At 41.4% G+C, this 144,179-nt stretch overlaps 1 long non-coding RNA gene across 1 annotated transcript; it reads right to left on the bottom strand.

Moving 5' to 3' along the window:
- Positions 1–60,032: 60,032 nt before the first annotated feature.
- LOC140199779 (uncharacterized) lies at positions 60,033–107,259 on the bottom strand. The gene is made up of 5 exons (XR_011886488.1): positions 107,226–107,259; positions 77,138–77,340; positions 68,949–69,094; positions 63,688–63,754; positions 60,033–63,067 (listed from the first exon to the last, which is right to left on the bottom strand). It is a non-coding gene; the product is annotated as an uncharacterized lncRNA (long non-coding RNA).
- Between the last annotated feature and the right edge of the window lie 36,920 nt (positions 107,260–144,179).

The raw sequence follows: 144,179 nt of genomic DNA, 5'->3' as shown, positions 1-144,179 counted from the left end.
GTTCGGACCCAGGTCGGCGGTCAGCACTGAGGTGAATGTGGAGGGGTCAGCGGTGACTCAGCTCGGTGGTGTTCGGACCCAGGTCGGCGGTCAGCACTGAGGTGAATGTGGAGGGGTCAGCGGTGACTCAGGTCGGTGGTGTTCGGACCCAGGTCGGCGGTCAGCACTGAGGTGAATGTGGAGGGGTCAGCGGTGACTCAGGTCGGTGGTGTTCGGACCCAGGTCGGCGGTCAGCACTGAGGTGAATGTGGAGAGGTCAGCGGTGACTCAGATCGGTGGTGTTCGGACCCAGGTCGGCGGTCAGCACTGAGGTGAATGTGGAGGGGTCAGCGTGACTCAGGTCGGTGGTGTTCGGACCCAGGTCGGCGGTCAGCACTGAGGTGAATGTGGAGGGGTCAGCGTGACTCAGATCGGTGGTGTTCGGACCCAGGCCGGCGGTCAGCACTGAGGTGAATGTGGAGGGGTCAGCGGTGACTCAGATCGGTGGTGTTCGGACCCAGGTCGGCGGTCAGCACTGAGGTGAATGTGGAGGGGTCAGCGGTGACTCAGATCGGTGGTGTTCGGACCCAGGTCGGCGGTCAGCACTGAGGTGAATGTGGAGGGGTCAGCGGTGACTCAGATCGGTGGTGTTCGGACCCAGGTCGGCGGTCAGCACTGAGGTGAATGTGGAGGGATCAGCGGTGACTCAGGTCGGTGGTGTTCGGACCCAGGCCGGCGGTCAGCACTGAGGTGAATGTGGAGGGGTCAGCGGTGACTCAGGTCGGTGGTGTTCGGACCCAGGCCGGCGGTCAGCACTGAGGTGAATGTGGAGGGGTCAGCGGTGACTCAGGTCGGTGGTGTTCGGACCCAGGCCGGCGGTCAGCACTGAGGTGAATGTGGAGGGGTCAGCGGTGACTCAGGTCGGTGGTGTTCGGACCCAGGTCGGCGGTCAGCACTGAGGTGAATGTGGAGGGGTCAGCGGTGACTCAGGTCGGTGGTGTTCGGACCCAGGTCGGCGGTCAGCACTGAGGTGAATGTGGAGGGGTCAGCGGTGACTCAGATCGGTGGTGTTCGGACCCAGGCCGGCGGTCAGCACTGAGGTGAATGTGGAGGGGTCAGCGTGACTCAGGTCGGTGGTGTTCGGACCCAGGTCGGCGGTCAGCACTGAGGTGAATGTGGAGGGGTCAGCGGTGACTCAGGTCGGTGGTGTTCGGACCCAGGTCGGCGGTCAGCACTGAGGTGAATGTGGAGAGGTCAGCGGTGACTCAGGTCGGTGGTGTTCGGACCCAGGTCGGCGGTCAGCACTGAGGTGAATGTGGAGAGGTCAGCGTGACTCAGATCGGTGGTGTTCGGACCCAGGTCGGCGGTCAGCACTGAGGTGAATGTGGAGGGGTCAGCGTGACTCAGATCGGTGGTGTTCGGACCCAGGTCGGCGGTCAGCACTGAGGTGAATGTGGAGAGGTCAGCGGTGACTCAGATCGGTGGTGTTCGGACCCAGGTCGGCGGTCAGCACTGAGGTGAATGTGGAGGGGTCAGCGGTGACTCAGATCGGTGGTGTTCGGACCCAGGTCGGCGGTCAGCACTGAGGTGAATGTGGAGGGGTCAGCGGTGACTCAGATCGGTGGTGTTCGGACCCAGGTCGGCGGTCAGCACTGAGGTGAATGTGGAGGGGTCAGCGGTGACTCAGATCGGTGGTGTTCGGACCCAGGTCGGCGGTCAGCACTGAGGTGAATGTGGAGGGGTCAGCGGTGACTCAGGTCGGTGGTGTTCGGACCCAGGTCGGCGGTCAGCACTGAGGTGAATGTGGAGAGGTCAGCGGTGACTCAGATCGGTGGTGTTCGGACCCAGGTCGGCGGTCAGCACTGAGGTGAATGTGGAGGGGTCAGCGGTGACTCAGATCGGTGGTGTTCGGACCCAGGTCGGCGGTCAGCACTGAGGTGAATGTGGAGGGGTCAGCGGTGACTCAGATCGGTGGTGTTCGGACCCAGGTCGGCGGTCAGCACTGAGGTGAATGTGGAGGGGTCAGCGATGACTCAGATCGGTGGTGTTCGGACCCAGGTCGGCGGTCAGCACTGAGGTGAATGTGGAGGGGTCAGCGATGACTCAGATCGGTGGTGTTCGGACCCAGGTCGGCGGTCAGCACTGAGGTGAATGTGGAGAGGTCAGCGGTGACTCAGATCGGTGGTGTTCGGACCCAGGTCGGCGGTCAGCACTGAGGTGAATGTGGAGGGGTCAGCGGTGACTCAGATCGGTGGTGTTCGGACCCAGGTCGGCGGTCAGCACTGAGGTGAATGTGGAGAGGTCAGCGGTGACTCAGATCGGTGGTGTTCGGACCCAGGTCGGCGGTCAGCACTGAGGTGAATGTGGAGGGGTCAGCGGTGACTCAGGTCGGTGGTGTTCGGACCCAGGTCGGCGGTCAGCACTGAGGTGAATGTGGAGAGGTCAGCAGTGACTCAGATCGGTGGTGTTCGGACCCAGGTCGGCGGTCAGCACTGAGGTGAATGTGGAGAGGTCAGCGGTGACTCAGATCGGTGGTGTTCGGACCCAGGCCGGCGGTCAGCACTGAGGTGAATGTGGAGGGGTCAGCGATGACTCAGATCGGTGGTGTTCGGACCCAGGTCGGCGGTCAGCACTGAGGTGAATGTGGAGGGGGTCAGCGATGGTTCGGCTCACAATGGAGGTGCTCAGCAGCCGGATTGGTGCATTCAGCCCTGAGTCGGTGACATTCAGAGTGGGACCCAGGTCGGTGGTCTCCCTTTACAGCAGGTCTGAGGTCGTATGGCCGCTTTCCTTGTATACAGACAAAAAAGTGTTTCTGATGTTCTGAGATTTATGTGATCTTTATACTGGTTTCCTTCAGTTTTTCAGCAGTTTCTTCCTTGTGGGGGTTGGTGGCTTTGGTGCTGCTGTTGCTGTTCATTTCTGCAAATGAGGGGGTTGGGATTGTTATTGTCGCTGTTTTCTTCTGTGGGTGTGTGGTCAGGGATTGTCATTGTTGCTGTTTTTTCTGCGTGTGGGGGTTGTTACTGTCGCTTTTTTCTGCACAGGAGGGGGGTATTTTGATGCTACTGTCTCTGTATTTTTCAGTGGGGGATGGATTTTGGGGTCTGAGTTTTGTTTCTTTTTCATTCTGGTGATGGGGGGGAAGTTGGAGTTGGTGTCTTTTCTTTCATCAGCTCCATGGTCTTTTTCTATTTCATGGCTATCTGGAGAAGACAGATATCAGAATTGTATTGTACAGGCATACTTTGACAATAAAACGAACCTTTGATACAGTAGACTGCCAAACTCTCTGGTGTATCTTATCAAGGAATGGCTGCTCAGACAAGTACTTATGAATACTGAGGCTTCTGCATGATGGTATGTCAGCCACTGTGCTCAGCAAAGTATCACTGAATCAGAACTCTTCACTGTGAAGACAGGAGTCAAACAGGACTGTAGCATTGTGCCCATCTTGTATGCCAACTTTATTGCTGCCATTCTTCACCCCATTGGCCAAGACCTGCCACAGGGAATCCCAATCATTTATAGAACAGACAACAGGCTTTTCAACCTCAACCAGTTCAAGGCTAAGAACAAGTTCAGCACCATTACTATCATGGCGCTTCAGTAGATTTCATCACATTCGTAGCACAATTCGTAGCTTTGTCAAGGCATATAGAGCCCTGGGTTTTATTTTGAATATTAAAAAGACACGGGTCCTATGTCAGCCACTGCCCAACCAGCCGTCTAGCCAGACCTCCATAAAATTTGATGTTATTTCCCCTGAAAATGTCAACCACTTTTCCTAACTTGGCAGCATTCTCTCTTCAAAAGCAGACATAGACTTAGAGATCAACCATTGGCTGAGTAGTGCTAGTAGAACCCTTCAAGATTAAGGAAAAGATTCTTTGAAGACAGCGACCTACCTGCTCCAAACAAAGCTTCTGGTTTATAGAGCAGTTGTCCTTCCAATATTATTGTATGGAGCTGAATCGAGGACCACCTGCAATTCAGATACCTGAAAGCAATAACACTGAAGAATCTTACAAAAGATTTTGAGGATCAGCTGGAAGGACAGACGCACTAACACCAGCGTACTGGAGGAAGCCAACATGAATAGCATCTCCACCATGATAAAGCAACACCAACTCAGAAGGATAGGTCATGTCATTCAGATTCCTAGCTTGCGTCTTCCCAACCAGATCTTTTTCTCCCAGTTGAAGGGAAGTTCAGCAAGCCCCTGGCGGGCAAAGGAAACACTTCAAAGGTAACATCAAACTCAGCCTGAAGAAGTTCAACATTGCATCTAAGATGGGGAAGACATTGCGCTCAGTAGATGGACCTGGAGGAAATCTGTTCAAGGGGGAGTAGCGCTACGTGAGAACGTCTTTCACAGGCCACAGAGAACAAGTGGCAGCTGTGAAAGGAGAGAATAACAACCAGAAGAGACAACTACTAACTACAACTACTACCACTTACTTGTGTCCACACTGTACCAGAATATGTGGACCAGAGGAGAGGTCCCAGATCAGCCTTTAAAGTCACTTGAGGACCCACCAATAGACAGCTTCTTAGAAGAATATCTTACCCGACTCATGTGATTGCACTACCTATTACTAATGCAACAGGCTGTTGTATTGTTAAGCAGCCTCATGTACAGCACCTTGTCAAAGGTCTTCTGAAAATCCAAGTAAACAACATCCATTGACTCTCCTTTGTCTATCCTGCCTATTATTTCCTCAAAGAATAACAACAGATTTGTCAGGCAAGATTTACCCTGAAGGAAACCGTGCTGACTTTGGCCTACTTTATCTTGTGTCTCCAAGTACCCCGAAACCTCATCCTTAATAGTGGACTCCAACAAGTCCTTCTGGCCCAGGATCTACCTTCAGACCTTGCAGTTTCTCAAGCACCTTCTCCTTAGTAATAGCATCTCCACTCACTTCTGCTCCCTGACACTCGCAAATTTTTGGTGTCTTTCACAGTGAAGACTGATGCAATTACTTGTACTTAATAATTTTGTCTGCTATTTATTTGTCCCCCATATTACAACCTCTCCAGCATCGTTTTCCAGTAGTCCAATATCCACTCTCCTTTACTCTATATATCCGAAAACATCTTGTTATCCTCTTTTATATTATTGGCTTCCTATTTTACCTTCCTATTTCATCTTTTTCTTCCTTATGGCCTTTTTAGTTGCCTTCTGTTGCTTTTTAACAGCTTCCCAATCCTCTAGCTTCTCACTAATTTCTGCTATATTATGTACCCTCTCTTTTGCTTTTATGCTGTCTTTGACTTCCCTTCTCAGCTACAGTTGCCTAATCTTCCGTTTAGACTACTGCTTCATCATTGGGATGCATCTATCCTGCACTTCTTGAGTTGCGCCAGAAACTCCAGCCACTGCTGTTCTGCGTTATCCCTGATAAGATCCCCTTCTAATCAGCTTTGGCCAGCTCCTCTCTCATACCTCTAAGCCTCTTTACTCCACTTTAATACATACATTTGACTTCATCTTCTCTCTCAAACTGTAAGATTGCTTTTACCTTAAGCTCCCTCATTAAATCTAGTTCATTGCACAACACCTAATCCAGAATTGCCTTTCCCCAGTGGGTTCAACCATAAACTGCTCTAAAAAGTCATCTCGTAGGCATTAAAAAAATGTATGCAAAATGATAAATATGTAAATAAGCTCTCTCTCTTCTCAATCATTGTTTTTACTCTTGCATTTCCATAATGACCTATTCATTAAACAAAAATGTCAACTGAGAATCCTTTATATTGTCATTCTCTCAAATTGATAGTAATCCATAGAGACATAGCTTGCTGCAGTAATAAAAGCACAGATATCCTGTGTTTCTTCCTCCTTGCCTTTTAAATTAGCAGAAAAGACACAAACCTCAGAGGACCCGAATTTATCAGTTATGCCATTGATGTACCTGTTAATGCTTTCCAGCATTTGTAGAGTGGGAGGAAACCAAATTTGCCTGTGACTAATAGGAGTGTCTCGATGCCTAACTGACCAGCAGGATCAGGAAATATGGCAACTTTAAGTGAATGCTTTCCTATTCTTACTTTAGCTTCCACATTGTGGATGAGACTAGAGCATATTTGCATGTTTCCTCCCAAGTTGAGTCATTACAATGTTTAGCTTCAATGAATATGACAAAATGAAATTATCTTGTCATTTTATTTATTACAATTTGTGAAATGACACTGGAGAAAAATTGGCCGCAGGTCTTCCCACAATGTTCCAGCAATTCCTCTTTTAAAGCTCTTCACAAACCTGAGGTTGCAAAATGCTAATTATTTCTTGCTAGATTTCTACAAGAAAAACAATTTTATTAGGTGTATGACAAATAGTCTTTAGATTGAAGGCATACGTGAAAATGTGATGCATCTTCTGCAGAGAGTATAATTTAGACCTCATGAGGTGGGTAATATCAATTTTCGGTACAAATCTTTGGGAAGAAAATATTTGCATATGGAATAATCAGGTGAATACAGCAGATGTTTACGGACAAGGCTTAAACCATGAATGGTTGTGTAAACATCAACTGTATTCACTACAGTATATTCAAATGAGGATTTAAAACAAGAGAAAGTCTGCAGATGCTGGAAATCTGAGCAGCGCACCCACAAAATGCTGGAGGAACTCAGCAGGCCAGGCAGCATCTATGGAAAAGAGTACAATTGATGTTTCGGATCGAAACCCTTCAGGAGGACTGGAGAAAAAAAAAGCTGAGGAGCAGATTTTAAAAGGTGGGGGAGGGAAGAGAGAAACACAAGGTGATAGGTGAAATCTGTAGAGGGAAGGATGAGGTAAAGAACTGGGACGTTGATTGGTGAAAGAGACAGAAGGCCATGGAAGAAAGAAAAGGGGGGAGGAGCACCAGAGGAAGGTGATGGGCAGGCAAGGAGGTAAGGTGAGAGAGGGAAAGGAGGTGGGGGGTGGGGGCATTACCAGAAGTTTGAGAAATCAATGTTCATGCCATCGGTTTGGAGGCTACCCAAATGGAATAATTGGGGTTGTTCCTCCAACCTATCTAATTGAATTGTTTAATCTAATTGAATTGTTTAAGATGAGAAAGGGGTGTTGCAAAGAAACCATTTCCCTGGTGGGAGAACGAGGTATAATATTAAAGTACTTAAGAGAAATTTTAAAATGTTTATTATTGTTCGGAAATGAGGAACTCTTTTCCCCAAATAGCTGTAAATAATTCAAATGTTCAAGACTATAATTTAGTAAGATCCTGTGATGAGCAGTAAATACTAATAACACATATTAAAAAGGCATGTAATCAATACAGACCATATCTCAATAATATCACAAACTGTCTTTGACCCATTGAAATAACTTTGAAGTCTAGTCATTTTTCTACTTGATGAACTATTACTATTAGCTAACCATTGGGGTTGTCTCCATGAAACTAAGTAGCAATCATGTTTTTTTAGATTATGAGGACACTCAGTCCTCCTTTATTGTCATTTAGAAATGCATGCATGCATTAAGAAAGAATACAATGTTCCTCCAGAGTGGTATCACAAAAGAAAACAAGACAAACCAAACACTAACACTGACAAGACCACATAATTATAACATATAGTTACAGCAGTGCAAAGCAATACCACAATTTGATGAAGAGCAGACCATGGCAACGGTAAAAGAAAGTCTCAAATTTCCGATCGCCTCCCAATGGTCCCCGATAGCAGGCGGCAGAAGTGGGAAATACTCTCTGCCATAAACCTCCTCGCACCGACAACTGTCGATGCATTGGAAGCAGCCGACCACAGCTGACTCTGAGTCCGTCAGAAAACTTTGAGCCTCCGACCAGCCCTTCGCCACCGAGCACCATCTCTGCCGAGCGCTTCGACCCTGTCCCAGCCACCGAACAACAAGCAAAGCCAAGGATTCGGCGCCTTCCCCTCTGGAGATTCTGGATCACACAGTAACAGCGGCAGCGAAAAAGGCATTTCAGAAGTTTCTCCAGATGTTCCTCCATTCTCTCATGTCTGTTTCCACCAAATCATGATTGTGCACGGCACCCTACTTGACAGATTACAGATATCATTCACCGGAGTGAACGTGCAAGCCATCTTCTCCTCCTCCTCCGAGTTAACAATCATGTTGTTGTAAATTCTCAATATGTGATGAGAATCTGACACCAAGAATCTTCAAAGCAATTATAGTGAGGTATTTGAATGCATTTTTTCAATTTATTCCCATTTCAAAATGATAATTTCAAGACAGCTTGTGTTATGATGTGTTGCTCTTTCGATCTTGTAGTACAGCTCTGCCCTTTGATTTACTCTAGCTGAATAATGAAGGTGTATAATAAATTGAGGCATCTATGACAAATATTATTTGGAAATTAAGATGCATAATGCTGCATTTTTATTGTTATGTGATTGAAAATATTTTCCACAGGTAATTTACATTACTACTCCTCTAATTTAACCACAAGTTTCTACTTTTGTTGTCCAAGGGAACGATAGCATTTCCCAGACAGTGCTCTTATTGGAGCATTCTGGGTAAATTGCAAAGTGTTTTTCTAGGAACAGCTGTCATTCAGCATTCTCAGAAGTCATAGGATTAATTGTGCAGCACAGAAACGGACCATTTTGATTCGCTTTGTCCATGCTGAGCACGATGTGTATCCATGCTAACCTGATGTGTCTGCATTAGGTCTGTATCTCTGTATGTCTTTCCTGTATAAGCCTCTATCAAAATGCCCTTTAAACTTACTAATTGTGTTTACCACTAACACCACCTCTGGCAATGCCCATGCAGGAAAATTGATGTCCCTCACCTTTGTTTTTTCGTGCCCTTCCTTTCCTCCCACCTCTACCCTCACTCACCCCAATGATCTCATCACTACTTCTGACTCTCCGAATGCAGCAAGACCCATGGCCCAAAGCTGTGTGCCTCCAATTCTCCTGTTGCTCTGACCAACACCTCTCCACCCACACTGATCCAAGGTCCAAAGCTGTGTGCCTACAATTCTCCTGTTGCTTTGACCAACACCTCTCCACCCACACTGATCCAAGGTCCAAAGCTGTGTGCCTCCAATTCTCCTGTTGCTCTGACCAACAACAAATTCAAATGCTGACTGGCAACTCCTGCAATACCACTAGTACCAAATTGTATAGCTCTCTGCTGTTCCTTTGGATTCTTCAGCTGCGTGAAGAGGGGAAGCCTGCTACATGGGCAACAACTTGCTCTCCATATCCTACTGCCCTGGCTTGCACAACACATAGACAGCTAGAACGCAGCATCCATGGTCAACCTCAACCAACGGAGGGCCTCAAGAATTTCTTTTGGGTGAAAATCTGACAGTTATCAGGGACTCTGATGCTCAAAGTTGTTCTGTGTTTGGATCCAGGACCTGACCTATGGTAGTTGATACTCACATTTTGGTTTCTGATGTGATTTTATGATGACTTTGGCACAGGATCCAGAAAGAATGATTTCACTGGAAAAGGTTTCACTGCTAACGTAATGGCCTTTCTGTAGAAGCAGTGTTTGGGTGATGGTTAGAGATAACGGGTGCTTTGGAATGTGAGTCATTCAATTGGGGAGCAGGTTTTTTTTTTTGTTGTGTGCCTGACACCAGTGTGGGTCTTTGTTCGGTGGGAGATGAAGAGAGAGGATGCTGGAGAGAAACGGTCGTAAGATTTGATCTGGTGAGGGGACCGTGATTCAATGGAGCAAGGTGCAGAGGTCTCCTGAGGATTGGTGAATTTGACTTTTGGTAGAGTTGAGCTCCAACTTGTGTACATTTGACTGTTTAATTATAATGGGCCTTTTAATTCCTTTAATCGTTTGCTGTCTGTTATTTGTTGGCACTGAGTTGTAACAGGGTAGCAAATCACACAGCATCCACACAAGCCGGGGTTTAGGGTGGGAGAGCCGTCCCAATCTCACGGATTTGGTGAGACCAGCATGTTTATTGCCTAGACTTATGCAGCCCAAGGAAACTGGGGGTTTCAAGTGTAATACAAAGGCATGTCCTGTTGCAGAGACACGAGTGATGTGTCAGATTGTGGTCAAAGAGAATTTTTGCCAGATGAAAGCAGCACTCATTTTTCTGAAATGTTTTGCTGTTGATTGTTTAAAGTTAGCATTCCTCTTGAATGAATAGGAATGAATCACGTAGAAATTGGGGGAAAGGTCAGTAATAGAGTGAAACATATAATCTGGCTTTTTGATTATTTCCATCTTCATACAGCTATGTAAAGTACTGAAAATTATGGGGGAAATATAGCTGTTCAAGTAGTTCAAAAAAAGCCATTATGTCAATAGATTAGTTCATTATCTGAACCATGTATAATACACCTGTACAGGCATATCCTCAGAACTACTGGATTTACAGGTGAAATGGTTGGTGAAAGCTTGCAGTCAAACCTAAAGTGTACTGGAATTGATCTATAATGACAGCTAAGAACTTTGGGTTCCTGAACTTGAGAAATTTAGAATAGAAAGATTTTTACAATTTCCTAGCCAGATTGATTGATGCCTTTTTCAGAGCTCGTATAATTTTATCACTGGCCACTGAAACTAGAATGACAAAGTCTCAGTAGATTTAAATATGCCCCAAGATGATGCTTGGGATAGAAGGAGACTGCATTTTATCTTTAAAAAGTCTCAGGAGGCTGAGAAATGGTTCCATAACAAATCAACTCTTAAGAGGGTCTTTACTTTTTCTACTTTTATTGTGAGATTTTAGTACTAGCTTCACTGGTTAATCCTCGTTGATATTTTGTGTACATTTTTGCATGTTTTTTATTATAATATTTTTTCTTACATTTTGTTTTAATTTTAGAGATACAGCATAATAACAGGCCCTTCTGGCCCAACAAGTCTGTGCTGCCTCTTTACACCCATGTTACCAATTAACCTACTGACCCATAATCTTTGGAATGTGGGAGGAAACCGGAGCACCCGGAGGAAACCCATGTGGTCATGGGGAGAACGTACAAACTACTTACAGCAGCAGAAATTGAACCTTGGTCACTGTAAAGCATTGTGCTAACTACTTCACTACTGTGCAGCATAATGTTACTGCAGAACTTAATTTCGTTATTAGTTCATCAGAAAGCTGAATTTATTTAAATAGCTTCTAAGACTAGCTACAAATTAATACATTCCATTTACAATTTAAGGGTAACTGCTGTGGTCTTTACTGCTCCTAGCAAGCATGTTAATGCTACTTGCCTGCTGTAGTGGGTGGTAAACTGCATCCTGTAAATTAATAATAAAAGGGTCAATTACCAATTCTCCTTCTGCCTTCTTTCCTCCTTTTCTTTCTATTTCTGCCCTAACCTCCAAATTATTTTCCTATGCTGGAGTTTTTTCTAAATGCACAGGACCATAGAATGTGGAAGGTGCAGGATCAGTTCATTCCAAAGGGGAAGAAAGATTCTAAGGGGAGTAAGGTGGGGGGGGGGCCGTGGCTGACAAGGAAAGTAATGGACAGTTTAAAAATAAAAGAGAAGAAGTATAACATAGCAAAGACGAGTGGGAAGCCGGAGGATTGGGAAACTTTTAAAGAGCAACAGAAGGTAACTAAAAAGGCAATACGTGGAGAAAAAATGAGGTAGAAAGGTAAACTAGCCAAGAATATAAAGGAGGGTAGTAAAAGCTGCTTTAGGTATGTGAAATGGAAAAAAATTAGTTAAGACCAAAATTGGGCCCTTGAAGACAGAAGCGGGTGAATTTATTATGGGGAACAAGGAAATGGCAGATGAGTTGAACAGATACTTTGGATCTGTCTTCACTAGGGAAGACACAAAACAATCTCCCATATGTAATAGTGGCCAAAGGACCTAGGGTAATGGATGAAGTGAGGGAAATTTATGTTAGGCAGGAAATGGTGTTGGATAGGCTGTTGGGTCTGAAGGCTGATAAGTCCCCGGGACCTGATGGTCTGCATCCCAGAGTACTTAAGGAGGTGGCTTTAGAAATCGTGGAGGCATTGGTAATCATTTTCCAATGTTCTATAGATTCAGGATCAGTTCCTGTGGATTGGAGGGTGGCTAATGTTGTCCCTCTTTTCAAGAAGGGAGGAAGAGAGAAAACAGGGAATTATAGACTGGTTAGCCTGACATCGGTGGTGGGAAAGATGCTGGAGTCAATTATAAAAGATGAAATTACGACACATCTGGATAGCAGTAACAGGATTGGTCCGAGTCGGAATGGATTTACGAAGAGGAAATCGTGCTTGACTAATCTTCTGGAATTTTTTGAGGACGTAACTATGAAAACGGACAAGAGAGAGCCAGTGGATGTAGTGTACCTGGACTTTCAGAAAACCTTTGATAAAGTCCCACATAGGAGATTAGTGAGCAAATTTAGGGCACATGGCATTGGGGGCAGAGTACTGACATGGATTGAAAATTGGGTGGCTGACAGAAAACACAGGGTAGCGATTAATGGCTCCCTTTCGGAATGGCAGGTGGTGACCAGTGGGGTACCGCAGGTGCTGGGACCGCAGCTGTTTACATTATATATTAATGATTTAGATGAGGGAATTAAAAGTAACATTAGCAAATTTGCCGATGACACAAAGCTGGGTGGCAGTATGAAATGTGAGGAGGATGTTATGTGAGTGCAGGGTGACTTGGACAGGCTGGGTGAGTGGGCAGATGCAGTTTAATGTGGATAAATGTGAGGTTATCCACTTTGGTGGTAAGAACGGGAAGGCAGATTATTATCTAAATAGAGTCAAGTTAGGAAAAGGGGAAGCACAACAAGATCTAGGTGTTCTTGTACATCAGTCACTGAAAGCAAGTGTGCAAGTACAGCAGGCAGTGAAGAAAGCTAATGGCATGCTGGCCTTCATAACAGGGGGAATTGAGTATAAGAGCAAAGGGGTCCTTCTGCAGCTGTACAGGGCCCTGGTGAGACCACACCTGGAGTACTGTGTGGAGTTTTGGTCTCCAAATTTGAGGAAGGACATTCTTGCTATTGAGGGAGTGCAGCATAGGTTCACAAGGTTAATTCCTGGGATGGCGGGACTGTCATATGTCGAAAGATTGGAGCGACTGGGCTTGTATACTCTGGAATTTAGGCTGAGAGGGGATCTTATTGAAACATATAAGATTATTAAGGGATTGGACACGCTGGAGGCAGGAAGCATGTTCCCGCTGATCCAGAACCAGAGGCCACAGTTTGAGAATAAGGGGTAGGCCATTTAGAACGGAGTTGAGGAAAAACTTTTTCACCCAGAGAGTGGTGGATATATGGAATGCTCTGCCCCAGAAGGCTGTGGAGGCCAAGTCTCTGGATGCTTTCAAGAAAGAGATGGATAGAGCTCTTAACGATAGCAGAATCAAAGGTTGTGGGGATAAGGCAGGAAGTGGATACTGATTGTGGATGATCAGCCATGATCACAGTGAATGGTGGTGCTGGCTCGAAGGGCCGAATGGCCTACTCCTGCACCTATTGTCTATTGTCATATGACATGAATCTTCCTACCAATTGGAGGCAGGAAATTCCAAGCTTAGTACAATCTGGTGATTGACCTGAGACAGAAAGGAGACAATTCTGAAATCTTCAATAGTTAATTCTGAAGCCATAGGGGTGAAGAGAGACCACTCTCACTCATCATTTATACAGGTGCCACTATTTTCTGAAGCTTATTACCCCCTGAGAAAGGACATACAATATTGTGCAAAAGTCTTAAGCACATATATAGCTAGGGTACCCAAGACTTTTGCATAGTACTGTATGTCAGGAGCTCCATCAGACCCTTGGGTTGGGACTATTTCATTTATGTATACTGAGGAAGAAAAGATGGGCAGTGAGGGCGATACACAGTGGTTAGTCCATCATCTTTATTCAAGATTTCCTGCTGCAATCTGAATTAATTTAGTGGTATCAATGAGAATTTCTCCATCTGCCTTCAATAGTTCCTCGTGACTACATGAAGTCCAAATCATTCAAAACTCAAATCTGGAGGGGCACAGACTGAGGATGAGGGGAAAGATTTAAAAGGGACTGGCTGGGGGGGGGTGCAACTTTGTCATGCTGATGGTGGTGGTTTTGTGGAACGAGCTGCCAGAGGAAGTGGTTGAGGCTGATATAGCGTCATTTTGGAAGCAATTGGATTGGTTCGTGGAGGGGCAGGGCTTGGAAAGATATGGGCTGCACACAGGAAATTGGGACGAGCTGGGGTTGAGGCACCATGAGTTGGATTGAAAAGCCTGGTGTCTGTGCTGCACTTCTCTATGATTCTATTGTTTGCTAATAATTTTGCTTCTCTATTTCCTTTGTCCCACCAGTTTCTAATTACCCCCAGCTCTTAATGAATTGAAATTTAAATTCCACCTTTTGCCTACAAATCTCTTCAACTTCTTTGTTGTTCTTAGTTCTGTGACAGTACAGGCCCTGGGCTCAGCACGCAATGGTCATCACAGAGAAAGATCTGCAGCACCTCTACTTTCTCAGAAGTTTGCAAAAATTCAGCATGTCATCTAAAACTTTGACAAACTTCTATAGATTTGTGATGGAGAGTATATTAACTGGTTGTGTAACGGCCTAGTATGGAAACATCAATGCCCTTGAGTGAAAAAGCCTATGAAAAGTAGCGCATATGACCCAGTCCATCATGGGTAAAGCCCTTCTCACCATTGAGGACATCTACACGGAAGAAAATGAATCTTAGATGTGTCTATAGTGTCATATATGTACTTTTACTTTTAAGTAAACCAATGTCCTAAGTTTTTCCTAACTCATCTTCTTTGTATCCCTCTAACTTCAGCTCCTACTTTGCGAACGAAGTATTCTGCAACCTCTGCCTCTTTCAAAGTTCAAGGTAAATCTATTAACCAAGTAGCTATAGATCATCATGTACTACCTTGAGATTCACTTTTTGTGCAGACATCTACAACATTCAAAAGAGGACAAATTGTGCAAAAAAGGTAAATAATTAATGCTGAGAACATGAGTTGTAGAGTTTTTGAAAGTGAATCTGCAGGTTTCCAAACTGCTTGATTTTGAAGACCCTTTCCACCTCTCCAAAAGCTTGCTGTTTTATAGTTTCCAACCCCAGTTCTTCCCTTGGTACTTTTGAAAACCTGTGATTGTGCCTTTATAGGTGCAATGGAAGGAACTGTTTAAATATTAGCTGGTATAATATTCTATAACATCCTTCACTCTATTCAAAACTTCTCATAACTCCTTGATTAATTTTGAGTTTTAAAGTTCAAGAATACAAGTTTTACTGCATTGAGCGGAGACTGGAACATGGTTTTAAATATTGAACATTAACTGCTCATCCATCATTTAGCTGGGTAGATGCAAAGAAACAAGTTAACACTTCAGGTGATTGTGATTTATGGAAAGTAAAACCAAGCAGTGAGCAGATTTCAAGTGTGTGAACTGTGTTGGCTGTGAGCAGTGGCTCATTTACTGAAAACTTTTTTTATCTGAATCTAACCGGTTTAAACCCAAGACATGCCGTACGATGAGCATACCAAAAAGATTGGGGCAAAGAGCTTGTCACGACAGTGCCCCGATGACTCCACCAGGAGTTAAGGGTAAGCGTGCGTGTACACGCACACGCACACACTCACACACACACACACACACACACACACACACGCACTCACTCACTCAACCACTCAGATCTACTTTTCAAAAAGTTATAATCACATAAGAATATATAAATAAAATCTTTTTTAAGCAGGGTTATGGCCTTTAGGTGAAGTCCAAAGTTGTTGTATTCTGAACAAATCTGTGGAGTAGTAGATTGTGTATGAATTTACTAGTTTGTTCTAGGTTTTGACTGACAAAATAGACATAGAAACCCCAAAAGATAGATGTACAAGTGGTGAGTGAAAGAAACGTTGGGATTAATCATAAACTCCAGTATTAAGTGTGGAAGGACAGACTATCAGCAGGGCTGGGATACCATGATGTTCACACCACAGATGGCTTCCTCCTTCCTGTTGTTTATATCTTGCTGGAAACAAGCAAGGGTTTGATAACTCAGTAAAATTTAGGGTCTCATATCCACAAGTTGAAAAAAACATCTTGGTGATTTTAGGTAGATCTTTGCTGCTTGGAAAAAGATCCATTTATTCATGGTCTAATCCTTAATGACTCCTTCAAACATTAATGGTTCTTTTAAACAGTTTTTACATTAATCATTATGGACTAAATATTAGTCTATGGTATTCATAAAAGTAAACTAACAGTCAGTATTACTTCCTAGAAAGTTAAAATCTGCTGTCCATTCCAGTGGCTTTTTTATTCTATTTAAGTAGACCAAGCAAAATAAAGGAAGTCTCACTTCCTGGAACATTAAAATCTGATGATGTGACTCTGACTCACTATTCCTTTAATGAAATTTATTTTTTTCCATAAAAAGGACATAACAAAAACAGTAACGTTTTGACTGTGTTTTACTTTTCTTCGTAATCTCAATGAAGTGCTAGAAAATTATATAGCCATTCAGTTAACAATTAAATAATGTCTCCCCTGTTTCCCCCCCCCCCCACCGCCCACCCCTAATTAAGCCCTACAGCTGAAGAAGGTTCTGGATTTGATTCTCAGCTCTCGGCTAGGGTACTCTTTAAAATCCTACATTGCTCAAGACCTCTGATTCTGGAAGAGGCAAAACTGGGCAGAGTTCCTGTCAAACCTATCCTGCCCATTTATGAGACAGTTTATATAAAAAATAATGCTTTTTTTTCCCCCAGGTTCACAGGATGTCCACCTATATAGTTTCTGAAATGTAATCACTATTATAATGATGAAAATATGGCAGTCAATTTGCTGAGTTGAAATTCCACAAGTAATAATTAGTTAATCATTATTCTGGTGTGGAAGCGGGGGAGGTATGAGAGTGGTTTAGATTTTGATTAAGGACTAATGTCGGGTAGATTACCTCCCAAGCTGTTCTCCAAGTAATCTCTTGCATTAACATGGAACACGACTGCACAATACAGGCCCTTTGGTCCACAATGTGATACCAAACTTTTAACCTACTCTAGGATTAATCTAACCCTTCTCTCTCACATAGCCCACCATTTTTTCTATCATCCATGTGCCTCTCAAAGGATTTTTTTTAAGTCACTAATATATCTGCCTCGATCACCACCCAAGGTGTTCCACGCACCCAGCACTCTGTGTAATAAAATAAAAGAACCTGCCTCTGAAATCTTCCCTATACTTTCCTCCATTGTATGCACCCTCATATTAGCAATTTCTGCCCTGGGGAAAAGTCTCTGGATATCTCCTTGATCTATGCCTTTCATTATCTTGTACACCTCTGTCAAGTCGCTTCTCATCCTCCTTCGCCCAACAGAGAAAAGCCCCAGCTTGTTCCGCCTGTCCCCATGAGACATGCTCTCTAAACCAGGCAGCATCCTGGTGAATCTCCTCTGCTCCCGCACTGGAGCTTCCACATCCTTCCTATAAAGAGGCGACCAGAACTGAACACAGTACTTCCCTGTCTCACCTTATCTCCTTACCTGTCCATCACCGCCCTCCTTTCCTTTCTCCCACAGTCTTTTACCCTCTTCTATCAGAATCCCCCTTCTCCAGCCCTTTATCTCTTTCACCTATCAACTTCCCAGCTCTTTACTTCACCCCTCCCCCCTCCCAGTTTCACCTATCACCTACCACCTTGTACTTCTTCCTCCCCTCCCCCGCACCTTCTTACTCTGAATTCACAACCATAGAAACCATAGAAAAACTACAGCACAGAAACAGGCCTTTTGGCCCTTCTTGGGTGCCAAACCATTTTCTGCCTAGTCCCACTGACCTGCACATGGACCATATCCCTCCATACACCTCCCATCCATGTATCTGTCCAATTTATTCTTAAATGTTAAAAAAGAAGCCGCATTTACCACCTCGTCTGGCAGCTCATTCCATACTCCCACCACTCTCTGTGTGAAGAAGCCCCCCCCCTTTAAAGTACTTTAAGTTCCCTTTAAACTTCCCCCCATCACCCTTAACCCATGTCCTCTGGTTTTTTTCTCCCCTTCCCTCAGTGGAAAAAGCCTGCTTGCATTCAATCTATCTATACCCATCATAATTTTATATACCTCTATCAAATCTCCCCTCATTCTTCTACGCTCCAGGGAATAAAGTCCTAACCTATTCAACCTTTCTCTCTAACTGAGTTTCTCAAGTCCCGGCAACATCCTTGTAAACCTTCTCTGCACTCTTTCAATCTTATTTATATCATTCCTGTAACTTGGTGACCAAAACTGAACACAATACTCCAGATTTGGCCTCACCAATGCCTTATACAACCTCATCATAACATTCCAGCTCTTATACTCAATACTTTGATTAATAAAGGCCAATGTACCAAAAGCTCCCTTTACGACCCTATCTACCTGTGACGCCACTTTTAGGGAATTTTGTATCTGTATTCCCAGATCCCTCTGTTCTACTGCACTCCTCAGTGCCTTACCATTAACCCTGTATGTTCTACCTTGGTTTGTCCTTCCAACGTGCAATACCTCACACTTGTCTGTATTAAACTCCATCTGCCATTTTTCAGCCCATTTTTCCAGCTGGTCCAAGTCCCTCTGCAGGCTCTGAAAACCTTCCTCACTGTCTACTACATCTCCAGTCTTTGTATCATCAGCAAATTTGCTGATCCAATTTACCACATTATCATCCAGATCATTGATATAGATGACAAATAACAATGGACCCAGCACTGATCCCTGTGGCACACCACTAGTCACTAGCTTCCACTCAGACAAACAATTCTCTACTACCACTCTTTGGCTTCTTCCATTGAGCAAATGTCTAATCCAATTTACCACCTCTCCATGTATACCTAGCGACTGAATTTTCCTAACTAACCTCCCATGCGGGACCTTGTCAAAGGCCTTACTGAAGTCCATGTAGACAATATCCACTGCCTTCCCTTCATCCACTTTCCTGGTAACCTCCTCGAAAAACTCCACCAGATTGGTCAAACGTGACCTACCACGCACAAAGCCATGTTGACTCTTGCTAATAAGTCCCTGTCTATCCAAATGCTTGTAGATTCTGTCTCTTAGTACTCCCTCCAATAACTTACCTACTACTGACGTTAAACTTACCGGCCTATAATTTCCCGGATTACTTTTCGATCCTTTTTTAAACAACGGAACAACATGAGCCACTCTCCAATCCTCCGGCACCTCACCCGTAGACAGCGACATTTTAAATATTTCTGCCAGGGCCCCTGCAATCTCAACACTAGTCTCCTTCAAGGTCCGAGGGAACACTCTGTCAGGTCCCGGGGATTTATCCACTTTAATTTTCCTCAAGACAGCAAGCACCTCCTCCTTTTCAATCTGTACAGTTTCCATGATATCACTCCTTGTTTCCCTTAATTCCATAGACTTCATGCCAGTTTCCTTAGTAAATACAGACCTTTTTCTCCAGTCCTACTGAAGGGTCTCAGCCCGAAGCACCAACTGTTTACTCTTTTCCATCGATGCTGCCTGGCCTGCAGAGTTCCTCCAGCACTTAGTGTGTTGCTTATGTAGCCCCCCCCCCGGCCACCCTCAGGGTCGCTCGGCTCACTGTTGTCTAGGGAAACACTTGGATTTCCAGCATCGGCAGATTTTTGCATATTTGTGACAGTACTTGAAGTGTCATCTAACCAAGGCTTTGGAGGAATACTTCTCTCTGAAAGGGGAGTTGGGGGTAAGTGTAACACGTCATCTGAAAGACACCACCTCTGAGAGAAAACATTCTCTCAGCAGTTCAGTGGACTGAGAGCTTGGATTTCATGTAACATTCTGTCTTGGGCAGAGTGATAACTCTGAGACACAGCTGACATTGATAATGCATTTTTTCTTCACATTCGAGGGACTGAATGAATAAGACCCATCAGTAGAACAATGAACACCCCCAGCATAAAATAGTTGGGTATGGTGCAGGGGAAGGAAGTGAATTGGGGTGATACAAACATGAATTTGAAGTACAAGAAACTAAATGAAATTTCTTTTGACTTGGTGGCAATTTTTTTCTTTTAGCCTAATGCACAAATTGTTCCAAATAATAACTTCACACCAGTCATTACCCTTTAAAGCTGAAGATAGTCTTGGTGCCTCACAGCACAGAAACAGATTCTTCAACCTCCCATGTTGGTTGTCTTTCTATCCATCTACACTAATTTGAATTAGCTCTGTTGTTTCTCTGCTTCACTCTGCCACATCTGTACCCACATCACATAGCCAATCATGCCACTCCCCCTGCCACAGCTGATTATGTTTGTAAAATTCTTCCAATGTTTTACTCTTTATCTGAAAGAACTGCTCTCTAAGTTTTGACCAAGGTAGATTGAAAGAAGTTGCTTCCAATGATTGAGTGATCTGAAACACAACATCAAAGGTCCAATTTAATGTCAGAGAAATGTGTACAATATGCATCCTGAAATGGTTTTTCTTCGCAAATATCCACGAAAACAGAGAAGTGCCCCAAAGAATGAACGACAGTTAAATGTGAGAACCCCAAAGTCCCCCCCCAGGTCCCCCCTCCCACCTGTAAGTGGCAGCAATGATCACCCCCCCTCCACCCCCGGCAAAAACAAGCACACCTGCTTCTGAACTCAAGTGTGAGCTAGGCAATAGCAAAGACACAGACCTTGCAGTTACCCCAAAGACTATGGCATTTCATCCAGCATTTGACAATCCACAGGTTCTCTCTCTCCCTATAACCCATTTTCACAGCGAGTGGGAGACATAACAACAACCTGCTGGTTTACGATGTTTAAAAGTCCATTTCATTGCTTTTTACGAGCTCTGTGCCTGAAGATCGCAAAGGTCTTGGGTCTTCGGGCTCATAGTGAAAGATTTTCGATTTAATGTAAGACTTTATTTGGGGGCAAGAAGAGGAAAGCCTTTTCATACAGAAGATTGTGGAATGAAATTTGAAGGGTAATAATTCAAGCGGAGGTTGTTGTCCTACTTTAACTCTGACGGTTAATGGCCATCTGGTCATTAACCGTCAGAGATAGTCTAAGAGATTTTAACATGAGTCAAGGGAGAGGGAAAGCTTTAGCCATGGAAGCTTTAAGAGTTGCTTATGAGGATTGGAGAAGTTATCCTGTTTTCTTTACAACACAAAGTAAGTAAACAGGAAGAGTTTACCTTTGCAGGCACCACTGGTGACAGCAGTTCCATGAGCTTATGACCACTACTCACTTGCAAACATATTGATTTCTTGTTCTGGGTATGGGCATGGGCAATTTGTTCCAATATCAGTTAATCATTCTATCTTCAAGCGTCACGTTTGAGTTCGAACACTTGACCACTTGCTTTCTGTTTCTATACTTGTATCTTTTTCATGCTGATGCACTATGATATATAGTGTGCATTCCTTCAAGGGTTTATTTAACACATTTAAGGAGGTTGGAGTGGTGAAGAAAATGGCAAAAAATGGATGCAACTAGTGATAAATAGAAAGATATTTTAGATGAAATATAAAATAACAAAGATTTATTAACCCTAGCAGGAGTATATTGTAAGACATGAGACAAAGGAGCAGAATTAGGCTATTTGACCCATCAAGTCTGCACCACCATCGAAGATGGCTGATTTATTATCCTTCTCAATCAATTTTTCCTAACTTCTCCCTGTTCCCTTTGACACTCCTGACTAATCAGGAACCTATCAACCTCTACTTTAAATTTACACAATGACTTGGCCTCCACAACCATCAGTGGCGATGAATTCCACAGGTTCACCACCCACTGGCTAAAGAAATCCTTCCTCATCTGTGTTCTAAATGGACGTCCCTCTATTCTGAGGCTGTGCCCTCTGGTCCTAGACTCACCCACTATGGGGAAACTTCCCTCTGCATCCACTCTACCTAGGCCTTGCTGGTTTTTATCTACACAATGTGAAGCCAGTCCTGTATACTGTGTAAAAACTTGATCATCTTATTATAGAAATAGTTATTATAGAAAACCAAATTATGGAGGAGAGTCGTTGGAAGGAATGTGCAGGAAATCAATGGGCAAGTAGAAGCTATAGGATGGTCAAAGGAGACTTATCTTTAATTAAACCAGCAGGAAGAAGCAGGAAAGATGATCAGGTTTTTACAGAGTAGACACACTGTGCAGGTAAAAACCAACAAGAGCAAAGCATTGGGAATGGGATTAGGTCATCTGCACCACCGATCAGCAGAGCAGAGTGGAAAACTAAGCACTGTGAGGAGAGGTCCCAACATTGTAAGGTTCATGATTGAGATGGGAAGTCAAGCAAGTGGGAAGGAATATAAAGTAATGATTTGGGAAAAGAATGTGCAAAGAAGGAAAACTGGGTGACAACTCGAAAAGCAAGAGACAGAAAACTTTGAATTATTTATTAATTTTAGAGAGCTATATTTCACTAGAACTAGAAAGAGGACAGCCAATAATGGAATAACATGGATGAACCAAGTAAAAATAAAATGTAAGAAAAAGGACATAAAGGAAATAGATTTTCCTGCACATTCCTTCCAACGATTCTCCTCCATAATTTGGGTTGAGTACCCCTTATCCAAGATGCTTGGGGCTGAAAGTGTCAGATTTCAGATTTTGGGATTTTGGAATAGCTTGAGATTGACATCATTCCCGACTCTGAATTTATGTGTAGCAGTAAGCAGTTTTTTTCTTACACTTGTTCATCACACATCTGTACTTAACAGTAAAAGTTATCATGCATCATTAATATAATGAAAGTAGAATGTGTGCGGGGTAACAAAAGCAGCAGAGCAGCATCGGGAGAAAACCTGGATCAGCTGTGAACAACAACAAACAACAGCAGGCTTTCAGTCTCCTACGATGCCATGCTTTAATTAAAAGGTTACAGTACACTATTTCTACTTTACTTCTTAGGTTTATGTAATGTATAAAAACAATCAGCATTTCAGATTTGTTCTGGTGGTAGATTTTCATCAGTGACAATCTTGGCAAACTCATGAATGAATTTCTTTGTTGCTTCGTGATCAGCAAATGCTTTAAAATTAAATGCCGTGACTTTTCTTAAATTTCTGCAACCAGCCTACTGATTATTTATAATTACCTTCAATTTTCAGTTCGTGTTAGATCTTTGCTCATTTCATGATCAGCATACCATTAAGAGGCATATGTTCACTCTGATGCTGATGAATCTTCTCTTTCAATATATGATCGAGATCTTCATTTTACTTTATGCAGTGTTTCTCTATTTTTCAACAACTTCTGTTCACTATGTATGGGAGATGACTTCTCAGAACTGTGTGATGCACAGAGACCTGTGCATCGTCTGGGAACCTTTCCAGCGCCTTGTGGAATTTTCCATTTGTGATTTCAGGTGTTTTTGGATTTTGGATTTTCAGGCAAGTGGTACTCAACCTGTACTAAGATGATAAAGGAGAGGGGACCAAAAGAAATTAAGAAGAAAATTTCAGTAAAATCCTAGGGAAGATGAATAGAAAGTTATCAACTAATCCAAAAAGGAATGATATGTTTTGAAGCAAAGTGAGTATAAGAATAGCATTTCTAAAGATTGAGCACAATGCACTCATCTAATGACAGTAATTACACAAGTAATGAACAGGTGTTGTCTTGCTTTTTATATAATATTTTTATAACAAAATAGATTAATAAAATAGGCTGGATTTAAAAAGGCTGAGCTGTGTTATGTAACTTCATAGTATTGTTTTTAAATTATGGAGAAAGGTATACAAGGGTAAAGCCAGTAGTTGCTGGATGGATGTTGAATTAATAAAACATTGAGTGGATGAGGGAGAAAAGAATTTCACTGAGATTGGAAGTGAATGAACTAGCATTTCTGAAGGATCAATACTGTTGTCCGTGGCTTCCATTGACGAATTGGACCCAAGAACAAGTAACACCATCAAAGGTTGGTGATGAAGTCGAAATAGGTGCAATGACTAATACTGAAGAGGAATACTGCTTAATCCACTGCTACAAGATGGCAGCGTAAGACCTGCTATCTAAGGAGATGGAGACAAATTAATTTATCTTTAGCTCATGTGAAGTGTTACATTTTGGTAGGAAAAAATCGAAACACCAACAAAGCATTGAAAAATGACAAAATACATTTTGTAGGGATGTAAAAAGATCCAGCAATAAGGAAGGCAAGTTATTAGAAGCATTATAATAGGCCAACAACTGAATTAAATTGGAAACAAATCATTGTGACTTATTACCCATGTATAGAGTTCAAAGCTAGTGTGAAAGTTAGGTAGGGCCCAGGTCAGACTGCAATTAAGAATGCCCCTTCCTGTTCTGTTCTCTGTACAAAACAGAGGACTTAAAAGCAGTTGAGAGAGAGTAAAATTGATTTACAAGAATGTTCCAGAACTGACAGGCAACAGCTAATGGTGGCAATTGAAAAGGTTGAATCTTATATTTATTGGCCTAACCTTTAATGGAGGTCTTTAAAATTCTGATTGTATTGGAGAGGGTGCATCTGGAGAGAATTCTTATAATCCAGGACTGGGCTACTAATTTCAGATCCTCTCCAAAAAAACTATATGGAAGTAGACATTGTATTTATACATTTTAATATGTAAATGTCTACATTAAACAGTTCTTTCAACAATACAAAGAATAAATGAAGGAGTCACTAGTTTGGTTCACTACATCAGAGCTGAGATAGGTAAATTAATTTAGAAAAATAAATTTAGAATATGAAAGCAAAAATCAGTTTCGGGCACCAAAAAATGATTGCATGATGTAATACCCATCAGACTCACTACAGTCCATTAGAGAAGAAAGCCTGCTCTCCTCTTCCTGGCTGCCTCCAGACCCACAGCAACGTGGCTGATGATGCCCATGTCAGATGTGTGCGGATTATAACATTACCCTTACATAGCTCCTTTAAACTAGTCAGCTGCTGCTTGTTATGAGAAGGAGCCACTTCTGGAACAACCATGCTGTTTGGAAGACCGTTTGATCTACAGTGGGACCATCATGAACAATAACCAGCCCAGCACTGAAGATCTAATCCAGCTAAACTCTCTAGGTCCTGGTAACATTTTTGTGAATCTTATAGTTCAGGATATTGGTACTGCGATCTTTGAAACCTGTGAATATTAGATTCAGTTATATCAAGGATCTCCACAGGGTAATTGGAGTGATGAGTTGCCACATCTTATTGCAATCATCAAAATACTGCCTGTTGGGCTTTAGTCTTATGATTACTAGGGCAAGTGGTTTACTGAATGCAGGATCTCGAGTAACAATATATCAGGTGTTGTGCACTCAGTTTTTAGAAGTATTTTATGCTCCCATAGCCTACACATCCTTGCAAAATTTCCTGAATAATGTTGTGTCTGCTCCCTCACTATAACTGTGGTATGTGTACTTTTACGGACTGAATACATCTTGCCATGTGGCTGTTAATATACTGTGGCACCAGACACTGCCAGTAGTTGAGAGTTTGCTACATCAATATGCATGTTCTATTATTTGCTTTGGTAAGCAGGGATACCAGAGAGCCATCAGATACTGGCAACAAGGAAACGGTTTGGTCTTTGAGACAAAGGTAGACGGGTGGTTAGTGTGAAATACAAAGAAGACAGTTCTCATGGTAGACCATTTAGAAGTGGAAATGGAAGATGTCAGTGCACTTGGCTTTTTGTCCTCGCAATGGAGCAAGTGGAATTGTTCTTTGGAAAAAACTATATTGAGAAGCTGACTGAAAAGTGCAACATTGCTATGTGTAATCAGAATCAAGTTTATTCTCACTGATGTAAGCCATGAAATTTGTTGTCTTGTGGCAGTAGTGCAGTGTAACACAGACAATTGCTGTCAATATAATGTGTTGTGCAAAGAGAAGTAAAATAGTGAGGTAGTGTTCATGAGTCAGGGACCTGAAAGACCTTTACGAAGAGAAGGGGGGTGTGAATGCCAGCTGCAGACTGGAGACGTATGAGGAATTAATGCAACCCAGCTATGGAGTGCTTTTCAAGGACATTCTATTCTGGCACAATCTGAGATTTCAAGAGCTATGCGCTTGGCATGTGCATCAAGGATCAGTGGAAGTGGTTGCTGAGACTGAAGATGGCGAAATAGGTGCAATTTCTAGATCTTAAAACATAGAACATAGAAAACCTACAGCACAATACAGGCCCTTCGGCCCACAAAGTTGTGCCGGACATGTCCCTACCTTAGAAATTACTAGGCTTACCTATAGCCCTCTATTTTTTTTTTAATTTTTTATTTTTTATTTCTTTTCAGATGAAGGATATCATGGGTGTTTTGTGTGTGGATTGACAAATGAAACAATTGTGGCAGAATCTTTTGATGCACTGGACTTGGGAAAACTAGCTGCTTTGTATGGAGAAACTTGTCTAAAACCACAAGGCAGATTCTCCTGGGGCACAGTTTTAAGGTGTAACCAGGGAACAGGACGAGAGAATGTTAGCGACACTATGGTTGTCTAGTGACTGAGTCATGTGGCATGCTACAAGTGAAACCCAGTAGGTTACTTCAGAACAAAAGATAGTCTGGTATGGGAGCCACCTGGCCTTGGAATTTCTGTTCAAGATGGCACCATGCTCAGGATTTGGTATATTGCTTGGACTACAAGTCCCCGAAGAAAGTAACTGACTGTAAAAATTGTCGTCTCTATTTTCTCAGGATGTAAAGAGGCATAGAGTCACCCTGCTGGATACCATATGTAATGGTATCCCATTATGTATCCCAATATGTAAAGAGGATGCCATCATCTACCTGCTGAACCGTGTCTACGCCCACCTGGACAAGCCAGCGAGCACTGTGAGAGTCATGTTTTTTTACTTCTCCAGTGCGTTCAACACCTTCCGCCCTGCTCTGCTGGGGGAGAAGCTGGCAGCGATGCAGGTGGATGCTTTCCTGGTATCATGGATTCTTGACTACCTGATGGGCAGACCACAGTACGTGTGCTTGCAACACCGTGTGTCCGACAGAGTGATCAGCAGCACTGGGGCTCCACAGGGGACTGTCTGGTCTCCCTTTCTCTTCACCATTTACACCTCGGACTTCAACTACTGCACAGAGTCTTGTCATCTTCAGAAGTTTTCGGATGACTCTGCCATAGTTGGATGCATCAGCAAGGGAGATGAGGCTGAGTACAGGGCTACGGTAGGAAACTTTGTCACATGGTGTGAGAAGAATTATCTGCAGCTTAACGTGAAAAAGACTAAGGAGCTGGTGGTAGACCTGAGGAGAGCTAAGGTACTGGTGACCCCTGTTTCCATCCAGGGGGTCAGTGTGGACATGGTGGAGGATTACAAATACCTGGGGATACGAATTGACAATAAACTGGACTGGTCAAAGAACACTGAGGCTGTCTACAAGAAGGGTCAGAGCCGTCTCTATTTCCTGAGGAGACTGAGGTCCTTTAACATCTGCCGGACGATGCTGAGGATGTTCTATGAGTTTGTGGTGGCCAGTGCTATCATGTTTGCTGTTGTGTGCTGGGGCAGCAGGCTGAGAGTAGCAGACACCAACAGAATCAACAAACTCATCCGTAGGGCCAGTAATGTTGTGGGGATGGAACTGGACTCTCTCACGGTGATGTCTGAAAAGAGGATGCTGTCCAAGTTGCATGCCACCTTGGTCAATGTTTCCCATCCACTACATAGTGTACTGGGTGGGCACAGGAGTACATTCAGCCAGAGACTCATTCCACTGAGATGCAGCACAGAGCATCATAGGAAGTCATTCCTGCCTGTGGCCATCAAACTTTACAACTCCTCCCTTGGAGAGTCAGACACCCTGAGCCAATAGGCTGGTCCTGGACTTATTTCATAATTTACTGGCATAATTTACATACTACTATTTAACTATTTATGGTTCTATTACTATTTATTATTTATGGTGCAACTGTAATGAAAACCAATTTCCCCTGGGATCAATAAAGTATGACTATGACTAATGATGGGATCAGGTAGAGAAGCTGGGATTGCTGAGTGGTTTCGACTGCACACCCAGTACTGCATTTGTATTGTAGCAAGTTGTTCTGTTGTAGATCAGTTTGGACATTTAAGGTTGATCACTTTTCCACTTTGTCTAGCTTTCATTCATTTAGAGTAAAACAAAGCTTGAGCATGTAGATATTAAGGAAGAGAGTGTGCTGGAGCTTTTGGAAAGCATCAAGTTGGATAAGTCACCGGGACCAGATGGGATGTACCCCAGGCTACTATGGAAAGTGAGGGAGGAGATTGCTGAGCCTCTGGCGATGATCTTTGCATCATAAAAGAGGACAGGAGAGGTTCTGGAGGAGTGGAGGGTTGTACATGTTTTTCCCTTATTCAAGAAAGGGAATAGGGATAGCCCAGGAAATTATAGACGACTGAGTCTTACTTCAATGCTTGGTAAGTTGATGGAGAAGATCCTGAGAGGCAGGATTTATGAACATTTGGAGAGGCATAATATGATTAGGAATAGTCAGCATGGCTTTGTCAAAGGCAGGTCGTACCTTACGAGACTGATTTGAATTTTTTGAGGATGTGACTAAACACATTGATGAGGGTAGAGCTGGAGATGTAGTGTATATGGATTTCAGCAAGGCATTTGATAAGGTACCCCATGCAAGGCTTATTGAGAAAGTAAGGAGGCATGGGATCCAAGGGGACATTGCTTTGTGGATCCAGAACTGGCTTGCCCACAGAAGGCAAAGAGTGGTTGTAGATGGGTCATATTCTGCAAGGAGGCCAGTGACCAGTGATGTGCCTCAGGGATCTGTTCTGGGACCCCTAGTCTTTGTGATTTTTATAAATGATCTGGATGAGGAAGTGGAGGGATGGTTAGTAAATTTGCTGATGACACAAAGGTTGGAGGTGTTGTGGATAGTGTGGAGGGCTGTCAGAGGTTACAGCAGGACATTGATAGGATGCAAAACTGGGCTGAGAAGTGGCAGATGGAGTTCAACCCAGATAACTGTGACGTGGTTCATTTTGGTAGGTCAAATATGATGGCAGAATATAGCATTAATGGTAAGACTCTTGGCAGTGTGGAGGATCAGAGGGATCTTGGGGTCCAAGTCCATAGGACACTCAAAGCTGCTGCACAGGTTGACTCTGTGGTTAAGAAGGCATACGGTGCATTGGTCTTCATCAATCGTGGAATTGAGTTTAAGAGCTGAGAGGTAATGTTGCAGCTATATGGGACCCTGGCCAGACCCCACTTGGAGTACTGTGCTCAGTTCTGGTCGCCTCACTACAAGAAGGATGTTGAAACCATAGAAAGGGTGCAGAGGAGATTTACAAGGCTGTTGCCTGGATTGGGGAGCATGCCTTATGAGAATAGGTTGAGTGAACTCGGCCTTTTCTCCTTGGAGCGACGGAGGATGAGAGGTGACCTGATAGAGGTGTATGAGATGATGAGAGGCATTGATTGTGTGGATAGTCAGAGGCGTTTTCCCAGGGCTGAAATGGCTAGCATGAGAGGGCACAGTTTTAAGGTGTTTTGAAGTAGGTACAGGGGAGATGTGAGGGGTAAGTTTTTTTTATGCAGAGAGTGGTGAATACATGGAATGGGCTGCCGGCGGTGGTAGTAGAGGCAGAAATGATAGCGTCTTTTAAGAGGCTCTTGGATGGCTACATGGAGCTTAGAAAAATAGAGGGCTGTGGGTAAGCCTAGGTAGTTCTAAGGTAAGGACATGTTTGGCACAGCTTTGTGGGCTGAAGGCCCTGTATTGTGCTGTAGGTTTTCTATGTTTCTATATTTCTACATTAAGGAAGAACAGGAGATCTTGTGGAAGTGAAACTCCGGGCAGCCAATGGAGACGTGTATCTATTTGTTTTTCATAGGTATGGGTCACGGATGTGCATGAGCCATTGTGGACATGAACTCGATTTAGTTCCTTTGACTAATGAAGTGCAAATCATAGCAGCAGACACTGAAAAACCTGGGGGCCAATCATGCAATGATGTACACTGGCCTGACTGAAACTGACCAGTGAATGGGTGTGATCGGTAACTACCAAGAGGACTCCACTCATAAATACTAACAAACCAGGTGTAGTGAGTGAAATGCTAATTCAACAACTGTTAGACCTCTAGAGGGGGCAGTGAGGGAAAGTATAACGCAAGGTGCAATTAACAGAGGCAGCTGAGTGGAATTCAGAAAAACTGCAGGTGCAGGAAATCTAAAATAATAAAAAAAAGCAAGAACTGCTGAAAGCTCTAGTTTCTCTTTCTCATTTCTGATGAAGGGTCTTGGATCTGAAACATTAACTGTTTTATCTCTCTGCAGATGCTGTTTGACCAGCTAAGTTTTTATCAGCCCTTTCAGTTTCTTGTTTGATGTTGGCAGCTCCTTTGGTGGCGAGGATAAAAGCAGCAATTGTACCAGCACCTTTGGAAACAGAGTTTATTGATAGTTCATCAGAGAGTGAAATCTGAGCTAAAAAGGAGAGATAATTGGTTAAAAGTAAGACCTTTCTGGGGGACTGCAAGTGGTAGAATTGCTAAAGCATATGAATGTTTATGCACTGAAGAGACTATGCAATTGTCGAGTCGAGGACTATGCTGAAGCTGAAGTCGGTGAATGGGAACTTATCTCCAGATTGGGTTTGCGATGAGTGGGAAATCTTGAAGCAAGACATACTTTCCATGACAGAAAGAGAAACTGAGGTCACTTTTCAAGAGACATGATTTTCAGTGTTGGTTGTTGCGACGTATACCAGTAATATAGAGCGTTTGTCTCTGACACTGTCGGTCAACAAGTGAATCACAATGACAACAATAGACTGGGGCAGCTGGTATTGATGTAAATGCATCCGCAGAGCCCACCATGAGCCTGAGGAACAGAACCTTCAAACCAAAGTACCAGAGAATTAGACTGAGATAAGGTGTCTTGGAGTGAAAGATATTTTGACTCTAGGACAGGCAATAGGACTGTGCACTATGTGTGGCCCAAATCAAAATCTTCACTGAGGCAGTGAAACTATAAAACTATTCAGCGTTCAGAGGAAGAGACCATAAGCTACTAGACAGAGCTACTCATAGGTGTTTCAAGACAAGAGCTTGAAACACCTATGAGTAAAACAAGGTCAGAAGCAAAATGGTGGTGTACCAAGGTAAAAGCAACTGAATTTATTACAGATTATTACTACCTGCTCTGCACTGACTGGAACACTGCTGGTGTTCTGCAGACACTGCTGCACCATTCCTTGTCTGTATTAGGCAGTACAAACAGTTCAATCCATCATTCATTGCTGGCACTATTGTTGCACGACTCACTGGGGCTCCTCACTGTCAGGGTATACTTGTCCACAGGAGTGGGAATGGGTAGTGGCTGGCCTTTAGATGAAGGGCTGTTGTGGTGTGCAGTATAATGATGTCTGCAGGAAGCAGGGCACAGGCATATATGATTCACCTGTGGTGATGACTCATTAATGGAGTGGAAATCTTCTATTTATAAAGACAACTGGCTCATTGGGAGGTGCCTCACTGGCTACATGCAGTTAAAGCATAAACTTGTTGGAAGTATATTGTGGTAGCAAACTTCTAGATATTTCTGCTGTCTGCAACAATTCGGCTTATTCTTTGGAAAAGTTGCAGGTAGTTGGTTTTGCCTGCCTGGCTGTTGGTATCGCCAATGCCTGCCTGCCGCAGTCAGCTAAGAGAACAAGCAGATCAAAAGAGCTGTTGGTGATTGGGTGGCACAGATGCTGGGAATTGTAGGCTGGTTCTCAAAGTGACAGGCTGCATTTGTCAAAGTGATGACGTTTAATCCCTCAAAACTGGGTCAGTGGTTATAACTCCAATAATCTTCACCTTTACCATCCTACTAGTGGGCTTGAGGAGTTATCAGCCAACCTGCTCTCAGGCTGGCAATTTAAATATTTTAATGGGATTTGCTTTATTGGTTTGAGGTTTAACAATGTCAGGCCAGATGCCTGGATTTCATACCACTGGCAGTTGAAGAGAGGCAACAAGTCTGGAAGTGCTGAACAAGAGAAAATCTGCAGATGCCGGAAATCCGAGAAACACACACAAAATGCTGGAGGAACTCAGCAGCACAGGCAGCATCTACGGAAAAAACGACAGTCGACATGTCAGGCCAAAACAGGAAGAATTTTGGGCAGAGTCAGGAGCATTTCTGCAATCTCCCCAATACACGATACAAAAATACTAAGATCAGATACTCCCCCACACACCCACCAACCCCCATTAGTTCCAAATTTGAACCCTTTCCTTTGACATGGAATGACTTTCACCTCCCAATTATGGCATCCTTTCCTGAAGTCTCAGATCAAACTTTCCCGGCACTGCAGAATGTTACCACCTGAAATTACACTCATTATTAGTTGATTCCACCCTTGTACACACTCGACTGCCAAACTGTGCCATGCTTTGGAAACTGGAGGTCAGTGACGTAGAGTTTCTTTGGAGTACCTGCATTCAATCGGCAGGAGCAACCCTGAAGTTCCTGCTGCCTGTCGCTTTAATTTTCCATCTCCTTACTCCTTACTCCTGCAATGCATTCTTGAGGATCAACATTGCGTCTTCCAGCTGAGCATGTGACGGCCTGCAGAGGTGACTCTCAGCCTCTCTAATTTCCGATAGCTTACTTTTTTTTTTGTCTGTGTTAGAACCAGGCAGCATTGCAAGAAGTCGTTCATGGTGAAGCACCTCTTGGATCTTTTTGGTAGGCTGCAATCGTAACTATCTCATAGACACTCAGCGGTGAGCAATAAAAAGAAGCAAGGTGTAAGCAGAGTGGTCATTGTTGGAGTGAGCCAGGGCTAGTTTTAGAGTGGCCAGACTTTGGCTCGCCAGGGTTGGGTGAGAACAGGTGCAGTCTAGAACTTAAGCTTGAAAGTTAGAAGTACAACAACTGTAGGTAGTATGATAGTTAAGGCACTTCAGCTCCTGACTGACAAGGTAAAGGAACTGCCTACACTGTTGCACCATTGAGCCCACTAGGCAATTATTAGAGAGCTTGGGAGGCAGTGATCATAATTTGATAGAACTCACCCTGCAATTTGATTGGGAGAAGATAAAGTCTGATGTGTCAGTATTACAGTGGAGGAAAGGGAATTACAGAGGCATGAGAGAGGAGCTGGCCAAAGTTGATTGGAAGGTGAACCTATCAGGGATGACAGCAGAACAGAAATTTGGAAGGTGTAGGATAGATGCATCCCAAAGATGAAGAAGTATTCTAAAGGGAGGATGAGGCAACTTTGGCTGACAAGCGAAGTCTAAGACAGCATAAAAGCAACAGAGAGGGCATATTATATAGCAAAAATGGGTGGGAAGTTAGAGGATTGGAAGCTTTTATAAACCAACAGAAGCCAGCTGCAAAAGCCATAAGGAGAGAAAAGATGAAATCTGAAGGTGTTAGCCCATAATATGAAAGAGGATACCATAAGTATTTTCAGATTTATAAAGAGCAAAAGAGGTGAGTGTGGATATCAGACCTCTGGAAAATGATACTGGAGAGGTAGTAATGGGGAATTAAAAAAAGGCAGACAAACTTAAGTATTTTTGCATCAGTTCACTATGGAAGACACTAGCAGTATGCCAGAAATTCGAGAGTGTCAGAGGGCAGAAGTGAATGTAGGTGCTTTTACCAAGGAGAAGGTGCTCGGTAAGCTGAAAATCTGAAGGAAGGTAAATCACCTAGACCAGATGGACTATACCCCAGTATTCTGAAAGAGGTTGCTGAAGAGATTATGGAGTATTAGTATTGATCTTTCAAGAATCACTAGATTCTGGGATGGTTCTGGAGGACTGGAAAATTGCAAATGTTGCTCCACTCTTTAAGAAGGGAGGGAGGCAGAAGAAAGGAAATTGTAGACCAGTCAGCTGGTCTTCAGTGATTGGGAAGATATTGGGAGTCCATTATTAAGTTCAAGTTCAGTTGTCATTCAACCATACATAACATCCATTCATACAGCCAAAGCAAACAGTGTTACTCCAGGGCCAAGGTGCTAAACACAGTACCATCAATCATACATAGCACAGGACACATATAAAATAGCAGCAAAATGCAGTCGCACAAAAAATGTATTGCTCATGTCCCTGAGTCCACGAGTGTTTCAGCAGTCTGCAGCTGAACACAATACAGCTTGCCTTCTGCTGAGCGAACACTTTGGTCAACACTAACTCCAGCATGGATGCACCACACTGCCTGGTACTCCAGTGGAAAGGCCGACTCCGACGCTGCCCCCTGGGCAACTGAAAACAGGCAACACTGAGGCTTAAAGCCTAGTCCTTACTACAGCCTAGGCCATGCAGCTCCCCTGCCATTCACCAATGAACTGAACGGGCAGCACTCCACGCCAATCGTGTCCAACAGGGTCTTGTGATCACAAGAAAAATGGCTTGCATGATCTCACTCACTGTTGGACTGAGCACCTGCTTCATGCACTGATGTCTCTCTGTCGCAGGAAACATCACATTGTGCATCAAGATGGACTGACTGGCAGGACGCAAAGAGTGGGAATAAAGGAGCCTTTTCTGGTTGGCTGACAGTGACTAGTGGTGTTCCACTGGGGTTGGTATTGGAACTAATTCTTTTCATGTTATATGTCAATTGTTTGGATGATGCGGATGATGCAATTGATGGCTTTGTGGCCAGGTTTTGCAGACGATACAAAGATAGGTTGGTTCCTAAAGGTTGTTATAGCTGGGGGTGGTAATGGGGACAAGTGCCCACTACCTATTAAATGCTCTCCAATTGCATGTGCCTCAAATAGCCTCTGACAACCAGGTCCAGCTCCTGGTCTTCACGTGTGGCTTAGCTACTAAGCCCAGCAGAACCGTTTCTACTGATGGGGGAAGGGGCAAAAGAGGATTACTGGCACCTTAAAACCAGTTGCTTCAGGCAGATGGGGCTCATCAGCTGTTGTTGGCAGCTCATCTGGGAGAAGGAAAACTCTGATCTCAAGCATTTGCTGCCTGTGGCTATACCCACTCATGGAGAAGGCTTTGGGAGTAAACCCTGGAGCTGGTGTCCCCAAGGCAGTCCTACATTGGGTTCAATGTTGACTGGTAACTACTGCAATGCTGCTGGTACCAAACTATCAGTTTCTGCAGTTCCTTTGGGTTCATCAGATGCATGGAGAGGGTGGGCTTGCTACATGGGCAACAGCTTGCTCTCCATATCATACTGGCCAGGCTTGTGTATCTAGACAGCTAGGACGCAGTATCCATAGTCAACTCTGACTGACAGAGGGCCTCACCTCACAAAGATAGGTGATGTTGAGGAAGCCGAGAGTCTGCAGATAGACAAATTAGGAGAATGAACAAAGAAATGGCAGATGGAATATAGTGTAGGGAAGTGTATGGTCTTGCATTTTGGTAGAAGGAATAAAGGTGTAGGCTATTTTATAAACGGGGAGAAACTTCTAAAAATCAGAGGTGTAAAGGAACTTGGAAGTCCTCATGCAATTTTCCTTAAAAGTTAACTTGCAGCTTGAGTTGGTGGTATGGATATGCAATGTATGCATTCATTTCGAGAGGACTAGAATATAAAAACAAGATGTGATGCTGAGGCTTTATAAGCCATTGGTCAGACTGCACTTAAGTATTGTGAGCAGTTTTCGGCCTCTTATGTAAGAAAAGATATGCTGGCATTGAAAGGATGAAAGGGTTAATGTATGAGGTATTTTTGATGGCTCTGAGTCTGTATTTGATGGAGTTTAGAAGAATGAGTGGGAATCTCATTGAACCCTATCAAATGCTGAAAGCCCTAGATAGAGAGGATGTTTCCTACAGTGGGTGGGTCAAGGTCTGGAGAGCACAGCCTCAGTGTAGAGGAATATCCATTTGGAACAGAAATGAGGGATTTCTTTAGCCAGAGGGTGGTGAATCTGTGGAATTCATTTCCATGGATGGCTGTGGAGGTCAAGTCACTGAGTATATTTAAAGTGGAGGCTGATGGGTTCTGTTTAGTCAGGGTGTTAAAGGTTACGGGGTGAAAGTAAGAGGGAAATGGATCAGCCATGATCAAATGACAGCAGACTTGAATGGGTCGAATGGCCTAATTCTGCTCCTATGTGCCACGAGTCATCCATATGTGATACTGGGCCAGCTTTTTTTCTTCTCCGTTGGTATGGTCTAACTTGCTTTTCTGAAACACATTAAAGTTCAAAGTAAATTTATCATCAAAGTACATATATGTTACCATATACTGTCTTGAGATTTATTTTCTTGCAGGCATTTACAAAAAAAAGAAATGCCATAGAATTTAATGAAAAATTATACATAAACGAGACAATGACGAACAAGGATTGATGTACAAAAGAAGACAGCCTGCAAATAAATATAACACTGGGAACAAGAGTTGTAAAGAGTCCTTCAAAGGGAGTCTGTAGATTATAGAATCAGTTCAGAATAGTGGTGAATGAAATGATTCATGCCAGCTCAGGAACCTGAAGCTGGTGGCTTCTGTACCGCCATCTTTGTAACTCCCTGATTTCCCCCTTTAAGAATAGCCACACAGTAATCCTGGCTCCGTCTTTCAAGATACTCTTTTTATCCTGTCCATTCCTTCTCCACGCCACCTCTGCACCTTTGATTTTTTTTCCCCTCAACCTCTCAATTCTGATGAAGGGACTTCAACATAATACATCAATCCTTTTTTTTTCTCTCCAAAATGCAATGTGTTTCCACCATTTTCTGATTTTGTTTCAGGTTTCCAGCATCTGCAGCTGGTTTGATTTCACTTTGAGTTCAAGAAGCCAGATCCGGGGTGAAGATTCAATGCTGGTAGACCTCTCTTGTGGTTTTAAGTTCCTGAGTTTTATCAACTTGCTGTTGCTCATCTAATGATCCCTTCTAGAGCAGCACTCCTTTGTCATTTATTTAAAAAATTCCGTTTCAAACCACATAATTGTAGATTCATGCTATGCTTTTACTGCTTTAGAAAGAAATGACATGAGGTAGTTTTTAAAATCATGGAATCCTGAGTTGCTACTTGAGTGAGTTTTCTGTCTGCTTTGGGAACTTGTTTGTCCACCGAGACAATGAACCGAGCAGAATGGTTACGGGGAATGGGAACTACAAGATAATTACAACACTCTGAAGACAATTAAAAAAAGGCTCGACTAGGATTCAATCAGCTCAACACCAGTGAATTAAACTGTAACTATAGTAACACTTGCCTGGTAACTGCTAAAATTTAGTTCAGACTGCCCCTTGTCTAAATTGGTTTACAGAATAAAAGCATTCTGAATTAGAATCTTCGCTATTTGCAGAGGAAGTAGTCTATGAATTTTTTAAAAAACTGATATAAAATCATAAAATGTACCTTGCATAGAGCAGTTAAATACTGGGTAAGGTGTTTCTACTGATTCCGAAAAGGAGTTCTTTAGCACTAATGATTGTAATCACTTACAAATATTATAATCAAATTGTAGGTTGGCAATGTACTCCCAGGTGTCGGGGGTGGGGGGGGGCAGCAATGTGATAATGCTGTTCAGGAGACATTTAGACAGGGAACAGAAGGATATGGATCATGTTCAGGCAAATGGGATTAGCTTAATTTGACATCATGGTTAGCACAGATAAGATGGGCTGAAGGGCCTGTTCCTGTGCTGTATTTTTCTTTGTACAAAATATTAAATATTGAAATATTTTAAGTTGCATTGTACTAGGTCCAATAGTATAGGTTGCCAGCTTTTACTTTCTGGATATCCTGTTTTGTGATCTGTTCTTCATCCAATGGGCACTATTTCGTTAAATGTTGGTAACTCCAGTGTTTTTCCTGACTAGAATGGACACCATTAAAGGAAAGAGAGAACAATTTATACTTGCACGGAAGCTGCAGGAATCTAGTCGTATTGGCTACAGTACAATTATTCTTCACAATGCAAATAACACATTAAAATTGCAAGGGAACATTTTGAAATGATTTGCTTTCAAATTTCCATCCCTCTTTGCTGGTGAGGGGCCTATTCCTTTCTGTTGATGCTATATTGGCATGTGGTGAGGGTGTATTCCATCGATGGTAATGAAACATTAGCAGCAGAAGGAGTGCTACTTCCAAGTAATTGTGAAAATTTTGGTGTGATTAGAGGGCAGGTTGTGTTGTATTTTTTTCACCCTTCCTTAACTTCTCTTCCGATCCACTCTTCTTGGGTAATTGCCCCCGTTGGAATATGGTGGCATCACAGCTAAATCAGCAGCTGCCCTAGCAGACAGTGTTCCCCTTATGGCGACTACCCTATGATCCTGAAATTCTCTGACAGGATTGCAGGATGGTAATCAGAAGGGAAACAGTTCTGCTGATTTTTCTCTCTCGGTCATAAATAGAAAAGGTTAAGTACCTCTGTGATCACTATCACTGAGATTGGAAAACAAAACTGAAATAAAAATTCTGAAAGGTCAATGGATGGAAACAATAACTCTGCTTCTCTCCCCACAGATGAAGTGTGACCTGTTGAGTGTTTCCAACATTCTTGAGCTAGAATTGGCCTGGATCCCTGGTTTTGCCTTCTCAGCTCACTACTGCACCGCACAGCATGTTTACTCACAAACCACATTTAACCAATGCCAAAAGAATTGATTCATCCAGACCCTCTGAGGATGGATTCACACCTCGTGATGTTTAGAGGAGTGATACATGATGACTCGCGAATTTGGTACATTCCAACAAAACCTTCAGTGGATGTGTGAGTGCAATTCAGCCTTTTTCCTCATTTAAATTCAAAACAATATTTCACTGTTTATTATTTGTCTAATTAATGCATACTGTATACACTTGTATTGAACCTGTTACATGAAGACATAGACCCTTCTGTACAAAATTTACTGTCCTGCCTATTATCCTGTTTTTCTATGCTTTAGACTTTCCTTTCTTTTCCAATCTTTTTTATTAATTTTCAAAATTATAAACATAGCAACAATATTAATGAACAGATATTGGGATTACATTATCAATAATTGACATTGCAAATATAACATTGGTAATAATACAGATGTATTAAATTTCCCAAACTCTAAATATAATTAAACATGGTAGAGGAATAAATGAGAAAAAAACTTTAAAAAACCCCTCCAAATTAGAAAAGAAAAAAAAACATATTAATTAAACCAAACGATATTAACCTGAACTAAATAAAACTAAAAGCAAAACTATAGGAAAAAAAAGACAGGCTAACATATTACATTGGATAAAATCATTAATGTCGTTAACTCCACTCCTCTATCCGTGTATTTTAAGTTTAAAAAAAGGATTCAGAAAGGTCAAACTACATCATATGGAAATGTTAAATAAATGGTCTCCAAGTTTCTTCAAATTTAACTGAAGGGTCAGAGGTGCCACTTCTAATTTTCTCTAACTTTAAACAAGATATAGTCTGAGAAAACGCTTTAGACTTTCCAATGTGACAGGCTTCTTGTTACACATGAAACGACTTATTTAAACCATTGTTCTGGCTTTTCTACTTGGCTAACTATTGTGGCCAAAATTTAACTAATTGTTGATAATGCCCAGCATTAATTGTAGCATATTGTACTTTAGTGCTCGTCAGCAATGTCTATTTTGATATTAAACATATTGACTTTAATTTTAACCAAACATATTGGTGCAGAGGGGGCAGGTGAATAGTAAAAAGATGACTTTCCGTTTTGTTTCCTTAACACTTGATGACATTGATGGGAAGGGCCTGAAGCCTTATGGCATAAAGGATGCGGGTTGTTGTCCATCCTGACCTGTTGCTAGTTGCTGAATGAATCTCTACTGCAGCAGGCAGCCATGTCCTTACCTTGAGGCACAACTCTATGCCAGTCAGCCCACCAGATCCATGCTGACTTCCAACAGAGCAGCCTCTTCAGGTACCGTTTCCGTGAAACCTACCATCCTACTCTCTTTCTCGTTCCTACTTATTTTTTGTTGCTTCATTTTCCCCACCGGCCTGCGTTATGGAGTAAGTAATGGGCCACACATTGGAATGTGGGGGAAGCCAGATCACCTGGCAGCAATCCATGCTGTCATGGAGAGAACAAGCAAACTCCATGATGAAAGCATCAAGGTCTGGATTGAACCTGGGTCCCAAGGCACCAGCAGTACCGTGCCACTTGCTGGTAGGGAGGGCATCAGCGTCTGCAGAAAACTCACAGCCAGTTTAAAAACTTCTCTGCAATCACTTCAAGTTGCTGTCTTAGCTTCTAGCCCACCCTACTGATTTCTCCTGGACTGTATTTATCAGAAATCCTCTTCAGTTGCAAAATTAAGTAGCACAGAGTAAACGGCATTGATATGAGAAAGCTTGTTTGATCAGTACTGGAGAGGATTATGGACCATCCCAAATCTGTTGTAACATCAATGATTTTCTCGAAAAATCCTGATGACATCTTAAGCATTTTATAGGCGCTTATCATTGGTCACAGAAATCTAAAATATAGGTAACAGCCACTGATGCAGTGGGTTTTCTGCTCTCTAACGGACCCTCCAGTCACCTATCTCCAAACAGCAAACAGTGTAGGTACGATAAAGTTATGGTGACATATACGTACTTTGATAATACATTTTTAAAAAGGTAGTCTCAACGTCTCAAATTTCTTTGACCGCAGTGGCCTTTTCAACATGTATTTACAATGCTTATCATTGTTTCACATTAAAGAATGTTTATTTCACGTTATATGTACAGTATATTGCATTTTTCAGAAGGATGGTGCAATGGTGTAGCTGGTAGAGTCCTGCCCACAAGCATTCCTCCCCTGAGAAGAAGGAATTTTGTGTCCAGAATAATGATGCTATTTGATTTTAAAGAATTTACGTTTAAATGTAAATGATTTAGTTCAATCTGAGACTAGAAGCTCAAGTATGAACAAGGAAAACTGTGGAGGCATGTGTTGGCAATGATAGTTTGGGGGAACAACATTTAAAAATACGAGTGTAATCAAGTAAAGGCTATCATTTAAAGAATTGAAACATTGTTCACAAGTAATTTCGAGCCATAGATTTAGACAGTAGGGCAATAAGCCCTTCTAACCAAGATGCCAATCCCTTTTGTCTGCGTCTTGTCCATATCCCTTTAAACCTTTGCCATCTGTATGTCTATTCAATACTATATGTCCTTGTCCAATCTATACAATACATTTAACATTAAAACAAAAGTGCAGGAAAAATGACTATCGAGTTAGAGCTATTAATAGATTAAAATGTTTGTTCTGAAACCAAAACAAAAGAGGGTTGTGCAAATTCAGCAAAAGAAGACCAAGGTGTATATAAGGAAAGGAAAAGTAGAATAAGAGAATAGCCTAGATGAGTAATTATTTATAATGGAAAAAATTGTCAAAAGTTAATGAGCTACCGAGACCAGAGAAACTACATTGCAAAATAAAGAAATGGCAGACTCATCGGCTCTGCTGTTCCTAGCTCGTCCCTTGCGATCGTGTTTGGATTTCCTCAAACCCAATCTCAAAAAGAGTATACAGGGCAAGCAGCTGAGACAGATTGAGGGATCCTCAAACAAGGAGGTTCGATATTTCACTCCTGGGCGAGCAGTCCTGGCCAGGGACAGCAGAAGTGATCAAAAGTAGGTACTTGGAGAGATTAAGGACAGAGCTGGATCATTCTCCTGCACAGTGGAGATTGCACCTGATGTCATCTGGAGATGACACATTGATCAATTGAGGAGAGCAGAGTTAACTGCTGGAGAAGAAAGGTATCCAGAGCTGTCAAAACTATTTCCTTCAGTCCCAGAGTCAACTCGTGCAACCATCAAGGAGGAGGCCCCAGAAAGAACCTGAAATTGTTTCCACAGCCGCAAGTCTCACCTGCTGCCACCCCTTGTCAGGAAGGACATTATCCCACATGTGTAGGAAATCCTCCTTAAATCTTTATGCCTGTGGATGTCTACGTAGTCGTTGTGTTATATAGTATGCTGTGTATATGGTTGAGGTGCATTCTATATTAAGTTGGGGTTTATAGCTAAGTAACATATGAGTAATATTGCAAATATATTGTTTAATTAAGCATTCTTTGTTGTTTACATAATTCTTTATGGGTTTTATGTAGTGAAAGGCAATAATACACAGGCCAGCCTGGAAATAACACAATTTCATCAGTCCAGATTTCTCATTGTATGCCAAATACAGACATCTCACATTGCTCTTCAACAGCGATAATGTACTTCAACCCAAGTCTAAGAGAATGGCAGGTAAGCAAGAGATTAGGTGATGTTTTCCCTTCCATCAACTCAGACCAAGTCAGTGGTCCCCAAAGTAGGTGATATCGGTTATGAGGCACTGGGGATCAAATGCTTATAATTCATTTCTTACTTTGAGCCTGTAATTCCTCAGCTGCCCCCCTTGCTGCTGAGCACCCCCCTCCCCCACCACCCCCTTAGAAACTCTCACCGCCCCAAAGCAGGCAACTTCCCACTTTGGGACCTACTGAGTTAGACCAATGTTGATAGAAGGAAAAATATTGGATTCTAGAGCGAAAAGGAACTTGTATTTATCAAAATTATTTATTGTTGTTTAGCCAGTTGATTTCTGGTTTTAAAGTTTGTGATGGGTGAATTGTCGCAATTGTTGGTGCTTGTGCTCCAGCTGTTCACAATCTATGTCAATGATGTGGATGAAGAAACATCTGTAATGTAGCCAGATTTGCTGAAGATATGAAGTGGGTGATAGTGTGGTTTGTGAAGAGGATGTAGAAAAGCTTCATGGGATATAAACAGATTACATGAATGTGAAAAGACATGGCAAATATAATGAAAAAAAAGTGAGATTGTTTTTTGCTTGGGAAAATAAAAAGGCATTGTCTGTTTTTTGAAGGCTGAAAAATGAAAAGTGTAGATGTTTAGTGTAACCTGGATGCCCTTATATGCAAAGCACATTTAGTGAGACTGGGTTTGAAGTGTTGTGTGCTGGTCTGATCTTCTTAACTAAGGAAGGATATGTGAATGATAGGGAGAGTGAATTAGCTCCTGAGCTGAGGAAATGATAAAGCTGTCTTGAGTTTAGAAGAATGAGAGATGATTTCACTAAAAAGTATAAAACTTGCATGGGGCGGGAAAGATAAAAGGGTGATGTTTAAAACCAGGGGTCACTGACTCGTCGTAGCTGAGTTGATGCAAAGGGCAGTGAATCTACAGAATTCTCTGTTGAAGGGTGCTGTAGCACCTTAGTGGTTGAGTATATTCAAGTTTGAATTTGAGAGCTATTTTCTATATTTAGGGATACATGGAAGGATATAGGGTTGGTGCAACAAAAAGACAGTGAGGTAGCAGTCCAACCATAATCTTATTGAATCGAAAAGCAGATGAAGGGGCCTTCTCCTCTGCCTATTTCTAATGTTTAAAGGTTTGTAGCAGTGTTGATTTCTGTGGAGCAGATCTCTGAATTGAATTGACTGGAGTTAAACTAGTCAGCCTCGTGTGAGCTGCAATCAGCAGTTCTAGCTCTTTGCATAATTTCTGACATATTCACAAGTAGATCTGATGGAACTTTGAGTAAGTATGGTCTGCTATACACTAAGGCTCCAAGTGTCCTTGTATTTCATAGTGCTTTTGTTTCCTGTTCTTAAAATTTCATTCTTTAGCCTGAAATTTAATGGTGCTGACTATTCTCAAGGATAAAGATATCTAGGCTGACTGTATTAATCATACAGTTTGGAAGCAACTGGAATTACAAGAGGTTACTACCATTAATTCTTGTTAGGTACGTTACAAGGCACTTCACTGACTTCCTCAAGAGCTCTGATTCAAAAGCAAAGAATGTAATGGCCCCTGAATCATGTTTCCGTTTGAAAGCAACTTGCTTCCTCCCCAAAATGATTCGATTCACTAAAGTTTGAAACTATCAGAATGAATTGTAATTACATGCTAAATATTTTCCACTGCAGTCCTCAAATATTGACAACAGAGGCAACGAGTGTTAATGAGTCAAAGGGCAGTGAATGGAAACTGGAAGTAGAGCAGCAGGATCTCTTTCCTACTGCTGGCTCATTCATATCAAGCTAATCTGGAAAGGCAGATTGTGAATCCTGTTGTTGCCACTGTGAGTGTGAATCGTTAGTACATCCCAAAAGAAACTTCTTGAATTTTGAAATAAGTATGAAAACTCATAGACCAGAAACAGCAATTCTGCTAATAAATTCTACTAAAAATAAACAAATTATTGGTAATGGGATTTATTATAATAACTTGCATTGATCTTGTAACTTGAAGATAGAAAATAAGTTGCTTCTCAGCAGCATCACATGATAATACATAAAGGAAAATTAGGACAAAATGGCTTGGTGGCAGTGCTGGCACTTAAGGAGGAGAGAGGGTTTAAAAGGTAATTGTATAGAACAGTGAAGAAAGGGAAGGTCTTTCAGGTAAAAGGCAGGAGAAGGAATATAAGAGACGGAGCTGGGTGAATGGGCTGTGTCCGGTAGACGGAGATGTTATAAAGTCAATTTAAATATGAAATCAAGAGGCTTACAATGGATGACATTCCTAATTGATTGATTTACTTATTTATTTTTTTTCTGTATTTTGTATTGCATTGAACTGCTGCTGCTAAGTTAGCAGATTTCACGACACATGCTGGTGATAATAAACCTGATTCTGATAATCCACTTGGTTTAGTTGATCATAGAGATTTACAGCACAGGGAAAGGCCCTTTGGCCCATCTAGTCCATGCCAAACCATTTAAATTGCCAAATCCCACTGCACTGGGACCATATCCCTCCATTTCCTTACTATACATGTACCCATCCAAACTTCTGTTAAACATTGAAAACAAGCTTGCATGCACCACTTGTGCTGGCAGCTTGTTCCACACTCTCACGACTCTCTGAGTCTCCCCTCATGTTCACCTTTCACCCTTAACCCATGACTTCTAGTTGTAGTCCCACTGCACCTCGGTGGAAAAAGCTTGCTTGCATTTACCCTATCTATAGCCCTCATTATTTTGTATACTTAAATCTCTCCTCAGTTTTCAACGTTCCCAGCAGCATCCTTGTCAATTTTCTCTGTGCTCTTTCAATCTTATTTATATCTTCCCTGTACGAAGGTGACCAAAACTGCACACAATACTCCAAATTAGCCCTCCGAAGAACATAACATCCCATCTCCTATACCAAATACTTTGATTTATGAAGATCAATGTACCAAAAGCTTTCTTTATGACAATATCAACCTGTGATGCTACTTTCAATGAATTAATGATCTATGTTCTCAGTAAGCTTTGCCCACAGCACTCCTCAGTGCCCTACCGTTTATAGTATAAGACCTAGCTTGGTGAGTCCTACTGAATGGCAATACGTTGCACTTGTCTGCATTAAATTCCATCTGCCATTTTTTAGCCCATTTTTCCAGCCGGTCCAGATCCCCCTGCAAGCTCTGATAGTCTTTGCTGTCCACTATACCCCCATTCTTGGTGTCATCTGCAATTTACTGATCCAGTTTACCACTGTCTCTTGCAAAAATGCCATCCCCTTCTCTCAATTCCTCCGTCTCCGCCGCATCTGCTCTCAGGATGAGGCTTTTCATTCCCGGACGAGGGAGATGTCCTCCTTTTTTAAAGAAAGGGGCTTCCCTTCCTCCACCATCAACTCTGCTCTCAAACGCATCTCCCCCATTTCACGCACATCTGCTCTCACTCCATCCTCCCGCCACCCCACCAGGAATAGGGTTCCCCTTGTCCTCACCTACCACCCCATCAGCCTCCGGGTCCAACATATTATTCTCCGTAACTTCTGCCAGTGGCCACACATTTTAATTCCACATCCCATTCCCATTCTGACATGTCTATCCACGGCCTCCTCTAGAGTAAAGATGAAGCCACACTCAGGTTGGAGGAACAACACCTTATATTCCATCTGGGTAGCCTCCAACCTGATGGCATGAACATTGACTTCTCTAACTTCTGCTAATGCCCCACCTCCCCCTCGTACCCCATCCGTTATTTATTTATATACACACATTCTTTCTCTCTCTCTCCTTTTTCTCCCTCTGTCCCTCTGACTATACTCCTTGCCCATCCTCTGGGTCTTTTTACCCCCCTCCCCCCTTTCCTTCTCCCTGGGCCTCCTGTCCCATGATCCTCTCATATCCCTTTTGCCAATCAACTGTCCAGCTCTTGGCTCCACCCCTGCCCCTCCTGTTTTCTCCTATCATTTTGGATCTCCCCCTCCCCCTCCCACTTCCAAATCTCTTACTAACTCTTCCTTCAGTTAGTCCTGACGAAGGGTCTCGGCCTGAAACGTTGACTGTACCTCTTCCTAGAGCTGCTGCCTGGCCTGCTACGTTCACCAGCAACTTTGATGTGTGTTGCTTGAATTTCCAGCATCTGCAGAATTCCTCGTGTGTACCACATTATCATCCTGATCTTTGATATCGATGACAAATAACAACAGACCCAGCACCAATCTCTGTGGCACTCCACTAGCCACAGGCCTCTTGTCAGAGAGGCAACCATCTACTACCGTCTGGCTTCTCCCACAAAGCCAATGTCTAATCCAATTTACTACCTCATCTTGAATGCCGAGTGACTGAACTGTCTTGACCAACATTCTATGCGGAACCTTGTCAGATGCCATGTAGACAAGATCCATTGCTTTGCCTTCATCAACTTTCCTGGTAACTTCCTCAAAAAACTCTATAAGGTTGTTTAGGCATGACCTACCAGGCATAAAGTCATGCTAACTATCCCTAATCAGTCCATGTCTAACCAGATACTCATGTATCCAGTCTTTTAGAATTCCTTCTGGTAATCTTCCCACTACTGATGTCAGGCTCACCAGCCTATAATTTCCGGGTCTATTTTTAGAGCCTTTCTTAAAGAGTGTAATAACATTAGTTATCTTCCAATTCTCAGCACCTCACCTGTCATTAAGGATGTTTTAATTATCTCTGCTGGGGCCCCTGCAATTTCTGCAGTTGCCTCCCACGGGTCTGAGGGAACACCTTGTTCTGCCAAAGGGTTTCGGCCCATCGACTACACTTTTTTCCATAGATGCTGCCTGGCCTGCTGAGTTCCTCCTGCATTTTGTGTGTGTTGCTCAGATTTCCACCATCTGCAGATTATCTCTTGTTTGTGACCCTACGGATTTATCCACCCTAATCTGCCGAAGACAGCAAACTACTCCTTGCTTCTGCCATCAGGAAGAAGGTACAGGAGCCTCAGGGCTCACATCACCAGGTTCAGGAAGTTATTACCCCTCAGCTCTCAGGCTCTTGAACCAAAGGAGATAACTTCACTCAACTTCACTTGTCCCATCATTGAAATGTTCCCACAAGCTATGGGCTTTCAAGGACTTTTCATCTCATGTTCTCGATATTTATTGCTTATTTATTTATTATTATTATTTTTTTCTTTTTGTATTTGCACAGTTTGTTGTCATTTGTACACTGGTTGAATGACCAAGTTGGTGCGGTCTTTCATTGATTCTGTTATGGTCATTATTCTATTATGGACATTGAGTATGCCCACAAGAAAATGAATCTCAGGGTTGTATACGGTGACTTTGATCATAAACTTACGTAGAACTTTTCTTTCCTTTGGTCCAGGGTATTGAGGGTGTGTTGGTAATTAATTAAATCTTCCCAGGAAGAAGGTAAAATATCTTGTGTTTTGTTTCAAGGCCTCGTTAGTTGCATTTGGAAGCTTCTTAAAGTGATATATTGTAGGATGCATTTCTGGAGTTATTGGGGATTGCTGCTGCATTTGTTATTTTTGTCATCTATATCAATGATCTGGCTGATGGCATGGTAAACTGCTTTAGCAAATTTGTGGGTGACACCAAGACTAGGATCTTAATGGACTGTAGAGAAAGCTATGAAAACTTGCAGCAGGGTCTGGACCAACTAGAAAAATGGGTTGAAAAATGGCCATATGGTGTTTCACTTGGGGAGGACAAACCTGGGTAGGACAGGGAGCAGCAGGATACTGAGGATTGCGGTAGAACAGTGGGATCTGGAAGTATAGATCCATAATTCCTTGGAAGTTCCATCATAAGTGGATGGGATCGTAAGTAGAGCTTTTGGCACAATGACCTTATAAATCAAAGTATTCAGTACAGGAGTTGGGATGTTATGCTGAAGCTGTGTAGGAAGTTGATGAGACTTAATTTGGAGTATTTGTGCGGTTCTTGTCAGCTACCTAAAGGAAATGTATCAATAAGATTGAAAGAGTGCAGAGATAATTTACAAGGATATGTAAATTACAAACTGTAATTTACAAACTACAGCGGACAGCATAGTTTGTGGGCTGCAGAGTGAGCTGGGAGCAGAGTGAAGGCTTAAGGGCTTTAGCTCAACTGGTTTAAGTGGAAACGGGTGCGGCGAGGAAGGTTTGGTATTCATTTTTTGTTGTTATTTGAGGAGAGGGCAGCTTGTTGTTCTCAGTGCCAGATGTGGGAGGTCGTGGAGTCTCCCAGCCTCCCGGATGTCCACATCTGTGCCGGGTGTGCCGAGATGCAGCTCCTGAGAGACCGTGTTAGGGAACTGGAGCTGCAACTCGATGACCTTTGTCTTGTCAGGGAGAGTGAGGAGTTGATAGAGAGGAGTTACTGGCAGGTGGTCACACCAGGGCCACGGGAGGCAGACAAGTGGGTCATGGTTAGGAGGGGGAATAGGAAGAGTCAGGTAATAGAGAGTACCGCTGTGGCTGTACCCCTTGACAATAGGTACTCCTGTTTGAGTACTGTTGGGGAGGGCAGCTTACCTGGGGGAAGCGACAGTGGCCGTGCCTCTGGCACAGAGTCCAGCCCTGTAGCTCAGAAGGGTAGGGAAAGGAAGAGGAGGGCAGTAGTAATAGGGGACTCGATAGTAAGGGGGTCAGATAGGTGATTCTGTGGACACAGTCCAGAGACCCGGATGGTAGTTTGCCTCCCTGGGGCCAGGGTCCGGGATGTTTCTGATCGTGTCCAAGATACCCTGAAGTGGGAGGGTGAGGAGTCAGAGGTCGTGGTACATATAGGTACCAACGACATAGGTAGGAAAAGGGAAGAGGTCCTGAAAGTAGAATATAGGGAGTTAGGTAGGGAGTTGAGAAAAAAGACCACAAAGGTAGTAATCTCGGGATTACTGCCTGTGCCACGCGACAGTGAGAGTAGGAATGCAATGAGGTGGAGGATAAATGCGTGGCTGAGGGATTGGAGCAGGGGGCAGGGATTCAAGTTTTTGGATCATTGGGACCTCTTTTGGTGCAGGTGTGACCTGTACAAAAAAGGACGGGTTACGCTTGAATCCTAGGGGGACCAATATCCTGGTGGGAGATACGTGAGGGCTACTGAGGTGACTTTAAACTAGAATGGTTGTGGTGGGGGAATCAAATTGAAGAGACTAGGAGAGAGGAGGATAGTTCACAAATAGAGAAAGCTAGTAGACAGTGTGTGAGGGAGGATAGGCAGGGGACAGAGAATGGGAGCACTCAGACCAAAGATGTAGAGGACAAGGAAGAAAAAGATAACAAAGTTGTTTGCTCCATTAAGGATAAACAGAGAGTAAGAGGTGCAGAGTTTCTTAAATGCATCTATTTTAATGCTAGGAGCATTGTAAGAAAGGTGGATGAGCTTAGAGCATGTATTGATACCTGGAAATATGATGTTGTAGCTATTAGTGAAACGTGGTTGCAGGACAGGTGTGATCGGCAACTAAATATTCCAGGATTTCGTTGCTTCAAGTGTGATAGAATAGGAGGGGCAAGAGGGGGAGGTGTTGCATTGCTTGTCAGAGAAAATGTAACAGCGGTGCTTTGGCAGGATAGATTAGTGGACTCATCTAGGGAGGCTATTTGGGTGGAATTGAGGAATAGAAAAGGTGTTGTGACGCTTATAGGGGTGTATTATGGACCACCTAATGGGGACTGAGAACTGAAGGAGCAAATTTGTAAGGAGCTAGCAGATATTTGCACAAGGTTGTGATTGTGGGAGATTTTAATTTTCCCCACATAGACTGGGAAGCCCATTCTGTAAAAGGGCTGGATGGTTTGGAGTTTGTCAAATGTGTGCAAGATAGTTTTTTTGTAGCAATACATAGAGGTACCAACTAGAGAAGGGGCAGTGTTGCATCTCCTGTTAGGGAATGAGATAGATCAGGTGACAGAGGTTTGTGTTGGGGAACACTTCGGGTCCAGTGATCACAATACCACTAGTTTCAATATAATTATGGAGAAGGATAGGACTGGACCCAGGGTTGAAACGTTTGATTGGAGAAAGGCTAACTTTGAGGAGATGCGAAAGGATTTAGAAGGAGTGGATTGGGACAATTTGTTTTATGGGAAGGATGTAATAGAGAAATGGAGGTCATTTAAAGGTGAAATTTTGAGGGTACAGGATCTTTATGTTCCTGTTAGGTTGAAAAGAAAGGTTAAAAGTTTGAGAGAGCCATGGTTTTCAAGGGATATTGGAAACTTGGTTTGGAAAAAGAGAGGGATCTTCAATAAATCTTCAATAAAGTAGCTTGGAGTTAATGAGGTGCTTGAGGAATATAAAGAATGTAAAAAGAATCTTAAGAAAGAAATTAGAAAAGCTAAAAGAAGATATGAGGCTGCTTTGGCAAGTAAGGTGAAAATAAATCCAAAGGGTTTCTACAGTTATGTTAATAGCAAAAGGATAGTGAGGGATAAAATTGGTCCCTTAGAGAATCAGAGTGGACGGCTATGTGCGGAGCCAAAAGAGATGGGGGAGATTTTGAACGATTTCTTTTCTTCAGTATTCACTAAGGAGAAGGATATTGAATTGTGTAAAGTAAAGGAAACAAGAAGAGTAGTTATGGAAAGTATGACGATTAAAGAAGAGGAAGTACTGGCGCTTTTAAGGAATATAAAAGTGGATAAGTCTCCGGCTCCTGACAGGATATTCCCTAGGACCTTGAGGGAAGTTAGTGTGGAAATAGCAGGGGTTCTGACAGAAATATTTCAAATGTCATTAGAAACAGCAATGGTGCCGGAGGATTGGCATATTGCTCATGTGGTTCCATTGTTTAAAAAGGGTTCTGAAAGTAAACCTACCAATTATCGGCCTGTGAGTTTGACGTCAGTGGTGGGTAAATTGATGGAAAGTATTCTTAGGGATGGTATATATAATTATCTGGATAGACAGGGTCTGATTAGGAACAGTCAACATGGATTTGTGCGTGGAAGGTCATGTTTGACAAATCTTATTGAATTTTTTGATGAGGTTACTAAGTAAGTTGAGGGTAAAGCAGTGGATGTTGTCTATATGGACTTCAGTAAGGCCTTTGACAAGGTTCCACATGGAAGGTTAGTGAGGAAGGTTCAATCGTTGGGCATTAATATCAAAGTAGTAAAATGGATTCAGCAGTGGCTAGATGGGAGGCGCCAGAGAGTAGTGGTGGATAACTGTGTGTCAGATTGGAGGCCGGTGACCAGTGGTGTGCCTCAGGGATCTGTACTGGGTCCAATGTTGTTTGTCATATATATTAATGATTTGGATGATGGGGTGGTAAATTGGACTAGTAAGTATGCAGATGATACTAAGATAGGTGGCGTTGTGGATAACGAAGTAGATTTTCAAAGCTTGCAGAGAGATTTAAGCCAGTTAGAAGAGTGGGCTGAAAGATGGCAGATGGAGTTTAATGCTGAAAAATGTGAGGTGCTACATTTTGGTAGGACTAATCAAAATAGGACATACATGGTAAATGGTAGGGCATTGAAGAATGCTGTAGAACAGAGGGATCTAGGAATAATGGTGCATAGTTCCCTGAAGGTGGAATCTCATGTGGATAGGGTGGTGAAGAAAGTTTTTAGTATGCTGGCCTTTATTAATCAGAGCATTGAGTATAGGAGTTGGGATGTAATGTTGAAATTGTACAAGGCATTGGTTAAGGCCAAATTTGGAGTATTGTGTACAGTTCTGATCACTGAATTATAGGAAAGATGTCAAGAAAATTGAGAGTGTACAGAGGGGGTTTACTAAAATATTGCCCGGGTTTCATCTCCTAAGTTACAGAGAAAGGTTGAACAAGTTAGGTCTTTATTCTTTGGAGCATAGAAGGTTGGGGGGGGACTTGATAGAGGTGTTTAAAATTATGAGGGGTATTGATAGAGATGACGTGGATGTGCTTTTTCCATTGAGAGTGGGGGAGATTCAAACGAGAGGACATGAGTTGGGAGTTAAAGGGCAAAAGTTTAGGGGTAACATGAGGGGGAACTTCTTTACTCAGAGAGTGGTAGCTGTGTGGAACGAGCATCCAGCAGAAGTGGTTGAGGCAGGTTCGATGTTGTCCTTTAAAGTTAATTTTGTATAGATATATGGACAGGAAAGGAATGGAGGGTTATGGGCTGAGTGCAGGTCGGTGGGACTAGGTGAGAGTAAGAGTTCGGCATGGACTAGAAGGGCCGAGATGGCCTGTTTCCGTGCTGTAATTGTTATATGGTTATATGATATTGCCAGGACTTGAGGACCTGAGTTATCAGAAAATGCTGAATAGGTTAGGATTTTATGCGCTAGAGTGTGGAGTGATTAGGGGAGATTTGATAGGGGTATACAAAATTGAGGGGTATAGATAGATAAGGTAACTACAAGCAGGCTTCTTTTCTACTGAAGTTGGGTGAGACAAGAACTAGAGGTCATGGGTTAAGGGTGAAAGGTGAGAAGTTTAAGGGGAACATGAGGGGATAACATCACTGAGGGTGGTGAGAGTGTGGAATGAGTTGTCAGCAAGTGGTTGATGCATGTTCAATTTTAACATTTAAGAGAAATGTGGTTAGGTACATGAATGGTAGGGGTATGGAGGGATATGGTCAGGCTGCAGCTCGATATGATCAGGTAGACTGATAGATTGGTACGGACTAGATGTGCTGTAGTGTCCTATGACCTTTTAGAGCTTGTGATTAGATTGCATGATGTTGGCTCCTTTTTAGAATGTACAACAGTACAGCACGACACAGGCCATTCAGCCCATAATACTGTGCTTGACATTTCCAATTTATACTAAATGTCCTCTGTGTCTCTGTGTACATCCATATCTCTCCTTTCACCTCATATACACGTATCTATCTGAAAGCCTATTTAACTCCAAATTGCCTACTTCTATGACTACCCCTAATAACTCACTCCAGGCTTTTGGGAGAACAATCCAAATTTCTCCAACCTTTCTTTATAGCTCATAGCCTCTAATTTGGGCAGTATCCTGGTAAACCTCTTCTGCACCCTCTCCACATCCTTATAATAAGTCAACCAGAACTGCATACAATATTCCAAGTGTGGTCTGAATAAATTTGTATAGCTACAATGCATCTTCCTTGCTTTTATACCTAAAAGCCCTACCAATGTAGGCAAGCATGCCAGACACCTTCCTTTAAAAACAAAACACCTTATTCACTTGTGTGGCCACTTAAACAATAAACTATGGAATATGACTCCAAGATCTCTCTGTACCATCATCATCATAGCTTGTCACACCAGACAGCCAGCCACTCTAGTGCAGATTGGTTGATGTTGAGCAGGTCAGTGTCAGCTAAATCAGGTGAGAGTGGGCAGTTGCGCAGATTGTGTTCAATGTTCTGCCCCCTTTCGCCACACTCACAGGATTCGCTGGTCTTTAAACCCCACTTCACCATATTGTCTCCCGTCCTACAAACTCACGCTCTCGCTCTGTTGAGAGTGCACCACTTCCGTCTGTCAAGCAGTGCCCCATCTGGCAACATTTCTGTGGGGGTCTTGCACTGTATTGTTTGGTGGGGTTCTGGCTTCTGTCTATTGCCAGAGGTCAATCCTCTGTACAATCCTGTACGTTTGGGGGGATGTTCCGTGCGGTAGTTCCTCCACTGTAGCAAAGCTTTTCCTTGATCTTAGGCGGTTGGAAACTGGCACGTGATGATGTAGTGTAGTGGGTGCCGTGGACCCGAGTTCTGCTTACCTTTTTCAATTTTTCAACTCTGTACCTATATGCTATTAAGGGGCTACCATTGACTCTTCACATTCTCCCTTCAGTTGACTTCCCAAAGTGCAATACCTCTTACTTGCCAGGATTAAATTTCATCTGTCACTTTTCTGCCCATATCTGATCTTTATTCCACTCCATACTTTGATAGTTCTTTACACTGTTCACAACTTAACCAGTCCTGGCATCATCCACAAACCTGCTAACACACACATCTACATTTTCAAAAAACTATAGGGTCACTTTATTAGGTACACTTGCTTGTTAATGCTAATCAGCCAATCATGTGGCATAACTCAATGCATAAAAGCATACAGATATGATTAAGAGGTTGTCATTATTTTTAGACCAAATATCAGCATTGGGAAGAATTGTAATCTAAGTTACTTTGACTGTGGAATGATTTTTGGTGGCCGACTGGGTGGTTTGAGTATTTCAGAAACTGCTGATCGTCTTGGACTTTTGCACACAACAGTCACTTGAGTTTAAAAAGAATGGTGTGAAAAACAAAAAAAAACTCCACTGAGTGGCAGTTCTGTGGGTGAGAAAGCCTTGATAATGAGACAGGTCATTGGAGGATAGCCAGACTGGTGCAAGCTGACAGGAAGGCGACAGTAATTCAAACAACCACATGTTACAACAGTGGTGTGTAAAACATCTCTGACTATAGAACACGTTGAATCTTGAAGTAGATGGGCTACTGCAGCAGCAGACCACAAACCTACATGCAGTGGCCACTTCATTAGGTACCTCCTGAGTCCCAGCATTAATGCTTGCTCAACACCACTGGCCACAGTCCTCCAACAAGAACAGCCTTCCACCCCAACTCTTTCTATGGGAAAACCAGTTCTGAAGGAAAACTTACAATTCACCCTGGATCCCATACATCTTTTATCTACTGAATCAACCTACCATGAGACCTTACTGAATGCCTTATTAAAGTCACTGCCTTATCATTATTGTACTTTTGCCTAGTCAAAAAAAAACAACCAAGTTTGTAAGGCTTGATCTATCCTGCACAAAACCATTTGTCTCGCGGGTGTCATATTCCAAGGAGGAACGGGCAGAGATTGGAGAGGAAGCTGTTAACATAGACTGGATAAACTCTGGCCACATCCCACTGGCCTGAGAATCTATCATCCAGGTTTGGTTTACTGGTAGTTGTCAGATTTTTTTTTTTTTTTGACTTATTTACACGATACAGGAACCACTGGGAGGATCAATATTGATCCACACCCCCAATTACCCTTGAAGTTGGTTGTGAGCAGCATTCTGTCTGGTGATGTATTCCCAGTGTATTGTTAAGTTGTTTCTGAGTTTAGTCTATAGTTTCAGTGGTATTACCAAGGACCATATGTGACCTGCTTGGTGGTAGAGGTCACAAGTTTCAAAGATGCTCTTGGAATAGACTAGGCAAGTAAGAGAAGGGCTCTTTATAACTGTATACCTGAAACTGGCGTGGATGGAGTGAATTTTTAGCATAAACCATGATCACATTTACTCTTCAGACCTTTCAGGCTATTTCATCATGGCCGATCTGTTTCCCCCTCAGCCCCAATTTCCTGCCTTCTCCCTTCATGCCCTGACTATTCAAGAATATACCCAATGACCTGGCCTCCGCAGCTGCCTGTAGCAACACATTCCACAGGTTCACCACTCCCTGGCTAAAGAAATTCATCGCCACTCTAAATCGATGTCCCTCTATTCTGAGGCTGTATTCTTTGGTCTTGGACTTCCCACCATAGGAAATATCCTCTCCTCATATGACTTTCAACATTCAATAGGCCTCAATGAGATTCACCCCACCCCCCCCCCCACTCTTTTGAATTCCAGTAAGTACAGACGCAGAGCCATTGAACTCTCGTATGATGAGCCTTTCAATCCCGGACTCATTCTTGTGAAACTCCTTTGAACCCCCTCCACTGTCAGCAAATCCTTTCTTAGAAATCTAAAAGTTTAGGGCAGAGTTTAAGTAGTCTACAAATATTTGTAATCATATTTTTTTTAAGTGATACAGCATGAAGTAAGTCCTTCCAGCCCTTTGAACCACACTATCATCCCTATTAACCTTAACCTAGTCATAGGACAATTTACAATCATCGATTAACCAACCTCATACATCTTTGGACTGTAGGAGCAAACTGGAGCACCCGGGGAAAACCCACACATTCCACAGGGAGGACGTACAGAGACTCTTTACAGACGGTGCTGGAATTGAACTCTGTGGCCCTGAGCTGTAATAGCATTGAGTTAACCACTACAATATTTCTAGCTGTACACCAGCTGTCTCCATAGATCTGCTGATCAATCTGAACCCCACTCTCCTGTCTGATCCCCACAACCATCAATTCCCTTGAGCTCACTGATCTCATTATTGGAAATTTACAAAACAGGAGGCAGTTTTCTTGGTTACCTCGATCTCTAACCACCCCACTATATTACTTCCACCACTGTCCTCGTATGCAGTAATCTTGTTTGATACCCTATTAAACACACATTATTCTAAGACAAATAGAAAGCACGCAATTAATGTTCATTTATGCTTTTATTATATATTTTTAATAGACATACAGTGCATGTGATACAAAAGTACATTTCGGGCAACTTCCATATCCTCAGACCATTGGTTAGCAACCTCCTCCAATGGTAAGAGCCGGAGCAGTTTAGCTCACCTAACCTTGGTGGATAACACTTTTAGTACTTGGCAAGGAAAGTCAGATAAACAGTGTCAATGTTGAGAATAGCCTGTAATCAATTTAGAAACTGGGTTTCTTAAATTGACTTTTCAGTGCTATAATATTAAAATAGCAGGTCTAACACCTAGAGTTTGTTTTTCAAACTAAAAAGCAAATTCAGTGGTGACTTAAAGAAATTATATAATTTGGAATGGGGAGGGAAAGGCTACAGAGTTAATGAGAATGAAAGGGAATGGGATTAATAAGGTAGTTTATCCAAATAGACTGGCATACATACATTGGGGTGAATCCTTGCTGTTGATTTTATAATATTTTCAATATTCATATAGTCTGCAAACATTAACACAGCCTTCACTCCCACCCTACCCCCCCTCCCCCCACCCACCAAAGAGTCACACTTCTAACCCAAGTAACATTGATAATTGTGAAGCAGGAACAAGATTTGTTTCCATGGCCTTGGTACCTCAACTTCTAGATTACTTAAAGGTAGAATCACATTTTTTGTACAGCATTCCTGTACAATGCATCTCCAAAGAAGACTTGATCTTATGCAGGAGTTATCAGATTGGTGTGATTTGCCCTTCCCTAATAAAAATCCTAGCTGGAAGTAATTTCTTTAGGATTAATTTGTCCATATTTTGTGACAGATCTTTAAAATACAAAAGCCTTACCTGACAATGATTTGTTCCAATTAAACATGTTGCGATGTCTTTGATGATCTCGTTTCATGTTATTCTAGGTAGCCTGAAACCCAGCAGACAATGTAGCTGTTGATATACGAACACAGAATTCTACATTGTATGCCAGGTTCAAGCCTGAACCTCGGGACAGATATCACATTGTTTTCAAGCAAAAAGATTTTTTGAGCTTGTGTTAGGTAGCTTCATTTCCACACTGGATAATGCTCAGCAAACAGCATCTTGTAGTGAAAGGTGCATTGGGATTTGCAATCTGCTAACGTGGACGAATCTCGCGTGGTGATGTACAATCATTTTGAAGTCTCGTAACTTGAAAATTGGAGTGAAATACAAATGTAATGGCAGCTTATTTCAGAAATCATGGACCTCAACCCCCTTTCAATTCCTTCCTCATAGGGAAAAACAATGCTCTGTCCAAATTAGGAATATAGGTCTTTAAAAAAAAAAGGTTTGTGTGAAAGTTGATATATAATAGACAAACAAGAAATAAATCAGATGAGTAAGATTAAAACAAAACCCGCTGCATTTCACATCACTATACAACAAGTTTCTGCTCCTGTCTCACTTGGGGCTCAATAACAGTCTGGTTATTTTTTCCTTGTATTTATATTTCCAAAGTAGAAATTTCAGATTTATTTAAAAAGTAATGTAGCTCCATTGGCTGTCTGATAAAGAATGAACATTGTTTGATGGTATAAATTTCTTTTTGTCTCTGCAGTGAAATCCAGATAATCATGCAATTTGTTATATTTGCCAGTAGGGGCTGCCATTGATCTTTTTAACAACTTGGTCTCCAATGGTCTCCAGTAGCAAGACTCTTAATATCTCAATTTAAAACATCTTGTCATCCCTTTTGTTTTCAAAACTGTTGCACGTTAATTAGCAACCTTTGCAACATAAATGATGGTTTTGAGCAGAATTATCAAAAAGTTACAACATAGCAGATAAGTATTCTAGAAGATTAATGGGAAGAAGCAGGAACCCTGCTGTAGGGAGGTGTGACGAAAAAAAATCATACCCTGGACCCCAACTCCAGTGCCATCTTCAACAAAGAATACAGCTTCAAGGGAATTGACTTGAAACAAATTAGTAAGACAAGTCATAACAATACTCACCTCTGATAATTGGAAGAACAAGATTTTAAATGTTTCAAAGATTTGGAAATAAAAAACAAGGACTTTGTCAGGGAGACAAAGTTCAGCAACTTTCTAACATTTATCAAATTAGTAACACAGCTTGAAAAATAGACTAGATTCAAGGCTCAGGAAGATATGTGATCCAAAACTGTCTAGCAACTTTCTAACATTTAACCAAATGACAAAGTCAACACTGTGGACTATCAATGAAGATGAACCCATGGTAGGCCATAATCAGACAGAATGACTGAGGAACAACATATTGTAATGGACACAGCAAGAGACTATTTAGAACAAGAGGACCTGAAGAAAAGTGCAGATGTGATTTTCAATTATGCAGCTCAATAGATCAAAAATTATAAAGTTACCAATAACGTGCAAATGATCAAATCTGAATATTTCTATTGCTAATCCTAGAAGTTTGGTATTTATAGGTAAAACTTGGCAAATATCTGAATGTTAGCTAATGACTTCATCTTCCAGTTAATTGAAGCCACATAAAAAATAAGGCTTTGAAATGGAATGTGATGCCATCAGAGACCCAGTAGCCAGATGTAGCTGCTGGATGTAGACAGAATCTACACTGACTACTGAGCAAATGATAAACACCAAAATAGGTCATCGTGCCAGCTGTCAATGTGTCATCATATGAAACAAAAAAAACTGCTGGAGGAATAGGAAAGGTCACTTTGCCTCCACCCATGATGTTTGACCCACTGAGTTCTCCAGCAGTTTATTTTCTTGTTCCATATTCCAAGATCTGCAGTCTCGTGACTCCTGTAATCACATGAATTCTGTCAAAATAAGTTAAAGTGCATTAACCTTTTTGAACACTTTAAAAACAAAGTAAAAGTTTTAACTTATTTCAGAAACGGTGGTTGAAATGCATGGCTGAACAGTGAAAACACACACACTCTTGACAATTTCCTTAATGAGTCAGACAGCAATGATTCATGCTGGTTAAGGAAGGCCCCCAACTGCAAGTCTGTTATGTGTAATGAAATCTTGACCAAGAGTTATTATAATTGACTTATGGGCTTGTAAACTGGGAGTAGTATGAGAGGCCACTACAATTCTCAAATGAGAACAAATAGCACAGGTAGAGTAATAGTCCAATGGTGTGAAGTCATGACAAGATAGGTTCACACATAGAATTTATGATTCACTTAAGAACCAACTTCAGCTCTCCTTTTAAGATGTAAATGTGAAAATTCAGGTCAAGAATGTCAGATATAACTTATCTCTATTCCTTGAGAACAGGTAACATGGCAGATGTTTGAGTGCAATCCCCCAGTGAAATAATAAAAAGATACTGATTTGTCTTGTTCCTTCTGCAGTAGGACAGAATTAGGTATTGCAGGTTACAATACAAGAACCAGATAGTTGATTGTCATGTTTCCTGTCTGGTTAGGGAAGCAAATACTAATATTGTCTTGTGTAGGTGCTGCTGATAATGCATGATCTCTATTAAAGTGTTCTCTCCTTTGTATGCCTGGAGTTCAATCTATTTCAGTATTTACATTCAATTCCACTTTCTCAGGAGATGAGGAGCTCTTTCGCAATGGATTTCAATGTTTGCCAGAAATGTACCATTTAAAAAAGTTATTTCTTTAAACATTTTTACGATTACCTTGAATATATAAAGGTAGTCTCTCCCATTTTTTGAATATACATAGTTATGTAGAAAATATAGCTGATTGTTACAGATTCTGTAATCACAATTTTGATCTACACATCCAGTTATCTTCATTGTACTATTACAAATATAAATGTTAATGTAAACAGAAATATTATGAATACAATAAACTAATATGTTGATGTGTACTATTTGTAGGTACGGATAATCTACGAGAGTCAAAACTGAATATTGTGCTAGGTTTCTACATTTTTTAATCTTTAATGCTGACCTTGCATGCAAGTAGAAAAAACATAGCATAACACAAAAACACATTTACACTACTAATAAGAGACCTTATCCTGAAAGATATAGTACTGTGCAGAACTTTTAGGCATCCTCCCTATTGCACCTTGTGCCTAAGACTTTTTACATAGTACTGTAGTAATTGTGTATTGCACTGTACTGCTGCCACAAAAAAAAACATTTCCTGACATGTGAGTGATGATAAACCCAATTCTGATATGGGTCTCTATTTTGGGCTGAGAGTGGGAAGGGGAAAATCATGGTGGGGAAAAAGGGGCAAGGAGCAGAAGCACCAGAGAGACAATACTGTAATAATTGTTTGGAATCAAATCCCTTTGCCTGGTGTCTCAGGGCTGGGTTTGTCTGCAGTCACACAACCTCTCTGCCCTGGCACTCCTCCACCCTTGCCATTCCCAGCATCCTTTGCTCCCACCAGACTGACAAACTCACTCGCTACTCCATGTGGACACTGTGCAGAAGTCCAGGCATCATAGCAACATACTTGTGCCCAAGACTTTTGCACAGTACTGCAAGAGCTGTCAACTGCAATTAGCTGCTATCTTAATGACATAAAACTATTCTCAGAGGAAAATAATGGTACTTTGTCCAGAAACTATTTTACATTTGGAAGGAAATAAAATTAGTTGAAGCAACTATAAAAACATTCTAAAAGTAGTAGAGTTTCAAATTCTGTAGCCTGGGAAGCACAGTTTACAAAGAGGATGGTGATAAAATGCAAGAAATAATTTCCCCAAAATAGCTGTCCAGATCTATCTCTGTAACTGCCAAGAAGTTTGAGACGCATATACAGCTGATCGTCGCCATCATTCCGAATCTGCTCCAATGTCGGACTTCTCATGGACTTGCTGTAGTTTCCCAGCAATTTCACTGGGAAATCTGCCTGCTGAACCTCAGCCAGCTTAGGCTAGGCACAGGTTCAATAGCTCCAACCAAGTCAGTGAAAAGAAATGGTGAGGCAAACAGACAAGTTGTTAATTTGTCTAGTGTTTTCAAATTTAGAAATTAAAAGTTTTAGTAGTTTGAATGCTTTTTTAAAAATGTTTGTCTGATATTTACCAAGGTTTAAGCTTTATGACAGCTGGGTTAGCTTGACATCAGGAAACAGGTCTTAACCAGCTGCCAAAGCAGTACTGAGGGATTTACAAAGTCAACCAGGTTGGAATCAGGTCTGTTGGGAGTTGCTCCCATTGGAATTCACATTAAAAAAAAAATCAAAAAAAAACCGAGAGAGCATTCCATTAGCAGCTTGTTGCTGGAATGAAATTCCAATAAATTTCTAGAATAGGAGTATGGGTAAGTTTTCATATGGTTTAAGCCTGATACCTGGGAGAATAAGGGGGCCAAGCACTCCAATGCAAATTTGTTTCTACCCAGAAAGGGGGATTGTTTTGATGGTATAACACTGGCAATAATCAAATCATTCAGATATTAATGCACATTAATAATGGTTATTAGAAAAGTAAAATGAGAACTAATTTCAGTTATAGGAGAATGAAAGTCAAAAGGCTGTGAAATTGTGCTAAACTTTATAGAGTGGGGTTTAATGACATTAACTGTTGCCTCCATGCAGCAAACAGTAAAAACTGAGGCATTGGGTACGACTCAAAATACTAAAAATTATTCCAGAATCATTTATCTTTAAACAAAACACCCAGAGACTGAACAGCTTGGGACTTGTTCCTCTAATAATGAGTGCTGACTTTATGTAGGTTCAATGAAGGTCATCATGTGGCGTGGGCGATCATGGTCTTATGACCATGATTGTTTGCGGCAAATTTTTCTTACAGAAGTAATTTGCCATTGCTTTCTTCTGCCCATGACTTTACAAGATGGGTGAGCCCAGCCATCATCAATACTTGGAGATTGCCTGGCGTCAGTGGTTGCAATGGACTTGTGATGTGCACCAGCTGCTCACATGGCTTCACGTGACCCTGATCTGGTGGGGGCGGGCATGCTAAGCAGGCACTGCACCCAAGGGTGACCTGCAGACTAGTGGAGGGAAGGAGCACCTTATACCTTCTTTGATAGAGATGCACCATTGATAAAGGTAGACATGATGCTTAACAGGTGAAATGCATCTTACTTTCATAACACATTGCAAATATCAAAGATTTAAGTAGACTTAAGGGAGACTAGACAAAGGAGAATAAAATGTTGAAGAGGTGAGACTGCGTTGAGCACAAGTAGAGGCATGGATCCTTTGGGCCAAATGGTCACTTGAGCTGTAGACACCATTTCAACTGGTGTCATTACATCTTGGATGTACCTTTATTGAATTTACAATACTACAACACTTACTTGGCTAGAGGTTCCAGAAAAATTGCATCCAAAATTATGGTTTGGAGTTTGATTTTTGGTGTACAACTTAATTAAGATGCCATATTTGTCATAATCAAACAGATCAGTGACAGCTAATGGTCACTTGGCTCCCACATCCCAGCTTCTTCCATTAGGCCGAGATTCTCAGCACAGAGGCCCTCATCATGCTCAGTTGGACACATTAGGCAGAGGATGCCACTCTCATCCTCAACAGTGGGCTCTTGAAATGGACACAGTATTGTCAAGGGACCAACTTACCTTCCAGAATGAGGAATAAGAAAAAGGATGTACCCAAAGCCTCCTTGAAGCAATGCAACATCCCCAATGACTTCTTGGAATCCCTAACCCATGACCATTCAAAATATACAAGGAGCTGTTGGGATGGTATTGAGAAGGAGGTGTAACCTGCAACAGGAGTACCTGCACGCCCTACTAGATAGCAAGACTAGGGCTCCATCAGAACTTAGAAAACCAGAGTGATCAGAAGCAAAGTCATCCTTGATCCGAAGAGGAGGCATTGTATCCAGTCTGACATCAGGCATCCAACATTTTCATCAGGATACCTAGCAAAGTTAAAGGATCACCACTGAATGATTTACACTTCAGGAGGACCACACCAGTTGTTTCAGTCAAGGGAAAAACAAGATTCTCAAGCAAAAGCATTAATATATTGGAGGTCAGAAGGCAGGACACTACAGTAGTTTGTGCTGTCCTAGAGTTCGATTCCAGTGTCATCTGCAAGGAGTTTGTCCGATCTATCCGTGAAAGCATAGGTTTCCTCCCACAGTCCAAAGATGTACTGGTTACTAGGTTAATTGGTCATTGTAGATTGTCCTGTGATTAGGCTAGAGTTAACTGTGTTGTTGGACCAGAAGGGCACATTCCATGCTGTATCTCCAAACAAATAAATAAAGTCACATTGTGAATGTTCAACGGAAGCAGGAGCTTGGTAGCAGCTCAGGAGGAACTGGTCTCTTGCCTGAGAACCATTAAAACAGATGGAATGAAAGAAATGCTTAAAGTTAAATATTTGAACTACTGGTTTTCACTGTGTACCTTAACCTTTTCATCTTGTAACATAATAGCGAGATTCCTCACAAGCACAAGCAGTTATTTACTTGATATTGAGACAGCCTTGCCAGTGTTATAGCAGAATAAGGAATTCTTGCTTGTTTGCACTTACTTGCGAACACTGGGTCCTTGGTGCCATTGTAGGTGAAATTCCTAGTGGCCAGTTTCTGTTGTGACATCTGCAGTTGGAAACCAAGCAAGAAGATTTAGTACAGTCTGGTCAGAGCAACAAAGATACAGCTCACCCACCAGCAGGGAGAGTAATTAAAAATGTTTAAAATATCCTTTTATTTTGCACATTTTCCTTTTGATGTTGTGCTTTTGTACAAACTGTCCATGGACCAAATTTACTTTATTACTAGTTCAGTTGTATTTTAACAATGAAATGTACAAGAACCAATGAAGCAGTTTCCCTTCTTAAAAAAATGCTTCTGGCTGCAGATTATTCATGAGGAAATGTTGTCACCTCCACATTTGTTTCCACCTTTCACTGGCTGAAATTCCCACCTTTCACAGAAATATCTTTGTTGTAATTCTGCTAGTCGGGTAGTCCCATGCTCTCCAAAAATAAATAATAAATAAAATCTATTACATCATGAGCACTGTCTATCCAAGACCATATCCTACCTGTATCTACAATACACTATGCCATTAGTGTTCATTAAAGTAGTAACTACTCAAAACCCAAAAGGAACAAAGGACTGAAATAAGTGTTACCGATCCAATGCAGCAACAAAGGCCTATATAACAGGACTATATATAACAGGACTATAAGCAACTGTTGCAATAAAGGTAGCATGAGACCATTCCACCATCACAAAGACTAGTGGAATTATAGTTCTTAAGATGCAGCACTGAAACAGGTCATTTCAAAATGACTAATTTCTAAATTAGTCACTAAAAGAGGATTACACTAAATCTCCAAGTTTATCGAGTGTACTGAATTCCTGATATTTAAAAAGCAGTTATACAAATATAATCATTTTAAAATAAAGATACTAATTACCAATTTATCAGCCAAGTCAGATGTGCTATTTGCCAGGGTGATGAGACAAGGGAATGTTCACGTATGAACAAAGGCTACTGAGCTCCTCACTCAGACAAGCTCCAACCTCAAGAGCATAGCTGGCTCTGATTCTAACCTCAGCTCCATGCACCCATTTGCCACCGTCCCCTTGCCACTTTGCTAATCAACAATCTATTCATCTCCTCCTCAAAATACTCGGACCCCCCCTACACTGAGGAAGGAATTTCCAACGCCCATGATGCTCACCAAAAAAACATATCTTAAATCTTCTTTGATTAAAAAAAAGACCTAACCTTCAAGTTCTCTCTCAATCCAAACTCCAACATATACAAGTTTCATATTAAAAACAAAGTGCTGGAAACAAACAGCATCTATGAAGAGTTAACATTTCAGTTCAGGGACCCTCTGTAAAGCCACATCTGACCAACCTTTCCAGCATATTCAGCTGGCAAAACTTTCCAAAATGGCTTTCAATGAATTCACACCTTTCCTTAAATATTCACTAATACTGCCTCACCAGTGTCATATATAAATAAATAAATACAAGAAATACAACCTCCTTAGTTTTGTATTAGACACTAGCAAGATTTGAAGGGTTGGAAGTAAGTTACTCAGAGGCAATAATATCCTCATCCACCAACTCAATGGATAATCACAAACACAAGGAAATCTACAGATGCTGGAAATCTGAAGCAACACAAAACACTGGAGGAACTCAGCAGGTCAGGCAGCATCTATGGGAAAAAAAAAGTAAACAGATGACATTTTGGGCGGAGACCCACTGAAGGAGATGATTATGGACAGTTAAGTTCCTGACGGTCAGTGTCCTAGGAATTTCCTATATGCACTATTAGTTGCAGGCCACAGCCTCAGTTCAGTGCAGAGACAAGTAACCTTGCAGAGCAGCAAGCTGAACACTGGCCCATCCCTCGCCTCCAGACTCAACACCCTAACCTTTTAAGCCTAGCTCGGCGTTTAAATCAGCCAAACCTTTGGATGCTGCTCGCTTTTGGACTCAGGCCCCATTGCCTTGACTTTGCATCATCTGGTCAGTGCATCAAATCAGCTCCAAATGTCCAAACATTGGCTCATTCATTGAAAATATAAATTCACGATGTGGGAAAACATAGCCACAAGGCTGTTATGGATGCAATCACCATACCACCCTGAATTTCCAGATAAAGTATAGTAACCTTGGCAATGCTGTATTATATATCAAGAAATAGGATTGCAAATGGTGGACAAATTTTGAAAAAAATCAAAATTAATTGTTCCCATCAAGCACCACTGTAGCCATACTTGAGTCAGGATTCAAAGTTCACTATTACAGTTGATGTGGGTTTCCTCTGAAATACCTTGAAGATGACTAGGCTCACCACATCCACATTCTAATTTTTTTTTTCAGTTCTCCTAACCAAATTGTTGTCAGCAGGATTAAGCCAACAGGAACTGAATCATTCATAATTCTCAGATACTGAATATTCACTCAACTCTTGTTAAAACTACTGCACAGAGGCCAAGATGCCCAAAAGTCCCTAAATTATTAGTGCTGATTCATTCTCCCCTATTAAATATATTAAAGGCTCCTGCCACAGTTCTAATAAAAAGGGAACACTGACTTGCCAGCAGGAAACATCTTTTCAGTGGTGTGACTGAATGGCCATCTGGCTGCAGCTGCTCTGAAAGACCAGCACAGCCAACTACACTGAATAATTAGTTGAATTTACCCTAAGTGTTAGTATCCCTTCATACAGATAAGAAATACTTAATTCCTAGGAGAGCTGGTCCCCTCCAAATGGATCTGGTTCAATTATGATTCAAATACAAACTGATTCATTCTGATTAATTTCTGGAATGGGAACTGAGATGTAATGATTCGTTGTGGGAATAGTACACATCCTAAATAAATCTGTGTTCAGGATGTCAGCAAGCAAAACAAAAAATGTTAGTGATCCTTTCCTCAGTCTGTAGCAATAGAATCAGATGGGAAAACAATCTTAAAGTTAAGAAGATTACATTGGATGATGCATGTGAAAGTTATTTCAAAGCAAATTGAGTTTGCAAAAGTGTTTGACAGGAGTGCTAGACACCTTTCAAATACCATGCAAAATTCTGCAGATAGTGGAAATGTGGAAAAAAATGGCTATACACAGCAGCACTGTTTCGATTTTTAATTTTCTAAGCCAATGTGACTAGATTTTTTGAGTTTGTGATATTTTGACCAAATGTGCACAGATGAGAAACTCCTATGAAAAATGTACAAGAATATCCCCCTACTATTCTCAATACCCAGTAATTTGGTCAGATAAAAGATCATCATGGCAACACTTCAACAACACTGATTGGCCACTTCTCTCTTTATATTTTTAGAATCTCGACCCCAAAAAGATTGTAAGCCACAGTAAAGTTGCCATCATATCTTGTACCCAAATTTCATAAATGTTTACTTTTAGAATCCAAGTATAGAGATTAGACTTATGCAAAGGTCATGGTTTGATTTGCTTGCTTTATAAGCTAGAGAATTATTGGGCCTCTACACTTCCACGATATTATTAGATGGCACAAAGTTCCGAGAACTGACTGGTGCTGCAGCAGTTAATAGATTTGAATTGCTTAGACAAGCAGGGTTCTGTGTTTTGAAGCTGGTCTGAAGGTAGTTAGTTAATTCCAATCTCTGGATGTATTATTTCAATTTCTATTTGTCCCAGCTCACAGAGCAAGCAAAGGGATGGTGGAGCAACTTTTCAAAGTTTCAGTTTCGGCTGACATTTTTCAAACCGGACTACAAAATGAATAAATCTCACATCCTGATCTCTTACAATCATTCCTACTTCAAATCTTGATCATCTCAATTTTCTATTCAATACTCCCTAAGACACAGCACAGTGTAAGCAGGTCTAACTCAAACTCCATCTAATACCTTAAACATTTCACCTTTCCTGGCTCACTAAGTGTTTCACTACAAGACCACCCAGTTGTTACAAAAAGCCCCATCCGTTTTGTCCTTTCAGGGAATAATCTGGACTTAAATCCCAAACAAATTAAGACATCAGGGACAGACAATGAATGAGCTAAGAATTAAAATTCCCTCATGGACTCTTATGAAATTAGGCAAGACATGACTATCACCACATCCTTCAGAACCTACAAACTCTCAACAGTTCACAATCTACTGAAAATGCATTTCCCATGCAACTCACAAACTGGCTTTTAAGTTCCCTTCTGGAACTCTATCCAGTGCTACTGGGCATTGTTTCAATGGTGTATTATTCAAATGTTTTATCAGTTCTCCTCCCACAACAAACTATCTCATTAAATCTCTTCAACAGAAACTCAGACTTCTTGATTACGAGAAATGGTGACACCTGATCAACAGCTTCTTCCCCCACCTCCCCCTCCAACTCATCCACTCCGTCCCAACCCTTTCATGTTGATAACCAGACCACAGCCCCTTTTATTCCATTTCCAGCAAGTTACTGACCACATTTTCTCTTCCTATTACTTTGCAATCTTACAATTGCACATTGTTTCTTCTCAGAGATTCCTATGAAAACTGGCAATTGCCTGCTTTGTTAAAACAAACCTGTTTCCAAAAAATGAATACCCGTATCTCCAATCTCTCTCTTCCAAAGGTTTAAACTCACACCTTTGTTCTACAGGGCCCAGTAGTTTTGATCTCCAGTACAACAGGAAATAAACAGAACCCTCTCACCACAGTTCACTCAACAATCCCACTCTGCAGCTGTTTGGTCAAATACAACATCCACTTTCACCGCTTCCTCTGCAGTTTTGTCCAGTAGGATAGTTATTGCTTCAATTCACCCCAATTATATTTCACACATCTCTAGAAAATCTTTCCACCCCACACATTTACTTCTCAGGCACCAATGTTACCACTCTGGGTCCATAATTGCCTACTCTATTCAAAAGCTGTCTCTGTTATATCCACAGAATCAAGTTTGTTACATTACAAACTCTGTGCCTATAACCTTGAACTAGTCCAGTCCAGTGAACTAGTCAGACAACCCAGCCCAAGCTATTATAACAAGCTGAAGTTAACTTGTGAATCTTTATCTGATTCTTTGCAACTGTAGCACCTAATTCTACAATAAAGGCTATCTACCTCCGTTTCCAATAGCACCTGACACCTGCACCACAGTCACAGCTGGACTTCTGCCTTGGCCTCTCCTGCTTACTTCATCACTTTCAGGTTTTAAAATAATGTTGGGTTGTCCCAGCCCATCTAACTTCCTTTATGAACTCCAGGCCGTCAAACTCTGCTATTGTCCCACCTAGCATAGCCATTACTTTAAACTGGTACTCAGTACAAATTGTTTCAGGCTTACCTTCAATATTTAACACCTCATCCATCCAGCGATCTTGATTAAGCTCTCCTTACATCCGTCACTCTGCCTTCTGCACAATCACTTTTCCAGCCCGCCAACAGCTGCTCCTGCATCCCTGGAGTATTTCACTCCTTCCGCCTTGCTACCTACAAGAATTTCAGAAAAATTTGTTACGCCTCTGATTCATCTTGCAATGTTTCAATACTTTAAAGTTATTGAAGGTAAGTGAAGCAGCCTCAGATGATATGTTCCATTGTAAAACCTGATCATTCTAATAATTTTACATCATTCAGTCAGTCTCCATAAAGAAGACTTAGGTACTATAAACTGAACCCATTCCGTGAAAATGACCAAAGCATTGCAAAAATACAATGGTTTGTTCAAGATTCCAAGCTACAGAAGTTCAATAACAAACAAATCAAGAGAAGTCTTCAAGAATTCACAGGAGTGGGCACAGGGTGGAAAAAAGAGCTGTGGAGGGAGATTTTGCTTTTCATATTGACATATCCAACTGTAAACTTTAACATTATGATTCTGCAGACTCATTTATACAAGATTGTGGCAGGTCAGCTCATTGGATCAACAGCTGTGTGGCATGGTAGTGTAGCAGTTAGCACAACCGCCTTACAGCACCAGCGAGCACTGACTGGGGTTTGATTCCTGCTGCAGTCAGTAAGGAATCTGTACATTCTCCCAGGACCATGTGTTTCCTCAAGGTGCTGCAATTTCCTCCCACATTCCAAAGATGTAGGGTTAGGGTTCAGGTTAGTGAGTTATGTGCATGCTATGTTGGCATGGCGACACTTGGCAGCTGCCACCAACAAAATCCTTGGGCTGTGTTGGTCATTAACTCAAAAATGATCATTTCACTGCAAGTTTCAATAGCCTTGTGACAAATAAAGCTAATCTTTAAAAGCAGCACCTGTCAAGAGTTGTACTCAAGTCAATGTAAAAAGTACTAAATTTTGCTCAAATATGTACAGAGACAGTTTATACAGAAATGTGGTAAGCCATTAAGATTCAAAATATTTAATTCATGGCGAGTCAGTAACTGCCCAAATACCAAACTACTCAGCTATCAATGGCACCCAAAGCATCTCTGGATGTGGCTTGTGGTACCGTGTTAGGGACTTTCTGACATCTTAAGTTCCTCGGCAATTTTAACCAATATTTATTTTTAAACATATTTTTTGGTTCTGCCTGCTCAATACTGCACATTCTGCTCCCAACAGAGAGTGGGATTTACAGTCCACAGACAGACATTTCTCACCAGTCAATCTGAATTTGGCATTTCATCAATAGTTTCTTCAAGAGTGAACATAAGGTTGCAGTAAAAGCAATTGGATTTAAAAAAAAATACATCAGGACAAAGATTTAATAAAAAAAATTATGAAGGGCTTATTTTATGCAGACTTAACCAGTTATCAAACCCACTAAAGAATATTAATGCAGCCAAATTTCTCACTTCTAGCAGATCTCAAGGAATGATGAAAATCATCACAGGCAATGTCTGTTGAGATGGAAGGGCCAAAAATGGCACTCACCCAGGGAGTCAGATATTCACTACTCAGAATTTAAAGACTACTCCATGTTACAAATGATAAATATCAAGTTCTGATCTTCAGTGCTTGCTGTTAAGTTTGCACATTCTCTGTGTGACCACATGGGTGTTCCCCAGGTACTCCAATCACCTTCCACACCCCAGAGACATGCTGGTTGTTAGATCACATGGCTCCTGTAATTTAACTGTAGCAGGGAAACAAATATGCGGTTGATGAGCCTGGTTACCTGGAAGTTATATTGATGGCAATTCTTGGAGCCAAAAAGAGCTCAATGGGCCACAGCACCTCCTTCCAAGGCAGTAGTTTGGCAAAATAGTGTTATTGCCTAATCTGACAGCAGTATCATCTGCAAGAACTGTGGGGAAACATTTTCATCCTCTCCAATGTGGAAACACAGGTGGATAGGGTGGTGAGAAAGGCATACACCTGCTTGTCAAAGGCCAATACTTTTGAGTGCAAGTGTTAGAATGTCACATTGAGCTGTGCAAGGCATTGGTTAGGACTATGTACCGTGTATTATATCCAGTCTGGTTACCACACTACAGGAAGGATGTGGTAGCAATAGAGAGAGTCCAGAAGAGATTAATGAGGATCTTTTGCCTGGCATGGAGGGCTTTAGTTATAAGTAGAGACTGAATAGGCTGGGTTTGTTCTCATGGAATGTAACATATTATAGATGTTTATAAAATCATGAGGGTCATAGATAGGGGAGAGAGTCTTCCTCAAAGTGGAGGAGTCCAAAACTAAATGGCACAGGCTATATGTAACAAGCTGCTCAAGAAAATAGAGGCCAATAGAATTATACATTTTAAAAAGGCACTTGGACAGATACTTAGATGATACAAGTTTAATGCAGGGGAAAAAAGGGATTTGTTTAGATAGGCATAATTGTGGTCAGCATAAACAAGTTGGGCCAAATGGCCCATTTCTGTGCTGTGACACTGTATCTAAGCATATTCCTGAAACAACTGGGTGATACAGCAGGGTTGCTGCCTCACAGTGCCCAAGATCCATGGTCACTTCTGTCTGTTTGGAATTTTCATGTTCTCCCAGTTATAGTATGGGTTTCCCCTGTTTTCTCCCACATCCAAAAGATGTGAGGTTTGGCAGGTTATTGTGCTGCTGTAAATGGCCCCTAGTATGAAGGAGCTGATGAGGAGATAGGATTAACGTAGGTTTAGTTTAAATGGGTAGGAGGTGGACTTGATGGGCTGAAGGCCAATTCCTATGCAGTATCTCTGTGACTCTGAATTTCAGCCTACAAAAGACTGATAACAGGAATTGATGAAAGAACATTTAACAGCACCATGTTCTCTTATGATGCTGCCATGTGTCCTTCAATACATGCTTGTAGTCATCTGGTGGGGATAGTCAGGTCTGCAAACGCAAGGTTTCGACAAATTATTTCTAAGAGATTGGGCACTAGACAATATTAATTACCAATTTTGTCAGGTCATGTTAAAAGTAAAAATACACTTTGGTTACAACAAATGTGAAAAAGAAAGCAGTTGGTAGCAAAACAAAATTTAACATAGTCACAAGTATTGAACTATACTTGTGGGTTTCAATGCATGATGCATCGTGCACAAGTTCCAGTCTGTACTAACCATTGGGGCCTTAAAAAAAATGAAAGGAACTGCTTCTTACCAAAGAATGGAGTGAACAATAAAAAAGGGGACACAAGATTTCATTGAGTAACCAGCTACACTATGAATTACCATTACCAGAGGGAAAAAACTGACTGATTCACCAGTCAGTACTAAAACTTCACAATGGGTACATCTGTGTACAGACATCTACTGATGCTTCTGGACACATCTTCAGTGATGGTCCTGGAATCTGCTATGTACCCATTTCAGCTCTACTACCAGGGAAGGAGAATGCAAATAGCACTCTGAAAAGTGTGCAGATTAAACAGGAGTCAAAGTAATGTTTTCTTTACTATTACAACACCTTCTGACCACTGAACAATAAAATGAACAAAAGGGGAATTGAATATCTTAACAAAATCAATCCCTGTTGGTATCTCCTGCAATTGCTAATGGGAGTCCTATACTTGCCATGATTTACATTAATTATGAGGAAGTTGTTGGGGGGAGGGGGGAGAAGGGAAGAGAAGAGGGAGGTATATTACTGACATATTACAGCACACCATCATGGTGTACTTACAGACAACTGGAGTTGAGGGGCCCACAATCATTACCAGCTCAAAGCAATCTTCACTTTTATTTGACCTGGATTCACCCGAAATGTAAAAAGACATTGTGCTAACTATTTGGGTTCTCCAGTTTTCAGAAGTAATAGATGAGATAGTTAAACCAGAATATTGTTAGAATTAAAATAAAACACCACAAAATCTTGGAGACACTAGTTTGTGTGCGGGTTCTCCAATGAAATTGCGTTTCCCACTATGGAAAAAAAGCTGACCAATTTTGCCATCACCAATTGATGACTGAGGTTCGGATTATCCAGATTGGAGACTTTGGGAATAAATAAACAACTGATTACTCCATGGCTTCAGACAAAACAGCTACTAAAAAGGATCCATCCAGTTATTTCAAGTTCAATGCCGACTCTGGTTCTAACCACTTACCTTTTATATCTCTTCCATTAAGGAATGTGATGGATTCATGCTAAACCATGCCAAAATTAAATCCAAGTGCTATGATGTTGGTATACCAATGTTAAATTGTTTAATAGCTAATAATTCTGAATGTGAAAGCCACCTTCTCATCAATAATTGATACCACCGCTCCACAACACTCTGTAATTTACAGAATGAAAACCAGGAAATTTCAGGGTGATGCCCATTTTGAGCTTTCAGAATGAAAGTCAACTGAACTGTTAGTTAGCAATGATCTCACAGATCACAATTATAAAAAAGGGTAGTAACAGGGCAAAAATCACATCACATGCTTTTCCTCATGGAGGTAATTCAATATCACAAGAATGATTAAGTCTATTATTTAGCTGAAGTTTCTCTCATCCTCCTTAATGTCTTTGATTGACTTGGCTGTGTACCTCAAGTGTGGGAAGAACTAATATTTCCACCCATTAAGTTCATCCCCAATCCTCCCACCACCACCAGATAGTTGGTAGAGCATTATTTCTTGTGTCGGAAGCCCTTCCTCCACAACTTCATGATCAGCAAGAATTAATGGAGAAAATTCAGTTCATGTGACATCCCTCCAAAAGGTTGAATATAGATTATAAGAAAAGGCAAAGAAAATAAATTTTAAGGATAAATGCTAATCAATATCTGTTTAGATCTTGAAATGAGATTATAAACTTGATTAAGTTTACTGATCCATGCTACGTCAAGCCCAGATGATTACTATGCCAGCACAACAATGAGGTTTAGTTTGATTCCTGACCACATTATCTTTTTAAGTCATGGCTTGAGCGGCTCCCATCTTTAGGCTTTGTTACACGTGGAAAAAGCTTCTTAAAACTAATTAACCTCAATGAATAATGTGAGCAATACCTATGGCAAATTAAGAATTCTAACCCTTATATAACACCAGTCACTAGCCAGCATAGTATTCACACCTGGGTAAAAGATAAAGTCTTACTTTCAATACTAAAGTACTTCTATGTACACAATTTTAAAGTTACAAAATAAAAACAAATCCTGACACCTAAAACCAGCACCAATCATGCAAGAGTTTATAGGATTACAGAGCAGGACACCTCATCTACACAAGGAACTCCTGCACCATTATAGATATGCATCAGGTAACATCAAATTCCTTGGGAACCTATGGACAGAGATGGCTCAGCCTTCCTGTGCAGCACTCAGACCTGTGGACCACTTCCTGTGTGCGATTGATGCCTGAAGCTGCCAGAGGAGAAACCCCTGGCAATTGAAACCTTGGGAATTAAATAGCCTCAGTCACTTACAGCATTCACAAAACTAATATGTTCATCTACGGCCCCTTTAAAATGCTTTATTTACCGTACTGTTTCCACGCGCACCGCCGTACGTTCATGCCTGCTTAACAGACTACAAATCAAAGCAGGAATGCAAGCTATCCTAACAATGGCAGATAATGCCAGACCCTTGTGATCTACCTGCAATGCTTATCAGCTCATGTGCAACACTGCAGGCATTAACATTCTCTCTTTAATGTATGCGATTTTCAAGGTTACATGAAATTACTATGCTGGATTTCATCTTCAAGATGAAGGAAGTAGATTTCTGTACTCTAGGTTATATGGCCACCTCTGACTAAATCTGACCCATACAATACTTATCGACAAAACTTGAGACATAATCATACTCTTATCATACTTTTGTATCATGGGGTCATTTATGCTAGAAGTAGAGTACAGGTTTTGCTCTTCAGCTGTCAATTCAAGCTTGGTGCCTCCACAAAGTGGGGATAACGTTAAACTTGTCCAACTCATTGGCTGTACTAACTTTGGTTGCTGTGCTGAACTTTGGAAGCTCTGCATTGGGAAAGCATCAAGATCAAGGTACAACAAATCTATTTCTGGCACCAGGGCTAAAGTTCAAGAAAGCTTTTTGTTACATCACTAAGAAAACTTTTAAAGTCTTACTTAACTTAGAAAAACTAAATTCAACTAAACACAAAAGTAGGTAATGGAAACAAGTAGAAAGTTGTTTGGATAAGAAACACTCAATGAAAAACAGTGAATGCAAAATTCTTTTTCATCAAAAGGGAAACAGGAGGTGAAAAATAAAGATTGAATAGATGGTTCTTCCCAAAGTTTCTAAAGAGCCAGCATAAGCATTAAGGGATTCGATACCTATTGAGTTCAAAGTAGTTTAACGTAATCAATAACTTAATAGTAATAACTATACCAGCAGACTTATCCTATCTGATGGTTAATATTAAGTAACTTGTAGTGTCTGACATTCTTCATGCTTACATATCTTTCAGCCATGTGTAAAAGTACAGAATGCTGCCAAGTCCAGGATCTTGCAGTTTAATGCTTAGGCAATTGTGTGGATGTCAGACTGTGTGAGAGCAGGGAAACAGGTAATTTCAACATGATCATTAGGGCCCAACTTCCATTTTCTTGGTCCTAATAAACAGGAGTTATTTCGAGCTTCAATAAAATAAATCTGCTGGCGATAGCAAATTCAAATCAAATTTAAATAAAGGCTCAGTAGCTTGGTCCTGCAGATTATTTAAAAAAGATATGGGTTTCTCACAATGAATAGTTGTTTTAATTTATCCTACATGACTTCAGAAATGGCCATGGCTATATTTATGAATCTAGGTTTTGCCAAAAGCTCTGTTTGTGCGCTGCTAGTGGATTCCCTATTGAGTCCAATTCTGCATCAAGAACTTCTTCACTGTTTATACTGTGGAAATCTATTCTTGCATTCCACAAAGTTAGAATTAGTGCAGGTATCCACAAGCCCATTCATTTGAATGGGGATTGTAAGCATGTAGAAAAGGATAATTAAATGCATTTGTCAGTGATTATTTTAAGTGCTTTAAGAATTTTTATTTTAATAAGTTTTTGCAAGAGTACAAACATCAGAGATTCTCAAACATTTAAAAACTTTGACAGCTTTGGCATGTGACTGAGCTTGCTATTCGTCAAAGTGTAGCAGATGGGTTTTTGGAGGCAGGGTTTGTTCTGACATTCCCCTTGCCCATGTATCTCATGGACATGTCTCACCATTTCACCTCAGAATCATCAATGCCAGTGAGGTAGGGCATTTCAGATCTGGAGAAGAGAAATTCAGGGGATTGACCACGTGGGTGTTGATAGCAGGAAGTACTCCTTACCCAAGTACTCAGGTCATTGCATTTTAGATTCTTCTTCAAGATGGCAAAACTAGATAGCTCTGGAATGTTACCTGTTTGCTGTGGGCTGGCCAGCACTCCTATTCCTGGCAATGACTGGCAGTCTGCAAGGGGTAGCAAATAGAACTTCACACAAATTGAAAACCAGACTCATTACAGGATGGCATTGGGCCGCACCTTTAATGAGTGTAGGAGGAGATTTGGTGCCAGAGCCTCAACAGTTTCTGTAATAGTTGTTAGGAACCCCACCCCTGATCATCAGTCTTATCTTAAACCAACTTTTTATTGCTGCTCTATTATTATTTTCCTGCTCAACATATCACTTCAAAATGTAGCAATTAGGCTACCTGCACTTTGTTTGATTTTGATCTCAATCCCTGTTTTCTAGTCACCCTCTCTGTCCACCACCAAATATCTTTCAATTGAAGGCAAACTTTACAAATGCCTTGCATTATTAACCTTTCAAGAACTGACCTCCACTAATATGAAGCAGTTACAATTTCCCCTGCCTAATGCTATAATACTTCTTTAAAGTTCTGACTTCATTAACATTCAGCATTACAAATTCATTTAGAAATCAAAAATCATAAGGTTTTAAATATACCTAGTCTGAAGAGTAATACGCAAATAATTTGTAAAAGGCAACCCACATTTGACAGAGGAGAGCAAGTTAACGCCAATATTGACTGGCAGTTTAAGCATTAACAATCTAATGCAATAAAACATTCTCGCGCCCCTTTTTAATATTCCCATTCAAATTTAAGTTATCCACAAACAGTATGATTTAACATTTCCAAATGATTCATTGAAGAAAAATGATTCGGATGATTTGTTTTAAACTCACCGGTCAGATTAGGTCATCTCCATGATCAGTATTCTTTCATCAGTATTTCCTCATGGCACCACGCTGCTGCTGTTAGCTGGAAGTCCCCTCCATTACACTACTGCTTTTTCTTTTGAAAAATCTTAAGCAAATCTTGTTACGAGATGCCACTTCTGTCAACTGCTGACACTTGAACGCTTTAGGGAAAAATCGCTATTTCACCCCTATTCAACAAAAAGAAACAGAAAGTACATGAGCAGAACAAAAAAAAGACTCAGACCACACATGTCGCTGTGGTGTTTTTCTTCTCCTTTAACTAGGGAACACAATTTAACGTGCCGTTTAAAACGCGTTACACTCCGTAATCCAGGTCCGAGGTGATTCTGATGCTTGCTATTGTCGCAACCAGCCGCAGTCACCAGACTGTCTCAGTCAGGTTTGTAGGTGCTTACGGAAGATGAAGATAAAGCTGCCGCTGGCGGTAGAGGAAGGCTTCAAACAGCTCGGAACAGACTCGGCTGTTCTTATAGAGAAGCGCCAAACGCTGCCGGCCAATGGCTGAGTCTCACCCTACACAGACTCTGGCTATCACATGACCAACCCTCACAAAAAAACTTCTCAATCGGGGCTAGGCTGGGGTTAGGAAAAGGGCATTCATTCAAAAAAAACAACAGCAGCAAACAGGGAGAAAACGCCCGGGCTGTGTCTATAGACGCTTCAAGCAGGAAACTCCCCTGACTTACACACAAGAGGACCGGCCTTCATCCAAATAAGGGAAATGTCTAGTGCTCTTTAAACGACCCCCACCCACACACACACACACACACTGGGAGTGTATCCTGAAGTGGGCCTACAACTTCCAGTGCAGCCATCCTCCCTCTCCCTTCCCCCACTCCACATGAAAGACAACCTGACAGAATTATTTAACGTTATTAAATAATAAAGACTTACAGTGAAAAGCATATAAGGGAAATAGCAAAATTGACAAATGATCAAACAAATGCCCGTTATTTGTGTTTTGAAAAATTCATAGCAGAACCCCCCTATCAGTTTCCTGGTTGAGACCACAAATAAAAATGTAACCATTAATAAGCCCATAATAAAATATTTAGTCAAATTTGGAAATATGCAGTCACTGACAATTTTAACCAATTGTGTTAACAGAATCCATGATGCTTATATTGACAATAGATTACAACCTAATTATGAATTTAAAATATGGCTGATTGACCCATGCCATCATTAGGTCACTAATCAACAAGTCAGCAGGTATTTGAATACTTCAGTGCAGCACTACGAACCTTTCCACTCCTAAACACTAAGACATCACATTATTTCAAGCATGATAATAATATTCAGATCTCATTAGCCTTAAAATATATGCAGTGGTGAGTAGTTAATGAACCTACTGTTCTCTTATACTAAATCCTTATGTTATTTAGCAGCTACAGTATATTAAAACTTTTATGGATATTGTGCAAAAGCAGTGATTAAGAACTCAACACAGTAAACATACCTGCATTGATAAAATTTCTTCAAAGTAAGTACCTACAAAGTACAAACAACAGGCAAGGTACCTGGATATTATTATGTTAAACATAGAGCCCATTGCATATAAGCAGATGTGTTTATTTCCTACTTGCTATCCTGCTTTTACTTTACTCTATTTGAATATTTATTGTCTGTGTGAGGGCAGGAAGACAGGTACCAGTGATGAGTCACTGTCCTGCCCGAGTTCCAAAGGTTTATTTTGGATGTAGAGTTTGGGACAGGGTGAGTTTTGAAATAAAAAAGGTTATTTCAAAAATCAAGATCTATTATAACAAAACAAGCACAGATTACCAAAAATAGTCATCAAAGCCACTTGTTGTTTTAATCCCAATGATGCCATGCATAAGTGAAGTGATGATCCATTTAAACATTTAATTTATTTCATTAATTCTATTTTTCTTTGTTAATACTGTATGCATATAAAAACTTTTAAAAGTAGAACCAGAGAAAATATCCCATTCTTGATATGCAAGTTTACAAATCTGGCTGATACTGAAGAGAAGAAACTGAATCTCTGAACACAATTGCTTATTAGTGTTACTTCAAACGAAAGACAAACACCATTTCCAGAATCAATGTTGTTGCCCAAACAGTTTAAACTGAGCTTCCCTCATATCTGCCTTCCCCACTACCCTTCTCTCCCACCCCCCACATCCCACATCCCACATCCGAGCTCTGATGATCTGCTGAAGGCATCACAATGCTATTGCATACTTCAGAGGGAGTTAAAAAGGTTTACTACCAGAACAGGCATAAACAAGAGGGGGCTGCTTCTGGGGCAGGGAGTAGGCAGAGACTGAATCATGTGTGATGTGTCACTGAATTTGTGAGGCAGATGGAGTGCATTTCATGCAGTACAGCTTGTTTTGCTGTAGGCCAAATTAAGTAAAGATGTCAGAATAGCATGAATCAGTCTAATTACTCCATCCAGGGTCGTGCAGTACATTATATGTAGTTACCACATAACTTGCTAGGACACCAGAATAGAACAATAGTGACATGCTCAACTACAACTTGAAAATGCATGATCTGTATAGAAAATCAACAGCACCAGAAAGGCCAGGAATCAATCATTTTAGCCATTTTGGTCAATATAGATTGATTTAAAATTAGTTTTAACATCATAATACATGTTTGCTTATAAACAATCTGTTAAATTCTTCCCCTTAAATGGTAAGGTAATAAGTAAATTATTCTGGGAAAAAAGCTCAAGCAGTGAGAAAGTTATTTTCAACACAGTAGGAAGCTGACAGAACTGCTGTTTTACAGACCCCTCAGTGTGGAGTTTGCACATTCTCCCTTGCAACCATATGGGTTTCCAACATGTGCTTTGGATTCCTCCAAATCCCAGAGATATATGGGTTTCCAGGTTAAATGGCCACTGCAAGTTGACCCTGGTGTGTAGGTGAGTGGTAGAATCTGCCAAGAGCTGATACGGATGCAGGAAGAATAACATCAAGACTAATATAAGAAAATGAGAGGCTAATGGTCAGAAGAGCCTCCTTTCATGCTTTGTCTCGCTGTAACTCTATGGCAACTTGAGCTTACCCTGCTCTTGATTATAGGTGGATGGCTGGGATCAAAGCTGTCATTAGAGATGGTGAACATCAATAAGCCATAGGGTAAGAAGGAGTCAATCTTGGTCTCTTAATTCTTCCACATCTCCAGGCAGCCAAGGATACTCTACAATGGGTAATTAAAACTGCCCAATGCATCACCCGCATCAGCCTGTGCACCATCAGCGACATATGTAAAGGTGCCAGAAAATGGCCAGCAATATTGTGAAGGATCCCACCCACCCTGCTCATGGACTGTTTGTTCCACTCCTTTCAGGGAAGAGGCATCCACGCCAAGACAACCAGACTTTAAAACAGTTACTTCCCCCAACCCTTCAGGCTGATATGACCCAACTGTCTGGTATGGGGTTATCTATCTGGTATGAGGGTGCTACCTCACAGAATCAAAGTAAGCTGTCGAGAGTCCGAAAATGAGACAACTCCATCATAGATATTAGCCTCCACAGTATCCAGGACACCTTCAAGGAGCAGTGCCTCAGAAAAGTGGCTTACCTCCCTAAGGACCCCCACCACCCAGGGCATGCCCTTTTCTCATTGTTAGCATCAAGAAGGAAGTACAGAAGCCTGAAGGAACACACTCAGCGATTCAGGAACACCCTTCTGCCATCCAATTTCTAAATGGACATTGAACCTACAAACACCACCTCACTACTTTTTTAAAAAAGTTGTTTCTTCACTACTTATCTTAATTATTTAAAATACACACATTATATGTACACACATACATTTACTGTAATGGATTTACTTATTTATTTTTTATATTATCAGGTATTTCACTGTACTGCAGCCACAAAGCTAACAAATTTCACGACATTGCTGGTGATATTGAACCTGATTCTGATTCTGATCAACACCTCCATCCTTTCAACCACCCCTTCCCCACCACTACTTTATCATTTCCTGTCAGAATCACCTTATGTAGAGATACTCATCTACCTAGTGTCACTTTAGATTAGATTTGATTCAACTTTATTGTCATTGTGTTGAGTACAGATACAAAGCCAATGAAATGCAATTAGCATCTAACCAGAAGCGCAAAAGAATAGTATTATTCACAAAATAATTGCGAATAAAAAGTAAGTGCCACAGCACACAAATATAAAAGTACTGAGACAGTACAATATGGGTGCAATACTGCTTAGCGCTGTGATGTGAGGTTCAGCAGGGTCACAGCCTCAGGGAAGAAGCTCTTCCTGAGCCAGCTGGTGTGGGAGTGGAGGCTCCTGTAGCGCCTACCGGATGGGAGGAGAGTAAAAAGTCCACGGTTAGGGTGAGGTGCATCCTTAATAATGCTTTTCGCCCTGCCCAGGCAGTGTTTATGGTAGATGTTCTCAATGGTGGGCAATTGGGTGCTGATAACCTGCTGGGCAGTTTTCACCACACGCTGGAGTGCTTTGTGGTCCGATACAGGATAATTGCCATACAACACTGAGATGCAGTTGGTGAGTATGCTCTCAATGGTACAGCGGTAGAAGTCCGTCAATATCCTGGGACAAAGCTGAGTTTTCTTGATGCTTTGCAGGAAATAAAGGTGCTATTGCGCCTTTTTGATCAGGATGGAGGAGTTCAGGGACCAGGTGAGTTAATCGGAAATGTGGACGCCAAGGAATACAAAGCTTGATACACACTCCACTACAGCTCCATTGATGTAGATGGGGACATGAGTGTGGCTCGTAGCATGCCTGAAGTCCACAATGATCTCCTTGGTCTTCTGGGTGTTAAGGGCCAGGTTGTTATCGGCACACCATGCGGCCAGGTGCTGGACCTCATCCCTGTAGGCTGTCTCATCATCCCCTCTGATCAGGCCAACCTCTGTGGTGTCATCTGCGAATTTGATTATGGAGTTAGAACCGTGTACAGAAACGCAGTCATAGGTGAAATGGGAGTACAGAAGAGGGCTCAGCACACAGCCTTGAGGCCTGCCGGTATTCAGGGTGAGAATGGAGGAGGAGAGGTTGTCTAACTTAACTGATTGGGGTCTGTTAGTCAGAAAGTCGAAGGTCCCATTGCAGAGGGATGAGCTGATACCAAGGTGGCGAAGTTTGGCGATCAGCTTAGAGGGGATCACAGCATTGAATGCCGAACTAAAGTCAATGAACAGCATTCTGACGTAAGAGTTGGGGCTGTCCAGGTGGGTCAGGGCAGAGTGAAGTGCCGTGGAGATGGCGTCCCCTGTTGACCTGTTGGAGCGATAGGCAAATTGATGGGGGTCCAGGGTAGAGGGCAGACAGGATTTCAGATGTGATAGAACCAGTCTTTCAAAGCACTTTGCAATGATGGGGGTGAGTGCAACTCGGCGGAAGTCATTCAGGCCCGTGGCAGTGGAATGCTTTGGCACTGGCACAATGGCGGCAACCTTGAAGCTTGTGGGGACAACTGCTTGGGCCAGGGACAGATTATAAATGTCCATGAAGACCCCGGCCAACAGCCCTGCACAGACTCTGAGCACACGGCCAGGTTTTCCATCCGGACCAGCTGCCTTCTGTACATTCACCCTGTTCAGGGTGGCGCAAACATCGGAGGTGGAAAGTGAGAGAGGCAGTTCACCAGGTGGAAGATCCACTTTGAGGGTGACCTCCTTGTTCCCTCGGTAAAAGCAAACATAGAAGTAATTCAGCTCATTGGGGAGGGAAGCAGAGCTGGAAGGGGGCACAGTACTAGGTGGTCATACAGTACAATCAGTCTAACTATATACAATGCTATAAAAAGTATTCACCCCCTCCCTGGAAGTTTTCATGTTTTATTGAATCATAGTGGATTTAATTTGGCTTTTTTGACACTGACCAACAGAAAAAGACTCTTTTGTGTCAAAGTGAAAACAGATCTCTACAAATTGATCTCAATTACTTACAAATATAATACACAAGATAATTGATTGAATAAGTATTCACTCCCTTTATGACACACCAAATCATCACCGGTGCAGCCAATTGGTTTTAGAAGTCACATAATTAGTTACTGTAAATGGAGATCACCTGTGTGCAGTCAAGGTGTTTCAATTGATTGTGGTAAAAATACACCTGTATCTGGAAGGTCCAACTGCTGGTGAGTCATTATCCTGGCAAAAACTACACAATGAAGACAAAAGAACACTCCAAGCAACTCCGTGAAAAGATTATTGAAAAGCACAAGTCAGGAGATGGATACAAGAAAATTTATAAGTCACTGAATATCCCTAGGAGTACAGTTAAGTCAATCATCAAGAAATGGAAAGAATATGACACAGCTGTAAGTCTGCCTAGAGTAGGTTGTCCTCAAAAACTGAGTGACTATGCAAGAAGGGGACTAGTGAGAGAGGCCACCAAGAGATGTATGACAACTCTGTAGGAGTTACAAGCTTCAGTGGCTGAGATGGGACAGACTGCGCATACAGCAAATGTTGTCCAGATGTTTCAGCAGCTTTATGGGAGAGTGGCAAAGAGAAAGCCACTGTTCAAAAAACTCACATGAAATTTCAGCTAGAGTTTGCCAGAAGGCAAGTGGGAGACTCTGAAGTCAGCTGGAAGAAGGTTCAATGGTCTTATGAAACCAAAATTGAGCTTTTTGGCCATCAGACTAAAAGATATGTTTGGAATAAGCCAAAAACAGCACATTATCAAAAACGCACCATCCCTAGCATCAAGCATAGGGGTGGCTGTATCATGCTGTGGGGATGCTTCACTCCAGCAGGCCCTGGAAGGCTTGTGAAGGTAGAAGGTAAAATGAATACATAAAATTACAGGGAAATCCTGGAGGAAAACCTGATGAAGTCTGCAAGAGAAGTGTAACTTGGGAGAAGATGTGTTTTCCAGCAAGACAGTGACTCCAAGTATAAAGCCAAGGCTACACAGGAATGGTTTAAAAACAACAAAGTTAATGTCCTGGAGTGGCCAAGTCAGAGTCCAGACCTCAATCCAATTGAGAATTTATGGCTGGACTTGAAAAGGGCTGTTCAGTCATGATCCCCATGCAATCTGACAAAGCTTGAGCAGTTTTGTAGAGAAGAATGGGGAAAAGTTGTAGTGTTTAGATGTGCAAAGCTAATAGAGACCTATCCACACAGACTCAAGGCTGTAATTGCTGTCAATGTAGCAGCTACCAAATACTGACTTGAAAAGGGTGAGTAACTATGCAATCAATAGTTTTGCATTTAATAACTAATAAGTTTAGATTAATTTGTAGTAAGCTGTTTTCATTTTCACTTTGACGTGAAAGAGTCTTTACTGTTGATCAGTGTTTTAAAAGCCAAATTAAATTCACTATGATTCAATGTTGTAAAACAATAAAACATGAAAACCTTCGGGGGGGGGGGTGAATACTTTTTATAGCCACTGTAAGCTAATCTTATATATTTAAATATAGCGTTCTTTATGCTTATTGTGCATTTTTAACGTTACATTGTATCCGGAGTAACAATCATTTTGTTCTCCGTTACATTTGTGCACTGAAGAATGACAATAAGCAATCTTAAATTTTGAATATCTAATTTTACAGAGAAGGCTGGATAGCAAATAAAATAGGAGTCCTGGGAAATGATTATTTTCTTAACCAATATGACCTGCAGGAGTTAATATTTAAGCTCCAACTAAAATCAGTTGACTTGTTATAGGTTGGGGATTGAACCTGGAAATTTAGATAGCTTAGCAAACATTTAACCAGCAACAGAATCTAACATGTTAAAAATCACCAATAGCCTATACCCAAAGAACCTTTACAGAGGGGAAAAAAGTGCAAACTGATAAATTATGAAATGAAAAGCTATTCATTGCAATTTATTTTAGGCAATTTCTCAAACTTACAGAAAGATTTATCTGTTCAGCAAAGAGGGCCTGAAAATTTCAATAAGCTATTTTGGTAGGATTCAAGAAAATTTCATTTTTTAAAAAGAAGAATTGTAAGGCTCTGCATGTGAAATTAAAACAGGAAAAAAATCCTCTTTAGTATAATATCTGTCAATCTGCATATTTGATATAATCTTAACCCCAAAAATGTTCTCCATCAATGATGAATGTGGGCTCCTGTAAGAGCTGTCTGTAACAAGCCAGATTAATGTGATTTAATCACAAACTGTATATGGTTGAATATTTGTCACACAGTCATGAGTTTTTTTTAAATTTGGGTATTATCTTACAATGGTTCTAATATTAAATCTCCTACCTGTGGCCACTGCAGAATACACCATCATCCCCAAGGACTCTTGCAAATTTCTACAAATGTGTGGTGGAGCACATTCTGACTGGTTGCTTCACAACTTGCTCTGGAGCCTCCAATGCAGAGGATCGCAAGAGGCTGCAGAGAGCTACAGACCCAGCCACTTCCATCACAGCCACGCTCTCACTGCCAGTTGACATGTTGGAAGAGGCAGAGCCTCGAGAAGGCAGTACCCAGAATGGCCCTCACTAGCTGTAACATACCCTCTTCTCATTACTACTGTCAGGGAGGAGGTACAGAGCCTCAAGACCCTCACTCAGCGTTTTAGGAATAGTCTCTTCTGCTCTGTTATCAGATTCTGAATGGTCCACGAACACTAAATGTTATTAGTCTTTTATGCTATTTATTTATAACTTAAAATAATGGTTATATCTTGAACTAAACTGCTGCTGCAAAATATCAATGCATGTCAGTGATAATAAGCCTAAATTCTGATTCTTTCAATTTAGCTGTTTATAAAGTTTTACCAGCAGCTATGAGTGGGCAAGATGGGTAACTTATTATAATGAGAAACCTGACAGATCATTTTGATTGCCAATTGGGCTGTGAAATATCCCAAAAATACTTACAGTACTGTTGTATATCATTAGAAGTGATTGTTTGTGATTGATACTAAACATTTTTGACAAGTTTTTCACATGTGGATGAAAAGTGGGACAGGGTTCAAATTAGAGGGGGAGAGTTGGTTCAGCAACAAGAATGCTGAAGCTAATTTTATCCTGATCATGTATACACACCAGCTGTGACCAGAGTGGGACTTCAGAATGCTCTTCCAAATTAGCGCAGAGGCTTGTGTCAATACCTAAGCGAAATCAGCAAACTTAACCCAACTTCCAAACAAGTCTTTCAGATCGGAATGGCTCTGCACCACGTCAAGGAGCACTGAATTACACATTGAGCTAATTCAACTGTGTTGATACCAATTTCATTAACTACAAGGTGCATATGTGAAATTAAAACCCCCCTAGGATTTCAGTACTGCTGACCACTGAGGTACCGGAATATCTAAACTCACACCATAGGCAGCAATTGCAAAGAAGAAACCTGATAGCTGATTGGCCAGAGATGACAGGCATAATTTTAAGAATGGCATGATTAAGCCCAGTGAATGAGAAGCTCTTTTGGAGAATGCAGGTGCTCCACATTTTGATATTCATATTTTACCATACAAGAGCATCTGGTTGAATTTGAATGGACATCCAGAACCATAGGCATACCAGTATGAGTGGGGTAATAACAGAAATAACGTACTTGCCCAAACTAGCCAGCTGAATTTGACTTTTTACTTGGTCATCACAAAATGACATTTAAGACACTGTGAGTTCCAGGGTTGCAGGCAGCTATGATGGAAAATCTTTGAACTATATCTCTGTTTTCCTCTTTGCAGATGCTGACTGGCTATCTGAGTATTTACAGCATTTTCTTTCTTATTATGGACATGATCTATCTTGCTGCTGGACTAGACAGATACTATAACCAACATAACATTACATCTCGAAGTCATCAGTGATCTTAGAGCAAGAATCCTCCAAATAAAAGTAGGCGAAAAGATACATTGAACCAATAATCAAGTGAAAAGCTGATTGGCTGACATGTTACCTAAATATTTGGGCTAATTTATAAATGAACAAAAAAAGGCAGAATAAAAACTGACCTGAAGTATCAAATGAAATCAAACTATAAAGATTGTATCATAACATCATTCTGTTGATTTGACACTGGAAATATTATGCAAGTTTTTAAAAAGCTCCCGATTATTCTTTGGAAATATCTTTGAAACATAAAGCAACTAGAAACATTGAAAAAGATAAAGCAGTGTTAGAAAAAGCTCAAACTGTTAAAATCATTTAGTCATTATATTTTATTCCTAAAGAACTAAAAGTTTGCATTTGGTACAATCAGAAATGAAATTATAAAATTTCTTTATTTACCATTTTGTGGTCTTATCTTGTGTGTGTATGACTTCCTTTTCAGCTAACTTTGATCCACTACATGATTAATCAGTAGTCTAAATTGATCTGAAAGCTTCATGAGATGGATATAGTCCATTTGAAAATGAACTGAAGTTCTGACTACATCTGATGAAGTGCTTGAAGTTTATCAAGTGACTTCCTTCAGAAAAAGAGTTCACTAAAATAGAATCCTTATGACAACTCCTGACCTAGCTTAATTGAGGGATATCCTGTCACAGCCTGGCATGAAATCTGACATAAAGTCCAGTGGTCACCTGATGACATCACTTAGTACAAGCACGTGTGTGTGGGTTATGGGCTATCTGTTTTTAAATGAAAATATCACAATAACAAAGTTGTTGCAGAAGTAACAAATTCTCACATCTTTACTACTAGTTTTTGTTTACTCAATACCATATATTTTGGGCAATTTCCAGGCCCAGGTAACAGTATCTCCTTAAGGCTAAATAAGGTCATACATATGGAGTGGGAAATCTGGAGGAGGGAGGGAAGTATGTTACACATTTATTGGGTCCAATACTAGAGCTACCTAATACTTATTGTTCTTAAGACTTGAAAATTGGAAGCTAAACAGATAAGATGAAATATCTTTACAGATGATATATTTTCAGCAAGACACATAGCTGCAACTTAAATATTTTTAAACAACAGGAATGATTGTCCTCTGATTAAGAGTGGTTATTTTTAAAGATACCAAAAATAGCAGAAATAGTCACCATTCAAAATATTTGTGATGTGAAGAAACCATTTTGTTTTACTGGACTTGAATGACCCCCAAATAAGTGATGGTAGTATAGTGGAAAACAGCCTTTGATTGTACAGAAACTTTAAATTGAAATATTATTCTGTCAATCAACTTTGCCTCCAGGAATACAGGCAAGTGGCATCTGCAGTCCACTTTAATGCACAGCCAGTCATGGAAAACCTGACTGACACCATATTCAGACATTACTCAAGACTTTTGGATGTTTTAAGCTTCTGTGTTTAATACATTACTAACATTCTGTTCCGTTTTAGACAGCAAAATACAACCTTGTTTTTGGTTGTTGGGGGGGGGGATTTCTAAAAAAAATTCCCTTGAGGCTAGGTTACCAATTTATTCAGACCAGTTTCAATTTCAATTAAAATACGTTTTTGTCACATTGTTGCATTTTTTACAGAAAGACTGTTTCTGACCTATCTTATGATTGTGCAATGCTAGAAATGCTGTCTAAAATAAATGTTCACTGACTCTGGAAACAACTTAGCCAGATATTTTAACAGATGGTTGTTTCTTTTCCTCCATAATTGACTAAAAAGGGACAGGGGAATGTAACTCAACTCTTAGAAAATTAAGAAAAAGTAACTTTGAAAGTTTGGCTGAAGCCTTTCATATTCTGATAATAGATCAAATCCAAAAATCCAACATTCCTTTTTCATTGCAGATCAACATGCTGCAGATGATGTCATGATTTTGCCTTATGCAGAGTTTCACCTGTAGCTGCCTAAGAGAGCTACAGTAACAATAGCCCTCTGGTATCTTTTACACATTTTTAATTGCACAAATATTTCAGATGATTTCAAAGGGGACTGATCACTTTCTGGCATTCTGTCTTTTTCTTCTGGTTATTTCTCCCCATTATTAAAGAAAGCTTTAACTCAGTGTCTCCGCACTTATTTTGTAGAGTGGGGGAGGTGCGTTCTCCCTGTGTAACCTCTGCAACTAATTGCTGACATATTTCCTGCCAAAGTGGAGATCTGAGCAGCTCAAGACAGAAGCATGAAAACCTACATTACAGAAAAAAAGGCTACCAAGAGACTCCAGCAAGCCCCACACCTCAGCATTTTCTGTTGTACCCTGTGCTGGTTCTCTGCAAGGACATGCTTATTGGCCTGTTAAAACTTCCAATAGAATCCAATTTCACACTCTCAGTTCTTCTATTTACTAGCAGCACCGCCAATCAGAGAGCTCAAGTCTTAACATTCAGTTAGCAGACTGCCAGCCATTGCATACCTAGTGACAAAATGCCTCAATTTTAGTTCATATTTAAAGTACATTAACAAGTAAAACAGGTGGGAAGTGAATTTGTAAGCAAACAGTCCATAGGGATGAACTGCTGTTGGTAGGAGGTAAGGCTCCTGATAGATATAGCTTATGTAATTTCCAAGTCATTTTATTTTGAAATACAACATTTGGGATTGAAAGGCCATTCGTGGATTTTGTAGGCCCTAACCAACTTCATTTCTGTAGAAAGAATCACAGCGTTAAGTTGGTCTGAGCTTTTCAAGTTAAATGAAAATATTATTGCCCAAAGAATTGGGCAAAGACACAGAATTTAAACAGCAGACTTCCAAGTTACAAAGCAAGTTGTGGGCTGTGACTTTGAAAGGTGTCATAGGAAAGGCAGCTGCTAAAGTACAATCTCCACCCACTGTCACTCACCACACCAGCCCACACAATACAGCACACCCAGCATCCTACAGGACGCAACCCCTCTATTAGGCATTCGAAACGCAGGATACACGACCACACTACACCCTGAGAATTCCCTGGCTAGCTGAACACGCAACTATTCATTGACCCCTGCCCAGTTAGTCTCACTTCCCACTGCATATCCTGTGAGTGGGCTGGCAATGTTTCTCAATGCTTTCCATACTACCACCAGAATCCACCAACCACCCTTATCCTGGAAATTACAAGTCTGATCTTTTAAACATTCCATTCTACTCCAATACCGACAGAGCTTCCTGCTAACACACTCCCTTTTATGACAGCCCTTTCATTGGCAGCTACCAGTTTCAGCTGTTAAACAACTCCGAATAGGTCAATGTGATCACAGCTTTAACTCTTGAGATTCCAATTACAATTAGAAGGCCTGAAAATTTTTGATGGTAACACATGAACGTTTTCAGCATTAAAATATTTTAGTTCTTTTTTTCCTCCTGTTGGTATTAACCAAACTAGGAAAAGGGCTGTCTGAAAAAAGAAAAGCAGCAGACAATTCCACTCTGAGTGAGAGAGGAGAATGTGTGCGTGTGTGCAACAGTGCATGTGAGGGACAGAGGGACATAGTTGACAGAAGAGATCTAACTTCATTGCTCAGTTTTGTAATACACAATCACCAAGTAATCTGCCATGAAATATTTTGGATTATTTCTTGGCTAGAAAGTGGCTAGTTCAGAGCTTTAACCAGTCAGATAGTTCTCATAGCACTTCTAAAATATGAGATGTGCAGGGAAACCGAGAAAATATGGGCAGTGAATAAGGTATAACTGCAGTCAGTTGAATAGGTTGAAAAGTGTCTATTTTAATGCAAGAAGCATCAGGACCAAGGCTGGCGAACTTAGAGTACACATCAGTACGTGAGAGGGTGGCATTGCTAATCAGGAACAGTATTACAGCTGCAGACAGGGAGGAGGTCATGGAAGAATGGTGTATTGAGTCAGTGTGGGTGCAAGTAAGGAGCAGTCACTGTTGGGAGTATTCTATAAACCCTCCAATAGTGACAGAGACACAGAAGAGCCAACCGAGAGGCAGATTTTGGAAAGATACAAAAATAACAGGGTTGTTGTTATGGCTGATTTCAACTTCCTTAATATTCATGTGTGAGAAAATTGTAAGTGTATACTGTAGTTGGGGTGGAATTCCTCAGGTACATCCAGGAAAGATTCCTGTGCAATATGTAGACAGGCTGACAAGAGCAGAGTCTATACTGGATCGAGTATTTGGCAATGAACCTGATCAAGTGACAGACCTCTTGGTGGGTGAGCATTTTGAAGACAGTGAACACAACTCCCTGACCTTTACCATAGCCTTGGACAGGGATAGAAACAGAGAATTTGGGGAGGGCAAATCATGATGCTATCAGGCAGGAAGTTAGGAGCGTAAATTGGGAAAAGATGTAGTCAGCAAAATGCCCAATGGAAATGTGGAGGTTGATTAGGGAGCACTCGCATGGGTTTCTGGATAGGTTTGTCCTGCTGATACAGGGGAATGGAACCATGGTTGACACGTGATGTGGAACATCTAGTCAAGAGGAAGAAAGAAACTTACTCAAGATTTATTTATGAAGAAAGGAGCAGATAGGCTCTAAAGATTTACAAAGTAGGCAGGAAGGAGCTGAATAATGGAGATAGGAGAGCTGGAAGGGAACATGAACATAAGCAAGATTAAGGAAAGCCTCAAGGCGTTTTCAACACATGTAGGATGACTAGAGTGAGGGTAAGATTGATCAGGGTTAGAATTTGAAATGTGTTCCTGGAGTTGGAGGGGGTAAGGGAAGCCTTTAACGAATCGCTTGCTTCAGTATTCACTAGTGAGAGGGACCTTGATGAAGGTAACGACAGTGTAAAACAGGCTGTTATGCTGGAACATGCTAACGTTAAGAAAGAGGATGTGCTGGGATTTTTGAAAAACATTAGGATAAATAAGTCCCCAGGATATACCCCAGGTTACTATGGGAGATTGCTGTGGATTTGGCAATGCGCTTCGAATCCTCACTGGCCACAGTAGACTGGAAGAGTGCACGTTATTCCTTTGTTCAAGAATGGTGGTAGGGCTATTCCTGGGAATTACAGAACAGTAGTGGGCAAACTATTAGAGAGAGTTCTTAAAGACAGGATTTACAAGCATTTGGGAAAGCATAGTCTGATTAGAGATAGTCAACATGGCTTTGTGAGGGGCAGGTTGTGCCTCATCAACCTGATTAAATTCTTTAAGGAAGTAACAAAACAAATGTTTGAAGGTAGAACAATAGATGTGGTACATGTGGATTTTAGTAAGGCATTTGAAAAGGTTTCCCATAGTAGGCTCATTCAGGGTGTCAGAAGGCATGGGATCCAGGGAAACTTGGGTGGATGAATTCAGAGTTGGCTTGTCCACGGAGGCAAAGGGTGATGGTATTCTGTTTGGAGGTCAGTAACCAGTGGTGTTCCACAGGCATCTGTTGTGGGACCCCTGCTCTTTGTGATTTTTATGAATGAGTTGTATCAGGAACTGGAGGGGTGGGTTAATAAGCTTGCGGATGACACAAAGATTGGTGATGTTATGAACAGTTTAAGACCATAAGACATAGGAGCAGAATTATGCCATTCAGTCCATTGACTTTGCTCCGCCATTTGATCATGCCTGATCCTTTTCTTTTGCCTTCTCCGCATAACCTTTCATGCCCTGACCAATCAAGAACCTATCAATCTCCACCTTAAATGCACCCAATGAATGACTGTGGCAATGAATTCCACAGATTCCCCAACTTCTGGTTAAAGACATTTCTCCTCATCTGTTCTAAATGGATGTCCCTCTATTCTGAGGTTGTGCTCTATGGTCCTACACTCCCCCACTATAGGAAACATCCTCTCCACATCCACTGTATCTAGGCCTTTCAACATTCAATAGGCTTCAATGAGATCATACCCCCAACTCATTTTTCTGAATTCCAACAAGTACAGGCCCAAAGCCATCAAGCACTCCTCATATGATAAGCCTTTCATTTTCGGAATAATTTTTGTGAATCTCCTTTGAACCTTCTCCAATGTCATCACACCCTTTCTTAGATATTGCTCACAATACTCCATGAGGCCTCGCCAGTGCCTTATAAAGCCTCAGCATTGCATCCTAGTTTTTTTATATTCTAGTCCTCTCAAAATGGCCTTCTTCACCACCGACTCAACCTGCAAGTTAGCCTTTAGGGAATCCTGCATGAGGACTCCCAAGTCCCTTTGGCACTTCAATTTTCTCCATGCTTAGAAAACCGTCTATGCTTTTATTCCTTCTACCAAAGTGCAAGACCGTACACTTCCCAACACTATTCCATCTTCCATTTCTTCACCCATTCTCCTAATCTGTCTGAGTTAAGATTTCCTAACCTATGGTGCATGGACTTCTCGGTTAATGGTAGGGGTCCATGGCATAAAAAAGGTTGGGAACCCCCAGTCTAAGTCCTTCTGCAGCCTTCTGACTTGCTCAACACTACCTAGCCCTCTACCTATCTTCATATCATTTGCAAACCTGGCCACAAGCTTGGCCAATTCCGTCACCCAAATTGTTGACAAATAACATAAATAGAAGCGGTCCCAATACAGACCCCTGTGTAACACGACTAGTCACTGGCAGCCAATCAGAAAAGGATCCCTTTATTTTCACTCTTTGTCTCCTGCCAATCAGCCAATGGCTATCCATGCTAGTATCTTTCCTGTAATACCATGGGCTCTTATCTTGCTAAGTAGCCTCATGTGTAGCACCTTGTCAAAGGCCTTCTGAAAATCCAAGTACACAACATCCACCAAATCTCCTTCGTCTATCCTGCTTGTTATTTCCTATCCTAAGAAGGTTACAACGGGACATTGATAGGATTGAGAGCTGTGCTGAGAAGTGGCAGATGGAGTTCAACCTGGAGAAGTGTAAAGTGATACACTTTGGACAGTCAAACGTCAAAACAGAATACAGGGTTAACGGCAGGATTCTTAGCAGTGTTACGAAACAGAGGGATGTTAAGGGTTCACGCCCATAGATCGCTCAAAGTTGCTATGCAAGTTGATTGTTAAAAAGGCTTATGGTGTTTTGGCCTTCATCTGTCAAGGGATTGAGTTCAAGAGCCGTGAGGTAATGTTGTGGCACTATAAAACTCTGGTTAGATCACACTTGGAATATTATGTTCAGTTCTGGTCCCCTTATTATAGGAAGGATGTGGAAGCTTTAGAGAGGGTGCTGAGGAGATTTACCAGGATGCTATCTGGATTAGAGAGCATGTCTTATGAGAATAGGTTGAACAAGCTGGGGCTTTTCTCTTTGGAGCGAAGGAGGATGAGAAGTGACTTGATGGAGGTGTACAAGATGATAAGAGGCAGAGATAGTGGATAGTCAGAGAGTTTTTCCAGACAGAAATAGCTAATATGCCCGGGGGGGGGGTATAATTTTAAGATGAGTGGAGGGAAGTATGGAGGTGGCTATCAGAGTTGAAATGCAATACGGGGGGTGGTAGCAGATGCAGATACATTAGTGACATTTAACAGACTCTTAGATAGGCACATGGATGATTAAAAAAATGGAGGGCTATGTGGAAAGGAAGGATTAGATTGATTTTAGAGTAGATTAAAACATTGGCACAACATTGTGGGCCAAAACGCCTGTACTATTCTGTGTTCTGGGAAGTACAATGAATTAATTACAGATCCAGGTCAATTCTGTTAAGCAGTGGATTTAAGAGTAGGAGCACAGAGATTCTCCTCAGATAGCTTTGCTTGGTACAATGATGAACTGGCTATGGCATCACAAATGTGTTTCTTACCCAATTCCTTCCTCTGCTATTTCCGTGGATATTTAAAGTACAGTTAGCATCTCCATGAAAGTAACAGAGCAGGCAGTATTGTGGACAATCACTGTAACATTAGCAGCAGTCTTTTTGGCCCAACAGTGCGATTAGTAGGAGTCATATTTCATTAATGCCAAAGGGATAATGATTTCTGTATGGTGGAGTGTTCATTTGGATGGAAGCTCAGCTCAATCTGCCAGCTGGTTACATTACTGATTGTTCCAAGTGTCTTTCCATCTGAAATGTCTCAGTCAGAAAACCATATTCATGTCTTTTGCTCTATAGAAAATAACATCAGGTAGTCCAAGTGTCCATCTACCCAGATACCACCACCATAAGTTTGAGCTGATGCTATGAAATAAGAGTGTTGAAAAAAACTCAAAAAATCTGATTGGATAATAATAATGACTGTCTCATTAGATTACATTTGGAGGAAGATTTGGACTGTCTCTCTTGACACCACTGGAACTGAAAAGGAAAGCAGGTCTGAATAGAGATAATTGTACATTCATTCTCACAGCATTTAATACAGTAGGAGAATGCACAGTACATTAAATAGAGTATCATAAACTATGACTCTCCTTAAACTCTTAAGGTCCTCTTCAAAATTTGTATTGTTCTTTTAACACTTTAATTTTAGAGATGAATAAACTTACAGTGTGTTATTGTACCTAAATTTATCCCAGCTACTTTTTATTCCACATGTCAAGACTATTTGGATCAATAAAAGGATCTCAAAATCCTAAGTCAAAGCACTTTATTTTTTATTTATTATTTCAGCTCAGTGTTTTGAAAGCAGATCTCTTCTAGAATGGAAAAGAGCTTGAATCAAATACTCCAGAAATGTGACTGGGCACTTCCCTTTGTGGTTCACTTTTGCTCATCTGACATGACTTTCACATTGGAGTATTGCTCACATGACATCAATCTCCATGTAACATCGCTTCCGGAACCCAGACTGACCTGGTGGTTATTAGCTATTGATGGAACATTCCTTGTTCATCACATTTTCATAGTGCTATTTCAGTCTGAACCCCAAATTCGGGAGAGTTCAATTGGTACCTCCTCCTTCAGAATCCCCCATGAAGATTCCACTATTCCACCCACAGATTTTACCTCTCAACACCTTCCTCCAAGCTGTACCCTTGAGCCTCAGCTCTTTGATCTCTACCTCTGATCTCATGACGAGCCCAGGACACTGCAATCAGCCCTGACCTACATCTGCCATCCCTGTATGGCACTATCATCCCAATCCCTGTATGGCACCATCATCCCAATCCCAGGATTCAGTCAGCTCCTTTTACCTGTCCATCTTGAGGTCAGAACCTCGAGTCTGGCCCCGGTGCCATATTTCCCTTTGTTCCTGGGACTAAGTTTTCAGCAGCGGGCCTACAGTCAGATGAGTCATTGGTGTCCTACAAAATCACCCTGCAACCCAACCTCTAGTGCGCACCGCGAGCTCCTGACCAAGAAAATGTAAAACAGTCTGTCAAAGCCCTTAATTGAGTATAGATTACATGGATTAAATAATTGGCTAACAGGGGGAGTGAATGAATCCTGATTAGGTCATGACATGTAAGGGAATACTTTCAGGTTCAATCAACCATGTGCTCACACACACACGCTTCAGGGTCTCATTAAAAATTACCAAATACATTCCACAAACCAGCCTGGCAGGTTAAACATTATCACGGGAAGAGAAGATTTAAAAGAGTGGAATTCCTAAAAGTACCAACACAAGCCTTTAGCTAAATAACTAAAGAGTGTTGGGCTAAGGGAACCTAGCTCACTGCCTTTAGTCAATGCTTATGGCAATTCAACTGCTCTGGTGATATTTGTATCAGGGAGTCTTTTCCACACACAGCAATCAGCGGCAAAAGACTGCAGGTCTATTGACTACCCAGGAATAAGGCCAATTAACTTTTGTGCCTAAGCACACCAGGTTTTTCAGTCCAGGTTATCACTCTATCCTCTACCGAGTAATCCAATATATCCCAAGAGGCGTACTGGCAGACCAATTACTCCTCCCGAGGCTCAAAATTGGACACGCTCAGTGATCTAGAAATCAGTTCAGTGACTGTTTAAGCACCAGTTGGTAAAATACCTGATTCCTTTACAAGTATTTCTTGCTCTCTATGGTCCTTTAAGAACCATCCCGGCATTTTACATACTAATCCACCCTGGATGTCTGAGACACTGACTAGCCAACCTTGTATTTTGTTCACCAGACTATTGTTGCTGTACAGTCACTACGTTCACTACAAGAGCACAAATGATTCGAAAAGCCAGAATTAGCTTGAGCTCTGCATAAAAATATCAAGGGCTAAATTGGGTACCCCCCAAAAATAGGTCCAGAGGTTGAAATGTGTGATTAGCCCATGTCTGTTGATCACAAATCAGTCAGCACTCCAACTTTGTGTTTTTTCTACTCATCATGACTGCTGTGTGCATCCACTGAAAGCCTGCTTGCATTGCCTAAAGTCAGCCTGCACCTCTTAAAGGGAAGGTAGCTTATAACCAAAAGCAGATGGAGGATGTGGCCCAGGAAACAGTGAAGAATGGATTAACATGGGAGAGCATGTAGCCTGTTATTGAGGCTGTGTTGAAGATTGTGGTAGTGGAGGTAGGAAGTCGCAGAGAATCCTGTATTCTCAGGGGCAAGGAGGCACTTTAGACAGATATTAAAGAGGCATTAGAGCAGAAAGAAGTTAAGTCATATCAGGCGGAGAGCTTGGCGACTTGGATGTGCAGCTGCAGAAAGTTCAACATCCTTATCTGAGTAGTTAAGATCAAGTGCCTTCACTGGCAGTGCTTCCTGCTTCAGGCAGCTCATCTATCAGTCAATAACTAATTGTCTTATGTCTCTTTACCATTACCTACTGCTTTAACCTTTACACCAACAGCCGTTCATACTGTTAACTACTCAACCAAGAGCAACCATGAAACCCAAACACAAAAACACTAATGCATCCCCCTCGCTCTTGCACAAGCAGAGACAGCAGAGGACTCCCTTGTGGTTCTGGTGAATCTGAACACATCAGTGTTATTGCCAGTCTTTGCTGGTAGCAACACATCTGAAACCTCGTTAAAGGAACCCATACCAAGTGGCAATACGGCCTCGCGGAGAGCTCCGAGCTTGCTTACCCGTCCCACGAGAGCTTGGTAATATTGGTGGCACAACCATGGATCTGAACACCTTGTGACACCTCATGGCTAATGTCACTGTGGCAATTGGCTGCCATCCAAGGGTTGCGTGCTGTCGTGAGTGCCCAGCCTGCTGACGAGCAAGGTCCTCTTGCAGCTTTACAAGCCAAGCTCAGCATGCTGGTATTGCTTCCAGCAAGTTTCAGGTGAATCTGAGATGTCAGAGCAATTTGTCCCAAATAGACTGTCGTTGACTGCAGTAATGACATGGTGGTTGAAGATGTTGACTTTTCTCAGGAAGAAAAATCGTCAGGCCTCTGGCACACAGTGTCACTGTGACCATCCCCGCTCGGACCAGTTAGATTGCTTTGCACACTGCTGCACCTCATGCCTGAGCATCAGCAACTTCCCCCGGCATGGAGGAGGACAGGCACACAAAACCCTAGGGGGAGCAGCTGACTTTTCCCTGCACTGGAAATCTTGTCAATGTTACAGCAGCTTTTATATTGTGCACGGTGGCCAAGAAAGTGCTGTGTTGGTCAGTTTCACTGCATGAACAAGGTACGAGATGGCTGGCGTTTGGGGAACTGAGTCACACATTTAGTTTGATTCTTTGTGGTCAGTTCTGCAAGGCAGAAGCTCTGGTTTGCCTTTCCTCTTCCTCTCTTGCTTTTCCTCCATCGTCTCCTCCTCATTGACTGAGCTACTGCAAGGCTTTCTCCTTGTGAGGGCAAGGTTATCATTATCACCCACTGTCAACTGCTTCAAAGAACCAGAGTGGTGAATTCTAGAAACGCTTAGAAGAAATCAACCAGCCACCAGCCTGCATGTATCTGACACTGCCTTTAACTGTGCTGGAGGCTCGGGATAATCAGGAGGAAAGGAGCTTCCCCCTACCCCACATCATATGTACTGCTATGCAAAGTTAAGTGATGTCATTGGCAGGAGTATCAGATTCCATAATTGTACTCAAATCAGTACAGAATGCCGATTGACATTACAACCCGCTTCTGACAGAGATCAGATGGCACCTGGTGTGATTTGATGCAAGTGCATTAGTGCTTGCACAGGCACCACTTTGGTTCACCCTTGCAGCAGCAAGACTGCAAGGGTGAACCAAGATTTTTGGGCATCGCCCAAAAAATGCCTCTTCAGAACTTAACAGAAATTTGGCAAGCTGAAAGAGGCCTCATAAAAAATGAACCTCATATCTGTATGTGGGCTGCCTGGTGGCTAAAGTTCATCAGATTAAGAATGCATTTCTGTACAGATCAAGTAACACCATCGGCAGCATTACATTAAGTCTCCTCGCAGAACTTTACTGTCCTAAATAGGTCTTTATAAATTGAATTTTTCCTACATCATTAGAATAATTAATAACTCATTTTAATATATTCTGAGGAGTTCAATTCCAACATCTTGCACAGAAACTTTACTGTGCGTTACCTTAAAGCTGAAGTAACTGCAACCCTGAATTTATCCATCAAACTCCACATAATGTTTTCCAAAATTGACAAATTACCACCTGCCACAGGCAGTGTGTGGGAGCGGGGGAGGGGGAGGATAATATATGCAGGTTTAATCACTATCTGCTAGCAGAACTTGGAAGACATTCGTTCTCTTGGTGCTAAAGAAGTGGGAAGCTCAAATTGATGCAAGCTGTACAATGCAAAAAAAGCTTGAATCTCTAAACCGTGCTCAGATGGGGGATCATGTTTGAAATCTTGACGAGGCCCTGCCAGCTGAACTCAACATTCCTGGTGGAGCTTCCTAAGGAGATGAGGAACAAAGGGTTAAGCAGGCTTCGTGCTTGCACTTTGTTATGCTATGGTATCTGCTGGTAATTTGTAATCTCTCACCCAAAGCAGATAACTTCAGTCTTACTTCCACATCACATCATCTGCCATCGTTATGGTTCTCTCAATCCTCTTGTCAATATCCTGAATCCTCCTTCCTGCTCACGATCCTACATGGCTTTGAATTGCCAACAACTTTGTATTCTGTCTGATGTCAGTGGGGTACCCCCAACTCCATGCATTGTCATGTTGCTGGCTAGCCTCTTGTGAGGGACCATTTTAAAGGCCTTTTGCAAATTCAGATATACCACGTATCTATTCTGCAATTCACATTTGCTAAATTAGTCAAATATTATTTTCCTTTCAGAATTTGTAATTTTTAGATCATAACTTGCAGCCAACATTACCTGCTGCAAAATTCTATTGTGCATGTGACAAAGGTTGACATGAGCAACAGAACAGGCTTTGTGTGTTTAATGTGCTTAGAAACATCTCCACAACTTGCTTTTCCTTTGCAGAATACAGGAAGGGAACAGATTGTGGCTCAGGTGATTCTGGGGTTAGCTGAAGACCAGGAAAGGATATATGTAGCATTAGTTAAGGAGGTTGGGTAAAGGTGGGACCTCAAAGCTTTGTCTAAGAAGTTGGCGACGGGGATTGTGATTGGCTACAAGTGTGGTGGCTCCACTGTCAGCTGGGGATGGTTGTTTGAGCTCAGGATGTGGTGGTGAGATTCAGATTTGAGTATGATACTTGGAAGCCCAATGGAGAGGCACAGCAAAGCTCTAAGCTGCCTCTCATCTCCTGGGGCAGGTGCCCTTTAACACAGAACATAGAATATGGGAGCAGATTTTCTGCCAATCATGACACCAAAGTAAACTAATCCCATCTGTTGGTACTTGGTCTATATACCTCTAATCCCTGCCTGCTTCTGTGTCTAAGTACCTCTTAAACTTCAACACTGTCCCCGCTTCCACTACTTCTGAGCGTAAAAAATGTTGTCGACACTTGAGGGCATTGGTTCAAGCCAAGAGAGGGAAAGTTTAAAGGAGATGGTTCCAGATTGGAAAAAATACTCTGATTAACTATCGTATCTATGCTCCTCATAACGTATGTACTTCGATCAGGTTTTCCCTCAGCATTTGATGCTCTTGAGAAAACATTCCTAAGTCCGTTCAGCCTCTTCTTTTTGCCTTTACATTCCAATCCAGAAAAGTTCTTCTGAAACCTTTCACATCCTTCTGATAGTGTGGTGACTCAAACTTAGCACAATTAATTCATTTCAAGTTTTAATTGTCATTTAACGATATATGAATACAGCCAAATGGGACAGTATGGGGTCAAGATGCAAAGATACATTTCCAACAGTTAGACACAGTAAGCACACACAAGATCACAATCATGTAATGAGAGTCCCGAGGGCCACCTCTCCCCTCTTCCCCACGACGCTGCAGCTTTGGCCTAACCAAAATGTTTTATACAGCTACAACATGACTTTCAAACCATTATGTTCAATGCAAAAAAAGAAAACTACTGAACAGCATAGTCAAGGGAGAGAGAAACCGTCACATTTCAGGTTAAGGCATTCTCTACACTGGTTTGTTTCATGCTCTAGATTTCAGAACCTCTAATCTCTTGTGCCTCTGTCTTATACTCAATGCCCAGACCAATGACGGCAACCATGCTTTATAAATACAAGAAAGTCTGCAGATGCAGGAAATCCAGAGCAACACACACAAAATGCTGGAGGAACTCGGCAGGTCAGACAGCATCTATGGAAACGAATGAACAGTCAACTTTTCAGGCCGAGATGCTTTATGCCATTTTTACCACTTGATCCACCTGTATTGCCATCTCCAGGGGGTTATGGGCTTGCACTCCAAGATCCCTCTGAGCATCAATGCTTCAAAGAGTCCTGCCGTTTACTTCAGAAGAGCAGTGAAAAACACTAGCAAATTAACTCTTATGTTCTGTGGACAACAGGTTGAGCAAGAAACCAGTTTTAAAGTTTCCATCAGAGACAACAATTCTGTATATCTACAGAGGACCTTCCGGCTTGTATTCTTTTCTCACTCTGGTTCGGTTAGTTTGGCTGTAGACCAATAGTTTCAGTCAGCTACTGGATGTCTTATGATCTTGCAGCATTTAGTTTGAGTCCCCCGTGCGTTTATCACTCACATGCAGAACTATTTTTATTTCGTAGCAACTGTGCTACTTTGGTTGGATAACCTGTGGGGACATGGGGTTTTACAAGTTGTCCCACTGCAAATGTCCTTTCATCCCAAATCTCTTCCTGCTGTACTTCGTGTACCCCCCTAGGAGGCACTATTATGATGCTCAATTACCTGGAGTAACTTCATTAAAAATGACCCTGTGCTAACATTTACAGTTCACTGTGCTCCCCTCCTGTCTCTGACGTCCACAGTTTTTCTTCATGTAATCTCACTGACATTAACATATGCAGCTGAAATATTACCTGTACAACTGATCCATCAGCAGACACCTAGTCCGCTTTGCTGTTTTCAACTTTTCTTAGTGCAGCAACACAGAGAATTTTTCTGATTTGTTGCTGGTCTAAGCTTCTTAACTCCTTTAATTTGTATGAGACAGTTGCAGATCAACAGATCACTGACTGTGGTTCACAACCAAGAAATGGCATCACCTCCAATCTGATCAGAAGCAAATCAGAAAGTATAAAAAGCAAGGTACTTTTTCCTTAAGCAGTTAGTCAGCATTGTTTTATGAATTAGAGAAACACGTTCAGTAAACCTCTTAACTAAATCCCAGCTCCTAAGGTGTTCCGCACCAAAGAGAAATATGCCATGGTGATAGGCCCCTAAGCCACTGAATCCACTACTGACATCAATCAACCACTTGCAGTAAACTCTTAGTCTAATTCCCTTTGCACTCCCAACAGTTGCCACCAGGTTCTGTCACTCACCTACACACCAGGGACAATTAAACAACTAAGCCGTTCGTCGTCAAACGGTACAATACAGAAAGTCATACCGTGCTGGTCTGAGGAAACAGGTGAGTTTCTACACAAATGCTTCGAGTCGGCAGACTGGTACAAGACTCAGCAGCCCAGATGGGTACAATATGTAATCACCACAGACTTTATCCGCAATTGTGTTGAGGACTGTGCACCAAAGAGACCAATCCAAGGTGTTCCGAAACCAGTTATCTTGGATGAACTGGAAGATCCACTTCCTACTGACGTCTAGGACTGTGGTGTTCCGATCAAGTGACCCTGCCCGTTTCAATAAATTGAGATACAGCCTTTGTAAAGCTGCCGGGGTGACAAGAGAAAATGCCAGTGCAAAAATCGAGGCCCAGACCAACCGTCAGACACGGCAGGGCTTGCATGTTATAACAGGCTGTAAAGCAAATTCAGGCAACACTGATGACAGCAGTGCTTCCCATCCCAATGGACTTTTTGCATTCTGTGCCTGTTTTGAGCAGAAGGGCTGTAGAGTGCCACCATCCTCTTGCACAGCCTCCAATACACCTGAACCCACAGTCCAAGTTCAAGTGTAATTGTCATTCAACCGTACACATGCATACAGCCAAAGAAAACAGCAATCCTCCACGGCTAAGGTGCAAAACATAGTACATACAGTCACACACGGCACAGAACACATATAATTATCACAGTACGTCCCGTCACAAAATAGTATGAGCACAAATCTGAGTGGCAATGGCCCGAAGATTGATGGTGCACGGTGCATGGGATGTCGTCCTAGAGCCAGGTCACCAATGCAAACATAAAAATCAGTCTTCCAGGGAGTGAACCTGCGGAAAGCATCTGGCCCAGATCACGTACCTAGCTGCATCTCTACATCCTTCAGACATGTTTAACCTCTCCTTGCTTCAGTCTGAGATTCCCAGATTTCTGTTTGAAGAAAACTACTATCATGCCAGTACCTAAGAAAAACAAGGTAATATGCTCTAATGTCTATCACACAGAGGCTCCAATATCCACCGCAATGAAGTGCTTTGAAAGGTTGGTCATAACATACGTTAGCTCCAGACTTCCAGACGACCTTGACCCACTGCAACTCACCCACCCACCAAAGAGGTCCATGGCACCCACTATCTCCCTGACCCTTCACTTCTCTCCGGCACATCTGGGCGGAAAAGACACCTACGTTAGAAGGTTGCTTATTGACTACATCTCCACTTTCACTACCATGACTCCAAGCAAACTCATCTCCAAACTCTTAAATCTGGGACTGAACACTTCCCTTTGCATCTGGATCCTTGGCGGTCGGGAAGGATAGGCAGCAACAGCTCCATTATGATTATCCCCAACACTGGTGCCCTCAGACCCTGTACACTCACAGCTGTGTGGCCAAATTCTGCTTTAACTCCACCTACAGGTTTACAGATGACATCACAGTTTTCGGTGGTACGCTAAATAACGATGAGTTGGAGGGTTTGAAAGGAGATAGCAGGCTTAGTGACATGGTGTCATAACAACATCCTTTCTCTCAATAACAGGAAAACAAAGAAGCTGGCCATTGAGGTGAAAACAGGGTGACACATATGCTCCTGTTTACGTCAATGGTGCTGAGATCAAGAGGGCTGGGAGTTTCCAAGGAGTGAATATTGCCAGTAGCCTGTCCTGTTCGATCACATTGATGCCACGCCCAAGAAAGTTCACCAAGTGCATCTACTTCGTCAGGAAGCTGAAGAAATATGGCATACCCCGTTGAGCCGCACTGATTTTTATTGGTGCACCACAGAAAGCATCCTATGTGGATGCATTGCAGCTTGATGGGGCAACTGCTCTGCCCGTGACCACAAGAAACTGCAGAGAGTTGTGGACATAGTTCAGCAGCCTCCCATCCCTGGACTCTCTACACTTCTTGCTGCCTCAGTAAAGCAGCCAAAATACTCAAAGACCATACCCACTTGGAGATATTCTCTCCTCTCCCCCCCACCCCACCTCCCATCAGGCAGAGAAGCCTAACGCTTGTACCTCAAGGCTCAAGGACAGCTTCTACCCCATTGGTTTAAAACAATTGAATCATTCCCTGGTATGGAAAGATATACTCTAGACTCACAATCTACTTCATTGTGACCCTGCACCTGCATTGCACTTTCTCTGTAACTGTTGTGCTTTATTCTGCGCTCTATTACTGTTACTACCTCAGTGCACTGTGTACCGATCTGTATGAATGATAACCAAGACAAGCTTTTCACAGTAATAAACCAATTTACCTTGAGATGTGGGAGGAAACTAAAGAGCCAGGGAAAACTCACGCTGCCACAGCGAGAACCTGCAGACTCCACACGGAGGCTCTGAAAGTCAGGACTGAACCCATGCACCCTATCAGCTGCTCCACTGTGCCATTATTCTAATGCTGCACATCCAACACTACATCAGCTGACCGTGCTAGGAGGAGGATTCCTGTCCACTCCCATGCTATACAGTCACACAAGTGGTGACCTTCGTCCAAATGGCCATTCTTAAAGGAGGATTGTATGGTGATTCCCTGTTGTCAGCATGCCTAACGATTTTTGTTGCTGACCCTATTCAGTCCTCGCCTAGCTTCAGGCCGGAATATCGGCAAAGCCCAGGAGAGCCTGGGTGGCTCTCAGTGCAAGCTGCAATGACAAAAGTGGTGCCGGGACTTCCATGGTTAAAATCACTCAGCACCTGTCAAAGTCTTAATGTGAACACATTACAGCTATTTTAAAAAGTTACTTCCTTAAAACTTCTAAAGATCTTAATTATATCAAATAAAATGCTTGCTTTTCTCCCAGCAGCCAAACACTCTTATTGATTTCTTGCGGCAGAAACACAAGAGATTCTGAAGATGCTGGAAATCTTGAGCAACACACTCAAAGTGATGGAGGAACTCATCTATGGAGGGAATAAACGGTCAACATTTCAGATGAAAGATTTCAACCTGAAATGTCCACGCTGCACGCGCTGCCTGAACTGCTGAGTTCCTACAGCATTTTGTGTGCCTTGCTCAGTACCTGTGCTAGGTTAGCTTGGCGCAAAGTTCAGCAGCTGAGAGCTAGGAATTTTGCAGAGCTTTGGGAACTATCCAGCCATGGACATGTCTTCAAGCAGAGACATGGGATGATTTGCACCATTACATTATTTCCTAATATCAGCTTTGACAAACAACAGTATTAGGGACCCAAGCAACACACATCAAAGTTGCTGGTGAACGCAGCAGGCCAGGCAGCATCTTTAGGAAGAGGTACAGTCGACGTTTCAGGCCGAGACCCTTCGTCAGGACTAACTGAAGGAAGGGTTAGTAAGAGATTTGAAAATGGGAGGGGGAGGGGGAGATCCAAAATGATAGGAGAAGACAGGAGGGGGAGGGATGGAGCCACGAGCTGGACAGGTGATTGGCAAAGGGGATATGAGACGATCATGGGACAGGAGGTCCAGGGAGAAAGACAAGGGGGGGGGAACCAGAGGATGGGCAAGGGGTATAGTCAGAGGGACAGAGGGAGAAAAAGGAGAGAGAGAGAAAGAATGTGTGAATAAAAATAAAAAAACGGATGGGGTACGAGGGGGAGGTGGGGCATTAGCAGAAGTTAGAGAAGTCGATATTCATGCCATCAGGTTGGAGGCTACCCAGACGGAATATAAGGTGTTGTTCCTCCAACCTGAGTGTGGCTTCATCTTTACAGTAGAGGACATGTTGTTTACATGTTGTTTGCGTATTAGGGACCCAGTGGATTCCAGGATCCCATTGTTGATTGACCAACACACAGCAATAGTATTGATAAGTAGAGTAGGCAGGTATCACCATTGGCTCATGACCAGAGGTGATAGGTTCAAGCTCTACTCTATGTATCTGTACACGAAAGCTAGGACACACTTCAATGCATGTTGATTGGAAACGGTATTGTTGGAACTAATAATCTTCTTCGATTGGATTTAAAAATCAAGATGTTGGATACAGATGAGTTTTCCCTGTTATCCCATGCGATATTTTGCTTTTAGTAGAAAAACTGCATTAACTGGTCATGATCTTGTTGTTTATGGCACCTTGCTGTGCTCAAATAGGCTATAGAAATCCACAATGATTATGTAATTAGCAATAACGTGTTCTGGAATAATCTGTAGTCATGAACAATGTAATTTAAATATATGGCCTCCTTTGCAATTTTAAAACACGACTTGGAAGCACCCCTATGAATAGAATTCAGGATAATCTTATTCTTCTCCTAAAGCAGAAGCACTGTTTTGAACTTAATCCAACATTTTCCTGCTGGTGAACACTATTGCAATCATATCTAACACTTCTACATAGGAAGCATTCAGCATTAAATTCACCCCAAATACATTTTTAATAAAATGATTCGACCATTGACACAAGTCTCACCACCTACACAAGTGCTTTCACTAAGTCTACAATATAGATCATTAGTTTGCAGGCACAAAATCTGCAAAGGCACAACAGCTTTCAGACTGATTAACAGATATGTGAAACTGTTTCTCGTAAAAGACACTTCAAATAATACCAGGTGAACGTATAAGAGAAGCACAGTTATATAAGTGAACAGCAAACCAACTTAAATTAAAAGAAATGATTCATTGGTCATTTCTTCACACCTACCTCCAAGTTCCAGTGTCTTCAGTTTAAGTCCTGCATACGATTAGTCAACATCATATGATCACCTGACTAATGCTGAAAAATCAGCTGACTTCCCTTGCAAGCTTGCTTCAGCTAAACAACTTGTTTCCATGGCACTCTATCATGTGAGCTGTGACAGCACCAGCTGTCATTTCTGATGAAGAAACTGGGCCCCACTCAGCCTCTTTCTTTTTTCTCTCAGCCTCACTATGGATTAACATATTTCCCGGGGAAAGGCAGTCTAAAACGCACAAAAAGAAACCTCATCACATTTCCAGACTATTCCTACAAAAGCAAACTTAGCAGCATCTTCCTCTGTATGTAATAACTCCTGTGTGAGAGAGAGAGAGAGTGTGCAGGAGTGAAGAAAGAGAAGTGGGAGGGGGGTGTGCAGAGAGGAAGGGAAGCTCGGCATTCCTTAACACTCAGTCAGTTTTGCTAGGCTCCAAGACTATTTCCAGTCACAGAACATAAACTGCATTAGTCAGAGCTGAAGACCACACACTTTGTACTCCTGACATACCCACTTGCAACCCGTGCTAAATGACAGGAAGAACAGAATTACAATCAGTTCTGCTTTTTTTTAATATAAAGAAACACAAAGCACAAAAGTGAGCTAAATAAAAGTTAAGTTTAAAATAAATTCAGAAAGAAAGCAGAACTTTCAACACAGAACACATGCAAGTTTGCTCAACAAACTGTTGGATTTGGGATTTTAACAACCTTTTGCAAGGATTGCCACAACCAAATGCTCCATTTTGAGGCCGAGACATTGTTTAAATCAGAGCTTCAGTCTCCCTGGTGGTTTGTACTATAGGAAATAAGGGTTATGAAAAAATAATGAAAGCGTGAGTCAAATTCTCCAAAACCACATACTCTCACTTCTAACCTGTGTTAGTCTTGTGGTTCTCTTTTCAATCCAGCGAGGAATGTCTCACAATAGTGCCATGGCACTCATGTTTCCAAAAATAATCCACAATAAAGCTGGTGAAATAGAAAGAAAAAGAACTTTTCAATATAATCCTCACAGTCTAATTGAAAGTTCATCAGATCCGTGTGTCCTGTGCTTTTTTCTTCTGGCCAGAGGCGCTCGCACACAAGAATTTCTGTACCGTTCAGGAGGAAATGCCACTTATCAGATTCTTCCGTTAAAAAGGAGCAGATGTTGCTGCCCATTCACATCAGTATCACACACTACTCCCTCTAACACTATCCATGAAACCCCCCTCTCAGCAGGGACTGTCCCTTGTGGAGCTGCCGTGCAGACAGAGATGACAGCAGAAACCAAATGGTGTGCCACTTTGCACTGGAATTTCAGCTAGGAAAGTCCTCGCTGTAAATCTGAAAGCCTGATATTAATCAGTACCAGGAAGATCTGGTCTCAGTTTCGTTCAGCCTGCTTTTGCTAGTCAGACCTCAAGAACCATGCAAATGCAAGTGCTTGCACTAATCTGAAGGTCAAAATCATGACCACACTCATTGTCAGAAAACTTGCCTCAGGATCATTGGCTCCCTGAAAAATGCCACTCTCAGAACTCTGTGCTGCATTGACAATGTCAAGAATAGATCAACCAGAATGTGGAGACTTCCGTGTTTTGATAAATGTAATTTTTGCACTCAAATCCGTCAGGGGCGTAAAGTTGTAGTGTAGTATAGGGCTCACAAAAATGTGAGCATTTATTGAGTATAGAATCTCCTTGGAAGCATCCTGCCACGAGTGCCATCCCTTTGGTCAGATATCTTAGTTTTCTTTTGGCTTGTGCCTGTTGAATATGGGACCATTCTCTTTCAGCATGATTCCTTCTTGGATTTCTGGTCATAGGATTTTTAAGAGGAAACCTTTTGAAGCAACTTGGGTGCTCTGAAAGAGAATTTCATCACACTCTACCTATGCCTGCAGAAGACATGCACCTGACCCTTTGAATGAAATTAATTTTGAGCCTTCAGCATTAAAGGAAATTTAGTCTTTATTCTGTAAGAGAACTGGACCAGTTGCAATTCAGAAAATCTCAACGGAAATATATTCTGGGAAGTTGGACAAACTGGACGCCGAAACCTCTCACCCACCAATTCATACTCCTTACCTTTGCTTCTACCCCCACCCTTTTATTTTGGCTTCTGCCCTCTTTCTTTCCAGTCCCGATTAAGGGTCTCAACCTGAAGAGTCGACTGTTTTCTCCCCTCCATAGATGCTGCCTGACCTGCTGAGTTCCTCCAGCATTTTGTGTGTGTTGCTCCAGATTTCCAGCATCTGCACAATCTCTTGCATCTGGATTTCTACTTCTCTCTTTATCTTTGTAATATAACATATTTTTGCAAAATGCCTTTAAAGATTTTATAGGGAATTTCTTGGAATAAAATTCTTTAGTGATTTTTAATGCATATTACCTTGTTGCACAATTGCATGGCTTTTAACCTGCTCTAAGATCAATCTAACCCTTCCCTCCTACATAGTCCTCCATTTGTCTATCATCCATGTATCTTTCTAAGAGATTCTTAATGCCCCTAATGTAGCTGCTTCTATCAACACCCCTAGGAGGGTATTCCACACAACCCCCACTCGATGTGTAGGGAACTTACCACACTGACATCCCCCTACACTTTCCTCTAAACCTTCAAATTATGCCCCCTTGTAGTAGCCATTTCTGCCCTGGGAAACAGCCTCTGGCTATACGCTTGATCTATTGCCTCTTGTCATCTTGTATACCTCTACCAGGTCACCTTTTTTATTTGAACGTAAATTGCTTCTCAAAAGTACATAGAACAGAACAGCTCAGGATCAGGCCCTCTGACGCACAATATTGTGCCAAACTAATGAAGCTAGTAATCAAGTACTCAACTAAACTAACTCACTCAAAATGCTGGAGGAACTTAGCAGGCCGGGCAGCATCCATGGAAAAGAGTAAACAGTCCGCAATTCAGGCTAAACCAATTCCTTCTGCCTACACAATGTCCATATGCTTCCATTTTCTGCACATTTATGTGCCTATCTAAGAGCCCCTTGAATGCCTCTAGTATATTTGGCTCTTCCACCATTCCAGGCAACCACCACTTTATATTAGAAAAAATGCCCTGGACATCTCCTTTGAATTTACCCCCTCCCATCTTAAATGCATGCTTCTGGTACTAGACATTTTAATCCTGGGAGAAAAGTACTGTCTATCCACTCTATCTATGCTTCTCATAATCTTATAAACTTCTTTCAGATCTTCCTACAGCCTCTGCCACTCCAGAGAAAATAGAGAGAGTTTGTTTAGCCTCATAGCAAATGTCCTCTTATCCAGGTATCCTGGTAAACCTCTTTTGCACCCTCTCCAAAGCCTCGACATCCTTCCTATAAAAGTATAACCAGACATGAATGCAATAATCCAGATGTAGCCTAACTAGAGTTTCATAAACTTGAAATTTAACTTCCTTACTCTTGAACTCAATTTCCTGACTAACAAAGGCGAGCATGCCATATGCCTTCTTTAACCACATTATCAAACTGTGTAGCCACATTCAGAGATGCCTCTGCTGCACGTTAACATTTTTAAGGGTCTTTCCCCTTTACATTTGATCACCCAAAAGTGTAATTCTTCACATTTGGCAGGGTTAAAATCCTACTATTTCTCTGCCCATATCTGCAACTCATCTATATCACACTTTTGCTAGTCTTCTTCACTATCCCCAAAGCCACTAATCTTCATATCTCCTGAAAACTTACTAACTCACCCACCTATATTTTTATCCAGGCCATTTATTTATATCACCCAACAGCAGAGTTCCCGCTACAGATCTCTGTAGAACACCACTAGTCACAGACCTCCAGTCCAGACAAGTCCCATTGACTATTACTTTCTGTCTTCCATGGCTATGTCAAATCTGAATCCAAATGGCCAATTCATTGTTGATCCGTCTTAATATTTTGGATAAGTCTCCTATGAGGGACCTGGTTAATTAAAACCCACGTAGACAACATCCACAGCTCTACCTTCATCAGTTTGTCACATGCTCAGAAATCTCAATAAAGTTAGTAAGACATGATTTGCCCCACACAAAATCATGGTGACTGTCCCTAAATAGGCTATAGTTTACTGAATTCTCAATAATCCTATCCATAATAATCCTAAATCACCAGTCTATAGTTTCGAGGATTATCCCTAATTCACTTCCTGACTAATGGAACTCCCCAGTATTCCAAGATCTTGCCTCGTCCAGAGAAGGCATGAAGATATTGATCAAGGCTACGGTAACCTCATCCCTTGCCTTTCTCAATAACCTGGAGGACATCTCGTAAGTCCCTGGGGACTTACCCACCTCAGTATTCTTTAAGAGAAGTAATACTATCTTCTTTATTTTGAAAAGCCCTAGCAAATTGGCTCATAGAGTCATGGAACACTACAGCACAGAAACGTGCCCTTTGGCTCATCTACCCCTTGCCAAATGATTAATCTGCAGAGTCCCATCAACCTGTACCTGGATCGTAGCCTCCATACCCCTCCCATCCATGTACCTATCCAAATTTCTCTTAAATGTTAAAATCAAACCCACTTCCGCTGGCAGCTCATTCTACTCTCGTACACTGAGTGAAAAAAGTTTCCCCTTGTGTTCCCCTTTAGCATTTCACCTTTCTCCCTAAAACTATGACCTTTAGTCTGAGTCTCACCAAACCTCAGAGGTACAAGCCTGCTTGCATTTATTCTGTCTCTACGTCTCATAATTTTGTACACTGATCTCCCTATCTTTCACGTCCTGCTCCATGGTAAATACCAATGCAAAGTACTCATTTAGAACCTCACGCACATCCTCCGTCTTCAAGCACATTCCCTCCTTTATCCTTGAGTGGTCATTTCTGCTCCCTAGTTATTTTCTTGCTTGTGACGTATGCATAGAATGCCTTGGGATTCTCTTTAATCCTGCTTTTCAAGGACTTTTCATTGGACCCCCCCCCCCGACTTTCATAATTCCCTTCTTGAGTTCTTTTCCGATTTCTTTATGATCCTCATGAGCTCTGTTTGATCTTAGCTTCCTAAACCTCACACACTGCACGTTTCCTTTTTGTGTGACTAAATTTACCACTTCTCTCAAATTTCAAGATTTCCTTACCTTGCCATCCTTGTCCTTCCTTCTTACTGGAATATAGCTGTCTTGTACTCTGTATATTACATCCTTAAACACTCTCCACAAGTCAGATATTGAATTGCCGAAGAATAGATGTTCCCATTTAACTCTCCCAAGTTCCTGCCTATTACTCTCCTGATTTGCCCTGCTCCAATTTATCACTCTCCTCCAAGGTTCTTTCTTATCTCTTGCTATCCTAAAATGTATTGTTTCAATAACTCATAAGATACAAGTTATTCAATAAACAGATCATTGCTAATAGCATATTAAAAGACTCCATCAAACAAACAATGATAAAATCATAGTTGAATGATTGATGAGGTTTTGGTCCATAAACTGGTACTGCTTCTAATATTAATGTCATGAAATATATCATTTATCATTTACTTATTATGATCTATTATTATCCAAAGAAAATTAAAATTAAGTTATAGCATTATGTTTGGGAAAAATTATAATCTTTGACCTGCAATGACGGCACCTGTGAGGTAGAAAAAGTTCAGCTTTGCATGTCAAGCAGAATTAATCTGAAAAGGTCCTTAAGATCGAGCACCAAATAAAATAAAGCTAAAATTAAGTCAGGAAAAAAATCAACTACAAGAACAAATAACAGTATAGGTTGAGTTGACTTTCAAAGTTGCCTAAACCAGTAATGGCACAAAATATGTACAGACCTGATTTTACTTGAACCATCTCTAAAGGAATTCATTTGCATAGAATACTGACAAAAATCTAACCTCAGATTTTATTCTTTAAAATCTGAAAAAATCTGAAAAGCTCCTTATTCTTAGTCAAGTTTGTATATCTGACTTGGGTGCTTTCAGTCTGCATTGTTGAAAAGTTATTCAATTACAGTTCATATATGCCTGAATTTTATTAGTATAATGACAGTGAAACAGTTAATGTTCAGAGCTATTACATTGAAATTATAACTCATTTAATATAGACATAATGAGGAATTTCCTCTCTTAGAAAGTAATGAATCTTTAAAATTCTCTACCCAGAAAGCAGTAATGCTGAATTATTAAATATATACAAAGGCTGAGTTGGATGGATTTTTAGAATCGAGGGCTATGTGAATAATGTTGTGGCCAATGATCTGAGCATGCACAAATTTGTAGGATGGCAGAGTGGGATTGAAGGGCCATGTGAGTTGCCCAAGCTTCCATTTTCTATGTTTTGACATGAAGCTAACAGCATGTTCAGGATCTCCCCTCTATGCATTCCTTAAGTTGCCGTCAGCAATTTGGTGTTCCTCCACAGGGTGCACAGTTTGGCAGTCTGCTTCATGAGAAACAAAGTAAATCACCGATTTACAAAAGTCATTGGAAAAATACTGTGAAAATATTACACATTTTTGCAGAAAGTAGGTTAATATCTCTTACGTGGCCCTAGCATAGTGCACTAAAAACCCTTTTGGTTGTGGGCTCAACCATAAAAACATTACACAGTTTTGTTAGCCCTTGCTCTTACTCGCTCAATTAATGACTTTTAATCTGAGCCAGGAGTATTAAAGCCAGGGAACCATGATGTTTGAATGAAAACCACCTAAGATCTCAAAATGTGGTGACACAGGCAACGGGGTTGATAGTACACTCCCTAGTTATGCTGTTTCATTATTTATCAATGGACTGTAAATGACACAAATCTGTCCTATCTACATTGTGATTTGGACCAAAATAATAAGGGAAAATGCTGGCTGGAAACACAAAATGTTAACTTTGTTTCTCACTGCACAGATGCTGTCTGACTTGCTGAATTCTTTTTTTTTGTCTTAGCTATTCAACATCTACATTCTGCTTAACTCAACTGTTGATTTGGGATAAGCAGAATTACAAAAACTGAAGGTGCACAAGGAGTAGAGGGAAATATAAGGACAGTGACACTTCCCCCTTAAAGAGTTAAAAATGAATAAAGAGACAGTTGAAACTTTTCAGAAAATAGATTTGATTAGATTTTCAGGTTAATTAGTTCAAAATGATTCTGTTAAATATATGCAACTTATCTAAATTGAGGGGAATATACTTTGGGAAGAGGGTGGTGGGGGCATGATGGTAAACTTTCAGCCCAGTGATGAATCACTTCATCTTACGGTAGAGGATGGTTTCAATTTCTTATCATGGTTTCAGTTGAATCACCGCAGTTGAAAGAAGGGAAGGCCTGACACAAACCATCGGAACAACGACAGGAAATTATTACCACTGGGAGTTCACCTCGCTGGCCACAACCTTTCACTAATTTGCAAATTCATAGCATTAAAACTGTTCTGAAAATTGCTCTTGTTGCATTTAATGATGAGAAAATAAAAGGTAATTTAACCTCCGTAATCTTCTGCAAGAACTCTGCTCTACCATTTGCATAAATTTCCCAGGCGCAGTATTAGAGCTACAATCTTTTCTTTTTCTCAACAAAGTTTCTTGACTGTTGGTGTTTCCAGGGATTTATGGGGCCATTCCATCACAGGGGAATTCACTGAAATTTGTGAAGGGGAAATCTTTTCAACCCACTTTCGTCTTTTTCCCCAGAAAATACCAATTTTCCCTGAAGAGAAACAGTTATAACAGTTTGATGATTAAGAAGGTGGCTTGAAACTTACTTATTACAACATTAGATCATTATGACAAGATAGCAGCTCTCAATTTATCTTGAACAATGTGCTGGTAATAAAGAATAACAGAAGAATCTCTGGGAGCAGAAGAGTTGGTGTTAAGTGTATGGACCTACACTGCTGGATGAATGGTCTGTATCCTTGGGGTCATACCCACTTCCCTTCCGCCTTGTTCCTAGTCTATTACAACTACCTTTCATATGCAGATTTTCCAAACTCATCCTACTTTCCTCACTTCTTTCTATGTTTTGTTGTAGTCATTTGTCTATCTTCTTGAAACAAATGTTGTTTCTCATCATCACCTCCTGAGTGATCTTCATTTTCTGGTTGATTTCTCCCCACCAGCCAATCATAGATTTTTCTCTTTGCGCTTGACCCATATTCTGCCTCTCACTGATTCTGTAACTGCTCACAAGCTCTTCACATGATGCTTCTGGTTTTGACGATATGTCATTGACCTCGAGATAACTTTGCTTCCCTCTCTACAGATGCAGGTTTACTATTTTTCCCCATCACTACCAGCCGTAGTCATTGTTGGCAAGATCAGTTTTTAGTGACTTTACTTCCTCTTGATCTTTGGTTCCTGGACCTTCAGAAAGCATCTCCCATTTGGCTTCAGTGTAGCTTTGTTAGAACGTAGAAATCTACAGCACATTACAGGCTTTTCGGCCCACAATGTTGTGCCAACCATGTGACCCACTTCTAAATTGATAACACAAGGCTCACCGGTTTTTAACTGCCCTTCCTTGAGATTGCTGCATTGCTTCAAAGGGAAACTACAACCTGCTTCAATCAAGTCAAAATGTCATTTGTTCCCCTTGCACTAGTATCTTGGTGTAGATACATGTTACTTACGTTTTGTTTATAGAACTAACCTCATTTGGCATCAGCTATATTGTGCTTTTTGGGTACTCTGAAGGTAATGTTATTCAGTTCATTGTTGGCCCTTGGAAACTTAAAGGAGAGCTTGCCAGATATGGTAACGTCAGATGAAATGCTGATCACAACTCACAGTAGACAACATTGTGAGATTTTCTAGGTACTTGTAGTTTGATAAAAAAAATATCATTACCTCATTTGGCCTAGAGCAAAAGAAAGTGGCCAAGGAACTAGAAATAAGCTGAGGAGGAATTTCTTTAGCCAGATTGTGGTGAATCTATGGAATCTGTGGAATTCATTGCCACAGATAGCTGTGGAGGCCAGGTCATTGGGTATATTTAAAGCGGAGGCTGATAGGTTCTTGATTAGTAAGGATGTCAAAGGTTATGGGGAGAAGGCAGGAGAATAGGGTTGAGAGGGATAATAAATCAACCATGATTGAATGGCAGAGAAGACTCAATGGGCCGAAAAGCCTAATTCTGCTCTTATGTCTTATGGTCACTAGATCATCATAATCAAAATCCTATTTGAGCATTCTAGCCTACCACAAAACTCCAAACCAAAGGATGAAGATTACTTATGAATAGATCATCTGGAATTTAATTCCCAGTTACAGAAAGGCTACAAGCAGCAGAAAAACAGAAAGTGCAAAGACATGAGCAGAAGGTGACATGCTCATTACTAAAGAGAAGTGTCAAATATTTGCCTTCAGTACAGTTGGAGACCCAGTGAAGAGGAAGCCTACATGAGACTGAACATGCCAGAAAGCAGTGTGACTCAACAAACATCACAATGCAGATGGGCCTTTATCTTTATCTGCGTTTGGCACTCACTATTTTACTTCAGTGAGTCTTAATATAATTGGAGCAGCAGAGTCTTTTAAAGCACCGTTGGGATAGAAATTGGTCTGCGTTATGCACACATGTTCAGCGTTAATATCTGTACAAAGCTCAAAAATTTAGCACTGTAGTGCTTCACAATCAATCTCACAAGGCTGATTCCTGGTACTAAATCTATTGTATGTTTGGGATATTACTGGATCCAGGGTATTATTGTATCAACCTATGCAGACAAAACTCCACTTTTCATTTTAAGGTCTTATATGCTGTCTGTTTTTTTTGAGAATGAAACATAGAGTTCTACAGCAGAAAAACAGGCCCTTCAGCCCAACTTATCCACGCAGACCAAAACGGATATTTAAACTAGTCTCAGTTGCCTGTTTTTAGCTCATCTGAAGCTTAGGTATCATTCTAAACTGTTCTTATCTGCGTACCTGTCCAAATGGCTTTTAAACATTGTAAACTTGTCTCTATCACTTCCTCTGGTTGCCCATTCCATACACACACCATCCTTTGTGTGACAATCTTGCCCTTCAGATCCCTTTTAAATCTTTCTTTTTTCCTAAGTCCTCCTACAGTATATCCTGGAAGAAAAAACAGACTATGACTATCTATCCTATCTGTGCCCCTCAGGTTTTCATAAATCTCTGTAAATCACTCCTCAGCTTCCTTTATGCCAGGGAAAACAGTCCAGCATATCCAACCTCTCCTTCTTTTCTGCATCCTCTTTGCCTTAACCTCAGTCTTCCTGTAGGGTGGTGACAAAGACTGCACATAATAACCCAGATGTGACCTAGCCAATGCTTAGTACAACTGTAACACAATGTCCAAATCTTGTACTCAGTGCCATTGTCAGTGAAGGTAAGCATGCCATATGCCTTCTTCATCATCCTGTTAGCCTGTGATGCCACTCTCAGAGGACTATGTCCTTCTACCCCTGTCTCTCAGTTCAACAAAGCTTCCCAGGATCCTGCTATTTACTATGTAAGAACCATCCTGGTTTAAATTCCCTAAATGCAACACTTAGCTCACGTCTGTGTTAAAATTCTATTTGCCGTTCTTCCACCTCAGCTAGGTTTGCATTAAATCACTACGATCAGAAACTGGCCTCCGTAATGCTGTTAATGTTGCCTAAAATCATCTCGTAATCTCAAGGAATAGTTATCATGATGCACTCTAACACTTCTCACATCGCTCTAGGATAATGGCTGGTCTTTGTAGAGGTGGATGTCTTACATGTAACACTTGTTAATATATGTAGTACACAGTAAGGAAATAACACAGATATCACACGTCTGTGTTGTCTTCGTTAGAACATCATTATGTTTCTATCTACTGAGCTATGTCAACATCTTCTGCCAGCACTAATTCCTTATACCAAAACTTTAATTCAAGTTGCACATTTCCATCATTATTTAAGTAAAATGCTCGCAGGTTTTGGTGATTAATGTATTAGGGTTAGGAAAATTTAATCAAAGATTTAAAATATAAGGAATGGAGCCAGGAAGAGGTCACACAGCCCTTGGAATCTGCTCATCCATACAGTGAATTTATCCATTCCCATGTGACAAGTCCATTTTACTGAGGACACACAGTGCTCCAGCAATTAGATCTCCACCTGAATATTACACAGTGGCTCTATGAAATATTAAATGATCAGTGGCTCTCAGGAGGACAGTTTCTTCCACTCTAACTGTCCCCTAGTCATCGTCCTTTGTCAGCAAACTTGGACTGCTGCCACTGATTGTGAGACAGTACAGCCTGAAGGCAGGCTTGTGGTGGTCACTCTTCTTGACCACCTACGGCCCTGTGCACTCGGAGGAACCTATCATCTCCAGCACTGCTATTGCACTTGAAGGGCCATGCAAAGGTGATTCTGGAAGGGTTACAAAGGGAATCTGAGAGTCAATTATTCAATGGTTTTGTATCATTTTGATTGGTTGTACATGCTGTTAGGCACATTGTTTTCTATGGTGCTAGCTTTCCTGCTTTACGCAGAATTTGACATTGAAATGATCAGTAATGAAGAGACATTGGCATGGGAACTATCACCATGGTGATTTAGGTTTCTCTTCATTCATTATCACATTGGAGGATGTTTTATGGGGAAGCATTGATACACCTATGCCCAAGTACTGTTGAGAGGATGGCATCCTTCTTTTCTGAGCACCAGCATTGTTACCATGGGAGCAATTTCTATATCGTAAATGATGATGCTCAGGAAAGGAAAATTACATGTACAAGTCAGGAAACTGTGTGTCCTGAAGTTCACGTTGTAAGTGTTAATATACCCAAGCACAGCTGTCTTCATCTTTCCATATGCTACAAGTTATGGCTTCTACATTGTTGGGAGGAAGCTTGGACGAAGAGCTGGCGTCCTTTTGGTATATGAAGCACACTGAAGGTATGTCATCAATACTGGACTGTAGTGAAAGCTCAGGTTGTCTAATAAGGTTAACAGGGCAATGAGCAGCTTCACATCAATTAAATACCTTTTGTCAGTGTCTTTGGAGCAATAGGCAACTTATTTTGTAATTCTAGGTACACAGTAGAACACCTCCACAAAATAAGGAGTTGGACAACTGATTACCTCTGTCAAGATCAAAAAATATACACCTGGTCTATGTCATTTTCTGGTGAGTGTTAATTTACAGTATAATGGTGTTGTGCTAATGAAATCTGTGGAACCTGCTTCGACTTCCATTTGATGCAGTTGATCATCGTCAGACATTGGTAAGGTCTAATGGTACCTTTGTCTCACCATTCCAAATCAATCAGGGCAAGATCTTTGCTGTATCTAATCATGGATTGCCCCTCTGTTTCTGCTGTCAGCTGTTACATGGAGAAACGGGTGAATCATTGAATATCAAGGCCTGCAATGACACAATTTTTTGCCATTTTCTTCCTCCTTCTGCACCATAGGTAATGACTGTAACATGATGGCAGAAGAGTGCTGCAGACAGCAAATATTGTTGAAGGAGGATTTCAAAGTATAGAAATCAGACTTCAAGGATCGCCTTTGACCTAATGCCTGTGATTAGAATCATAGTTTTCATTTTGAATGGAGTCCTGGGCTGGAGGGAAGAGGCAGGGATATAGATTTGGTTCCTCTAGAGTTATCTCTCTGTCAAGTGTGGCAAAAAGTACAGAGGGGAGAGTGCCTTAGAATGAATGACTGAATGAATAATGGCATAATTGTGGATGTAAAGTGTTGACCATAGATATTTTTGAATATTGATTTCACAGTGAGGATATCCAAAGAATGACCAGCTTTGTAGATGATGAGAGCTCTGGATTGCCCAGAGCTCCGGAACTGGTCATCGCTCCCTGTGGCTATCCATTTACATCCCATGGTTGCTGACTCAACTTAGCTCCAGTCATCCATCAGAATTCCTTTCATGTCCTTCACTATATGGCTTACATACTTCTCACATTCCACAAACCCGTGTCTGTGGTGTCTCTGGTCATTCATTTGGATGTTCACTAAGGCAAGTAACAAGGATAGAGTTACTAACAAAACATTGTTCATTGAAGGCTCTTCTGTAACCATTCCTGTAAATTACTTCTCTAAATAAGCTTCACACGGACTAATATTGCATTCTAAACCTCAAGTACCATACCTAAATATGCATGTTTAGAAAATATATCATACATTGCATTGATGGGATGTATCAATACACCATATGATATACAGTATTTCTAAATGCAATGTGTATTTTCTGATGCAGCTCTATAAAACTCTGGTTAGGCCACACTTGGAGTATTGTGTCCGGTTCTGGTCGCCTCACTATAGGAAGGATGTGGAAGCATTGGAGAGGATACAAAGGACATTTACCAGGATGCTGCCTGGTTTAGGGAGTATGCATTATGATCAGAGATTAAGGGAGCTAGGGCTTTACTGTTTTAGAGAAGGAGGATGAGAGGAGACATGATAGAGGTATACAAGATATTAAGAGGAATAGATAGAGAGGACAGCCAGCACCTCTTCCCCAGGGCACCACTGCTCAATACAAGAGGACATGGCTTTAAGGTAAGGGGTGGGAAGTTCAAGGGGGATATTAGAGGAAGGTTTTTTACTCAGAGAGTGGTTGGTGTGTGGAATGCACTGCCTGAGTCAGTGGTGGAGGCAGATATACTAGTGAAATTTAAGAGACTACTAGACAGGTATATGGAGGAATTTAAGGTGGGGGGGTGTTATATGGGAGGCAGGGTTTGAAGGTTGGTTCAACATTGTGGGCCGAAGGGCCTGTACTGTGCTGTACTATTCTATATTCTATATGTTCTGTTCTAAACATGAACTATGACATTAAACTCAACAGTTTAATTATACATTGTTTCCAGTACAGTATATTAATAGAGATAATAACCTTAATAGTATTATATTCTACTTTGAACCCTTCTTAAGGCTATTCATCAGCTTCTATTTTTACTCACTGTCTTGTGGACAGAAGGAAAAGACTATTCAGCCCATTTGGTCTATGCATGCTCCCAGTCAATCAATCCCAGCAATCTTCTCCCATCTTACTTTAATGCCTTGCAGCTTATTTTCTCTCAAGTGTCTATTAACCCTTCTTTGATTATTTTTGCCACATAAGGGGTAACTTAGGATATGGGATAGCACGAGGTAGGAAACCCAATTGGTCACATTGAGGATGAAAAAAAAATCTCATTCACATAAGGGTAGGAATGAACCCAGGTTTCTGGTCCTGTGAAATGCCATCCTTTGGCTTTACATGACCTTAACTTATTGAGGACACTGAACCTTTCCTCTTTTCTGATGAGTTGTTTGAAGTTACACAGGCATTACCACTGACTTCCCCTCTTTGGATTACTTCCAATTTTGTACTTTGGCTGTAACTGTTTTCAACCTCTCTTTGTGTACTTTGAGCTCATTACATTGAGTTGATATCAACAAGCTATATAACATCACTCAAAGGATTTATGAAATGATTAATATCATTCAACTGAGGATATTCAATTGATTTGGAGATTGATTCAACCCCTTTCACTGCTCAGTAAACAACAGAGTTCCTGTAGACACAGTCATTCCCAAGATTAACACTGTGTCATCCTTCATAATGGCAACCATCTTACTTGACTTCACTCTTCATGCTCTTTTTGCCTACTTTCTTCCAATGGATCCTGCAATCGCCCTGTGGGCTCACCACTCCCACCCAGCTTGCCTCCCGTATAAAGTGATCAATATCCCCCAGGCTTCACCCACGTTTCTCACTAATATACCAAAAGACAGGAGCAGGAGGAACTCAACCTTAAATACAGTCAGTGGCCACTTCATTAGGTACCTACTGTACATAATGAAGTGGCCACTGAATGTATGCTCATGGTCTTCTGCTGCAGTAACCCATCCACTTCAAGATTCAATGTGTTGTGTATTCAGAAATGCTCTTCTGCACACCATTGCTGTAACGCGTGTTTACTTGAGTTATTGCTGCTCTCCTGTCAGCTTGAACCACTCCGGCCATTCTCCTCTGACCTCTCTCATTAACAAGGTGCTTTCACCCACAGAACTGCCACACACCAAAAGTGTTTTTTTTTTCCTTTTTTGCTCTATTCTCTTTAAACTCTAGAGCAGGAGTTCTCAACCTCTTTTATGCCATGGATCCCCACCATTAACTGAGTGGGTTCGTAGAGTCTAGAAACAGCAGTGCATGAAAATCCCAGGAGATCAGCAGTTTCTGAGATACCCAAACCACCTCTTCTGGCACCAACAATCATTCTATGGTCAAGCCATTTAGATCGTACTACTTCCCCATCTGATGTTTGATCTGAATAACAAATGAACCTCTTGACCATGTGTGCATGCTTTCATGCACTAAGTTGCTGCCACATGATTAGCTGACTAGATATCGCATAACAAGCAAGTATACTGGTGTACCTAACAAAGAGGCCAACGAGTGTATATTGACTCTGGCTCCACACCTCTCTGAGGTAGACAATTCAAAAGAATCAAGGTCCTCTGAGAGACAAAATTCTTCCTCATCTCAATCTCAAATGGCCTACCTGTAATTCTGAAACTATGATTTTTAGTTCCAGATTTCTACTCAAGTGGAACTATCCTCTTTGCTTCTACCCATATACGACCCCCTTGAATCTTCTTATTTGTCACAAAGGTCACTTTTAAACTTCAACGTGCATAAACTCAATCTGAACAACCTCATAAGACAACCTCTTCATTATGGGATCAACCTAGTCTCAGGGTTCTTCACTAAGTATTGGCACAGCACAGACAATCTGAACCGCCTCTGTTACTCGCTGCTCCTTTGAATTCACTCACCCTGAGCTCCTTTAACTTCTTCCTCCATATTCTCTAATACGCATTTACAATGGTGAAATCTTCAACTTCATCATTCTTTCAGCAGCACTTTCTTCCACACAGCCCCTGAAAAATAATCCTCCTTCAACTTATTCACAGTTCTCAGCTGCCTCTTCTTTAAACCCATCCCCATTATTGAAAAACCCATATAGCTGCCCAGTACTTCATTAATATTTCGCCTCCCTCTTCTGATGTGCTTAATCCTTGCAAATTTTGCACAATTCCATGATTTAATTCAGAATTCAGTAGACCTTTCTCATGTTCACATCTTTATATGAATATGTAAAAAAGGTTGAAAGAGTACAGAGAACATTTACAAGGATGTGTTTTGTCTGGCGGTCGTGAGTTACAAGGAAAGATTGAATAGGTTAGGACTTTATTCCTTCGAATGTAGAAGATTAAGGGGAGATTTGATAGAGGTATACAAAATTATGAGGGGTATAGATAAGGTAAATGCAAGCAGACTTTTCCACTGAAGTTGCGTGGGACTACAACCAGGGGTCATGGGTTAAGAGTGAAAGGTGAAAGCTTCTTCACTTAGATGGTGGTGAGAGTGTGGAACAAGCTGCCAGCACAAGTGGTGTATGTGAGCTTGGTTTCAATGGGAGTTGGAAGTTTAAATGGTTTTGGCATGGACTAGATGGGCTGAAGGGCCTGTTTCTATGACTTCTTATAACTTAAGAGTGTTTGACTGATTCAGTTCATGATATTCTCAGCCCAATTCTGTTCTCCAGCCTGTTTCCAGATAATGTGTTATTTTTCACATGCCCATCATCTCCAACCATGCTCTCCTACTACTCATCTCCCAAGGGGAAATTTACAGTGGCCAACGAAGCTACCAACCAGCGCATCTTCTGGGTAAGGTTGTAATCCCAATCACTTGGAGGAAGCCCATATAGTCACTAAGAGAACATTCAACCTCCTAGGTCAAGATCAAGCTGGGATCTCTGGAGCTGTGAAGGAACGGTGTTGCCCTGATACAATTAGGTTTGCAGCCTATCTATAACATCATCCTCTAGAGCAGCTCAGTCTTTCTTTTCCCCAAAACAGTTGGAAATGATCAGCTTTTTTTCATCACTAACACCCTCCTTTATCCCCCAGTCTTTCATTACCAACAGGTGCCTGAGCTCACGAGCTCTCTCTGATGTCCAAATAAACAAAGCTGGTGTCAGCCAACCTTCCCAGAGGATCACTGCATTGCCATGACTCATGCTTGATTCATTGGTGTCCATAATAATTGAGCAATCCATCCTCCTCCAAAACTTCTCCTCAGTTGTCTAGCCTGATCCCACCCTTAGCTACCTAACCATAACCAGTCGATATTGAACAATATCTTTGTTCATTTTAGTCACATTGGAAGTTCATGTCCCTCTAAACTCTGGCAGCAGTTTCCACTGCCTTGAGAAAGTAGCCCCTCCCAGCCCAGTCATTCTCCCTTCTCCCCCCCCTCCATTCCATTGGGCAGAAGGTTCAGAAATTTGAAAATCCATGCCACCAGGTTCAATGACAGCTTCTATCCAACTGATATAAGACTCTCTGATGGACTTCTTGTATGATGAGGGTGAGCTCCTGATTCCACAATCTACCTTGCCCTATCCCTTATTCCTTATTTGTCCACCTGCACCACACTCTCTCTGTAACTATGACATTATATTGTTGTTCCTTCTGTACTAACTCAATGTGCTTATGTTTAGAGAGATCTATCTGAATGGCATGCAAAATAAAGCTTTTCTCTGTATCTTGGTACATGTGATAATAATAAACCAATTAACCAATGTAATGATTAAAAGATTAATGCGAGTTGTGCTTGATGGTTTGTGCAGTTCGGTCTGAGGAGCCCATTTTAGTGGTGTATGATTCTATGACTGAGTGTGTATTATGATGAGCACAGATGCCGTATTTGAGTTTATTCACAATAAGCGTGGCAGAATTGGAGCATCCTTGACTTTAGAAAGAGTCAGTGGGATTTACATTAATTAAGCCCAAATAAATGACTGCCTTTACTTTTTTTACACGGGCCACTGCTTGCTGGGCTAATAGCAGGTCAACACTGTTAAAGAGCTCGCGCCTTGGTAAGAACACAGGCTGGAGTGGGTTGAGAAGAAAAGGGTAAGAAGGGTGGGAAATAAAATGGGAGGACAAGCAATCAAGTTAAGAAGGTAAGAAAGTCAAAAATTGGGGAATGAGGAAATTGTGCTGGATGAAAAAGTGTGGGGGGCGGGGTATAGAGATTTCCAATCGTACGTCACGTGGGTGATGGTTGGACAGAGGGGACCAAAGACCATGATCCTGAGGAAGGAATATGGTGCTGCGACTATCTGCTGTTGGAGCAGGTGGACCAAGGAATCAGCTAAACAATTGCACCAGGAATGATTGGGAGCTGAGTCCCACTTCTTGCCTCAGGAGGCTAACAATTTACGTAGATGAAATTTAGTTGAAAATGCATCTGCATTATTAAATATAATCCCACTACATCCTCTTTAAATCTTACTGCTGTCACTACTTTCCACATGATGTACTTCCTTGAAGAACTCTGCTAAAAACAGCTCATAAATGTTTGCTCCATTTAGGCCAATTTCTGCCATTCAATAGATTAAATGGGCAACACACATCAAAGTTGCTGGTGAACGCAGCAGGCCAGGCAGCATCTCTAGGAAGAGGTGCAGTCGACGTTTCAGGCCGAGACCCTTCGTCAGGACTAACTGAAGGAAGAGTGAGTAAGGGCTTTGAAAGTTGCAGGGGGAGGGGGAGATCCAAAATGATAGGAGAAGACAGGAGGGGGAGGGAAGGAGCCAAGAGCTGGACAGGTGATTGGCAAAAGGGGATACGAGAGGATCATGGGACAGGAGGTCCGGGAAGAAAGACAAGTGGGGGGGACCCAGAGGATGGGCAAGAGGTATATTCAGAGGGACAGAGGGAGAAAAAGGAGAGTGAGAGAAAGAATGTGTGTATAAAAATAAGTAACAGATGGGGTATGAGGGGGAGGTGGGGCCTAGCGGAAGTTAGAGAAATCGATGTTCATGCCATCAGGTTGGAGGCTACCCAGATGGAATATAAGGTGTTGTTCCTCCAACCTGAGTGTGGCTTCATCTTTACAGTAGAGGAGGCCGTGGATAGACCTGTCAGAATGGGAATGGGCTGTGGAATTAAAATGTGTGGCCACCGGGAGATCCTGCTTTCTCTGGCGGACAGAGCGTAGATGTTCAGCAAAGCGGTCTCCCATCTGCGTCGGGTCTCGCCAATATATAAAAGGCCACATCGGGAGCACTGGACGCAGTATATCACCCCAGTCGACTCACAGGTGAAGTGTTGCCTCACCTGGAAGGACTGTTTGGGTCCCTGAATGGTGGTAAGGGAGGAAGTGTAAGGGCATGTGTAGCACTTGTTCCGCTTACACGGATAAATGCCAGGAAGGAGATCAGTGGGGAGGGATGGGGGGGATGAATGGACAAGGGAGTTGTGTAGGGAGCGATCCCTGCGGAATGCAGAGAGAGGGGGGGAGGGAAAGATGGCCGTCCGTGTCGGTTCCATCCTTGTGTGTAAGAAATAAAGTGGGGGAGAGAGCTGGAACATGGCATTGGTAGAAGATTGGCCATAATTGTATTAAATGGCCGAATAGGCTTGAAGAACCTAATGACCTACTGCTGCTCCTATGTTACTATACTCTTAAATATCTCTGTATTCCTAAACTTAATGGCTAAATGACACTGGTTGAATCACAGCAAGAAGTGCTTGATCCAGTATGCTGATAGCTAGACTTTCAACAGAAAGGAGTGCCAACACCATCAAACATGGCATGCTATTTGCTCTGAACACCTAAAACAAGGCACAATTGGACTTTTTTCTATTCCAATCTCTAGTGTTGTTAGCAGCCCCCTCTAGTGGTTGGATGATGCTGAAAATAATTTTGTACATAACGTACTTGGTAAAAAAGCTACTCAATCGTGGATGTTGAATACTCAATGGTTGCACAGTTTGACTAGCGCTATTTTGATACTCTGAAGCTTATTATTCTACTCCTTGGCTGCCCTTTCAACATCCACTTCTGTCAATTATAACTCATTGAACATTTGAAGATCTGTGTCCCACCCTGTACTCTCCATGTTGACCATCACCCTGTCCTCAGTGACTTCCACCAGATTCCTATTCAGTAACACCTCAAATATTACTTTAGTAATCTTATAATTAATTCCCCTCCAGATACTGGCATTTCTTACCTCTGTAAACGTTTCTGGCCCCAAAACTGTTCACAAACACTCTATTTCTCTGGATCTTAGTTCATGTGCATTATCTGTCACAGATAATCTTATCTGTGATTTAGCCACCCTAAGACCCCAAAGTTCAATTTCCACCTGTGCTGCCTCTGCCTCACTCTCCTTTGTTATGGACTTGCTTAAATCCTACCCTGGTGAAGCTTTTGGCCGCATCCTTGTTTGGTTTTAATCCTTGGAAAATTTTCAAATCTGTACCAGAGCAAAATTTAAAATTGAACAGCAATGAGTTTGCAGATGCTGGAAATTTAAACTAAACCAAAAATGCTTGAAATACTTAAGAGATCAGGCCATATCTGTTGCAAGAGAAATATTGACACTGTTTCTCTTCCCAGCATTTTCTGCTTTTATTTTAAAATATAATGCTGCTTTCCCTTTCTATTATTTAATTATTTAAAACAACTCATCTGCTGTGTTCCCTCCTTCCTCACAGTCATTGTATATTTGCAGGTTCTACCATCCTCCACACTTGTAGCTTTCCTCTTGCGATCCCACACATCCACCCACTCTTCAAGACATACTTTGAAAGGTGCGCTTTGTTCCTTCTTGCTGCATCTTGCTGCGCCACTTCCTCCCACTCATCTTCCTATTTCCTCTGCTGACACTGCCTCTCGCTGCCAGGCTTTCTCCAGTCATGTCACACCAGACTACACTACTTTTCTCATTACTGAACTGGGACTGGAAATGAAATTTCTCTTGCTCGTGTTCTCTTGTTTCCTTTTCCCTTCTTTCCATTGACCAGCTACGAGGCTGAGATTTGGAGCCAGTGAGAGAGAGGCAATAACTCTGAACTTTGATCAACCTTTCAGCTTTTCATAAATTCATTTGGATAGTCAGGTTTAAAGGTGAAGATTATCATCAATGACACCTCCTTCACAATGATGCAAAGAATCAAAATGAAATATTAGAAAACAGGAACATTATTAAATTTTTGATTATTCTGAAACGATAATTATCCAGAAAGAATCATTTTCAGGTCACATTGGAAAAAAATATCATCTTTCATCAAAAATATCAACAAAATCCTTAGATTTTCCAAGTCTGATAGAATTTTCAAATAACATAAATTTGCAGAAAGTCACATTTAAAAAATATAACATCTGAAATCTCCACTGGTGCTCTGCTGAGTAACTGCACTGAATAATGTGAAACTTAGTCACAAGGTCTAATCTCTGTTATGCAGAGTTAATTGAGACACTAGTATTCCATTACACGTTAACCTGAAGTAAGAGAACACAGAAATCAGTTGATCTTTTCACCCTGACAGGGAGTGAACGATACTTACTTTTTTGTGGATGAGACAGATTAAGTCAACTGACCATCAAAGCTCTTCCATTGCTGAATACCCAACTACAACATGTGGTCAAGAATAGCACGTGAAGCAGAGCATTAAATCGCACAACTGATTTAATGCTTCGAGTTCCTGGGTGTCCTTCCAGTGTGTCAACAAATCTGAGAATCTATCCTGGGTGCAGAATATCAATACAACTACAAAGAAGGTATGATGGCACTATATTTCATTAGGAGTTTGAGGAGAATTGGTACGTCACCAGGGACAAGCAAATTTCTACAGATGTACTGTGTAGAGCATTCTGAGTGGTTGTATCACCATCTAGTATGGAGGGGCCACTGCACAGGATCAGGAAAAGCTCCAGAAACTTGTAAACTCATCCAGCTCCATCACGGGCACTAGCCTCCCCAGCACCCAGGACACCTCAAAAAGGTGGTGACCATCACTGAGGACTTGATCACCCAGGACATGCCCTCTTCTCATTGCTACCATCAAGGAGGAGGTACCGGAGCCTGAAGACACACACTCAATGTTTCAGGAACAGATTCTTCCCCTCTGCCATTGGATTTCTGAATGGACAATGACCCAATGAGCACTTCGTCAGTATTTTCCCCCCTAATCTTTTAAGTTATCTTTTTAATACACTGTATTAGAACATTTAATACACTGTATACTTCTTATTGTAATTTATAGTTTTTGTTACTGTGTATTGCAATGTACTGCTGCTGCAAAATAACAAATTTCACAACATATGCTGGTGATACTAAACCCGATTCTGAGTCTGAATTCATTTTAATTTGAGGATAAAGGGCGAAGATGCTAACATGAACAAAATCATTTCTGAAGATCTGATTATTCCATGAGTCAATCCACTCAGCTCATAACAGCAAATGCAAATGCCTCTTATAGAGAATGCCAGTACCTTAAAATGAGGAGCCTGGGATTAGAGACGGCTCTTCCTGAAAGTCTGTTATATTTAAGGTAATAGACCGTGCCCACAATAAACATTTCAGTGTGTGCAAAAATCCCCATTTATTATCAATTGACAAAAAAAAATTCACTCACCTTTGTTGTTCTGGCTACAACTGTAAGTGGGAGGAATTTGTTCATTACAGTTCTGTGAAAATTGTAGGGAGATTGGCATGTGCCTGTGTGCATGTGTGCTGCAATCTCTTGGAGGAGCAGGCAGTCTGAACACAGCATGATTCACAAGCAGCCTTTCTAATTTCATTAGAATATTACAAATACAGTAGGGATCATGTTAGGAAATCAGAACAAAACAATTTATTTGCCACATACACAATATTATCCTGCCTATGGTTTATACTTTTTACTTGGCTTGACAGCATGGAGTTTCATTCCGCTAATGAACCATTATATAGTTCAAATATTAAGTTGTTCCATAAAATATAAATCTACTTCAGCATATACCCATGCACATTTGAACTTCACTGTAGTTTCTTTAAATATATTATTATTATTACAAAGTCTCATGCAGATCTACATCGGAATGGATTTTTAAAATTACCATATTTCTCGGTGTAGCCTTTGCAGCTGAGTTTCATCAGTTTCAGCTTCAGATCTAGGTGTGCAACCTTCCAACAACTGGCTAATCAGAACATACAAAGGACTATTAGGTACAGCATTAAGGTTATTCCCGCGTTTCTACAGATGAACTCCACACACACACTTTGAGTTTTCATACAGCTCTGTAAATACCGGTTTGTTCAAGCCTTACCTGTACTTCAACATGCCTGTTGGCAGGGAGTGACTTGCCAGCTCTGCAGCAAATGATCAAGTTCAGTGACGCTGCATCCTAATTCATAGTCGCCCACCCTAGAGCCTCTGGAAAAAAGGCTATTGAATGCCTCATCTGCTCTAACTCAGTGGCTGAAACTGACCACCTGCTGGTAGGCACAGCAAACCCATAGTGCAACTCCCACCCTTTTGTCACACGGAAGAGTAAATTGCTGCTGCCTACACACTAGCATAGCATAATCCACCCACGCTAGCAACCTGCCTCTCAGATATTGTCACCTGACCACATTCACTCTTCAGCCAGCCCACCTGCTCGTATGCTTAGCACAAAGATCAAGGCACTTCAAGCTGCTGATTCCTTTCCTGGAGTAACTACATAGGCTGTAATCATAACCTATCAATAGACAAATCTAGACAGCATCCTTTGACACATATTTTAACTAACTTCAAAAGATTCACATGGTATTTATGTATTGCAACTAAATTGCATGTAATAACTTCTAAGCTAAATTTCTAGAGAGAAAGGAAGCAGGCTTGTGTTGCTAAGATTTCTGCTGAACTCTCTATTGCTCCCAACTGTCTGCAAAGAGTGGGTTAGTACTTCCTATGTTCTTTTGCATGGCCACTTACACTTAGCACTGGCGAGGTTAAAATATGAATACGGCGTGTCACAATCTGCCGAGAGGCTGTTAAAACAGGAAAAAATGTCAAATAGAAGTTCTCTAAGAACATTCAGGTGAATAAAACAGGATTTTTCAACATGATGACTTTAAAGCCAGTGGAAAAGAATTATTTCATTTTAAAGAAAGCAGGAATTCACCTTTTATTTAATGATTTCTTACTCTGTGACCAAAGCCTAAACATCTATTGCACAAGTAAGTCAGGGTGGAGGTACATTGGTTCCTGACAAGTAATTACCTGACTGAGGATTTCATATTAACTCTGTGAGTACTGTAAGATAACCATTTACGTGAATGGTACTAAATAAATTTACAGCACAGCAGAAACAAAGGGGAAATCACAATAAAGAATACAATCCCAAAGGCTAAATTATCATAATTACTGAAAAATTAGTTTTTTCTACCAGAATTAGAGAGTGGGCATTATTAGCATATAAAGAAGTAAAATGCATCAAAACATTTCATGGGATTAAAAAATGTTGAGGCCAAATTCACTGAGCTAAAAGTGGGGACATTTGATTATTTGACCAAAAACTTGGTAATAAAGTGGTAAGAATACCAAAAAGAAAGAGAGAAAGAAAGAAAGGTGGAGAGAGGCTGAAGGTAACAGTTCCAATGTTTGGGCCCTGGTACATCCAATGGCAGATGAAACAAATGGGTAAGTATACACAATGACCTGCCAGAAGGAACATAGGCCAGAGAGGTTTAAGATCAGGCTGCCAAATAGTTTGAATAAAAAAAGAAAATTTATAATTCAAGGCATTAGTGGATGAGGAGCAAATGGAAGATTGATAGTTGTCCAGAGCTTACCGCAATATCCAAAAGGCGTATTTATGGAGGATTCTTACATTATAGATCAGTACAGCATAGGAACAGGACTGAAGCCCACAAATTGTACCATACTAATTAAAAAATTAATGCCTAACTAAACTAATCCCAATGTCCATATCCCTCCATTCTCTGCATATTCACGTGGCTCTTAAAAGCCTCTGCTATATTTGCTTCTCCTATACCCCTGGCAGCACATTCTAGGCACCCTCTCTTCTATGTGTCAAAAACTTGCCCGATGCATTTCCTTTGAACTTACCCCCACCCCCCTCACCTTAAATACATGCCCTCTAGTACCAGTATCAGGCATTTCGGACACTGGGAAAACGGTAACAGCTATCTAATCTAACTATCCCTCTCATTACCTTGTAAACCTCTATCAGATCTCCCCTCAGCCTCTGCTGCCCCAGGGAAAACAGCCGAAGTTTGTCCAGCCTCTCCTTTTAACACTTGCACACTAGTCCAGGCTGCATCTTGGTAAACCTCTTTGGCACCCCCTCTGAAGCCTCCTCATCTTTTCTATAATGGAGCAAACAGAATTGGATGGAATACTCCTGAGATGGACTATCCAGAGTTTTATAAAGCTGCAGCATAACTTTCTGACTCTTGAACTCAGTTACTCAAGTAATAACGACAAGCATGCCATGTGTTTTCTTCACCACCCTTCAACCTGTTCATCCACTTTCAGGGAGCTATGGGTTTAGACCCCAAGATTTCTCTGTATGACAACACTGATAAGGGTCCTGCCATTAAATGTGTAGTGTTGCTTCACATTTTTGATGTCCTAAATTACAACGAATTAGAACTGGCTGGATTGAATTCCATCTACCATTTCTCCACCCACATCTACAACTGATCTCTATCCCCCTCTGTTCTTTGGCAATTTTTGCACTATCCACAAGGCAACCAATCTTTGTATCATCTGTGAACTTATTAACTCACTCATCCATGATATCATCCAAGTCATTAACATATATATCATAAAGAACAGAGATCCCAGTATAAATCACAGCAGAACACCGCTAGTGTAGGAGCTCCAGCCTGAATAAATTCCATTGACTGCCACGCCCTAACTTCTATGGACAAGCCAGTTCTGAATCCACATGCTAAATTAGCATTGATCCCATGCAATTTAATCCCATGGATTAATTTTTACTGGACTTAAACCAGGATCCCAAAATAACTTTGACTCCCTTGTTATTAAATTGTAATCAATCAACCCACTTAACCCTTGTTTCATATTGAAAGATGAAAAATGGTTATCCTTTGGTGCAACTATCCGTACTAAAGACATTTGAGCTCTGGGCATCAGAAATCAGATACAATGTACGTGATTCAAATTTTATTGTGGAAACCCATCAATGTTCCTCCATTCTGTCACGAGTGTGTCACACTGGTATGGCACCGTGAAAACTGGGATCCTGGAGCTTATCCACAGTCTGATTGAATTTGAGCTGAATTCTCTGTCTCCAGGCATTGGGGATTCCATCGTCATTCGTGGCATTGGGGGTTCCATCGTATTCTCGCCACCTGTCTATATTTTGTAACGTGTAGCTTGGAATCGAATGCAATGAAATCAATCTCCCTGATTCACAATTAAGTAACATTCAAAGTACATCTGTGTATTTTAATATTTTGAAGCTTAGGAGATCTCACAATATAACTAAATTCCAAGCTCTAGGGATTCTGTCGGTTAAGTAATTTATCTGACTGATTCCCCGAGTGGCCATGATGAGTTTTTCAACTATATAAGGGCAGGTCTAGTCTTCAGAAGATTACATAGATGGAAATGTATTGCTCTGTTCAGAAAGATAACTGTCTTTAAGAGAATTGATAAATACTGCTAGAAATAACTCTAGCAATGTATTGCAGAGTTTTCATACATGGCTTCCTGATTTACTGAAATGAAGTTGTACTTTGAAGCACTATTTACTACTTACCACTGACATTTAGGACAGCAATGATGGTCCTCCATCTCTGGTGGTGTTCAAAGCTTCCTTTACCGTGTCAGTAGCTTCCTCTCGGTTTTCACTACTGTCAGTCATGTGGTCCTGGGTGGAGACTCAGGACTGCCAATGTAGAAGGATTCTTCATTGCTGTTTCTGTAACAATGCAGCTTTACCAGTCAGGGTTGTTAGCCCTGAGCTGAACCCCCAAAACCTGGAGGTCTGGTGGACCATTCTTAGTCTGCCCTCTACCCTTTGACCTGTTTGCATGGGTGGGTGACCCTACTTAGAACCAAAGTATAAAGTCCTGAAAACTTGGGGTCTAAGCCTGGGTCATTGAGGCATGCAAGCCTCCAAATCCTATGACAAGTCTGTGGTCATCTTGGAGGTACTTTGAAGCACATTCACTAACAATTCCAAATACTTATGACATGCAGTCGGCTTCGAAGTCAGTCCTCTGAAGGAAACTCATTTGCCATTATTGCTATTTTTAGCCATCCTCAAATTACATTGCAGATTTCCAGTATTTCCACTTACCTTTTATTTTAATTTAATGCAGTGACTGATTTTAATTGATTAAAAGAAAGTGGAGATATCCATTTAAAAAGAATCAGAATGAGACAATACTATATTAACAACTAACAATAATATTAATTGAACAAACAATGCTAGTGGGAACCAAACATAAAGTGGGAGCTATTTTACTCTAAACTGCTCAGTGAGAAGCGAATGTGGGCTCACTTAGAATTGCTCAGGTTGTCAACCCACCCTGCAGATGTCCAAACATGATCATTCTTGATTTACATTTGCCCAGCTGAGTAGGTGGCTGGATAAATCTACTCAAAAACAGCCAAGGTTTTCTTTTATTGTGTATTACATGTTCATTTGGGGTCCTGATTATGTCATTGGGATTGAATTGTAATTTTAACTTGGTTGCCTGAACAAAAAAAGAGTATCAGAGCAAGAATGAAACTTGTTTGATCCCTATACAACATAAAGGGACAGAAATATATTTGTGAGCTTCTCTTTCCTTGAGATACAGGCTCAGAAGACCATCTAATCTTGGTCTATGGTTGTGGTCATCTGCTGTTCCATCATTGCCCACTGTGTTGTTATTGGTGTGCACTGTTTGCCATTTCCTTTCTAAGGGTAGTATTAATTTCCTCTTTAACACTGTATAGCTCTGAGCATACTTGCTGTCTTGGGTGTGGTAATAAAGAAAGCAGCCATTGTTCGAGATTGTGTTGCAGTGATTCTGTCTAACTAATCGCACATATCAAAAGCCTACAGGTTGCAGTTTACACTCATCAAGTTATCAACTGGAACTGATGGGAAGCTAGCCAGATTTAAATGAGACATCAAAGTTAAAATACCACAGCATCCACACTGCCATGTATTCAGCATATCCCAACAATTATGCACAATATACAGTCGAACAACAGGCCCTTTGGCCAACCACCATTCTGGGTTTTTCAATTACACTAACTCCATCAGTTAAGATGAAGAGTATTGTTTGATGCAAAATATGAACTACTCAAAACTGAAATGTATGAAGTTCTTTATGAGAAATTGCTTTCCCTTTGAAATGTTCTAACTTCAGTCTGGGGAGCCTGCTGGCCCGCATTGCTGACAATCCCAAAATGGCCATCTAGTGACTGTCCTTTTAAAGGAGACTTTATGACCTTATAAACTTCTGCTCCCTACCACTTAGGAAAAAGCCCTTTTTGCATATAATAAATTTGTCGCTGATACCTACATCCAGACAGCAAAAAAGTCAGTGAGGGAGCTGGTCCAGCCATGATGGAGCTGTGGATTCATGTGGTGAACCTTCGGAAGGTGCCAGGCCCAGTGTACCTGGCCAGGTGGCGAAAACTGTGTCAGCAACTGACCGGAGTTTTCAAGACATCTTTATCCTCTCACTGCCGCAGTCTGACGTTCCCACCTACTTGCCTTACAAGAAGCAACGGCATGCTGAAAGCAATCATTCTGGTGCCCAAGAAGAGCAATGTGAGCTGCCTCAATTAAAACCACCTGGGAGCACTGATTTCTACTGCAGTGAAGTGCTTTGAGAGGTTGGTTACTCCTGCCTGAGCAAGGACTGGACCTGCTGCAATTCACCTATTGCTGCAATAGTGGATGCAGTCCCACTAGCTCTTCATTATGCTTTGAAGCACTAGACAACTGCAACATACGTATATGTCAGGAATTAACCTCATGAACCTCTGCTGCACTCCCTCAATAGCAAGAATGTCCTTCCCCAAATTTGGAGACCAAAACTGCACACAATACTCCAGGTGTGGTCTCACCAGGGCCTTGTACAACTGCAGAAGGACCTCTTTGCTCCTATACTCAACTCCCCTTGTTATGAAGGCCAACATGCCATTAGCTTTCTTCACTACCTGCTGTACCTGCATGCTTACTTTCAGTGACTGATGAACAAGGACACCTAGATCTCATTGTACTTCCCCTTTTTCTAATTTGACACCATTCAAATAGTAATCTGCCTTCCTGTTCTTGCCACCAAAGTTGATAACCTCACATTTATCCACATTAAACTGCATCTGCCATGCATCTGCCCACTCACCCAACCTGTCCAAGTCACCCTGCATTCTCATAACATCTTCCTCACATTTCACACTGCCACCCAGCTTTGTGTCATCTACAAATTTGCTAATGTTACTTTTAATCCCTTCATCTAAATCATTAAAGTATATTGTAAATAGCTGCGGTCCCAGCACTGACCCTTGCGGTACCCCACTAGTCACTGCCTGCCATTCCGAAAGGGACCTGTTAATCCCTACTCTTTGTTTCCTGTCTGCCAACCGATTTTCTATCCTTTCAGTACCCTACCCCCAATACCATGTGCCCTAATTTTGCCCACTAATCTCCTATGTGAGACCTTATCAAAGGCTTTCTGAAAGTCCAGGTACACTACATCCATTGGTTCTCCCTTGTCCATTTTCATAGTTACATCCTCAAAAAATTCCAGAAGATTAGCCAAGCATGATTTCCCCTTCGTAAATCCATGCTGACTCGGATTGATCCTGTTACTGCAATCCAAATGTGCCTCTATTTCATCCTTTATAATTGACTCCAGCATCTTTCCCAGCACTGACGTCAGGCTAACTGGTCTATAATTCCCTGTTTTCTCTCTCCCTCCTTTCTTAAAAAGTGCGATAACATTAGCTACCCCCTAATCCACAGGAACTGATCCTGAATCTATAGAACATTGGAAAATGATTACCAATTCGTCCACGATTTCTAGAGCCACCTCCTTAAGTACCCTGGGATGCAGACTATCAGGCCCTGGGGATTTATCAGCCTTCAGTCCCATCAGTCTATCCAACACCACTTTCTGCCTAATATGAATCTCCTTCAGTTCCTCCGTTACCCTAGGTCCTACGGCCACTATTACATCTGAGAGATTGTTTTGTGTCTTTCCTGGTGAAGACAGGTCCAAAGTACCTGTTCAACTCGTTTGCCATTTCCTTGCTCCCCATAATAAATTCACCTGTTTCTGTCATCAAGGGCCCAACTTTGGTCTTAACTAATCTTTTCCTCTTCACATACCTAAATAGGCTTTTACTATCCTCCTTTATATTCTTGGCTAGCTTACCTTCGTACCTCATCTTTTCTCCCCATATTGCCTTTTTAGTTATCTTCTGTTTCTCTTTAAAAGTTTCCAAATCCTCTGGCTTCCCACTCGTCTTTGCTATGTTATACTTCTTCTCTTTCATTTTTATACTGTTCTTGACTTCCCTTGTCATCCACGGTCGCCCCTTACTCCCCTTAGAATCTTTCTTCCTCTTTGGAATGAACTGATCCTGCACCTTCTGTATTATTCCCAGAAATACCTGCCATTATTGTTCCACTGTCATCCCTGCTAGGGTATCTTTCCAGTCAACTTTGGCCAGCTCCTCCCTCATGGCTCCATAGTCCCCTCTGTTCAACTGTAATACTGACACTTCTGATTTTCCCTTCTCCCTCTCAAATTGTAGATTAAAACATCATATTATGGTCACTATCTCCTAATGGCTCCTTTACCTCGAGTTCCCTTATCAAATCTGGTTCATTGCACAACACCAGATCCAGAATTGCCTTCTCCCTGGTAAGTTCCAGTGCAAGCTGCTCTAAGAATCCATCTCAGAAGCACTCCACAAACTCCCCTTCTTGGGGTCCAGTACCAACCTCGCATTGTGGCCTCCACCTATGTCTCTGGCAGTGCTCTACCAGCTCCCGGTATTTGGCTTTCTTACGCTCAAACACCTCCTCAATCCTGTCTTCCCAAGGCACTGTCAGTTTTACCATGACCACCTGCTTTGAGGTTACTGGGTAGAGTGACTATGTTAGGCCTGACTCTGCTACCCCAATATATATGTTTTTCACACAAGAACAAAAGATGCCATACACTTCCTCCCTCCCCCCCCCACCCTCGACTGACATCTAGTTTCTGGCAGACAACCTTGAGTGGCTTCTGCCAATGACTTAACTCAACCCAATTTTGTTGAGCACCTGGCAGCAGGAAATAAGTACTGCCTGGCAGCACTTTCATGGAGGTTCCTGGCTTTGTGCCGGAGGGTAAAAATTACATTGGAATCAACTTGTTTCAATAGAAATAAAAATCCAGGGAAGTGTAAGAGAAGTGGCTGACATGTGTTGAATTTCCACCCAGTCAAGATCTGTACAGTATTTGAAACCATTCCTTATACATAGCTTTGGTTGGAGAGCCATTTTTGATGATATTAAGAGAAAGACTTTACACACCGTGCTTTATACTGCAATTTCAACAAACAGAAACTTTGTAATGGCAATCGAAGTGTAATCCCCATTCAGTGCCTACAATGTTGGTCACACTTAACGCTGCAACAAAACTTCTCTGTGTAGTTAAGCATCTCTTTTAAGTATCCTTTTCTTTGAAATCATTTGTCTTTTGGCTATAGGAAAGGCAGATTATCTACTTGCACAGTTCCTGTATTACTCACATTGAACATTTCCACCAGATTAAAATATCATTATGGAGCCAAAGGTCTTCACCTTCCGTTCTTTTGCAGTAAGTCAGGCAGGAAGGAGGGTGTTGAAAGTTTGCTCAATACAAGGCTGGTCCCAGTCTTCTTGATGCGTCAGCCTATACTTGGATCAATTCTTCCTAGGTAGTCCCTCGGGATCAAGGATGACTTGTTTCCACTTCAGTTTTTTTTATTTTGTGTGGTGGCTCATGAGGTCAGTGAGGAAATCACAGACTCTTCCACAGACAGATGGCTGATGGGGTGGCTGGGTGTTTAGTTTGAAATGGCGAGCTTCCTGTGCTGCTTACAGAGGATTATTGTGTGCTCCTGATGCAAGGTTTTAAGGAATGGTATCTCTCCACTGTGAGCCATCATGGACCAGGGATTCTGAGGCTCAATATGGATCTTGCATTACTTCAAGAACACCTTCAATACATCCTTGAATCTTTTCTCTGTCCAGCTCTTACGGGAGCCATATGCTGGGCTTGCAAATGATGTGGGCTGTCCAAGGTAGACAACTGAGTACAGCCGGTTCCTTAATACTGGGAACGTTGGAATGCTGATCCAGCAAGGGGCACTGCTTCACTTCACACTGAGTATGCACAGACACTAGAGTTGTCTGCACAGGGCAGCTCTACTAAGTTGGCTTAGTTGACCTGTGGTTCTGGCTAAGAAGGCCAAAAAAAGCACAGGACAGTGGACAACGGTACTCCGTGCTTTTTGCTGGGGTTCTCACATAGCGAAAACCATGTTTATTGCACTTTATGTAGGTGGAATCCAAACTGTGATTGAGGGAGCAGTCTGTCTGTCACTGGGAGGAGGTGGATCAGAAGGACCTTGGTGCCACATTCCTTCCTTGGATCAATGATCTGGTGAGTACAACACGCAGTGAAAGGGAAAGCCTTTCATCAGCTAATCAAACAATTACAATGAAATGGAACGATTGCTTATCTCCTTCAAACAAAAAAGGCAGCCAATTTGCTCTTTTGGAATAATTTCATAAGGTATTGATAATTATTCATTATCCTTCAAAAGGTTTTAAGGGAAAAACCGTGCATTATGAGTATTCTCAAAATAAAAAAGGTACAGACTTGAACACAAAGTCCTAGGCTGACTGAGTATTGAAAGAATGCTGAAAGTGAAGTTTTTGGATGCGATGCTCTACACTTTCTGGTGAACATAAAAGGGGGAGCATTATCTCTAACATCCAACATTTATCCATTAATTAACAGGAGTAGTGTATGCGACCATTCTCATTTTGTTGTTCTGTAAATTTGCTGTGCAATCATTTCTTCCATGTCACAATGTCACATGGACTTTATTAGCCTTCTGGGATGTCCATGGACATAGAGGATGGTATAAGAACACAGCCTTTCTTAAGAGAAAAAGTTACTCTTTTCTAATTCCTTTTAGAATGAATCTCAGAAATGAAATAAACCATAGAGCAGTTACTACTGACATATGATCTTTTCAGAGAGGATATATTGTTTATTCTAGATTAAGATGGCATAAATCCAAACAAAATGCACCTTAAGTACAAAGCAACAGAAGCCTTTGAAGTGAATATGCTTGTCAGTTTGGAGTTGTGATATTAATAATAAATTGGGAGAATTACCTCATGATCAAACTATCAGCAGCAGATGCTGGAACTTAATTGTGAATGACATTCCTGAGTGGTTAAAGGACAACCTGCTCCACAAATCCAAGCCTTAGGGAATTGCTGCAGGGAAAATGCCAATCGAACTGGCTCTCCATGTACTGCAATCCCATGCAGGCAGCTTATACTTAAGAGCCAATTTAAATTATATTTCATTCAAACACCTCTAAAGCTGTTTTCCAATTTTAGTGAAAGAAGATATTTAAAAACAAGATGCATGCCAACCCAAGGAGGGATCTTATTTGTGCCAGACCATAGCAACTCCCAGCTAAACGTCCACTTTATCGGTGAATGCATGGGACACGACCCTCAACAAAAGAATCTAAATGTTAACTTACAGATATCACAGCAAGACATCCCTCAGAGTTTTCTTCATTTGCATTCAACGTTCATCTACAATTTGATTGACAGTTCATTAATAATTAAATATAATTTTATGGTAGTATTCAGCACCAGGAAATAAAGTTAGTGCCAGTTTTAATAGACTTTAAATTTGTTTTAACATATAACCACAGAACATATCAAGAATGATATTGAGGCCATTTAGGTCCAGGAGCTTGTTCCACTTTTCATTGAGATCAATGGAGATTTGCCAGTTTGCCCCACTGGCCAGTTTGTAACATTGCTACACTATTATAAGTGATATTGCCTTGAACGAGAATATCCTTCCATGATGTTAGATCATTGCAGATGTATACCATACTGATATTAGAACAGAATTGTGAAAGGAGGAGGTGATTCCCTCTGTGGTTTATGTAGTCTTCGGTATTCTCTTGTAAATAATAGGCTGGTCCTGGACTTATTTCCTGGCATAATTTACATATTACTATTTAACTATTTATGGTTTTATTACTATTTAATTATTTATGGTGCAACTGTAACGAAAACTAATTTCCCCCGGGATCAATAAAGTATGACTATGACTATGACTATGACTATGACTATGATAAGTCTATGTCAGGTCAACTGTGATCCCAAAAGGGGAATCAGCAATCGGAGAGATGTTGAATTTCAAGGGAATTGGTAATACTAGTGCTTGACTCAGCTTGTAATCACCACACATTAAACATTGAGGTGTAATATGAATCAAGGATTAAATTAGAGGCCAAAACTCTGAGCACTAGAGCAAGCGAAGAGCATGAGAGTTTTGGCAAACTAATAGTACTGATTTCATATGTCTGAATGGTCATAATTGACTAAATAATTGTTTGCTCAAAAAATTACTGCCAAGAGATTGTTGTGGAAATGAGTCTCTCATAGTAAGACATTTAATGCCTATTTTGAAACAAGGAAAGATAAGAACAACTCCATGCTCTACTATTTCCAGAAAGAAAATCAGACAATAGTAATTTGATTCTAATATGTCTCTGTCACTGCAGATCTACTAGATATTAGTGTGGTTTTTACACATGCTAAATTAAAAGAAAATGTTGGTTATTTCTGTACTTTTCTGTAAGGCAGTCACACTTAAACATGTATTCTGTGCTGACGGGTATCACCCGTTAAATGTAGTGTAGAATGGTAATAATTTCACAGAAAATGAAAAAAAAACTCAGTGAAAGGACTGTATTGTAACAGTGAGCAATACATTGAGTAAATAATAACAATAATTCCTTTCCAGAATGAATCATAAATGGAACGTTTTTGGTGAGCACATTACAACCACTTGGTTTGGTATTAATAATTGCTTGATGCAAGGCTGCACAACACTGAGGCGAAATACCACTAAACATTTGCTGATGAATTTGTTTTTCCTCCTTTGACCTGGGCACATTATAATCAAGGAAGGAAATAATAAGGGCAAAACGCATTTAAAGCAAGCCGCCATTGTGTGTGTGTGTGTGTGTGTGTGTGTTTGTGTATGTATTTAACTAGAATTCAGGAAATCTTGGCTACTGTCACAGAACTACTTTGCCTTTGCCTTCCCAACTATTATAAGTTTCACAGAGCAAATGGAGGTATTTCAAACTAATTTAGATGATACTGATGGCTAATCCTAATGGACATAATTCATAAATTTCATCTTAAGCTAAATATTGTAAGAGTAAATCAGGAAATGGCATAATCTCGAGTAGAGCTATTGCCTCACAAAGTCAGGGACCCGGGTTCAACCTTAACATCAGGTGCTCTCTGTGTGGAGTTTGCACGTTCTCCCTGTGGCTCTGTGGGTTTCCACAGGGTGCTCTGGTTTCTTCCCATGTCCCAAAGTCATCCAGGATGGTGGGCTAATTGACACTGAAAACTGCCCTGGGTGTAGTTGAGTAGTAGAATCTGGGGACATTTAATGGGAATGTGGGGAAAACTGATTGGGATTAATAAAGGATTAGAGTAAATTTCCTGCTGATAGTGGGCACAGATTTGGTGACCTGCAAGGATGTATCTTTATAAGTATGAATGAATGGTCTTCATCAGTATCAGTTGTGACACATTACTAGAAATAATTTGCCAGGTTGTCTGTTATCTCTGTTATCCATACTCCAATTAGTAAATTATCTTCCATATTTTTTCAGATGAAAGCTTAGTGCAATACTAATGCTTTTGCATTTCACTTCACAAACCAACATATGGAGAAGTCTCCTCTAACATGGAATGCATTGATAAGCTAAGTTTAGAGGAGAAGTACCATTCAGATAACTAAAGTGAAGCTTTACTTCTCTACCTATTTTTGTAATTAAAAAAATCATGAGGCAAATTTGCTCTTGAAGATAACCAAACTGCATGCGTAAGAGCTAAAACAGATACATTTTGTCCTGAAAATAAAAGTAATTAGCTTTGGGAAACGTTGTGAATTGGGGCTATATACAAGAAACATGGACACAAAAATGTCATTCATGGAATGTATTATTTTAAATGTATTTGATGTATGTATCATTAGTTCACAATTGTTGCATTTGTTGGGGAAAGAGGCTTCGCATCAAAACATAACGTAGACCCTTCAGTTTTTGTGCCCACAGATATATGTGAGCATGTTCTCAATGATCATCTTTTGGGTATTCTTAATTGATTACTTCAATTGTAATAATCACCACTTTTCTTTTTCACGATATTCCTCATGTTCCTCATGTACCTTCTTGCATTTCGTACTGGTTCCATTACATTCACCCCAACTGGCAAATTCTTACAGGCTTTCCAAATCATGTATCATTAAGTTTGTTGTCTTGATGCACTTATTACAACGTTAAGGCTGGAGAAGAGTTATCAGCTGCCGCAAGCTTCTGGTATCACATTTGACACTGATTATTAATGACATTTATTCAAAATTATGAAGTATCGCTTGCTCAGTTACTCTTCAAGTTTTCTTTTTTTAGAAAGGTTTATTTTGCAGATCTATTTTAACACCTTACTAGTCCTAAAGAGCATCAGTACCATAAATTGTACTTCATAATTAGCATACAATACAAATTCTCTACCATAAATGCACCTCTACCTGTGTCCGTCTCTTGCAGAAATTAGGAAATGACTGCAAAATTTCTCATTTGTTAATATTTTCATTGTCCTCGTGAATTCATTTTTGCCACTGGGATATTTTAAAATGTTTGTTTTCAAATGTTTTTATTGTGAAGCAACATCAGCTTAACCACAACCGACAATGTCCTAAAGTACAATGCTTCTTTTTTCTTCTCTTTCTTATAACAACATAATGAAAGTCAAATGAATGTATGTATAGTAAACAAGCAAAAAGCAAAGGAAACCCTACCACCCCGTCTCCCTTCTCCTTTCCCAGCCCTCCCCTCCC

The sequence above is a fragment of the Mobula birostris genome, chromosome 6 (genome assembly GCF_030028105.1).
Source record: "Mobula birostris isolate sMobBir1 chromosome 6, sMobBir1.hap1, whole genome shotgun sequence".
Lineage (NCBI taxonomy): Eukaryota > Metazoa > Chordata > Chondrichthyes > Myliobatiformes > Myliobatidae > Mobula > Mobula birostris.
Note: the sequence above shows the minus strand (reverse complement) of the source record. Positions and strands in the feature narration are given on the sequence as shown.